General features: G+C 53.3%; 8 protein-coding genes across 8 annotated transcripts in view; 4 read left to right on the plus strand and 4 right to left on the minus strand.

Annotated features, from left to right (window-relative positions):
• The first annotated feature begins 26941 nt into the window (after positions 1-26941).
• Positions 26942-41668, plus strand: KRT7 (keratin 7). The gene is made up of 9 exons (XM_026501815.4): positions 26942-27345; positions 28807-29018; positions 31100-31160; positions 32298-32393; positions 33862-34026; positions 34996-35121; positions 38104-38324; positions 40942-40976; positions 41362-41668. The coding sequence occupies exons 1-9, from the start codon at positions 27022-27024 to the stop codon at positions 41514-41516; spliced, it is 1395 nt and encodes a 464-aa protein (XP_026357600.1). The 5' UTR covers positions 26942-27021; the 3' UTR covers positions 41517-41668.
• Positions 41669-43163: 1495 nt separating this feature from the next.
• On the minus strand, positions 43164-50307 carry LOC113257588 (keratin, type II cuticular Hb1-like). The gene is made up of 9 exons (XM_048216844.2): positions 49894-50307; positions 47632-47840; positions 46953-47013; positions 45912-46007; positions 45517-45681; positions 45149-45274; positions 44674-44894; positions 44457-44488; positions 43164-43933 (listed from the first exon to the last, which is right to left on the minus strand). The coding sequence occupies exons 1-9, from the start codon at positions 50275-50277 to the stop codon at positions 43758-43760; spliced, it is 1470 nt and encodes a 489-aa protein (XP_048072801.2). The 5' UTR covers positions 50278-50307; the 3' UTR covers positions 43164-43757.
• LOC123001230 (keratin, type II cuticular Hb1-like) lies at positions 50276-64007 on the plus strand. Its single transcript, XM_044385361.1, has 5 exons — positions 50276-50395; positions 60674-60778; positions 62353-62573; positions 63298-63329; positions 63832-64007. The coding sequence occupies exons 1-5, from the start codon at positions 50276-50278 to the stop codon at positions 64005-64007; spliced, it is 654 nt and encodes a 217-aa protein (XP_044241296.1).
• Positions 64008-69090: 5083 nt separating this feature from the next.
• Positions 69091-74714, minus strand: LOC113250242 (keratin, type II cuticular Hb1). The gene is made up of 9 exons (XM_048216873.2): positions 74270-74714; positions 73339-73547; positions 72653-72713; positions 71617-71712; positions 71224-71388; positions 70835-70960; positions 70347-70567; positions 70050-70081; positions 69091-69752 (listed from the first exon to the last, which is right to left on the minus strand). Exons 1-9 carry the CDS (start codon positions 74636-74638, stop codon positions 69481-69483), a joined length of 1551 nt encoding a protein of 516 aa, XP_048072830.2. The 5' UTR covers positions 74639-74714; the 3' UTR covers positions 69091-69480.
• Positions 74715-83733: 9019 nt separating this feature from the next.
• LOC113249646 (keratin, type II cuticular Hb6) lies at positions 83734-90854 on the plus strand. Its single transcript, XM_048216872.2, has 9 exons — positions 83734-84164; positions 84887-85095; positions 85898-85958; positions 86704-86799; positions 87018-87182; positions 87425-87550; positions 87804-88024; positions 89914-89945; positions 90081-90854. Exons 1-9 carry the CDS (start codon positions 83796-83798, stop codon positions 90257-90259), a joined length of 1458 nt encoding a protein of 485 aa, XP_048072829.1. The 5' UTR covers positions 83734-83795; the 3' UTR covers positions 90260-90854.
• Positions 90855-96735: 5881 nt separating this feature from the next.
• On the minus strand, positions 96736-103655 carry LOC113249645 (keratin, type II microfibrillar, component 7C). The gene is made up of 9 exons (XM_026491105.4): positions 103188-103655; positions 101404-101612; positions 100245-100305; positions 100019-100114; positions 99261-99425; positions 98893-99018; positions 98419-98639; positions 97726-97757; positions 96736-97257 (listed from the first exon to the last, which is right to left on the minus strand). Exons 1-9 carry the CDS (start codon positions 103569-103571, stop codon positions 97070-97072), a joined length of 1482 nt encoding a protein of 493 aa, XP_026346890.3. The 5' UTR covers positions 103572-103655; the 3' UTR covers positions 96736-97069.
• A 13599-nt stretch (positions 103656-117254) lies between these two features.
• On the plus strand, positions 117255-127493 carry LOC113257587 (keratin, type II cuticular Hb5-like). Its single transcript, XM_026501811.3, has 7 exons — positions 117255-117677; positions 120323-120531; positions 121909-121969; positions 122574-122669; positions 123328-123492; positions 123732-123857; positions 127269-127493. The coding sequence occupies exons 1-7, from the start codon at positions 117255-117257 to the stop codon at positions 127491-127493; spliced, it is 1305 nt and encodes a 434-aa protein (XP_026357596.2).
• A 7777-nt stretch (positions 127494-135270) lies between these two features.
• LOC113257586 (keratin, type II cuticular Hb5) overlaps positions 135271-137023 on the minus strand; it is a 7546-nt gene continuing 5793 nt past the window's right edge. The window contains exons 8-9 of the mRNA XM_026501810.4: positions 136701-136732; positions 135271-136279 (exon numbers count right to left, since the gene is read on the minus strand). Of these exons, the coding sequence (XP_026357595.1) occupies positions 136086-136279; positions 136701-136732 (226 nt within the window). The 3' untranslated portion in view covers positions 135271-136085. The remainder of the gene's footprint in view (positions 136280-136700; positions 136733-137023) is intronic.

Consider the following 137023-nt stretch of genomic DNA (forward strand, 5'->3'; position numbering starts at 1 on the left):
TTTATCTCTATAAGCAGAGGGGCTTTGTACTCTGCCGGGCTCAGTGGGGACTCACCGAAGGTTTTCCAGGTTAATGAATGCACCCCCTCAACTGGCTAGGGGACCTCGAGGTGACCGGCACCGGGGTCCTCTGCAAGATGGGAATGCGACAGTGCCCGCTTCAGGCAGCTTTACAAACATCAGCTCCGTCTCCATGACCCTCTTCAAGCGCTCTTATGGCTGTGCCCATGTAACAGAGGGGGATCCGAGGTCCAGAGCGCTTAAGCAATGCCTGGTTCCAGAAGCCAGGAGGAGGGAACTCTGAAGCGTTTGCAGCGCTCCAGGGGGAGAAGCTTCCCTTGAGGAAAAGCCGACCTCCACCAGGTACTCCCCTAGATTCCGGCCCCGATACTGCCTTGTCTGGGGCCTCTCCGGCAATCAAGGCAAGAACTCGGACGTGGGGAGAAGCTGCTTATTTTGGGGAATTTCATGGGTGAGATTGCTTGATTATCAAGAAGAAAAAATTGTAGGAAGACAGATGTGACTTAGATTCCAGAGTCTTCCTTGGCACTTCTTAAGGGCAGGGACTCATATCCCAGCAAAATGGGCTTAATTAACAGAGAGGACTCACAGCTAGCGATGAGCGTGGAATATGAAGCTTTATGAGAACATGTGCAAAGCAACACATAAACCAAAGGCCACTGAAAACAGGGAAAACTCTGGATCTGAGTGCCAAGGGGATGCGGACCAGGCGGTGGTGAGAGCGGGTGGGGTTGGCTGGGGAAAGCTTCCCGGAGTGGGGTGGGGGGTGTGTGCGGACCGGGCTGGGGAGGGACAAGGCTTTCCTTGGGGTGCGGGCAGGCAGGAGGAGCAGCACGCACCTCGCGCCCCAGCAGCAGCAGCATTCCGGAACCGGCCGGTCCCTAGGAGCCGTGCCCCGGAGCCTTGGCTCGTGACCTGCTCCCCTGGGAATCTGCCCTGACTCCTGGGTGGGGATTGTCCAGCCACACGGCTGCCCGGCCCACTTGGTGCCACTTGGAAATGACACGGGAAGACGGGGTGGCCTTGAGCCAGGTCCTCTCTCCAGGAGTTTGGCCCAGTTTGGCCTGCGGTCCGTCCAGATGTCTTCTCTTGGGGTGTCTGAGGAGAGAGATGCGGGAGGAGTGTGGACGCTCTGCGGTGGCTGATGGGGATCCTGAGAAACGCAGGGGCTGGTAATCAGGCCTACTGCCTCCTTCTCAAGGGGTCCGGGGCTAATGGGAGGAGAGCACACCTAGAGTTAGCCTGTCTGCACGCTTGGCTGCTTCAGGGTTGGGCCCGGGCCTGGGGCAGTGGAGAGAAACCCCAGGCTCACGAGCTCCTGAGCGGGAGGGGCCTCAGTCTCCCCCTTTCCTTTACAGAGAGGGACCTGGAGGGCAGGGGTGGGGAGGGGAGGATGGACTGCGTGTGGGGGGTGGGGGAGAAGGACAGAGTCAGGGTTTGAGAAAGAGCACTGCTGTGGATTTCGGGGGTTCCCTGGAGGGTGACCGGCACATCCCAGGCCACAATCCAGGGTGGGAGCAGCAGATACACTTTGCCTTGGGGCCGGGGCAGTGGGTGAGGAGGGAGGGCGGCAGATCCTGGGTGGCTCCCTGTAACAGGGGTGGGCAGAGAAGGGCTGAGCCGCCAGAAGGCGGAGGGGCTGAGTAGGAGCTCCCTGGTGGGGAGAGGGAGGATTTGCAGGGAGCCTGGCTGAGAAAGTGAGGTGGGGAGTGGAAAGAGCAAAGGAGCACGGTGAGGGACAGAGCTCTGGGTCCAGGCTGAGGCCTTCACCTTTGAATCGAGAGGCAAATGGAGCCCCTGACGGTCCGGAGCCCCTGATGACTCTTCACCCCTGGGAGCAGGAGGGCCAAGGCCTGGGCTCCGCACCAGCTTTCCCCACGCTGCATTCGGCGAGCTGCAGCCTATCCAACCAGGGCTGGGTGGAGGGGTCTCCTGACCGTAAGGTGGATTTTGTGGCTCTCGTGGGGGGGTGGAGGGGAGCTCTGGGGAGGCGCATTTGCATTCAGGGTGGGCTGGGGAAGGAGTGGCTGAGGACCAAGACACCGGGGAACATGGGGACTGAGGTTGACTCTTGCTTTGCCCTCACCCCCAGGGACACCCCGAAGCTGGGACAGAGGCATCTATTTGGGGCTGCGTGGTCGCTTTATAAACTGGCATTTAGATGCGTGCCCGCAGCAGCCTCAGGAATGACAGGATTTGGCCATCCGTCTCCCGTCCAACAAACTCTGTGCTTTACAACAGTGGCATCCTGCCCGAGGCCAGAAGTTTAGAGCAGAGAGGAGCTGAAAGAGATGGCGAAGGAGAGACTGACTGTTGGGGAAGAAATGGGAGTCTCTCCTCCCCTTGTCCATTGTTCCTGGGGATTGGGCAGTGGGAGGGGGACTGGGAAGAGGAGCCTGGAGGGTCTCTGGCCAAAGGAGGCACACGGAGGCCCGAGGGACCTTGCATCTGAGCCCTTTGGGGCAGCTCTGTTGTTGGCCCTTGCAGACTTCCCGCCTTCTTGTCCTTGGGCGCTGTGCCCGGGCCCTGCCATCAGCAGCTGCCACCTGAGCCAGCCCCTGGCAAGCACAGCCATGAGATCATGGGGTGGGGTAAGTTGGCAGGTTTCTCCTCTTCACTGGAGCCGTGGCAGGTGCACGGCGGAGCCCTGGGCCCGGCGCCTCTGTAATCTCCCCCCTGGCCCCCTCCCCTTCCAGGGAGGCAGCTTCTCCAAACAGCCAGCGTTGTCTGGTCCGCCTCAGTCCACAGATTCTAACAAAAGTGGAACACTGGCTTGTGCCATGTCATGAAGGCTTGAGATTAGACTTCAAGAAGGACTTCCCATTCAAGAGATGGGGAGGTGGGACAAAGGAAGGAAGAGTTCCAATTAAGGACACATATCGATAATAAGCGTAGCGCTCTTCATCGAAGGCTTATTCTGTGCTTACTTGGGGCTCTGTGCTAAGCACTTTGCAGGCAGTTACGCGGTCTTCACCATGACGTTGTAGAACATGGAAACTCAGACTCAGGCCTCGCAGCCAGTATGTGGAGGAGCTGGTACTTGCACCCAAGTCTCCAGCTTTTTGATCCATCAAGAGGATCCGGTGAGTTGGGCTCCCAAGTGCTCCCTCCTTCCTCCACTGAGCATTCCGTGGTGAATAAGACAGGGTTCTTGAGGGCAAGAGTTGGAAGTCAAACAGGCAGGAAAGATAGGAGGGGAGTTCACATTCCAGACAGTGAGAGTCAGCCACGCAGGGGTGGGTGGGCCTGTTTCTGTTTGGCACCTCTTGAGTCAGAAAGGCAGCCACGGCATCAGAACTGCAGCAGGAGGGAGCAAGGCGGGGCGGCAAGACCTTCTGCCTCCCAGGGCCATGTCACTGGCACGCGAAGGGCATGTCCTCTGGAGAGCGAGAGAGGTTTGACGGGCTCAGTTTGGAGGTGGGGAGTTGAGTGACCTGATTTGGGGGTCTTAGTGCAGATGCGTGTGTGTGTGTGTGTGCGCACGCACACGTGTCCACAGTCTCTAGTGATGCGCTTTCTGCCCCGGCTCACTCTGAGCCCTCCAGCAGCACCTGTGTTGGACCACAGACACTCAAGGGAGAGTGGTCTGGAATGTCGTCTCTATTTGGGTGCATTGCTGTCTTAATTGGGGACCGTTCTTGTTCCCCAACATCCTCCAACTTGGGAGACCACTTATTCTAGTCCTGACACCCCCTCCCTTACTCCCCAGAAAGTTTTCTCTGCCCCTTCTCCAAGGACCCTCCCTTCCTTCCCTTTTCCCAAGGATGACCTGGGACTAGGCTTGTAGCTAGTGGTAGGCATAGCCTATTCCTTCCCCATGAGCCCACAATTCCACCTTGACTCATTCATCACCCTGTTTCAGGACTGGACCCACGGTGGTGAGCCCAGACATGCTTCTAGCGTGGATGTGTGGAGAAGCGGGATACCTTGCCCCCTCCTGGGGTGTAGCGGGCCAGCCCTCAGCTGTGCCCCATCAGGTGCCATGTTGGCTGCTTGCTCCTGTCTGCTCTTGGACTCCAAATCTGTGCCCCATGTTAGTGAGTCTGGGGTTAGACTTTGGGTTTCAAGGTCCAGTAGCAACACACACAGTCAGAATCCTAGGATGTCGGGGCCTGGTGGGACTCCAGACACCACCGGGGCTCATCGGTCCTTCATTTACAGATAGGGTGTCCCCCAGAGAGGGAAGGGCCTTGTCCAATATTACACAGTAATCTGCGGGACACACTGGGTCTCCCGGCCCCCATGCCACAGCACCATGTCACACTGCCTCCCTGATTTTTTTTCTAAGATTTTATTTATTTATTTGTCAGAGAAAGAGAGAGAGAGAAAGAGCACAAGCAGGGGGAGAGGCAGGCAGAGGGAGAAAGAGAAGCAGGCTCCCTGCTGAGCAGAGAGCCCGATGCGGGGCTCAATCCCAGGACTCTGAACCGAGGAGAGACACTTAACTGACTGAGCCACCCAGGCGACTGCCTCCCTAATTTTGACACACCTTCCTCTCCCTCTCTTTTTTCTTTTGTCTCTGTACTTTTCTTACACTTTTCTCTCTCAAGTGAGCCCATCTCAATCCTGCCACTCCTCAAGGTTTAGCGGGGTGCCCTCCGCTCTGGAATTTGCCCACCGCTCCAGAGTTCACGGAATCTCTCTCCTCCACATTCTCTGGCACTACTAACAGCACGTCCTGCTACTTCCCATTCTCTAATTGTCTGTGACACAAATTAATGCCTTATTACTTGATGCTCTAATGACCTGGGTTCTAACCAACTGTGTGACCTTGGGCTAGGTACTTCACATTCTTACTCCTCTGTTTTCTCATCTGTAAAATGGGGCAGGCATTTGAGGCCGAGTGAACAGCAGAAGCAAGCTCAGAGGGCCCGGCTTGGAGAAAGTCAAGATTGAAATCTGAGGTGTGGCGGCCGTGGGCGTGGGTGACGGCAGGAAGGCAAGCGGGGGCCGGGTTGTGGGGCCCCTCAGCTGGGACACGTTCTGCTATTGGCAGTGAGGAATCCTTGAGGCTTTTGTGGAAACCCCCACCTAGGGTTTGGGGTGGCCATGAAACGGGGAGAGAAGGGCACCTAGGCTTGGGAGTCGGCAGATCTGGGTTTGAATTTTGGCTCTCCCTCTCTGTGATGCCTCACAGATTCCTAGATCTATCTCAGCTTCCTTTTCCAGTCTACAAAAATAAGGATTATACCTACGCCATGGACTTGTGGGAAGGATTAAATGCGAAAACATCTCTAAATTGCTTAGCTTGGAGTCTTGGACTTAGTAAGTGCTTAATGAGGAATAGCCATGAGACCTGTGGGCTGTCGTCATCCAACAGCACATGTCCGCCTGCATCTTGGCCTGGTTTTGTCCCTGGGTCTGTTTGGGCCCAGGGTGACAGGCTCCTTCCTCACTTGGCAGTTTGGAAGCTTCCCAAGGGCAGGGCCCACATGCATCATCTCCCTGCTCCAGTTGCTCCAGAAGGGGAGAGGCAAGCTCTTGAGAAGAAGGTGATGTTACCCTTCAGGGCCCCTAGGGGGCTCTGCAGAGGCCCGAAGACCTGCCGGCAGGTGGTGGGCGGGGGGAATCTCAGGCCCCCTTGGCCACCCATTGTAGTGTCCCAGGGGATTAAGGTGCCCAGGGAGCTTGGTGTTGACAGGATGTGCACCCAGCTTTCTCGCTGGGCTGTCGAGCCAGCTCTCCCGGGGCCACAGGCACTGCAGTGCGCCTGCACCGCTGGTGAAGCCCATGAGAAGGGGCAGCTAGGTGCCCAGAGAGGGAGCATGGGGTAGGGGGCTGAGGGAAGACTGGTTGCCAGCTACCCTACCACCACTGCCCCCCCCCAAAGCATCTTCTCGGCCTGCACTGATGGAGAGGGGAGCCAGACGCACCATCATTGGAACAGAGTCTAGCCATTATTAGACAATATTTATAAAACACCTACTAGGTGCTGAGTGGTGTGCCACGTGCTGAGGATAGTCATTCGGCAAAGACTGAGCAGTCCCACCTGCATGCGGGGATTCCGACAGGCATTCAGAGGGGGAAGCACTGTGGGCTATGGGAGCTCTGAGGGCTGCCCTCGAACCGCCCAGAATGGTGGTGAGGAGTGAGGCGTAGCTGAGCTCAGCAGACAGAGCCAGGGGCCTGAAAGCAGCTGTGTGGCTGGAAGGCACTGGTGGCGTTGGGCAGGGAGTGGGTGCAGGTAAGGCCAGAAAATTACGTGGGATATGAGGTAAAAAAACACACGCCGAGGAGTGTGCACGATGTCTCAAGGGGACGTGGGAGCCACTGAAGGCTTCTTAGGTAGGGCAGAGATGTGGTCAGACACAGGGGCTGCCGTGCTGTGGGAATGGGGAAGGATGGGGTGGTCTGACTTCGGGTTTCATGGAGGAGGGTGTGATGAGGGTGTAGCGTGCTCTGGGGGGGAGGGGGAGAGGGTGGGATGATTGCACAGTGGATGTGGATCTGGAGCGTGGAGCTGAGGTGGGCCTGCACAGGTGGGAGGCATGGGTGCGGTAGGACTCCCCTGGAAGGGGGTTGGAGCCCAGGGGGGTGAGTGGGTGGGATGGGGAGGGGCTGAATCAGGCTCTGCTGGAGGGGGAGGGCTGAGGCAGGGGGCAGAACTGGAGGGAGAGCAGGCCAGGGTCCTGACCTGTGGCCTTGGCTACACCACCTCTTCCCCGTAGGCCTCAGAGGCTGGTCTGCTCCACAGCCTTAGACAAGACATGCTGCTTCTCAGAACCTCGGTGCTCTCACCCGAGAGACGGAGAGTGCAACACCTTTCTCCCTGCCACTAATTAAGAACACAGTTTCTCTACCTGGGATTGGTTCCAGGGTATAGACCCAGGGAGGGGCAGAGCCTGTGCCCATACAGGTCCCCATTAGCCACAAAATGGCTCGACGTGGGCTCTGCGCATGATGACCGAGTTCTTGGAGTGCTCTGGGAGGGGCTGGAGGACAGGGGTTCTGGGGGTGCGTCCAGGATGAAGAGCAGTGAACATGGTCCTGGCCAAGGCCTCCTTCTCTCCTCTGTGACCTGAGCTGTTCTCTCATTACCCAGGCCCCCAGGGCTGGGAAGACAGGGAAGATGGGGTGATGGTTTAGGCGTAAAAGGGTGAGGAGCCCGGACTCGCCTAGCTCTGAAAGTCTCCACATCTTTGCATTTTACTGCTTGTCTTCCGACTCTACAGAGCCAGGGATAAAAGGAAAAAAAGCTCACCTGTAGCGGGGCAGGGTGTCGGGCAAGAAGAACTTCCAGCTCCATCTCAGGGGTCCCAGGTTTCTCCGTACCCCAGAGGAGCAGCTGAGTGAGTGGGGTGGAGAGATGCTCTGGCCCAGTGTCCCAGCCACCACCCTCCTGGGGCCCTTGTCAGCTGGGTCTCCTTGGCAGTTGTCCTCATGTGGGTTGGCCAAGGTGCTGAGGCAGTGTGCAGCCCCCAGGGGTTAGTGGCCAGTGGGGCCAGGTGGAGGGGGGTCTAGACTGTCTAGCCCAGGAGAGGGCAAAGGGAGGAGCCCCACGAGGGGTTCCTGGCTCCTCGCGCCATCTCTGCGAATCCTAGTTCCACTTTTTTCTTCTTTCTCCTCTTCTCTCCCACTCCCCTGCCTTACTTCTCTATGGTTTCCTTTCTAGCTCTCTTCATTTCTCTCTTCTCCTTCTTCCCCTCGTCCTTCCCCTGGCTTCTCCGTCCCCCCCACCCTGTACCTCCTCATCTTCCCTTTCTCATCTCCTTCTTTTTCCCTCAGGTTTTCCCCCAACTCTGACTCTCTCCTTCCCAAATTCAAGCTGCCTGGTCTCTCTTGAAGCCCATCTTGGCAGGAGGTCAGCCAACATAAGACAGGGAGTCTGGCTGCCTCCTCCCCAGCATGCCCCTCTCCTCCTGAAGCCCAGCCAGCCCCCTGCGGCCCCCACTGTGCCCCCTGCTGCCTCAGGCCAGCAGGAGGACTCAGCCTGAGGCCAGCTCTCACTCTTTGGAGCCCCTGGCTAGGCTGCTGCCCTCTGTGGCAGCCCCTGGAGGCCAGGCTGGAGATGGTGGCTTCCTGCCAGCTCTGGTTCCCTCCCTGCTCCTGCTCTCACCCCAGGCATCCCCAAGGCCACACTTGTATGTCTAGGATGCACGTGAGTTTGCGAACGGTGTGCAAGTCATTCATGCATGCGTGTGCGTGTCCGGTGGGGTAGTGGGATTCGAGCGTGTACGTCCTGCCTGCTGTCTGTGTCTGTGCAAGTCTAGAGTGCATACAGGAGTGTGGGAGTGGAATGTGGGCTCTGCAGAGTTTTGCCTGTGAACCCCTTGTACACACTTACGGTGTGTACACGCAAGAGCACGTTCAATAGTGGAAAGGCACACGTTTGTGTGGGTACCTGGAGGAGCTTGAGGGCACCGCCAAGTGGGAGCTCATTTGTGCCGGGGACACCGGTGAGCAAGGGAACAACATGAAGACACACGAGTGTGAGTGTGAGGGAGGGAGAGGGCTGCTCACTGCGAGCACTGGTGTGTCACACGGGCCTGCCTGTAGGACTCAGGCTGATGTGTACATGTGTTTTCACTGTGCTGTGGGGGCCAGGAGACCCCCAGGAGGCTGGCCATTTGGTTCTGTGAGCACACACATGAGCAGCTGGAGGGCCTGGGGGAAGCTGTCTTTGTGTACCTGGAGATGAATCCTCCCAGGCCTGGGGTAGGGCTGGGCTGAAAGGGGAAGTAGTGATTTACAAGCTTTTAAAGAAATGCCTCGGCTTCCACCTGGTCCCCAGACTTAGTGAGTCCCACGCCTGACATCACTCAGGCGCCCGAAACCACAGGAACGAGAGGAGGCCGCCTCCCCCACCTGCCCACCCTCAGCGGGCTGAGGCCAAGGCCAGGGGACAGCAAACACATCTTCTGCCCTTGAAGCACCTGCGGAGTGTAGGGCCACACTGCCCAACTGACTCTCCAGTCCCAACCATTGACCCCCCTCCCCAGGCACCGGAGCAGCGGGCCAGCAAGGAGCGGGACACCCTGTCTCTGTCTTGGCGGATCTGGGGTCCAGGTGCCCCCTTCACCAGCCAAGCCTGGCTCCTCCAGGAGAGTTAGGTGGGCCTGGTGCAGGCCCCCCTCAGGGTCTGAGCGGACATGAAGCAGAGGGCAGGAAGCCCTAAATAAAGGCTGGCTAAGGAACGAAGAGTAAATGGCAGCTCCTGGAGGTGATGTCCCAGGGAGTCCCATCCCCTGAGGCTAAGTGGGTGGCTGTGCTTAGTGGTGGGAGATTGGCCTTTGAATTCACTTCTGCATGATCCTCTCTGACACTTTCTTCTTGTCCAAAAAAGGGCAGAAATCCCTCCCGATCGGTATACCAATGAAATGTGGCAGTGTGGCACATGCTGTGTGCTCAGGAAATGACACGTGTTCCCTCCCTGATTGCAGACAGCTTCCCTGAGCCCCTTCCACAGCTACCCCTGGACCAGCTATGAGTCAGCTCCTGCTGGGCAGCAGGAATCCCCTGGTTCCCATTCTGGAAGCATGAGTCAGGACCAGGATGGGGAGGAGAGAGGTCACACTGGGGTCAGATGCTGGACCCAGGCAGGAACAGACACGCGCCTGGCTGCCACTTTATCACGATCGGATGTGATGTCCATTGCCAGTAACTGGATCTCAAGGGCTGGGAAGGCAAGGCCCTGGGGCTGAAAGGAGCACCCCCCCCCCCCCCAGGCTCTGTGGGCTGAAAATGTTGTTGACTCGGGCTCTGTGATATGTAGATGCTTTTCAGATAGAACAGTCTGAAAAGGGCCTGGCCAAGCCCTAGAAGGCATTGTGTTCATGGCTGCTTGCTGCTGCTGCTTCTCCTACAGGACTTCTAGCCCTGGGGCAGTGCCCAGCCTGAGGACTCCCTCACCTCCTGAGAGCTCCCAAATCCGGCTTGCCGGATCTGGAGCTCCATCTTGGTTCCCTGAGAGCCTCTCTTCTTTATCTAGATTCTAGCAGTTTCCAGTCAGGGTCCAGATGAGCTTTCTCCAGGCTTTGGGGAGTATCTAAGATGGGGAAAACCTACTTTCAGCTCTCACTCCTATACTCCTGACTCTGAGCAGGGGATCACTCCTTCCTTGTTGCTGCAAACTGACCGTTCAGCACAACGGACAGCGCCCGGTGAGGGTGGGCCATGGTGGGAGCAGGGTCTCCGTGCTTTGCAGTAGTCAATATTTTAGCAACACTGTTTGTATCCCCCAATGCCTGGCTTTTTATCTCCGAGAGCCAGAACTCACTGGTTTCTTAGGGCAGCTAACTATGGCTTATCCATTCCTCAGTAACTAAACACACCATTCTAGGCATTCACATACACAATGGGATTTAAGATGAGGTGCCTCAGACAGTCTTTGCTGGTGGAAAAATGGAAGGAAGTGTATAGTGATTCAATTTATCCCTGCCACCCTGACATGAAGAAAGTCCTTTGAAACACACACAGGCAGAAAAAACATCATTCACTGAGTACCTGCTGTGGACCAGCCCTTGTTGGGGACTGGGAGGGAGTGGAAAAAGTGCAAAGAGGCTGTCTTTGCATGGCGCTGGTCTTAAAGTGGCTCACAGTTGCACCGAGAAGGTACACATGGACAAACATTTTTCTTTCCCATTTATGAAATTTGCAGCACTATTTTGGGGAAAACATCAAACCCGTTAAAATATGCAAAAAAGTGAAGCAGCAGTTTTGCTGTATGGAAAGAAACAAACCTCCTAAACGCTCAGTGACTAGCGGCTAGAATATCTGCTTCCAGCAGCCCTCTCCTGGCTCCTCTGGCTACTGCACCAGCAGAGCCCTTGCCTGTTCCTGCTGGGGACACAGCCCAGGGAAATGGCGTGGAGGTCCAAGGACAACAGAATTTGATGACTTCATGGATTAAATACATACTGATGTGTCAACAGTGTGACAATACCAGAAATCAAAGGTTATATTCTCTCTTCACTCTCCCTCACTCTCTCCCCTTCTCTTCCCTGGGCTCCCCCTTCTCTGAGCCTTTGGGGCCCGATAGGATGAGCTTGATCCTGGTGGGGTGTGGAAAGAACCCTGGCTCGCTTCTTCTCCTATCCCAAGCCCTAGAGGCCATAGCTTCCAACGTCCTCCCGAACGCTCAGTGCTGAGGATCCTTGCGTAAGCCATGGCTCATGCTGCCATTCCAGCCCTCCCCCGCCCAGCCTCCAGTCTGATCCTCTGGACAGAGAGCTGTTTGCCCAGCCCACGCCTGGCAGCCTGTCCCCGACCATCAGGATGAACAGGTTTGGCCGACCAAACTGGCTACAGCCTTTGTTTTTAGTGAGATAAAGATGGAGTCACAGCTTTTGGCCACAGCTGAAATAAACTTTTCGGATTTACTTTCCTTTGAATCATCTCTAATGTATGGAAAAGTGGCAAGAATAGTACCAAGAACTTTTTTTTTCCTGACCATTTGAGAGTGAGTTGCTGACCCGATGCCACTTACCCCCAAATACTTTAATGTGTATCTTCTACAAACAAGGACATTCTCTCTCTCTCACTTAGCCACATGATAGCCCTTAAAATCAGGAGATTAACATGGGTACCTTACTGCCATCTAACCCTGAGACCCCATTCAAGTTTTATCAGTGGCCCAATAATGTCCTTTATAGCAAAAGGACCCCATTCAGAATCAGGCACTAATGCATTTGGTTGTCAATCTTCTTGGTCCCTTCAGTCTGGAACAGTTCCTCAGTCTTGATTTTCATGACCTTGGCACTTCTGAGGATGATAAGCCTGTGATTTTGTAGAATGTCCCTCGGTTTCAGCTTGTCTGATGTCTCGTCATGATTAGACGTGGGTTATGCATCTTTGGCAGGAATATCACAGAAGTGACGGCATCCGATGAGGCTGTGCGAGATTTCAGTGTGTCCCATTTCTGGTGATGTTCACGTGACGACTGGATTCGGATGGTATCTTCCAGTTTCCACCACTGTATTACCTTTTTCCCCTTTTGTAACAAAAGTGATGTTGTGGAGAGATACTTTGGAACCCTGTACATGTCCCGAGCCTCATCAAACCTCCTGCTGGTTCTAGCAACGCTGATGTTTCTCGCTTAATGATTACTATGATGTCTGCTGAATCCATGATTACTTCCGCATCTGTTAGGTAACATCTTCTGTATGGAAAAAAAGTCCTTTCTCTTCTTCACACTTATTTATTCATTCATTTATTTATTTATATTAGTAGAGAGTCAGGAATTCCTATTTTATTCATTTATTTTGATGCTCAGACAGTCCCAGCTTTGTCAGCGGGTGCTTCTTCAAGCTGGCTTCGGTGTTCTTTTGATATATTCCCCTCCATTCTTGAAACGCTTCCTAACTTTCTGGAACAGATGATCCTGACTCATCTTGTGATATCTTTGTGCCAGCACTGGAATTAGCCATTTCTCCAAGGAACTTTGGTTCCTTTTGGGAGGAATGGTATTTAGAAACCACGATCTGGGCTGATAGCTTTTGAAATCTTGTCAGTGATTTTTGGACCCTTAACACGGGAAAGACTGTCGCCTTCAAGCTCCAACACTCTAGACCAACATTCCAGACCACTGATTCTAAAACCTGTTCAGGTAGTGGACAATGTGGAAATAAAGAGACTTTTAATGGAAATATATAATGACATAATATTTTATAGAATCTAAAACATCATCAGTGGAGAGAACTAGGAAATATATGTACATATATATATATGGGTATATGTATATACACAGACACGGTTTAAATCTATGTATTTTCATCTGTCTATCTTGAAGACCACGAGTCCACACTTATACTTTCAATCTCAGTCTCAGTACCACGATTCACTCTAATTTCCTCTGTGTGTACAACCAATCTCCCCTTGCAGCCACTGTCCCCAGCAGAGATGCCGTCTTCTGTGTTGGAACAGGAAACCCCCCCACCACACCTGGGCCTAGATGCTTGCTTTCCCCATCTGATAGTATTGGGACTGAATTGTGCAGGAAGAAAGACAGGCAGGTAGGCAGGCAACACGTTGAACTTCTTTACTGGCTAATAAATCACGACTTTTTCTGATCTTTGGAAGGTTTTATTCAAAACCTGTCCTTAAAAATGATATATATTTTGCCATTTTTAAAGTGCCAAACTGCGTGATTAATATTTGGGAAACAGAAAGAGAAACGTCACCTATAATTTTACCACTCGAATACAACCATTGTTTAGGACTTTAGCGTATTTCCTTTCAGTTTTCCTCCAGTGCATCAGTTTTCTTTTAAATATAATTAGAACTGAAATGCTACACCTTCCCATCCTGCATGTTTACCGAAGGCAATAAGAAAAACATCCACTACTTATGAAATCCCTAGTGTGTGTTGGCCTCCGCACAGGTTGTTTTCTCTGTCTCATTTAATTCTTAATGTAATCTTGCAAAGTAGCTATTTTTCTGATGTTAGAGATAAAGAAATGAGGCTCAGGGAGACAGTGCAAAGTGACCCTTCTACGACTGGAACACAGGTGTCTCTCCATCCACTCTCTCTGAAAGTTACGTATTTTTGTCTGTAGTCCAACACTATTTGCTACTTCTGATTTTAAATGCAGGCATTTTATATTCATGAGGGACTGTTTCATAACTTACTCAACTACTCCCCTATTGAAGGACGTGTGGGCTGCTTCCTCCTTCCCTCTCTCCCTCTCTTTCTCAGGCTATATAAACAATATGGAAACAATGATGAACATCTTCATAGATATGGTTTTTCACTAATTGTTTTCTATTTTTTTAAAGGTTTATTTATTTTAGAGAGAGAGAGAGAGCACGCAAGCGGGGTGGGGGGAAGAGGGAGAGGGAGAGAAGCAGACTCCCTGCTGAGCGTGGAGTCAGAGGCCGGTTCCATCCTAGGAACCTGATATCGTGACTTGAGCCGAAACCAAGGCAGATGCTTAACCGAATGAGCCACCCAGGCGCCCCCGCTAATTGTTTTCTAGAGGGTTGACCTAATTTGAAGGCCATACTCAAACAACATTGGCATATTATTGTTTCAAAAGATAGCCAATACTTTAATAGGCAAAAAAGCATCTTGATTTAATTAGCACCCACGTGAATACCTTTGGTTTTATTCAAGGAACATTTAAGGGGTACCTGCTGTATCAGGAATGATGGCAGGAATAGAAGGTACAAAGAAATTTTTATTATACAACTCAGCCAGAAATTCAACACCAGGGGCGCCTGGGTGGCACAGCGGTTAAGCGTCTGCCTTCGGCTCAGGGCGTGATCCCGGCGTTCTGGGATCGAGCCCCGCATCAGGCTCCTCTGCTGTGAGCCTGCTTCTTCCTCTCTCACTCCCCCTGCTTGTGTTCCCTCTCTCGCTGGCTGTCTCTATCTCTGTCAGGTAAATAAATAAAATCTTAAAAAAAAAAAAAAAGAAATTCAACACCAAGGTTTCTCAATTAATTCAACCCACAACTACAGCTGATTGCTTTAGGCGCTGTGCCGGTGAGGCCCTCACTGAAAGACTGAGGGGTGACGTGGGGCGCGAATCCCGAAATCATGGGCTGGCTTCGTCAGCTCAGGAGAAGTTGATGTGGGGTGGGTGGGATTCCCAGTTGATGGGGGTGACAGCCTCCTTACTGTGTCTCAGCGCCAAACCCTCTCTTACATCCTCTGCTTTGTGTCCTGCGGTAGGGACTGGCTTTGCCAGCCGGCTCTCGTAGGTTCTGCCAATAGGGGGCGCCAGAGGGAGCTCGCAAGGCTTTTGCTTCCTGTGGGCTCCCCTTGTACTGGCTTTTCGCGGGGGTTTGGCCCCACAACAGCCCTCACCCTGGCCGCCTCAGTGCCTTCCCGTAGCAGCAGCTGAATCCAGTTGGCAGTCTTCCCAACGCTGGGAGACTCGGCTTCATCGTGCCCTCCCGGAGATACCAGTGCCAGCCAGCAGACCCGCGCCCCCTGCTCGGAGGTCAGGACCCCAGGCTGCCAGGGCCCCTCGTGGAGCTGGGGGGGCCTGCACAGGGCCTCCACCTCAGAGGCCCGCCTGCATGCCCGGGCTCCTCCCCTAAGTTCCGCAGTGTTAATAGCTCTAATCTCTTTTCTTTGTTCCCTCAGACCGGGTGATGGTAGCCGCTTCCGCCAGTGCCAGGCCCGTCACAGAAGAGGGTTCTCCTTTTACCTTTTCAAGGGCCCAGTTAACACTCCATGCCTACTTGGCAATTCTCCGCTCAAAGAACTGGCCTGATGGTTGTCTCCTTCTCGGAGCCTGCCTGACAGAGGGCAGGCCTTGAGCGCTGGCACGCAGAGGCTGGTGGGGCGCCCCCACGCTCTCTCCCTACGTCAGTGTCCATGCAGACGCGGGCAAGAGAGAGCCCCCCGGGCCAGGGGGCCTGCGGGAGCGGCCTTGTTGGCTGAGAGAGGGCAGCCTCTTTCCAGAGCATTCTGGGGCTCTCTTCTCAGGTTTCAAATAGGAGGGGTGTAGCTGGGCTGAGGCATTGCGGACAGAGACATTCCAGCTGGAACGGCTGGCGGCTATATGTCCCTTGAAGTCACCGGCATCTCCTGGAGATGGGAATCTATTTAAAATAGTCTGTCTTCGTAAATGTCCACAAAGATTTTGTGTTTGATGCATGACCTGGTTCCACAACAACTTTCATTTCAACTCTACTTAATAAACATTCGTGAACGCCAAATGAAGGCCAGATGCTGTGCGGGCCAGCGCGGAGATGCAGAAGGTCACCCGTCCTTAGCCCCGAAGATCCCACTGCCTACTTGTGGGCGACACCCAGGTTAAAAAAAAAAAAAAGCTTCCAGTGAAATCTGATGGATGGAACATATTTAGCTCTGTTCCCTTCTGAAACCCAAAAAACTGCAGTGAGGTTTGTTTATTTTAAAAATTTATTTAGATACAAATACAGTCAGTTGTTTTGAAAATGAGAGTTGGTTCCACACAATTGATACATGATGGATCGATCTGTGCACAGTGTGAGTTTTGCATTTCCTTATGCACAGTTTTGTCTGAGGAGCACGGGTGAATGCAGAAAACTGCACCCAGGCTAACCAAGTCACGGAGGAACACAGGAAACGCACACAGCTCTAACACCTACCCACCGCCATGCCGCCACACCGGGTGGTAGCACCCTCCCCTGGACTCAGATCCCCCCTCCCCCAACGTCAGTAACTCACAGTTGCTTCACGGTAACTGACAAGCTGTGACCCATCCGATGCCGACGTCCACAAGCAAATTTAGTCTCTTGCCAGATAAAATGCCTCATTTATGGTAGTCGTTAGGAACTCCTTAGCTTTTTAATATATGTAAAACTGCGCTACCATTTTCATTAGGTTTCTATCTTTTTTTAATGTGTCACTGATGAAGTTCTGAAGTCTTGTGTCCCTAAGCGGATTTTTTCCACCATCAGCCCTGAGGCTGTGTTGTGTGCTTTTGCATAGAGTGGTTATTTTAGGAATGCGTATGTTACGGTATAGCAGAACTGACTATCCATAAGACAAAGGAAACAGCAACGGAGATGATCGTAGAACACTTCTGGAAGCTAGAAAGTAGAACCAGTTGTAACTAACTGTGAGATAAAAACAAAAAAACAAAAAACCTGTACATTGGTCTCTGCCCCCAGTTTTCAGCACAGAACTCCGGAAACCCTTGTAAATTCCTAAGTGACAAGAACATTAGGAGCATCTCTTGTTCTAATATTTGGGCTTTGACCCTGTCCCGGACACAGAGCTCCTCAAACCCTTGTAAATTCCTAAGTGATTAGAGCACTGGGAGCACCTTTTATTCTATTGAGGGGACTTTGGATGGGCTCCTCAATGGCTCCTGGATGGGGGTCGGTCACCAGACCAATCCATGATTAGAAACTTGGAATTTTCAGCCCCACCCCCATCCTCCAGAGAGGCGAGAGGGGCTGGAAATGGAGTTAATAATTGATCGTGCCTACATGAGGAAGCCTCCATAAAATCCCAATTTTAGAGGTTTGGGGAAATTCCCAGGTGGTGAATATATCCATATACCGAGACGGTGACATACCCCAACTCTATGGGGACAGAAGCTCCTGGACTCAGGACCTTCTCAGACTTTGCCCTTTGTCCTATCTTGCTGTTTATATGGATCTTTTATCATATCCTTTAATAAACTGGTAAACAGAAGTGTTTCCCTGAGTTCTATGAGCCACTCTAGCGAATTAACTGAATCCAAGGAGGGGGTCGTGGGAACCTCAGATTTCTGAAGTGGGGCAGACTTGTAGGACTGAGCCCTTAACCTGTGGGATCTGACACGGTCTCCAGTCTAGGGTCAGAATTGAGTTAAGTTTTGTAGGACACCCAGCTGGTGTCACAGAATTGCTTAGTATGGGGAAAACCCCCCACACGGGTGACTGGAAGTGTCATAAGTGAAGTGCTCTGTGTGAATGGTAAAGGAGGCATGATGGAGGAGAATTGTAGGTTTTTTTTTTTTTAACACATTAATTAACCCAAACAAATTGAGTGTCAGGCCAGCTATGAGAAAGAAAAGCGCTACACAGAGAGAGCTTTCAACCCTGGAACCAAAGACCTGGGAAGATTGTTTGTCTAGCACGGCTATGATCCCCCACTGCCACCCTCCCCACCCCAAGCACCTGAGTGGGTAGATCCTCTCCCTCAGGACAAGGAAAGGCCTCAGCCCTGGCCACTCTGCAAAAAGCCTGGCGGGAAGCCCCTAAACCTACTGACAATGGTCGCCCTAGACAGGACCCACTCTGCCTGAACTGGGACAGAACTGTTCATACCCAGAGCCCCCAAGGAGCCTAGACGCTCTCTCCATTTGTCAGGCAAGGGAGTCCTGTCTACCCACCACTTACAGCAGCCTGAAAGGAGGACGCCATTGTGAACAGTCAAAACCAGTGCCTCCTACTGGGGAAAATACATGGGAACAAATAAGGTAGAAATGAAAACCAATGCGTCCCAACAGAAGACTTCTATGAGGATTCAACCACATATTGCTAAGAACGATCTGGGAATTAAGACAGAGGTTTTTGGCAATTAAAAAAGAATCCTGAATTTAAAATTCAATAGAAGAAATGAGAAGTAGAAAAGGGGCCCCTGGGTGGCTCAGTGGGTTAAGCCTTCAGCTCAGGTCCTGGGGGCGTGTGGGGCTCCCTGCTCAGCAGGAAGCCTGCTTCTCCCTCTGCCTCTGCCCCTCTTCCGCTCATGCACGCACACACACTCTCTCTCAAATAAATAAATAAAATCTTAAAAAAACAGAAAAAGAAAAGTAGAACAAACACCACTAAATGACAGAGGAAGTCTTCCAGGAGATCAAACGGAGGAACTACCTTGCAACATGGGACAAAACCATAAAGACATGGAAATTATGATTGAAAAGATAAATGCAAGGATGCCAAAGCTAGGAGATCTTACAACTGAATTAACAGTCGTTCCAGAAGAAGAGAAGAGAACACATAGAGAAGGACTTGTCAAGAAAGAAACGGGAGAAGAAAACTTCTCTGAGCTAAAGACTTGGGTATTAACATAAAAATGGTTCTTTGAATGCCTACCGAGATTAATAAAAACAAGCTATATACCTCATCATATCCTGGTGAAGTTTCAGAACTTAAAAAAAAAGAAAGAAAGAAAAACAAAGCGAAAATCCCTCCCCCGCCAAATCCAGGCATAAAAATAATACACCACAAAAACAGGTGACCTGAAAAGGACAGAGGAAGAGAATTAGACTATCACCTACAACTTGAAAAACCCCAAGAATGTTGGAACAGTGCCCACCACTTCTGGGGAAAGGACTCAGATCTATGAATCTTGGCCAAAGTATTCTCAAGTGTGAAGGAGGAGACAGACATTTTCAGATCTGCAAGGATGTCTCCATGAATCACTTCTTAAGAAATGATTCAAGAAGGTAGTTAAGACAAATGAAAATTAAATTTGAAAAAAGACAAAAACACTTCAAGATAGGAGTAGACAAAGAGAATGTGAAACAGTGGAGAGCAAGAAATTTAGTAAAATCCGTAGCAAATAGATGGATGATGATAAATGGATTCTAAGCTATGTTATAAATTAGAAAAGATCTTTGAAACAGACCCAAGGGGGAGAATCCTCACTAGTAGGTTGAAACTAAAGTTACAGATTATTTCAACCAAGTCTAGGCTATGGGATGGAGAGACTGTTGGGGTGGAGAGGAAAGAGGGGATGAGGATAGGGAAGGAAAGCGCTAGAGGTCAGCTCTAAGTTGAGGGAGGTCATTGAACTATATAATTTTGGTGCGTTGACAGTGAAGTACAGATTGAAATATAACTTGAAATATAACAGTAACTGTTAGTAAACTTGAGATAGACAAACTTGCAAATACTAGAAAGGTATTTAAAAAAGAAAATCGAAAATAAAGTTTGGAAGGATACCCATTAATCATAGCAATCTATAGAACAGGTTGGGGGAGAGGGATTTAGGGAAGTAAGGGGGAACTTGCATGTTTCCCCTCCATGTTCTTTGATTTTTTTATTTTCTTGAACAGTTGGGATGCATTGATCAATTGCCTTTACAATTAAAGACAACGGAATAAGAAACACTGAAAAATTAACAGTGTTCATAGGTGCAAGTTCATGCCATATCTCTGGAGAAACTTTCCCCAATTCCCCCTTTCTTTCCCAGGGTAATTTTTCATTCTTCCACCAATGAATTATGACTAACTAGAGAAAAAGCCCAGGGAATGGCATGCAGATGATTCCCGAGGCCCCACAGTAGAACTGAGCCCGCGCCATAAATACAGACGGCTATCTGTGTGCTTACGGGTCCTCATTTGTCGGAGAAGGGCGATGTTCTGGCATGCCCTCTGGGGGCTTCACTGCTGTCGTCTTTAGGAGACTGGATTCTGTGATGGGACTTAGAAGACGCCAGGTTGGAAGTCACAGGAGCAGTGGCACGGTGAGATCTCTGGCCCAGTTCTTGACCTAGAGGTTAAGGTGCCTAAAGTTTAGTTGTGTCTCTGACATTTCTGTGAGCTATGTGCCTTTGTGCAAGTCATTTGACCTCTTGGAGATGAATTGATCACTGGAGAAATACTGGGTTGCTGCACATAGTCAACATTCTCCAAATCTCTCTCTCTTTTTAAAAAGATTTTATTTATTTATTTGACACAGAGAGAGAGTGAGAGCACAAGCAGGGGGAGCGGCAGGCAGAGGGAGAAGCAGGCTCCCCGCTGAGCAAGGAGTCCGATGTGGGGCTTGATCCCAGGACCCTGGGATCACGACCTGAGCAGAAGGCAGATGCTTAACCGCCTGAGCCACCCAGGTGCCCCAACCAAATGTTTATTGAAGTTGGGGTTGGGGTCAATACAAGTGACCCTGCATGCCGGCGGGTAGAACTTGAAGTTGGCCCCGGTGCCGCAGCCTACCTCCAGCAGGGTGAGCGTCCCGGAGGGGCCCACAAAGTCCTGCAGGTTGCCGAAGAGCTCGCGCTTCTTGCTTGCCATCTGCTCATTGTATATCACGGTGAACCTCTGCATGAAGTGGGGGAACCATTTTTTGCATATCTGGCTCCACAAGCCCAGAAAGTTCAGCAGGAACATGGGAAATGGAATATACCAGGATGCCAACAGCCTGCATGAGAAGGTGGGTGAGGATTGCTGGTGTGCAGGAAGGAGAGCGCAGAACCTTGGGGATGGAGGATGGGAGCAGGGTGCCAGGTGGTGGCACCACCATGGGTAATGTGAGACCCCGCAGACACCCCCACTAGCACACAGTCATCAAATGAGGGACAGATCAAGAGAGGCAGTGTCTTAAGTCCTAATCTCCTTGGGTTCTTACCAGAAAAGAGAGGATAGGAATCGTCAAGATGCTAGCAGATGTTCCAATGGTCATAGGTCACAATAACTTCAACATCAGCCACAACTCCCGTTTATTGAGTCTTTAAGTACATTTATAACGTTATCTTCTTTGCTACTTAAAAGAACCCATGAGGTAGACACTATTAATTTCCCACTTTACGGAAGAAGAAGCTGAGTCCCATAGGGGTTAGCGACAAGGTCATGCAGCCAGGAAGCGACAGTCCAAGTGAAACCAGATCAGCACCTGATGTTGCATGGTTACCCCTGAGACCGCTGATCTCTTTTAGGGGGAGTAATTGTCATTCAGACGGAGATCGGAGAAAGTACATGCATAGGGTGATCAGGTGTAGAGAATTTGGACAGAACAACCCTACAAAACGTTTAACAGAAATAACCATTCTCATATCTGTAGAAACTTCTTTGAACTAGCCTCCTCTGCCCACCTTTGAATATCTATATCCTTGTCCATCCTTAGTTCCTTCCTGCCACACAGAGGTGTTTCTCCTCTGCACCAAGGCTGGTCCCACCTGGACCTTTAAAGTCACCTGCCCCATTAATTAGCTCCTCCCACCCCCTCATATTTAACGTCTCTCCTTATGGTCTATCTCCTTTTCCTCCACCAACCTTCACACTCACGTCTCTCCATCCTATAAAAATGCTTTCCTTTAGCTTGCTTTCCATGCAAGCTAACTTCCCGCCTCGTTTTCTCTTACTGCCAAACTTCATGAGAAATCGTAGTTGGCACTCACTGTTTCCACTTCCTCGCCCCATTCGAACCTCTGCCTGCTGACATGTGGCTTGGGCCCCCACAGCTTCAGTGAAGCGCCTGCAGACAAATGGGAAGGCGGTCAGAGGGAGAGGAGAAAGAGAAGGTGACAGGATTAAGAAGTAGTGACCCGTGAATGGAATGCTCTATCTGAGGTGTTGAGGGAGGCTGGTATCCTGGTGGAGAGACAGTCTGTCCTTAGAGCCTGGAGGGGGGAAGAGAAAGGGGGGTGGAGAGGTAAGTTTGGGTGGAGGAGGGAAGGTAAGGAGTTTTTACCAGACAGCCTGATCTCAGTGAAGAAGAATGCTGTGTTCCGTTGTTGGGGGTGAGGGTGGAGGGGGTGGGGTGGAGCACAGAGAAAGAGTCGAGAAGCTTTGCCATGGCAACTAGGAGGATTGGAAAGCTTGTTGACCAAAGGCAGAGAGAGGTGCCCAGTAGCAGAGAGGGTGCAGCTGAACCTGGGGACTGGAAATGGGGGGTGACATCTTGAGGGTATGGTCTTCACTGAGGCTCTGCAGTTTGGAAGTCAAGCAGAGCTCAGCATTTAGGCTGAGCCAGGCTGGGGCTTTGTCCAGGTGGAGGACACTGAAGGGTAAGAGCTCAGAGACGAGGGGTCTGAGTTGTCTAAGCTGGAAAGAAGGTCAGAAGGAGGGTAGAAAACAGAATAACGGGGTTCAGGTCTGGGGATGCTGGTGTGGCTGAAGAAGCCATCCGCTGAGTGGGACAGTTACAACCGGTCCCCCCGGTCTCTGTGTGAGACCAGAGTTTGGCACTCAGGAGATGGAGCAGGTAAGGTTCTAGAGCGTGGCCATGGGCAGGGACAAGAGGCAAAGGATGGGTGTGAATATCACTGGAATTGAGGAGTTAAGGAATGGTCAGGCTAAGATGCTGGGCGGGTTATCTGCCTGGAGAGTAGGGGGTGCCAGGCTGGAGAGGAGCCCCCAGAGAACTAGGTGTCAGAGTCCCTGGTGAGTGTGAGGGAGTGGCCAGGAGGTCAGGAGGTGACTGTGGGGCCGGCAGGGACCAGCCACGGGGGGGGGGGGGGGCGGCAGGTAAACGTGGTGTAGTTGGATGGCATGAGCCTCTTGGGTTTTAAAAAATGGCAGTGATTTGTGCAATCAATATATAAAGGCAAAAACTCAATCAGCATAGAAAGGATTTTATTTTAGCTTTTTTTCCCATAAATAGCACCCCTTGAATGTATGTAACTTTCTTTCTTTCTTTTTTTTTTTAAGATTTTATTTATTTATTTGACGGAGAGAGAGCATAAACGGGGGAGTGGCAGGCAGAGGGAGAGGGAGAAGCAGGCTCCCCGCTGAGCAGGGAGCCTGATGCAGGACTCGATTCCATGACTCTGGATGATGACCTGAGCCGAAGGCAGATGCTTAACCGACTGAGCGACCCAGGCATCCTGAATGTATGTAACTTAATCCACTTAATCTCCTTCCACTAATGGGCATTTGTGTCATTGCCTGGTTTTCACCAATGGAAAAGAATGACAGCAGAGGCCACATGTGTGCACTTTGGGTGAGAGCGTCTGTGAGATAAGTTCCTGACAGTGAAGTACTTCATCAAGGACAAGGGTATTCATTTCATTTGTTTTGTTTATTGAAGGAAGGGCAAATGACTTTAATTTTGAGAGCTATGCCAACCAGCCTGCCAATGAGGATGTGCCAGTGGACGGTCCCATGAACAAGGGGCAAGACCCATACACTTGCCATTAGTTAGAAAGCTTTGAAGGCTGACAATGTGATGGGTGACAATGGCCTTTCATTGTTCTTGTTGTATTTCTTCTTTTTTTTAAAAAGATTTATTTATTTATTAGAGAGAGAGAGAGAACATGCAAGCAAGGGAGGGGCAGAGGGAGAGGGAGACAGAGAATCCTCAAGCAGACTCCCTTCTGAGCATAGAGCCTAACGTGACTTGGGCTCAATCCCACCACCCTGAGATCATGACCTGAGCTGAAACCAAGAGTCGGACGCTTAACTGACTCAGCCACCCATGCACCCCTTGTTGTATTTCTTTGAGTGAAGCTGAGCATTTTTTTTTCATATTTGCTATTTGATATTCTTTTTCTTTTTTTGTGAGCCATCTAGTGGCTCCAACTGCCCAAGTTCAAATCCTGAACTTTCCACATCTTAGCCGTGTGACCTTGGGCCATTTACTTAAATTTGTTGTGCCTCTGTCTCCTTTCTTAAGATGGGGATGGTCACACGGTGCCGAGGGGCTGTGGTGGGAGCTGCCCGGGCTCACGGGGGCAGGTGTGCTTAGGACAGGGCCGGGCACCTGCAGAGTAAGAACTCTGGAAGCACTGCTAGCCCTTATTATCTCCGTCTGTTGCCCACTTTCCTTCTGCATCGTTTGTCTTTTGCTTACGGGTTCGTGTATTCAGGAAAGCAGCCTGCTGGCTGTCATTCATGTTGCTTTCTTGTCTTTCATTATTTGACATAAAAAAAATAAGTATCACATTCCATGCAGAAATATGAAACGCTTTTTGTTATGATTACAAACATTTGAATTCTAAGATACTGAAAACAAATCATGCCTTTTTTTCTTCTTTAGGAAACAGAGGCTGTGTTTTCAGGGCATGGACAATGAGTCATGTCTCTGAAGTGTAGGGAGGAGCCAAAAAATGTCTCCCCCAGCTCTCCGGAGGGGAGCAGCCCGTTCCTCCCACAGGGCTGCAGGACTGCTGTGTCTTCACAGGCTTCGTGAGGCCAGGCAGCTTGCTGGATCCTTCCTAGGGGTCCAGAGGGCGCGGTGGAAAGCCAGGCTGGGAGCCAGAGGGCCACGGAATGTGTGCTTGGTGTGTGTGTGTGTGTGTGTGTGTGTGTGTGTGTGACAGAATACTACAGAGATAGGGGTGAGCCTCTGGGCAGGAAGGGGACAACTAGGAAAGGCATTGAGGATTATCTTATCAGAGAATTCTGCCCAGAATGCCTTAAGGGGGTCTCTGTGAGGCCAGCAGAGGTGGGCTGGGGTGGCAGACGGAGTTTAGATGACCCACTGTGCCCAGCACCCTGCAGGCAGGAATGTGACCTGCCGCCTCTCTCCGTGTTGGTGTCGACAGCTCCTCGCGAAGCCCTCCAGGGGGTGTCCATGTGTGTGGCCTGGCACCTAGTGGGCCCCTGGTCTTGGCTGGTAGATGCAGAGACAGGAGGAGACGGGTGGGTAGGGCCGGAGCTGCCAGGAATGCTTCAGGGAGGGGATGGGGAGGCTGAGGGGTAGATACTGGGCAGGCCCTGGAACGGGGAAATGCCACTCAAGGGGGGGCTGAGGCCTGGCAAGCCTGAAGACCTTTTCTTCTTTGCAATGTCCTTCCAGCACCCCCTCCCCATGGAACTCAGGGATTTCTTCTCTGGTGAAGAAACCATGCCCAGGGAGGGGCAGCGACTTGTCCAGGGTCATGAGGCAGGTCACCACCAGTGTTTTGCCAAAGATCTCTCAGGCCAGGCTCCAGAGGAGAAGGGGAAGGGTTGGGGGGGAGGCAGATCCTGTGGGGGCTGCTGGGAGGAGAGGGCAGGAGTGGCCAGCCACAGAACACGGATGGGGGTTGTGGGGGTCGACAGGTAGGGGGCTGGCATGGCAGGTGGTAGGAGAGGGTTGAGGATGAGCCCCGAGGGGTCAGGAAGTTGGAGTGTGTGTGTGTATTTGTGTGAGCCCTGTGGCATGTGTGCATGTATGAGTGATGTGGTATGTAGGCGTGTGAGTGTGCATGTATGTGTGTGTGGAGATTAAACAGTTGGTCTCTTCAGCCCGCTTGGGGGGGGCTGGGGAGGAGTAAGATCCCGAAGCCCGCAAAAATCACAAGGCCAGGAACTCTGTGTGCTCTTCAAACTACAACTGAGAATTCCAGGTAAAATCTCAATCTCTCTCTCCCTCTCTCGCTCTCATACACACATACACACACGCACACACCCTAAGCAGAGACCACTGAAGGTCTCCTCGGGCACCCCTCTGCCTCTGGCCCAAGCTTGTCCCAGCACGGAGGAGAGAGACGGCCGGGGGTATGGGCCTGCACCGAGGTCACAGAGCCCGGGCGGGTGCTCCGTCGGTCTCTCTGGAAGGCCTTCTTATCTCGAACTGAAACAAAAACCAGGAAGGACATTCCATCCCCACCCTCCACCACCCAGGATGTCCCTGCAGGCTTGGTCTGAGGTGACAAGCGGGCCGGCTCATTGCGGGGCTGGAGGTAGGCTAAAAGTGGCCACAGGCCCGTCAGCTGTCTTTTCCAAAGGCTTCCTAGGTGGCCCCTCTAACCAAACGGGGTCTGGGGAGAATGGGGGCAGGGCCTGGCGCAGGCTGAGGGCTCCTGGGAAGTGAAGCTGGGTGGTGAGCCGTCTCTGTCCCATGCTGCCTGTTCCAGCGTGAAGTTCCTCCCCATCTTGGGCTGGGTTTGAAACTGCTGGGACTTGTTTGGTGGGTGACACGATGAGAGCTGGGGACCGTTACACAGGCAGATGGCAGCCATGGAAGATGGGGAGGAATGTTTGAGCGCAAATACAAGCAGGCTCACAGACCTGCATCCAAAGTGTGCCACTATATCCACAGACCCCCGCCACACGCCGAATACAGAACCCCACCCGGACAAGAAGGTTCACAGACAGGCACACACATATGTCTCAGGCGAGCACACAGAGAAGCCTCGTGGCCTGCAGGTGTGTCCACACAGAAGGGTGCAGACATCCACAAAGTGTCCCAATGACACGCAGGAGTCCCCTGCCTCTACAGGGACAAACAGAGTAAGTGGCTAGGAATGCGTGTTAGGGGGAGGGAAGTGCGAGCCCAAGGCAACCCTTCCACATGGCTTCTGGCCTTCAGATGCCTACTGGAGGCAGAAGGAGAGGGGCCAAAACAGGGGTCACGCCCCACTTGGCCGAGTTTCTCTATGGGAATGAGGTGTAGTGGCCAGGGAAACCAGCTAGGCCAGGCCACGTGGGGTCAGATTACTCAAGAACAGAGCTGATCTCTCAAGGAGGAACTGGACGTGGGGGAAGGAGGCTGTCTGGGAATGCCTTTCTGGAATGCTTGGGAAGGGGTCTGGGTGCCGACTCCTGGACTAGAACTTTTTTGTTCCCCCCTTCCCCCAATCTTTCACCGCTTGATCTCTCTGCTCTGGCCTCAGGAATCTTTCCCAAGTCTCCTCCCGGAAGCCTTCCCAGACTGAACCTGTTTCAGATCTGCTCAGATGGCGATCTCCCACCACTCGCCGCCGTCAGCCCGTATCCCGGGCGCTGGGGGGGTCTAAGGCCCTCCTCCCCTACTCGGGACTTTCCGGCTTGGGCCCCAAAGCCCGGCCTGGCCGCGGAGAGCGGAAGCCTGGCCCGGGGAGGGGCCCGGCCCGGCCCGGCCCGCGGAGAAGGGTGGCCGGCGGCCAGCTCCGCCCCTACCTGTGTAAACCGATCCGCCCGCGCCTAGCGGATAAAAGCGGCTGGGTCGCGGAGGTCAGCGAGTTCGGCTGTCTCGCGTCCGCCTGTAGGTCCAGCCCGGTCCAGCCAGCATGTCCATCCACTTAAGCTCCCATGTGCTCAGCTCGCGCTCCTCCGCCTTCCCGGGGCGCAGCGCGCAGGTGCGTTCGAGCTCCGTGCGCCCCGGGGGCTTCAGCAGCAGCAGCCTGTACAGCCTGGGCGCCTCGCGGCCGCGCGTGGCCGTGCGCTCCTCTTACGGGGGCCCAGTGGGCGCCGGCATCCGAGAGGTCACCATCAATCAGAGCCTGCTGGCCCCGCTGCGGGTGGACATCGACCCCTCCATCCAGCAGGTGCGCCAGGAGGAGCGCGAGCAGATCAAGACTCTCAACAACAAGTTCGCCTCGTTCATCGACAAGGTGAGCCGCCGCAGCCTGCCCCACGCCACGCTCCAGGCCACAGAGGCTACCTGCACTGACTGCACGCGGGCCAGGCGCTGGGAGGCCTGGTGCGTTCTACTTCGCCGGTATTGGGAGCCTTCCTCCTCAGGAGCCCTGTGACTGTTCTCCTTCGGGCTCCAGGCGTCCTCTTCCAGCGCTGTCCAGATCGCCCTGCTTTTTCCTCCCAGGATGTGTGCTTGAGTCTGTCCGGCTGACCCCTCTGGCTGTGTCTGAGAGTTGAGGTTCTCGGGCGCATTCCGGTTGGGAGCTCCAGGGGTCAGGGCCAGGAGTTTCTCAGAGAGAGGGATGTGTGGGGTGAGAGCCGGGGTAGGGGTGACACACTGTTCTCAGATGAGGATCTCCTCCCTCCCTCCTCCCGCCGCTTATGCTGAGGCAGGTGCTGAAAATAAAGGGCTGGAGGGAGGGAGGGAGGCTCCGTGCCACACCTGCCCACTGACCTAGTCCTCCAGCCTCCCTTTGGTGGTGGGAGGTGAGGTTACACCTGCCCTTGGAGATAGCCCATTTGCGCCCAGGGAAGGAGGACTGAGGGGCCCTGGCAGGGGCCATTTGGGAGGGTTTTTTTCCTGGCTGTTTGGGTCCCACAGGGGTCAGGGAGGGAGTGGAGGAGTGAAAGTAGGGGTTGGGAAGGAGAGGGGCTGACTTGACTGGTGAGTCTAGGAGGGGAGCAAAGTAGGGATGGACCAGGAGCTAGGGGCTAGCCCAGGTGGGCCCCTCTGGCCAGGAAGGGGTGTTAGACTGTTAGACCAGACCTTCCCTCTCCTGCCTTGGTGTAGTTCTCTGCTTCCCCAGCCCCCCATGCCCTCTTCTTAATCATTCAGACCTTACAAATCCTTAAGATTCTGCCAAGCCTCCCCAGGCCCAGGGGCTGCCCCTGCTGCTTTGCTCCCTCACTGTCTGCCGCCCCCAGGCCCTGCTGCTCTGAGTTGCTAGTTTTGAGGAGGGTTACTTCCCACTCCCAGTCATACTGGATGGATCCAAGGAGACTTTTGGGCCCCAGACTGAGCATAAAATATAGTTGTTTATTTTAGCACCCTGCCCTGAGACCTTGGAAGAAAGGGTGGCAGAGAGAGGATACAGAGAGAGGCCCAGGACAGACAGCAGGGGGCAGCCCCGTGGAGAGGGAGGTAGAGAAGATCACCTGTAATGTGATGGGGAACATAGGAGGCAGGAGACATGTTGATGACCAGGCAGACCTGACCCCTGGGTCACAGTCTAAGGCACTTAAGACAGAGAGTCCTGGAAGAGAGGCTGGAATTCCAGGCTGGGCTTCCTGCAGGAGGGGACCAAGGGCTAGGCTCCCAGGTTGGGGGAACAGCCAGTGGGAGCATGGGCTGTGTCGGGGGGTTGAAGACGATTCCAACCCCAGTGTGGGTGGCAAAGGCTGCCCCTCAAGAGTTTCCTCCTCTGTTTCCCTCTTAGGTGCGGTTCCTGGAGCAGCAGAACAAGCTGCTGGAGACCAAGTGGGCTTTGCTGCAGGAGCAGAAGTCGGCCAAGAGCAGCCGCCTCCCCAGCATCTTCGAGGCCCACATTGCCGGCCTGCGGAGGCAGCTTGAAGGGCTGCAGGTGGATGGAGGCCGCCTGGAGGTGGAGCTGCGGAACATGCAGGACGTGGTAGAAGACTTCAAGAACAAGTACTGACCCTCGTGAGACCTGGGGGGGAGGGGGTCTGTGCCCTGGGTGCATGTGCCCCTCGTCAGTTGATCCTTGGCAGGTCCCCTCTGGGGCTAAGGGTCAGAGGGTGCAGCTGCTCGGAACAGTAACCCCTGAACGGGAGGCCTTGACCTACACATTCCCTGTCTCTTCTCTCCCTTCTTTGTCCCTGGGAGCTGTTTCCAAGTCTTGACACCTGACTTACTCCCAAGGAAATATGCCCACTGAGCCCTCACCTGCACTGTTCCCTTTGGGCACCTGACCAAGGCCCCAGGAGAGGGTAGGGCAGAAGGTGTCCTGTGACAGATGCACTTCAGAACTTGCACGACCCTCACAGATTATTCAAGAACAGCCCCTCTGTTCACGTGAGGAGTTAGAGACCAGAGAGATTCGGAGTCCTGAGGGAGATCACATGGCAGGTCGCTGGGACAGCTGGGACTTGAATGTTGGGCCTCTGACTCCCAGGAGGAGACACAGAGCTGACCTGGGACAGAAAGAAGCCAGGAGAGAGAGGGATCGTGTGTGGTGGGCCATGTAGGGTTGCTGAGGCGGAGGGGCGGCTCTGGCCAGGGCAGGAACCAGAGAGGAGGCTGTGTGGCGGGGCAGGGAGTATAGGAGCGTTTGAGGGGCCCACGGAGTTCTCTTTTCCCATTGAGAAGAAACCAAAGCCTGAGGCTTGGGCCGGGCCCCACCCCAGCAGGCTTGCCCAGTAGTCCTGGGAGTAGTAAGAGAGTTCTGTGCTGTGCCCTGGAGGTGCGTGACTAAGCCGGGCAGGGACACTGGCTCCGACTGCTGACTGCTGGTGGAACAAACAAAACTCCCCCCCTTCCCTAGAGCAACAGTCAACAGGTAAACCCCCAGCAGGTGGGAGCGGACAGGTGCAGGACCGAGAAAGCTCTGGGCAACCAGCGAGCCTCTGTTGTCATGTGTGTGCTCACCGCCCCCCCCCCGCGCCCCCCCTGCGCCCCCCCCCCCCCTGGCCCCAGCCCCAGCCTACAGGTAGAGCTCTTTCCTGCAGAGCCCGGCTGAGCTCTGGGAAGGACAGGTACCCTGGGTGCCGCTGCCCAGTGAGCTCCTGGCTGTGCGTCCTCTGGGCCCAGCGGCATGCTGCCAAGGCAGGGATGGACAGATGGCCTTCAGGATATTTCCGTAACTATTCTATAGGGCCTGAGGGAGTGGGCCCTTGTGAGTCTGGGCTCCTGGAGGGGCTCTGCCTGCAGGAGTTTCGTGCTCCCCACCATAGTCGCCCTGCTGCCCTCCTCCCTTGGGCACTGCTGAGTTCCTGTTTCTGACGCTTCTTAAAAAAAGTTTCCAAATAAATACCGGGTCAGGCCCAAGGGCTCCCTTGCTCTGTGCCCTGCATTGCCAACGTCCTCCTATGGGCGGGACTGGCTCCTTGGGAGACAAAGGGATGGGGTGGGGGGCTGTGGGAGTAGAGATGGGGCCAGACCACCCAGCTCGGGCCTGGTTCCTCCAGGACTTGCTGCACCCTCTTCCTGATTCCATAAGGTTCCTCTGCTTCAGGCTCCTTCTTTACCCTCAGAGGGGGGGATTAGGTAGCGGTTAAGGCATGGGCTGGGCTCAGACTGCCAGGGTTGAAGTCTGGGCTTTGCCACTTAGCAGCGTAGTGACTGGACAGGTTATCTGCTTCTCTGTGCCTCCGTTCCTTTCCTGTGAAGCACGGTACCATTGTTAGAGGACCATTGTGAGGATTAGATGAGCTAATTCGCGGAAAGCATGTAACGGTGCAGGCCCCATTTGAAGTGGTCCTTACGCTTGGCTATGATTATTTGCTTTCTCCCTCCCAGTAGATGTAGCTTTTGTCCTTTAATTCATGTACGTTCCCTGCTCTCCCACCTTCATTCCATGCCAAGACTCCCAGCCTGAGGAAGAGCCACCAGGGAAGGTCAGGGACGTTTGGTTTCATTGTTGATACCCACTTTTCCAGGTGTGTCAGTAAGGAGCGGTGCAACCGATGCAGGGCAGATCCCCCCTACCCCCCCTTGAAAGGGCCATGGAGGCGGAGCCGCCCCCACACCACTGCACCCTCCCTCTGCTGCAGGTATGAAGATGAAATTAACCGTCGCACGGCTGCTGAGAATGAGTTCGTGGTGCTGAAAAAGGTGAGGGGGACAGACAGGCCAGGTGCAGGGGACATCGTCTGAAAATGCATAGCCCTCTCATCTGAGCAGCCGGTAGGGACCTGAGTGGCCAAAGTCTGGGCCGGGGACTACAAGGAGGGAGTGAGGGGCTTGGAAAAGGAGAGATCTGGAAGCCTCGTAGCACAGCCTGTCCTGTGTGTGTGTGTGCACGCAGCTGGTGAGTCACTGGACTTGCTTTTGGCCTGGAGGCGTTAGCATTCAGACCAAAGGATGGAGGCTGGAAAGGGAGATTTCAAGCCCAAATACGGGAGCGCTCTATTGCAGTCCGAACATTTCAGGACAGACAACGGTTGGCACCCGGCAGGGCTGAAGTATGTGCTGAACGAATGGGATGGGCCGCCTGAGGCAGAGCCCTGTCCCTGTCCCTGGAGATGTGCAAGCCACGGCTGGAAGGCCTTATGAGTATCCTAGCAGGGCTTGATTTAAGTTTCTGATTAAGTACACTCACTGAGCAGCTCGGGGTTCTAGGCCCGTCCACATGACGGCAACCTGCCCCGGAGTGCTGGGCCCTTAGAGATTTAGGAGCTTCGGGGGTGCATAAAGTCGGACCCTGTCCACACGAGCTCGAGTACAGGCACAGCTGGCTAGAAGGGCCCTGGTGCCCCCCGGGCCTGCGCTGGTCTCTGTGGGCCACCTGTATCGCCGTCGCTAAGCTGCAAGTTAAACATGAGGCTGGAGATCTTCCGTCTCTGGGAGTCTTATCCTGCAGTCTGAATGATTTTCGGAGTTGAAGTAATTTGTTCAAGGTCACATAGCTCATAGGTGGTCGAGCCAGGGCTGTGTCCAAACCACCAAAGTCTTTAGGAACTGGTAAAGCGCTAGGTTTGGGGTACAGGCTGCTTTGGCCACCGGTGCTGGGCAGGCACCTGTGTTCATGGGGATGCATGGGAACGATGTCCATCATGCAGCCTCCGAGGGTCCAGTAGAGGAAACTTCCTACCGTGGCCAGGTCAGGCAGCCTGGAGAAATGGCATGTCTCTTGGTAGGGCCCTGGTGTTTGACCCTGTGGGTCGGACAGTGCTAGCTGTTGCCCACCCCTGCTAAATATTCTGCGTACCGAGGCCACGATGTCTCTACCCCTTCTCGCCACCCCCCCAGGATGTGGACGCCGCCTACATGAACAAGGTGGAGTTAGAGGCAAAAGTGGATGCCCTGAATGATGAGATCAACTTCTTCAAGACCTTCTATGAGACGGTGAGGATCTTAGGTGTGGGAGACATGTTGTATCTTCCATGGCCTAACAAAGGGGCCATCTGGTATACCCCCTGCATCCGGGCCAGCCTGGGTGTGTGTTGAGTGTGCGTGCAGGCACGTATCCTGTTCTTTATCCTTTCTGGACTCAGGAATTCCTGGTGGGCAAGGAGTTTAGGAGGAGCTGAGGGTAGCAGAGCAGGGTAGGGTCAACCAGGATTGGCCTTCCAGAGACAAAGGATGACCATTTGTTAGGAAGGGTGTTGGGAGGGGTTGAAAGGAACTTGGAGGATGTCTAGGGATCCTGGGCTGTGACAGAGTTTAGAGAGGGGCTGGGTGGGGTGGCCAGGGGGGCCCGAGTCAGGAGAGACTGGAGTGTCTGGGAGTTTATACCCAGAGGGACCAGATGTATGGCTGCCCACCAGTAGGCCACTCCGTCTGCCCCTGCTGTCTCATTCTCTCCCTCTTGCCTTACCTGGGGCTATCAGCTCTTTTTTTCTCTTAGGGATTTAAAACCCTCTCCACTCCAGCCAGTGTGAGTCTCTGGCCTTCAGTGGAAGATGGGACAGCCAGTCATCTGGCAAGGCTGGTCTGGGATGTTATTATATATGAGGTTAATTACAGACCAGTTCTCAGTTCCCTTTTGTCTAGCTTTCCTCTGAACCTCCAGCCTCCATCAGCCCCTCAGTGAATTTCCACGTGTGTTAATTTCAGGGGCAGGCTGCTTGAGGTTTACTTCGGACATTCTAAGCTCTGTGAGGGTCTTCATATGTCTGTCGCACGTTATATATATGTATGTCTATGTATATATGTGTGTGTATGTATATTTAATTATTTTCCCATCATTATGAAAGAAATGCATACTCATTGCCGAAAATCCAGAAAATTGAGTAGAGCATAAAATTGAAAACAGCTCACTTGTATGTGCTCTTACCACCCTGGTATCTACCTTCCAGACTCTTCCTATGCACATACACACATAGAGATAATATATATCAAAGTAGGATCATGGTTTTTTTCAAGTAATAGTGTACCACGGATATAAATACAGCCATATCATCAGTGTTAAAGGCTGCCGAGAGTTCCATCCTGGGGTGGGATATTTTATTTAACCCACCCCACAGTGATCCGCTTTACAGCTGAGCTCCTGCCCCAGCAGAGCTCACAGAAGGATCCGTCAAAGCCCCCCACACTCTGTCACTTCTTTATCTGCTGTAATCCCACCAGACTCTTTTCTTGACAAGTTGCTAATGGGCTCTCTGGGCTGCGGGAGGGCGGGCAGAACATTTAGCAGGTGCTGGGTCTGTTCTCCCCCCCCCCCCCCCGCTACCTGGTGACTCATCCCCACTCTGACCTCTTCTCCCTTTTTCTCCCCCTTTTTCTTCCCCTCGTGTGAAGAGGGTCCCAGGATGGGTGTGGGAATGGGGCTGGGTCACGCCCCAAGTCCTGACATTCTGTCCTGTCCCTGCAGGAGTTGGCAGAGCTGCAGGCCCAGATCTCGGACACGTCCGTGGTCCTGTCCATGGACAACAGCCGCTCCCTGGACCTGGACGGCATCATCGCCGAGGTCAAGGCCCAGTACGAGGAGATGGCCAACCGCAGCCGGGCCGAGGCTGAGACCATGTACCAGATCAAGGTGTGAGGTTGCAGAGGGCCGTCTTTTTTTCCTGGCAGGGTCCTTGGTGGTAGCTTCCCTTACTCCTCCCCTGTCTCACGCCCTTAGGGTGTGGGTCCCACTGTGCTGGCAGGCCCCAGTGGTTAAGTCTGTGGTGCTCTCCAGGGCCCTGGGAAGAAGAGGAGGTAAAGGCCAGGTCCCTCCCCAGGGAGAGATCCCAGCCAGATGGGCAGACCGGGCGGAAGCATGTGAAGCACAGAGAGGTTAAGTAACATGCCTAAGTCTACACAGCTAGTAGATGGAAGAGCTGGGACTAGATCCTAGGTCCTAGGCCTCCAGACCAGGGAGGTTTAATCATTGCACCTGCTGTGTGGAGGCAGGGCAGCTGACTGTGCAGGAGTTGAGGGAATGTGCTGGGGGTAAACTAGTGTTCTGAGGGGGTGGGGGCTGAATCAGTGTTTAAAAGCAGCAGAGGGAGGTCTCTGCAGAGATAGGGAGTCATCCAAGGTACACGGGGTGAGAACACAGATATGCCAACAAGGAGACCTGGGTTCCGACTTGCCGTGTGATCCTCAGGCAGTGCCTTCCATTCAGAGCTCATTCTTCCCGTCTGTGAAATGGGTGATGCTGATGTTTTTAACAAATGTGTTTTTACTAGGGGGTTGTTTAACAGGTGACGATCTCAGACTTCTAGTGATTCTGCAGCACTTGGGACCTGATGGGGAGGGGCCGCAGGGAGCCATCCTTGCCATCCCAGCCGTCCTTGTCCTGACTGGGAGGAAAGCAAACTCCAGCTCTGCCCCAGTGCCCAGTAGTCTGGCTTGCTGGCAATGGGTGAAGAGTGCTGGGAGTCAAACTGTCACTTCCTGGGAAGATAAGCTAGGAAGGCTCATCACTCAGAACCTTGGGCCTTCCTTGGAGGGGACGAGGGATGAGTCACCTGTAATCATTGACCACCCCCTACCATGCTTCTCTGTGTGGTCCCTCCAGTTTGAGACCCTCCAGGCGCAGGCTGGGAAGCACGGGGACGACCTCCGTAATACCCGGAACGAGATCGCAGAGATGAACCGTGCCATCCAGAGGCTGCAGGCTGAGATCGACAACATTAAGAACCAGGTGGGATCAAGCCCCCCCCCGCCCCCGCTCCTCCCTGTTTCTTGGGGCCCGTGAAGGGCAGCCATCTGAGAATGAGGAGCCCGAGGCTCTCCCAGGCCAAGGCTGGTGCAGCTCAAGTCTCGGGGGCCCACTTGTGAGATCTCCAGGACAGAGTGTTCTTGTCCAGGTCCTGGCTCAGGCCAAAGGGAGGAGAGGAGTCCTACCGGGCATACAACCTGGGGAGGGAGCCTTAGCCCAGCCAGCCTGAGAAAAACCACCAATCGTTACCAAACTCGTCCTGAGCACCGTCCTTGCCCCTCGCTCTGGGTGCAGGATGCTGTACCTGGGAGCTCCCAGCCCGTGGGGAGCAGGGGGACAGAGGGCAGCAGAAACCCTTACGGTGGCTCACAAGGCCCCATCCGTCACCTCCCACCACTGTGTCTCTCTGTGCTCCGTCCACACTAGCCTGCTTCCTGTATCTTGGATCTGCTAGGCATGTTAGTCCTTCGAAGCCCTTGCCCCTGGTGTTCCCCCAACCCAGAATGTGCTTCTCCCAGCTCAGCACATGGCTGCTCCTTTGGCGTCCCTGGGATTTTGGACATGAGTCCGCTTTTCAGAGATGGTTTCTCCAACCACTCTTGTCAGCAGGGTGTCTGAAGTGTCCCGAAGCATCTATCTCTATCTGCAGTTTTCTGGCTTACTAAGTGGTTGGCTGTCCCCTCCCCTCTACTGAAATCTAAATATGCCTCTGGAGCCGGACCCCATCTGTCTGACTTACCGCTCCTTCTCAGCACCTGGTGCATGGTGGGGCACGGGCCGCCGATGACAGGCTGTTGGGAGGATGGGCTGTGCCGCTGGCAGGGGGACAGGCCCTGGCCAAGGTGTGGGGAGAGACAGGGCAGCTAAGCCCGAGCAGGTGTCTGCAGTGAGGCGGGAGGGCAGGTCACGGGTGCTGCAGCTTCAGAGAGCTAAGCTCCAGATGAGCTGGGGGATGCAATGTGGGTGTGACTTACCCAGAAATGTCCTCCCCTTGGAGCCCCGCAGGCCACTTTACATGGGAGTGGAGGCTGCGTCCTGGCGCGGAGGCGGGGCTATGAATCCCCCCCCCCCCGCCCCGCCCCGTGCAGGTGCAGGTGCAGCGGGGTGGCTCCCAGGCCGGGAGGGGAGGCGCAGAATAATGAATCCTGGTTTCCCAGACCCTGCAGTTTCTGCCGCATCTGCTGCTCCTCTTGCACAACAGGGCGGAGCCAGGTCCCAGAGCTGGGCTGTCCACCACCATGGAGGGGCCCCGAGGCAGTGGGATGAGGCAGTGCCAAGGGGGCACCAGTGTGATAGGGAAGGGGACCGGCAGGTGGACGAGGGGCAGAGGGCCCTGGGAGGGTCTCCTGGGAGGATTAGGAGGGCTGGCAGAGAGGCGGAGCACACCGGGAACAGGTGAGGGTCTGAGGACTGAGGACGGAGAGGGCTGGTGAGAACGATGGGGGAGCACTGGGTAGGGGTGGGCGTGGTAGCTCTCAGAGCCCAACAACAGGAGGCCCAGGACTCGATAGGTTCCCGGTGCGGGGGTGAGCCACGGGTGGAAGGGCTGCTCACGCTGGGCAGGGAGGGGCCACCGCAGCTCAAGTCCATCGGGACCCCGACCAACCTGGCCCAAACCAGAGGGCCGCTGAGCATACGTTTTGAGTCTGGGGGTTCCAAGCAGTGCCTCTCTGCTCCCAGTCCCCTGTTCTGGGCCTGTTTCGAAGATGGTTTTTGTTCTCGTCAGCCGCCCCAAATCTGGGGACTCAACTAAGATCCCATGGCTTTGGATCTCTTCCAGCTGGGGGCCGGGAGGCTGGGCATTTGACAAGCATAATAGCATTGATTCATTATAGTGATTGTAGCAAGCAGTAACACGTGTTGGGGAGGATGTGGAGGGAAGGGAACCCTGTGTCCTTTTGGTGGGAATGCAAACTGGTGCAGCCACTGTGGAAAAACAGCATGGAGGGTCCTCAAAACATTAAAAATAGAACTACCATAGAATCCAACAATTCAGTTTCTGGGTATATATCTGAAGGAAATAAAATCACCACCTCAAAGAGATCTCTGCTTCTCCATGTTCACTGCAGCATTATTTACAATAGCCAAGACATGGAAACAACTTAAAGTGTCCATCAGTGGATAATGTGATAGATATATAATATTATATTATTCAGCCATAAAGTGGAATATTACTCAGCCATCAAAAAGAAGAAATCCTGGGGCACCTGGGTGGCACAGCGGTTAAGCGTCTGCCTTCGGCTCAGGGCATGATCCCGGCGTTGTGGGATCGAGCCCCACATCAGGCTCCTCTGCTGTGAGCCTGCTTCTTCCTCTCCCACTCTCCCTGCTTGTGTTCCCTCTCTCGCTGGCTGTCTCTGTCTCTGTCGAATAAATAAATAAAAAATCTTTAAAAAAAAAAAAAGAAGAAATCCTGCCATTTGTGACAACACAAACCTTGAGCGCGTTTATGCTGAGTAAAATATGTCAGACGGAGAAAGACAAATATTGTATGCTCTCATTTATAGGTAGAATCTAAAAAAACAGAACTCCTAGAAACAGAGAACAGATTGGTGGTTGACAAAAAAAAATAGTAACGATTTATCATAGCATTTATTAAGCATTTACTGTGTGCTAGCACTGTGCCGGGGGCTTGCGTATTACCTCATCTAATCCCTGCAGTATCCCTAGGAGGTAGACACTATGATTATTGCTGTTTTAGAAGAGAGGAGACTTTGGGCTGGAAGGGTTGATGTGTCCAAGATCACGTGGCTAGTAAGTGGGAAAGCCAGAATTGGAACCGAGGCATTGGGTATCAGAGCCCATGTTTTGACGCCTGGGGATTCCCTGGTGCTGGGGGAGTAGACTGGTGCCAATGAAGCCACCGTGAACAAGTTCCCCGGGCGCTCTGCAGGATGGGGAAGCAGGAAGGCAGTGACTGGTAAGGCCTGCCCCCCTGCTCACAGCCATCTCTACCGCCCACAGCGTGCCAAGTTGGAGGCTGCCATTGCCGAGGCTGAAGAACGTGGGGAGCTGGCCATTAAGGACGCCAATGCCAAGCTGGCCGAACTGGAGGCCGCCCTGCAGAGAGCCAAGCAGGACATGGCCCGGCAGCTGCGCGAGTACCAGGAGCTCCTGAACGTCAAGCTGGCCCTGGACATCGAGATCGCCACCTACCGCAAGCTGCTGGAGGGCGAGGAGAGCCGGTGAGGACTCAGAAGTCAGGAAGGGGATCCTTCTGGGGCTCAGTGGCACCTGGGGCTTGACATTCATCCATCTACAGACATTCCTGTGGCCTCTCTTCTGCAAGGCACGGGGGGTGGGAAATGTAGGCAGGCTAAATGATGCTTCTTTGCTCTTGACGAGAGGCCCTTCTAGTAGGAAGGACCGTGTGGTGTAAACTCCATGGGAAAGTTGAAGTAATAACGGCCTCTTCATATGCGTGGCCAGGGTCATCTGATTTGATCCTCACAATATATTCAGGTAAGCAGGTCAGGTATTGTTGCTTAGTTTAGAGGGGAAGCTGTGGTTCAGTTTGAGGGGACAGGGCCAGTGTGCAGTCCAGCTCTGCTGACTCCTGGTCCGGGGATCTTTCATGATTACCAGGCTGCTTCTGCCCGGAGCGGTAAGTCACATGATATTGACCGAATGTGGGGAGGTCCCGCAGATATTTGCATACCTGTGGCCAAAGAGCAGGCTGGGCTGGGTTAGTGTTTTAGGAATTCTTCATGAAAGACACGGAGCCTATGTCCATGAAGTTGGGCCTTCATTCTCACCTTGATGGGTTGGTTGATTCAGTCAATTTGCCAGCTTTAGAGTTGTGCACTGGGCAAAGGTTAGGGTTCGGAGAGGGCAAGAGGGAACAGCGTGGGCCAAGGCTTGGTGATAGGACTCATCAGGGCTTGGCTTGTTGGAACCCAGCACGGAGCTAGACAATATATAAGGTGTGCTTCTGCCTTTGGGAAGCTTGCACGTGGACTGAAGACGCCAAACATTTGTCAAGGAAGCACCTAGTGACCACTCACGTGCATTTGTAAAATTCTGAATCTCCACAGAGCTTTTTCTTTGGGGCGCATTTTTCCTGAGGGGCTGGGGACACAGGCTGGAGGGCGTGGACAGGAAGGAACTGGGGAACGAGGGAGTGCTAGGGCAGAGCGCCTGGATGCGAGGAGGAGGGAGAGAAGAAACATGGCCACAGGATATGAGTTGGGGAAGGAGAGGAAGGAGGAGAGGTCTCTGCCACTGCAGTTGACCCATCCCTGCCTGGGTTGGCATCTGGTCTTTGTGGGAAGAGGAACTGAACACCAAAAGCTCTGGGAAGAGAGAGCAGCTGATCTGGGTCACAGGGCAGCCCCAGAGCCCAACTGTCCCAGCCACTACGCTTCTCTCTGCACCCTCTACCACCGTGGGTGCGGGGCCCACGCTCTCTCAGGAACGCATACCCTGGGCTGCTTTTCCTCATGGAACCAGAGCTGGGGATGCTTAGAGCGGGGTCGGATCCACTTCCTCCCATGGGCTGCTGAGCAGGCCGAAGGTCAGGGATGGACGGGTGGCAGCCCAAGGTGGCATAGAGAGTGGAAGCATTCCATCTGAAAGTCTAACCTCAGTGTAGATTGTTTTCATGGAGGCTTAGATCCCGGTTCTCTGGGAGGCGACTGTCCTCTCTCTACCTCTTAGGGGACATGGAGATGGGCTCCTTGTTTTTAATCCTGTCACCCCTCCACCCTTCCCAGGGGCAGGTCTAGGAATTGTGGTCTTAGAAACTCATGCAATTTGGGGTGCCTTCTTTTAGGAATACAGAGTTATGAATATACAATTAGGCATAAAAATAAATATTTACTTAGGATGAGAAAGGAAAAATCACACTCATCACCAGAGCTTTAGACATTCAGGTCTCTTCCTCCTGAGTTCTTAGGAATGGCACCAGAAACGGTTGCATGAATTGCTACCTGATTGCAACTGGGCTTCCCTCCCCAACCACAACTGCCTGCGACTCCCAGCGCTCACAGGGGCCTGTTGAACAAGGGGCCTGGCAGCCTCCTAGCATATCTATCTCTTGCCCTTGTCCTTTGCTCTGCCCTCTTCCTGAACTTGGGGCTGATGAGGCCAGCTGGGTTCCCCTCACTCCTTCTACCAAAGTGAGGTCTCCCCTCCCCACTGCAGAGTAAACTCAACCCCAAGGGCAAGGGCTTGGTGACAATGGAGCTGTGAGTCACAGAACAAACACACCCAGCTGTCTCCCATGGCTTTTCAATTTCCAGTAGGGCTGCTTAAAGCCACCCCAGGTACCTTCTGCTCCCTCCTAAGTCCCAGCCGTAGCTGCATTCATGAAAGCAATAATTCACTAATTATTTCAGTACATACTGGATGATTACTACGTGCCAGACCCCATGCTGGGGGCTGGAGATCCAAGAATCGATAAGCTACGGCCCACTTTGAGGGTTTTATGATGTGGTTAGGGGAGGCAGCTGTCTCCATAAATAATCACGGCTACCATTCATCATATCCTGTGTGCCCAGGGCTCTAGGTAAATTATATTATTCAGCCCTCACAACTTTGTGAGGCTGGGACTAAGGTCCAATTGATAGGTGAGGAAATGGAGGCTTTGAGATGTTGCCCAAGGTCACGTGGCCAGCAGGCAGGAGGGCCTACGTGAACTCCCTTTGCCCCCCTTATTTTGCAACAAGGCTGAAGGAAGACTGAGGTGTGGGGACAGAGGAGGGAATACCAGTCCTGCTTGGCTTCTGGGTGGAGGGGGTCCGGGATTGCTTTCTCCAGCTCCAAGGAAAGAGCTGCTCTCACAGGTCTCTCCTCTGCCCCCAGGTTGGCCGGAGATGGAGTGGGCACTGTGAACATCTGTAAGTCCTTGGCTGTGGCCCATCTTCTGTGCTGTCCGGACTAGGCTGGGTCTGCAGGATGGCACGTTGACTCGAGGGCCTGGCCTTGTCTGGACCAGGAGCTTTTTTCCCTCACCAGCTTTTAGCAGGTGCCCTGGAGCTCCCAGCCAGTCAGGCTCAATGGCCCAGGGAAGCTGTGCAAGAGGGCAGAGGGGGGCAGGGGCCACCTGCGTTGCAGCCCCTAGCGCTGTCCCAGGCTCCTTCTGGGCTGTCCTGAGGAGGGTGGTGGGGAGGGGAGGCAGCGGGGAGGGAGAGGGGCCGGCATGGCAGGAGAGTGGGGTGGTGACTGATGGGGCCTCAGGTGGTGGGCCTTGTGCTGATGCAGCCCTCCTCTCTTTTCTCCTAGCTGTGGTGAACTCCACTGGCGGAGGGGGCAGCGGGGTGGCCTTCGGAGGAACCATGGGCAGCAATGCCCTGAGCTTCTCAAGCGGCGGTCCTGGGGCCTTCAAGTCCTATTCCATCAGGACCTCAACTACCACCCATAGGAGCATTCGAAAATGAGCCCCGGTGTGCGGAGACCTGCACCCCTGCCGCCCACGGTCACAGGAGGACTCCCGTCCCTGCTACCGAGACTGCCCAGCAGTCTGAAAAATGATGTCAGAATAGCTTCCAATAAAGCAGCCTTTCTGAAGCCCGGGTGAGGCCCATCCTGGTACCTGGTATCCTGGCTTCATCAGCTGGGTGGAGAGGGCTGGGGAGGAAGGGGCCTTAGAGAGGATAGGGCGTGCTCAGAATACTGAGGAGACTGGGAAAGCACGTTGGTACTGTGGTGCTGCTGGTGATTTAAGGGGCCTGGCTCGTAGCCTGTGTGAGGCCTTGGCCTCCTCCCAGGGCTGGGGCTGAGTCCAACTCCTCTCCTGAAAGCCAGAAATACACCAGGGAAGTCTGGCTCTGCTGGGGACCGGAACGGGGCACTGAAGACCTCTCCTGTTGAGGAAGTGGAAGGGCTGTTTGTACACTCCCCCACCCCCAGGTTCTGGGTCACCAGAGTACCTTCCTGGCTGCGAGGAGGCCCGGGACACTCAGTTGCCACAGGCCTGGGTTTCGGGTGCACCAGCCAACTCCCAGGCCAGCCGCACTTGGCCCTTCCTTTCTCGTGCTGAGTCTGTCTGGCCTTTGGGCCCCGGAGGGGGCTCTCTAGGTCTGGGATCCTGTGGGAGTGATGATGGCAGTGGGAGGAGGTCTGTGTGTTTTGGGGAGGGGGTAGAGTGAGGAGGTCCCAGAGTTTAGATCCCTGGTGGGAGGCTCTGTCCAGGTCCATGGGCTGGGGATCTGGATCGCTGGTGGAGGGAGGGGCACCTGTGTGTTGTCTGCTTGATAAGAACATCTGTGTGTCAGGGTGTCTGATGGGGCTGGGGGGAGGGTCTGTGTGTAAGTGTGGGGGTGTTTTTGTGGTCTGTGTTGGGAATATCTTTTTTTTTTTTTTTTTAGATTTTATTTATTTATTTGACAGAGAGACAGCCAGCGAGAGAGGGAGCACAAGCAGGGGGAGTGGGAGAGGAAGAAGCAGGCTCCTAACAGAGGAGCCTGATGTGGGGCTCGATCCCAGAACGCCAGGATCACGCCCTGAGCCGAAGGACTGAGCCCCCAGGCGCCCCGGGGAATATCTGTTCTTGATGGGCAACAGCACAGACAATGGATAGTGGGGAGGAGGTAGTGGGGAGGTCTCTGTGTCTGGGATGCCCCTGGGGGTGATGGTGGTGGTGGTGGGTGGGGGGAGGGGGCTATCAAGAGAGTGTTGGTTTCTGGGGGGAGGGGAGGTCTCTATGTGATCCCATTGCCAGGAATTTTCATATATTGAGGTGGAGGTGGAATGGGGGAGTGGAGGAAGTGGACCACTGGTGTCCCATCAGTCACACGTGATAAGGTTCCCCTCCAAAGGTGTCAGGAGAGCCAGGCCTTGACCCTCCTGGCAAAATCCCTTCTCGGTTGCCCTTCTCCCTTCCTTTCCAGCTCTGCCTCATGCTGGGTAGCTGGGTATTTGGGGCTGCCCGCCCACCCCCTGCAGCCTTCAGGATGTATGAGTGTGGCACTAGGGGCGGGTGCCTCGGAGACAGCCCTCTTTCCCTCGTGGCTGCGAACACCTTCTCTGTCAGCCTCCCAGGGGCAAAAACTGGGCTGGAAGTCCACGCGTGTGGACACAAATGGGAGATTTTCGGAGCACATTATATATGATCCATGAGCTTTATTGGAAACGTCGAGACTAAGCACTAAGCACGAGGGAGAGGGAGCCGAGGCAGCCGCCAAAAGACGTCCCTGTGCAGCTGCAGCCTCAGTCATTGTGAGGAAGGCAGGGGAGGCCCGGTGGGATAGCAGCACAGACACAGCACCCACGGAAGTACACAGCACCCACGGAAGTACACAGCCGAGGGGACCCGGGCCAGTCTGTCCCTTAGAAGCCACAGGTTTCTGCCAGGCCAGGCTCCCAGAGCAGCCCGAGTCAGGATGGGATCTTGCCCAGGGCTGCGAGGAACCCAGACATTTAGACTTCTGTGGCCGGGGGTAAGGACGACAGCGGCTGCCAGCTGGGCGGGGAGCCTGGCCTTCCCCGGAAGAATCCACGAAGAGCGAAGGACGGGGAGAAGGCGGGGGAGATGCAGGAAGATAAGGTTGCAGTTTGGGCAGGTCAGGCCGGCTGGTTCTCGAAGCCCTTCCGCTTCAAGCGCAGGGACTTTGGTTGCTCCGGGCCTGGCTGCTGGAGGCAGGGACTGTTGACTCGGAGAGTTGACAAAGCGGGAGGTGCTACGCGAACCGCACGGAGGAGCTGCCGCTGCACCTCTGGCCGCAGGGCGCGCACATTCCCGTGCTCACCGCCACGTTCCCGCTGCAGGGGGCGCTGCACACGCTGCCGGTCACCGGCCGGGAGCCCGACACGCAGAGGTCCCCGCAGACGACCCCGCCCCGGGAGCTGCTGACACCTGCAGGAGGAGAACAGGGCTTAGTCCCCGGGCGAGGTCCTCGCTGGCGGCCCCTGCCTACTGGCCAGCACCCCCTTCTCTTGCTCAGAGCTCTTTCCCTCCGTTTCTATTCCTACCACCCCCCACTGCCCGCCCGCCCCCGCACTCCTTCCTGCACTCTGGCCTCAAGCATCCTTGATAACTGTTCTCCCAGGTCCTCCCTATAGGCAGAAACAGCTATTTAACTTATAGTCATATAGTTAGTTAATTTATAATCATTCACTGCCACCCACCCCCTTCCTTTCAGGGTTTCAAAGATGGCCTGTGCCGGCCTCCTGTTTTTGCAAATAAAATTGCATTGGAACCAAGCCATGTGTACTCCTTAGCTATTGCTTATGGCTGTGGCTTTCACATTACAGTGACGAGTCGAGTAGTTGAGACAGAGGCTAGGTGGCTCACAAGCCTGAAATATTTGCGATCTGGCCCGCCTGCCCACCAGGAACCCCAAGACCTTATTTCAGAACCCACAGTACAGATTACTTACACACATTTACAGCACCAATGCCCTCACACAACCTTGTAAGGAGAGCAAAGAGACAAAAATTAGTTGGGGAGCGCAACCCTCGCAACTTCCCTCCTCCACGGAAGCTTGATGCAAATGACATGCAAATGACATGCAAATTAACGCAAATTAACGCCCAGCTCAAAGCACGGTTTCCCAGAGATTGAAGAGATGTTCTTCCCACAGTTGTCCGCCCCACCTCTGTTCCTCGCCCTCCAGCAGCCGCCTGTAGGTGGCGATCTCGATGTCCAGGCCCAGCTTGGAGTTCATCACCTCCTGGTACTCCTTGACCAGACAGGCCATGTCCTGCTTGGCCTTCTGCAGGGCGGCCTCCAGCTCGGCCAGCTTGCAGCGGGCATCGCTCAGAGCCGTCTCGCCCTGCTGTTCCGACTGGGTCACTGCGGCCTCCAGCTTGGTGTTCTGGGGACCCAGAAGAGAACAAGGTGGGTAATGGTCCCGGGTCTCTCTGTCCATTTCCTGGATGTGTCCAGTCTCTCCCCGCCCCCAGCTGGGAACACCCCAAGAACAGACCTCTCCCCTTCATCAGCTGAGTGTCCCCCAGGGACCACAACAAGAGACTGTAGTCCTGCAGATGGGCCGGAGTGGGAATGGTGAGATCCACTGGGGACACACACTGCCTGTGTGACTCTGGGGAGGCCCCAGGAGACACTTACCTGGCACTTGGCATTCTCAACCTCAGCGGTCAGCCTCTGGATCATGCGGTTGAGCTCGTTGATCTCCTCCTTGGTGCGGCGCAGGGTCTCCCCATGCCGGATCACCGTGGCCTTCATCTCCTCACACTGGGGGGAAGCAGAGATGCTCCTGAGGCTCAGGATGCAGTTTCCCACCCATTCAGACACCACAGACGATTGGTAAGTTGTACAGTGCTCAGCCTGTGCACCCATGCATGGCAGCCCTGCTCTACCACCCAAACTGAGAGATGTCTGTCCTCTTACCATCCCTAATAATCAAAATCCCCAGACAAAAGAGGTCTTCCCTGCCCACTGCCATGTCTAGGAGGCAGGTGTCCTATGCCCCTCACCTTGCTGCGGTACCAGGACTCGGCCTCAGCCCGGCTGCGGCTGGCGATGTCGTCGTATTGAGCCTTGATCTCGGCCACAATGCAGTCCATGTTCAGGTCCCGGCTGTTGTCCATCTTGACGATGACCGAGGTGTCTGAGATGTGGGCGTTGAGAACACGGATCTCCTGCAGATGGTGGGGGGGTGGGAGGATGGAAGGGATCTTGTTTACACCCCAGCCTCACCCACCAGTGTGGACCCAATCTTTTTAGTCCTTCCCAGGTCTCCAGCCCCTGCTCCCACTATAGCCTCATGGACTGCAGCTCCGGCCCAAATCTCTGGCCAACTCCAGTCCTCAGCCAAAGCCCGATCTTCCAGGCTGGCTGCCAGTTTTCTGCCTGGACCAGGGCCCCTCACCTCCTCATACAGGCGCCGCAGGAAGTCAATCTCCTCGGTCAGGGCCTCTGCGTTGGCCTCCAGGTCTGACTTGCGGACGTAGGCGCAGTCCACATCCTAAAGGGGAGGGGGGGGCACAGGCGTCTCATTGGGAAGGCAATGCAGAGCTCTCCCTACCCAGGAGGGCACACACCGGGCTGGGCAAGCTCCCTGGAGACCCTCCTTAGCTGCTCATCCTAATGCCTGGTATCGCGGCATTGGTGGAATCCTTTATTCGGTCCGAGGGGTCTGGAGCAGCTTTGGGTAAGGGAGGGGGCCTGTGAGGTTTCCAGGCACTTCTTCTGGTACCTACGCGGATGATCCCTCCAGAATCCACACCGTGCACTATCACTGAAACTGAGGCTCTGGGTAAAAGGGGTCCATTCTAATGATGCTCCTGCCCTCTCTGTCCTGACCCCTCAGGGAAAGAAATCTAGATCTGTGGTCAGAAGAAGAGGTCTCTGGGATTAATTCTGCCCCTTCCAAACCAGGGCAACTCAGGACAATATGCTTGACCTCTGTGCCTCAGTTTCCTCACAGTAACCCCTGGCTGCCTCCTATGGACGTGGTGGGAAGGACCTGGGGGGTCCACGTGATGGCACTTGTGGCGGATCAAGTCTAAGGGGTGAGGAACAGCAGTACTGTTCACGCCAGCCTTTCACAGCTGTTGGGGGCCTGAGGATGCGGCCACCCCCAGCATTCACAGGTCTTTCAATCACAATAGTCAGGAAGGAGCGCTCTCTGGCAGGCACAGGGCAGAAGGAGGTGGGAAGCCATGGGCCAGATGGGAGTTAGCTCGGTTGGAGGAGTAGAGGGCCCTGCTTGAAGCAGGCAGGGTACTCCGATGTCGGGGCCCACACTGGGAGGATTGGGGCCTGGCGGGGGCAGGTGGGGAGGAAATAGGGGAGGGGTTCCTCTATGTGATTCTGGGGAAGTCGCTCAGCCTCTCTGAATTACAGATGGCTCCTCCCTGCCTCTGCCCTGCTTTCTGAGTTGGGGAACACGGATTCCGGGGTCACTCACCTTCTTCAGGGCCACAAACTCGTTCTCAGCGGTGGCCCTTAGTGCCACCTCCTCTTCGTATCTGGAGATAAAGGGCGCAAGACTCAGGGCTAGAACTTTAATACGCTGGGATTTGAAGAGGAAAAAAAGAGAACGAAAGCCCAGACAAACACATCCCAGGAACCGGATAGACTCAAAAAGGGTTGGGCTAGAAGGGAACTTGTCCATCCCTTTCTTCTGGGCACTCAATCCACCCTGTCACCCAGTGCTCTTCTGGTTTCAGGGACTCTCCTTCCTGATGTGGGTGGTGGGTGTGCAGGGGTGCCGTGCACATGTTTATAGGCTTTCTGTTTCTGGAGCGTAACTCCCTGGGGGGCAGGAACCCCCTACGAGTTCTGGTGCCCCCCCTCCCCATCCCACCTCAGGGCTTAGCCCAGCCCCCGGAACATAGAGGAGATGTCAGTGAAAGTTTGATGAATTAATGAAACAAGCACATAAGGACGAGGCGGCTGGAGCAGCTTCCGCCCTTTCCCCCCCGCCCCCCCCCCCATGTGTAAACTCCCAGAGCATTTTTCCTCACAGGCTTCCTGTCAGTGTCTTCTTCCTATTGGAAAGTTCCTCTTGTGGTCTAAGCCAAATCTATCCTGCTCTGGCTTAATCCCCTTTCCTTTCTTGAGACTATCCTCCTGGCCACACTCACTTCTTCTTGTAGCCCTCCAGCACTTCCTGCACATGGTTGAGCTCTGAGGCCAGCCTCCCGCTGTCGGCCTCCACGCACTCGGCCTCCCGCCTCAGCGTCTCGATGTAGCCCTCGAACAGGGGCTCCAGGTTGCTCTCGCAGCACTTGCGGTTCTGGTAGAACTGCCACTTGGTCTCCAGCAGCTTGTTCTGCTGCTCCAGGAAGCGCACCTGGTGTGCAAATGGGGGAAAAGTCTGTGGGAGAAGCCAGTATCCCCAGCCCTCTTCAGACAGCAGGGAGAGTCAAGACTGAACTAGGAGGGGCGCCTGGGTGGCTCAGTCATTAAGCGTCTGCCTTCGGCTCAGGGCATGATCCCAAGGTTCTGGGATTGAGCCCCACATCAGGCTCACTCCTCCCCTGGGAGCCTGCTTCCTCTTCTCTCACTCCCGCTGCTTGTGTTCCCTCTCTCACTGGCTGTCTCTCTCTCTCAAATAAATAAATAAAATCTTAAAAAAAAAAAAAAAGGACTGAACTAGCAGTGAGGTGTGCAGAAGAAACGGGTGGACAGCAGGGCCCCTGCTGGGCTCTCTTGGTCTGAGGAGGCATGAGGAGAAGGTATGGTCTTCGGTGGCCTAAACTCTTGCATTGGATGCTTAGCTATCTCTGCAGGCCAAGTAGCTGATGTGAATGGGGGAAGATTCTGGAAAATGGGGAGGGTGAAGACTTGGGGGAAGAGAAGCATGCTAGCCTTTCCTGGAAATCACTCACACTGAAGACAGGCAATGGTGAAGACGTACTGTGCGGGCCAGAGAGGATGCCAGCAAACAAGACGAGGCCCCCGAGTCCCCACCTCCAGTGTTCAGCTCAGACACTTTAGCTGGAGTCGAGACATTACCTTGCTTTTTAGCCCTGGTATCCTTCCATCCAATCTGCTGAGCGGAGCTGGGAATTTTCTACTTGGAACTTCCAGAAATGGGGACTGGGGATTGCTGATACTCTGTGGGCTCACTTCAGGGGGGGTCTTAGCTGACAGGGCTCGCACTATGGTAGGGAGTCTCATGGCTGCCTTAGCCCCCATCTTGCTTTTTAAAGTCATGGCCAGCTCACACACTGGGCCGCTCGTAGCTCTGGTGTGGAGAACTCTGGGGCCAAGAGGGGGAGCCACTGCCCAGTGTCACACAGCCGATCAGGAGAGAGACTGGACGTGGCGCCCAGAAGGCCTGTTCCTGGGCCAGGACATTGTCCACGCTCCACTCCCTGGCTGCCTTTCCCGGGTGTGAATGTCGGCACACTCGGGGTGCAGCGCCTGCTGAGATGGGCCAGCTCCCGCTGGAGGGGAGCATGGTAGTCTCCCCCAAGCTTCGGACCCTCTAGCCGCAGGGGCCTGGAGAGAGCCTGGGCGTGGAGTCCTCTCTGCTACCCACCCTCAGTGCGCCCGTGGGCAAGCCCCCGGCCCTGTACCCTTGTCTCCTTTGTCTTCTGTGTACACTCGAGGGGCGGGTCTGGTGGCAGTGATTCTCAAATGTGCAACCCTCGCAGGCTGACCCCAGGATCATCCCCTTGTACGATTTTACTCATGATTTATCTGTGAGTGGATTTGCTTGGCACTTACATTTACACTTAGATGGGGTTCAAGGGCTAACTTTGTATTACCACCATAGCTGTAAAACCGGTATCACTAGGCATACATAAAAGCAAGTCATAAAATATTAAATTCTAGCTGAAACTGCTGTCCCAGGCAGCTCTGAACCTGAGGCTTGCTCTCTTTATTAGAAGTGGAAGAACAGCAGGTATTAGAGGGATACTGAAGACTATTAGCTCCTAATGAGATTTAATCAGAAGGATTGAAACAAACATGAGAAGAGATGACTGTTCCCATCGGGTGTTTCAATGTTATTTAATGCTTTAATGTACCACCTAAAATGATCACATACAATGTCAGCAGCCCCCATCCCCCATTTCTAGAGACTGGCCGGGAAATTCCAAGGTTCTCCCAGGACTGCTAGGCTCACCAAGAGTGTGAGCAAGGACATCCCCCTGTCTGTGGAGACCCTGCCTGTCTGGTCAAAGGTTGTATATAATAATAGTGTTATCAAGTCAGGAGCTGCTGCCTTATACGCATCTCTCTGTGTCTGTCTGTGCCCTGGGTGTGTGTCCATCTCCTCCGTCAGGCTAGGAGCTCACCTGGGCTATATCCCTCCTGCCTCTGACTGCACCCTCAGTACCCCAGCCTGAGTCTGCGCATTGGTGGGATTCAGGAAGGGTGTGATCAAGGACACCTACCTTGTCGATGAAGGCAGCGAACCTGCTGTTGAGGAACTTGATCTGCTCCTTCTCCTCCTGCTTCACGCACTGCGCATTGGGGTCGATCTCCAGGTTGAGGGGCGTCAGGAGGCTCTCGTTGACGGACACAGTGGTGATGCAGGGCGGGCTGGGCCCGCACACGCCGCCGGAGCGGTAGCCGAAGCTGCGGCCGCAGGAGCCGGCGCGGAAGCCTCCGCAGACGCTGTGGCTGCCGAAGCCCCCGGTGAGGCCGCGGTAGCAGGAGACGCCGCGGTAGGGGGCGGCGGTGATGCAGCAGCGGCCGGGCCGGGGCCCGCAGGCCGAGGCGCAGCTGAAGGCGCGGACCCCGCAGGGGGCGCCGAGGCGGGAGGAGAAGCAAGACATGGTGCGGCGGCGGCGCTGGCGGCGGCGGGTGGCTGGAGCCCGGGGCCCGCGCTGCGCCTTATATCGCGGCCCCCCGGCCCGGCGGGAGCGCGCGGCTAACGCGTTTACGAGCTTGGAGGTCGGCCCTCGCGCCTTGTCCAGGCGGGAATCAAAGCGGGCCGGGCCGGCCAGCCGCCTCCATAAAACGGCTTCACATCCCGCCCGCGCTTTATGGGGCTCGGAAAGGCCCGGTCACGTTGGTGGGCCGTGCGCCCCACACTCGGGGCGCCCCCTCTGCGCCCCTCGACGGGGACTCGGCCCGGGCGGCGCTGGATCAGAGGCTCCGTCCCCGGGCTGGCCAGCCGGGCACAGGCGGCCCCGCTTGGGTCCCAGCCGGGCGCCGCCGCCCCGCAGGCCGGCAACCTTGGTCTCCCATGCGGCCCCGCAAGGCATTGGGGGACGAGTGCGTGTGTGCTCGCGCGTGTGTGTCCAAGGGGAGGGGTCTCGGAAGTCGGTTCTGCCGCTTCTTGTCTTAGACGAGTGAATAACCTTTTTGAGCCTCAGTTTCCTCACGTGCAAAGTAGGAATAATAAATAGTACCCGTCTGCGAGCTGTTGCCAGGACCTAATGACATAATGGACAGGAAAGCATTTAGGGCCCTGCCTATCACTTAGTAAGAGCTCCATAAATGTTTGTTTATTTGTTTGTTCTATTTATTCTATTGTTAATTTGCCATTCATCCTGTCTCCCTTTGGGCAGAAACTTTCTCTTCTTTTTCAGAATTCAGCTCATAGCTCCTCTCCTTGTAAGTATCTCGCCTCCACCCCCCAGTCCTGGAAATTGCTTCCTGTACCCCTGTCCACTCTCCCAGGGGAGGGGAGGGGAGGGGATGGGAGGGGAAGGGAGGGGCGCAGCATCAATGGAGTGCCTCCAGTGTGTGAGGGCTCTATAATGCATTATCTTATCTTTACCCCCAGGACATCCTCCGCTGGTCAGTGTTACTGTGCCCATTTACCTGATTGGGAAGGTGAGCTCAGAGTGGTTCAGTGACTTGTTTAAGGTCAAGCACAGAAAGCTCTATAGAGGAGGGGATTCAGAATCTGAAAGGAGGCTCCCAGTCCTCCCCCACGCTGGCCCCTCCCAAGGTCTGAGTCTTTGGGGACTCAGTGAGGGTTGAGTTCTTCTCCTAGGCAGGGGTCCAGACTGCTAGGGTTTGGGCTCTTAGAAAAATAGGCCCGTTCCCAAGCCTTCCCCTCCCCTGGTGCTTGGTCATGGCTACCATCTCTAGAAGGCCATAATCCATTGTAATGGAAGTTAATTATATGTCCAATTACGGACAGAGGAAACTAGAATGTAAACTCAGCAGGCAGCATTAAAGAAAAACATGCAAACCATCCTCAGCTTCCTTTGCTTTTAAATATAAGTTGTTATTATGCAAAGGGTAATTAAAATCCTGGAACTCCAGAAGTCATCATGGCCAGCTCTGCCTGGCAACCCATTTCCAGAGAGTGCCCCTCGGCCCCCTCTGCTGTCTTTCCCAACACTCTGGTGGACTTGAATCCCTTTGGTCTAGCCTTGACTTTGCAGGAGCTTCAGCCCGACCTTAGTTGGGTCCTCTGTGGAAGGTGGAGTCCAAGGCTGAAGTGTCTTCAGCTGCCACTCCCAGCTTTAGCTAGGGCTGCCAGGTGTTACTGATGGCTTCAGTACCAGGCATTTCTACGCCAGTTTTCTCCAGGGAATAGTAGTCTTGGCGAAGTCTTCCCCTGGTGTCTCCCTCACTAGAGGAGACGGAGTTACCCTGAAGCATGGAGGATTCAAATTAGACTTATGGAGGCCCTTACGTGAGGCTTGCTGGGATCTGTTTCTGGGTTTTGGTGGGTGGATGGAGCTGACTCTTCTGAAAGTGTCCCCAAAGGGAACCCTTCCAAAGAGACTGTCTGGAGAGTGTGGCCCTGAACTTGGGGTTTAGTTGAGGGAGAGACCCTGTGTTGGGTGGAGGGGTGAGGAATCTTGAAGGCACCCGGGAAGAGGTGGAGGTGAATGGGCAGGCAGCCGGATATTTGGAACTCTCCCACCCCAACCACAAGCTTCATGGGTCCTGCGGCGTGAAGTAGCTGAGCAAATGCTTTTTTGATTGTGTGGGTGACTTTGCCATGAGCTGGTGGGGGTAGAGGCAGTCTCCCTCTGGCCCCGCCAAGGGTCAAGGATCATGGGTTGCCTTGAAAACTTGTCCTCTGAGGCCTTGCCCGTGGATCCTCTGGCACGTGTTTCCCCTCAAAGCTGCCAGGGTCCCCTGAAAGAAACCATTCTGACCCAGATTCCCTTCCCCTCCTGAACTGTCTCTCGAAGTGTGGAGTCCACAGGCTTTGGCTGACCTTGATTCTTTGGGCTCCCTCTGGCCCCCAACTGTGGAAGAAATGCTGCCAAGGCTTCAGAGTTGCCTGAGTGTAGGATTTTCTAAAGCCCCTTCTTGATGGCGTTACTTCAGGAAAGAGGAGAAATGGCTGTGAAATCCCTCAAGCCCATAAAGGTGACAAAATGGCCATTCTACGCAGTGAGGCAGGTGGATCCGGGTATGTGGGTTTCTAAAAGGGAGGGGCAGTGAGGGAGGGGTCAGAATCCTCTTCTTCCTCTGGCTTTCTCTCTTCTAGCCTGGCTCACCATGACCTGTGGATCATCTTGCCTTAGCTCCCCTAATGGAGTCCTCAAATCCAGCTCCCGGACAACCACTCAAAGATACAGTTCTGGCTGTGCCTTCCGCTGCCCCTCGGCCTGTGGCGCTGCTGTGTCATGGCTGTCCCCTGCCCTAAGCATGTGCAGGAAGGGCTACAAGACGTGAGTTGGTGGGGAAGGTCTGTTTTCTCAGAGGGGGTTACATGATATGACAACTGGGAGCCACCGAACCTACTGGCCTTGGAAGCGTCTTCCTTCGTTAACCCACTTTGTGCTTTTATCAGCATCAGAGGCAGTGACAGGTGGACACATGAAGGGAAGAGAAGCTGAAGTAGCAGCGAAGATATGTTCTTTTGGGACAGGGTTGGGGAGAAGCCTTTAGGGGATGCTGCACCCCAGACTTTCTCCTCTGACCTTCTGGGAATCTTGAATGATTCCTTGGGTGACTGGGTTCAGAGCTGGTGACCACGTTACTTCTGAAACCACTGTCAGGAACTGGGGCGCAGACCTCACACTGACCTTGTCTCTCCTGCATCCGGTGGCGTGAGGGCAGCATGGTTCTGATTCTGGCTCTGGAGGGAGACAGTGCAGTTAGACAGTGGGAAGAACGTTTTAGCTCTGAGGGTGGAGAGACCCAGGGAGAAAGGGTTTCCTTCATTTTCCTGCCCCACAGTGACAAAGAGGGAGCTGGATGACAGGCTGTGAGTGGACTGATTCCTCACTAATTCCTGTCAGAGTGGAAGTCTTACTTTCCCATTTTCTCTCTGCCCAAGCACACTTGTCCACATTCAAGATGTCAAATACTTTTCTGGACTAACGCTGGTGTTTCATCAGCTTGGTTGTCCCCAGGGAGGTCTTCCTGAAGTCAGTGACAGAAGAATAAATTAAGAAGGGATTGAGATTAAACCACAAGATGGACTCCCTTTCAGTAAAGGGTGGGTGTCTGGGGGACAGGCCACAGGGCAGCTCATGCTGGCTTTCCTTATCACTGGAGGTGTGGGTGAGAGGGAACCATCCCATCCACCGGGGTGCTTTTGGCTGGGAGGGAGGGGGTTCCAGTTGGTGGGGGGGCCTGTTTGGAACCAGCCAAAGGTTTGGGCAAAATGGAAATTCCAGAATTGCAAACTACAATCATTGAAATGAAAAGTTCAATGAATGGGCTTAATGAAAGACTGTAGATGTCAGGGGGTAGGGTCAGTATCCTGAAGACAGATGAATAGAAATTTTCCAATCTGAACCACAGAGAAAAAAGATTGAAGAAAAAGGAACAGAGCCTTGGAGACTTGTGGGACAGTATCGAATATTCTAGCATATGCATACTCGGGGTTCCAGAAGGAAAAGGGTGAGAATGATGTGGGAAGATATTTGAAAGAATACTCTCCATATTTGGTGAAAAACAGCAATTTACAGATCCAAGAACTCTTGCAGCGTCCAAGAAGACAACTGGCAGTTTAAAGCAAAAATAACGATACGTAGAAGTAAAAGATCTGGCAATGATGACACAGCTGATGGGGAGGAGGGTCAATGAACTACCCTATCGTGAAGTGTGGAGTCACACAGTATTAACTCCACATAGACTTTGATAATTAAGGATGAATAGCTTTGGTTCTAGAACAATCACTAAAAACAAATATTTATTGTCATAAATAAAAATAAAATATTTCTTTTTAAAATTTTATTTATTTTTTAAAAAGATTTTATTTATTTATTTGAGAGAGAAGGAGTGAAGAGAGAGAGAGAGAGAGCATGAGCAGGGGGAGGGGGAGGGGCAGAGGGAGACACGGACTCCATTCCCAGCAGGGACCCTGATGCAGGGTTCATCCCAGGACTCTGGGATCATGACCTGAGCTGAAGGCAGACCCTCAACCAACTGAGCCACCTGGGTGCCCCCCAAAATAAGATATTTCAATAGAATAAATAATACTAAATATTTAAAAGTATTTGGTTAACTCAAAAGAAAGCAGAAAGGAACCATAGAGGACCCCAAACACCCACCTGAGACAAATGAGGAACAAAAAACCAGACGGTAAACTCAAATCCAATCACATAATAATGACATGAGATGTTTATGTCAGGGGTTAAAAACTAACCCCTCAATAACAAGAAGACAAACAATTTCGTGAAAATGGGTGAAAGATTTCAATCGACACTTTATAAAAGAAGATGTATTTTTTTAAAGATTTTATTTATTTATTTGACAGAGAGAGAGACAGCCAGCGAGAGAGGGAACACAAGCAGGGGGAGTGGGAGAGGAAGAAGAAGGCTCCCAGCAGAGGAGCCTGATGCGGGGCTCGATCCCAGAACGGCCGGGATCACGCCCTGAGCGGAAGGCAGACGCTTAAGGACTGAGCCACCCAGGCGCTCCTAAAAGAAGATGTATTAAGAGCCAATGAGCATATGGGAAGTTGCTCGTCATTATTAGTCATCAGGGAAATCTGCTATGAGAAAAACCCAACACTCACGAGAAGGCTAACATTTAAGAGACCGACGATACGAAGTGTGGAGCAGCTGGAGCTTTCACGGGGAGTAAAACGGTATAGTCATCTTGGCAAACAGTTTGGCAATTTCTTATCAAGTTAAACGTACACTACCAAATGACAAAGCAATTCTCCTCCTCGAAGTACGTGAAGCGTTAGAACATATTCATAGATGGGAAGTTTTATTATCATAAAGATATTAATTCTCCTTAAACTGATTTACAGGGTCAATACAACCACAATCACATTCCAAATAAGGATTTACCTAAATCTTAACAAGTTGGTTCTAAAGTTTATGGTGAAGAGTAGTAATCAAAAATAGTCGAGGCACTATAAAAGTATAAACGGGATAAAAAAGAATGAATGAGTATTTGCCCTTTCAGGGATAATCATAAAGCTATTAATTCAGTGTAGCATCCGCAAAAGAATAGACAAATTGACCAATGGAACAAACTAGAGAGCCCTTTAACTGACATATTATACATGAATAAAAACATAGCATATATATTACATACATATTAGATATGTTTTATGTATAATAGTTTTTTTTAAGATTTTATTTATTTATTCGACAGAGATAGAGACAGCCAGCGAGAGAGGGAACACAAGCAGGGGGAGTGGGAGAGGAAGAAGCAGGCTCATAGCGGAGGAGCCTGACGTGGGGCTCGATCCCGTAACGCCGGGATCACGCCCTGAGCCGAAAGGTAGCGCTTAACGACTGCGCCACCCAGGCGCCCCTATGTATAATAGTTTTATTATGATATATAATACAACATACATTATATAAAAACATTATATAAAAACATACATTATATAAAAACAGATGTTTTATATATATATAAAATATATAATATATGTCAATTTAGGGGCTCTCTAGTTTGTTCTATTGATTAATTTGTCTATTGTGTGTATATATTATATAAATATATTGAATATGCTAACTATATATAAATATATTATATAATGGGGAGCCTGGGTGGCTCAGTCTGTTGAGTGACTCTTGACCTCTGCTCAGGTCTTGATCTCAGGGTCATGAGTTCAAGCCCTGTGTTGGGCTCCATACTGGGTGTGGAGTCTACCATAAAAAAAAAGTTATATATAATATATAAAGTTGTATGCATTGCAGATCAGTAGTAAAGAAGGGACTATGCATTGGTATCCACATGGAAAAAAAACAGAGCTGGATTCCTGCCTTCTATTATATACAAAGTCAGTCCCAAGTAAATTCAAATTATAAATGTCAAATGCAAAACTTTAAAATTTTTGGAAGAAAAAGCTGGTGAATGCCTTTCTGATCTCGGTATAAGGAAGGATTTTTAAAAAAGATTTTTTATTCATTTGAGAGAGAGAGAGTGAGAGAGAGAGCACGAGACCATGAGAGCATGAGCAGGGGGACAGGCAAAGGGAGAGGGGGAAGCAGACTCCCCGCTGAGCAAGGGACCCAATGCGGGGCTCAATCCCAGGACCCCAGGATCATGACTGAGTGGAAGGCAGACACTCAACTGACTGAGCCACCCAGGCGCCCCTATAGGGAAGGATTTTTATGTAAGTCACATTGAATGCTTAATACGAAGGTAAAGGTGGGTAAGTTAGACATTAAACTTAAGAACTTTTATTTATCAAAGATGCACAAAGTGAAAAGACAAGCCATAAACTTGAAGGTGATATTTGTGCCACATACAAGTGACAAAGTGTAATATCTAGAAATAGAAATTTATATAGGAATATAAAAAACAGTTAGAATCTAATAAAAATAAGGCAAACAACCCAAATGTAAAATGGGCAAAAGAAAAGGAAATCCATACAGATAACAAACATTTAAAGAGATATTCAGCCTTGATAGGAATCATGAAAATGTAAAGCAAAACCAAAAATAAGACTGATTAAATCATTTCATTGTTGAAATTAAAGATGCATCAGAGAAGATATGAATCTGGAATCTGATCAAAGTGTAAATTGTTATTACAAAAGCTTTGTAAAATAATTTTTGTCTTGTAATACTGAACATTTGATCCAGAAATTCCAGTCCTAGGTGTGTATCCCAGAGAAATCCTCACATATATCCATCAGGGGACATTTAGAAAAATGTTCATAGCACCATCTTTGTAAGAGAAAACAAAATAAAGCGATAACAGAGTTACATAAAGTGTTGTGTATTCACGTAATAGGTACTATGAATCCTAGTGGAGGACTTCCATAATATTAAAAAAAAAAAAAAGCAAGTGATATCCTTTAAAAAAACGAAAAACAAAACCCAACCAAACAAAGGAAACTGAAAAAAATTTTTTTCTGGGTATATGCATGTGTGTGATAAAACTAGAAGAAAAGAAAGGGAATTCTGACACAAATTCAAGGAAGCGGTCACCCCTAGAGCGAGAAGGAGCAGGGGACAGGCTGGGGACGGAGTGTGCAGGCCCATGCAGATTCCTTTTTTTTTTTTTTTTTTAAGATTTTATTTATTTGACAGAGAGAGAGAGACACAGCCAGAGAGAGAGGGAACACAAGCAGGGGGAGTAGGAGAGGAAGAAGCAGGCTCCCAGCGGAGCAGGGAGCCCGATGCGGGGCTCGATCCCAGGACCCTGGGATCACGTCCTGAGCCGAAGGTAGACGCCTAACGACTGAGCCACCCAGGCGCCCCGGCCCATGTAGATTCCTAGTAACGTTTGGTTCTTGTGCTTATAAGTGGGCTCATGGGTATTTCATTTTCATTATATTATTAAATACATAATAAAATCAACATACTATTTTAAAGACATGAACTCTCAATGGAAGACCTAATTGAAAACCTAAAGATAAAACTGAAAAACCTAAACAGAAAATCTTACCTAAAACATAAGGCCATAAGTTCAATGTTAAGGTGAGCGGTCAGTGCGTCAGAGTGCGTTGTACGTGGTAGGAGTGAGAAGTTCTTCATGAGACTTATTTCTGCTTCTATGCATGAATATGTATGTAGGTGCTGATTCATGATATAAAATGTATTTCTTCTTTTGAGTTATGGTTAAAAACTGGTTTGACAGCCAGTACCCTAAATAGCTTCTTGTCAAAGCATAGCAGCAGACACATACCTAAAAGTTCGTATGAGCGTTATTAGCACAAAAACAAAAGTACACACATGTATACCCGCAGGAGAACGACATAATCACGCGCTGGGAGACTGTACGGCGGTGAAAAATAAATAGCGCGACGTGCTTCTGAATCTCACAAACAGAATGTTGGGGAGGGAAAAGCAAGTCCTAGAAACAGTGTAGTTCTATTTTTGTAAAGCTTGAAGTTAGGCAAAACTAAACAATTGCTTAGGGATTCACAGGCACGTGATAGTAAAGAGCCGAAGCATACTTAATACAAAACCCCAGGACAGTGGCTACTTCGGAGAGGGGTCAGGGACAGGGGATGCTGTGATTAGGAAGGGTCCTGCTTGGGCCTCGAAGGTACGGGTGGGTACACAAGCATTAGTTTCATTACTGCTGCTATGTAAACATTAAATGCATATTATATATACTCTTTTGCATGGATGAGAAGTTTATTAAAAAAAAAAAAAAAGAAAATGCTGTTCGGCTCATGCTCCCTGGGCCCTGGTTACTCCTTCAATTTAGAGACATCATCCTACTGTGGATTTCCTACCGAGTCTTGGAACTGGAACCCCAGCCCGGTCTCCCTCCTGCCCCACTGCTACCAGACCGGTCTTCCTCATTGCACAGCAAGGGGGTGATCTGCTCAAGCACTGTCAGTGGCTCCCCATTTCTTACTCCATGTGCCCAAGCTCCTTGGCTCTACACATTGCCCCCACCTTAAGGACCCTTCCTTCCCTCGCCTCCTCCTTCCTTCAAGGCCCATTCTAGCCCAGGGACCTCCACTCTCCCACCCGGGCTGACAGAATGGTCCCTTCCAGCCCTTGTCAGAACTCTGCCATTATAACAAGGTGAGGTCACAAACCCTCCAGGAAGGAGAGGCTACGGCCTCAGAGGCAAGGATTCCGGGAGCTATTTGGGCTGGAGCGGGGCTCAGGTGCTCATCGGAGGCTTGGAAGAGACCACAGCTCACTTCGTCATGGTGAGACTTGTCCACACATCGCGCTGGGTCACATGGGATGAGGGGGTCTTAGACTCTGCCCAGAGCTGTTGGACCCAGCCAGGCACAAGCTTGTCTGCTGTGCCTGCAGCTTTGGGGAATGGGAGCAGGAAAGGGTGGGCTGTGGGACGAGGGCAGAGACGGGCAGGAGATGATGTTTCGCTGTCTGTTCATAACCATTTCCCACACCCCATCTGCCCTGGAAAGCAATTTGTACTGGGCTGGTGTGAACAGTGCCTGTTCGCTGCGTTAAAGAGTGTGTGTGACTTTATGTTCCTCCGGGTGTAGAGCAAAGAGCACGGGCTTCGGGGGCAGTCGAGCTCAGCTCTTGGCTGGCAGGGTCACTCATGGCCTGCCGGGTCCCTAGTTCCTCGCACGGTAGGCGTAGTGAGCCTCAGCTCGCCCAAGGAAAGATAATGGAGACAGTGTCGTCCCCTTGGCCTTACTTCACAGGTGCTCCTGAGCCCTGGTGAGATGATGGAGCTAAAAGACCTTGAACGGTCTAAGGCGCCATGTGTGGTCCCGAGCCCAGGCTTGTTACGGACTGGTGTGTGGAGACAAGGTGCAGGAAGGGGAAAGGCCCACTGGTGTTGTCCCTTGCAGACAACACTCCCCGTAGTGGCCTTGGCTTTGGGGAAGGAGCTGGAATCGGGATCCCTGTCACTGATTAATAGCGTCCATCAAGTTAAGGAAGTTTCTTCCTATTCTTAGATTTTTAAAAAAATATTTTTTTTAAAATAAGGAATCACTGTTGGCTTTTTAAAAAAATGGTTTTTGTATTAATTGAGGTGATCACATATGGCGAATGACCATAACTGATTTCCTGAGGTTGAACTCCGCAACGCCTGGGATAAGCGTCCGCAGACTCAACAGATTATCACCCTGCGTGGTGGTTCTTTGCGCCCTCTGCTCCCGTTAGCCTTTGGCATCTCCAGACCTGATAGAGTGTCTGACAGAGCATGCGCCAGGGCGCCTGCCACGCGCATTTCATTCTCTGCACAACCCTTGGCGACAGAAAAGATTACCATCCCCATTTTACAGATGGAGAAACAGAGGCCCAGAGAAGTGAGAGGCCCTGTCCATGCTGGAAGGTGGATGGGCTGGTACTGGGACAGTCTTGCTGGCTTCAGCTGAGCGCCCTTGTTGGCTCTCTTCATCTCCCTGACCCTCCCCCGTTCTGTGCTGCCTCCACCCCACAGTGCGAGGAGGTACAGGCGACTGTGCAGAAACCCACGCCGAGCCTGAGGCACAGCAAGGAGGAGCTGAACAGGCTGAACCAGGCCATCCAGCGGCTGACCGTGGAGGTGGACAGTGCTAAGAGTCAGGTGAGGGGTGGCTGCGTGGGGGGCGCACTAGCGCGAGGAGTGGTGGGCAGGTGTCCATTATCCGTGACAACTAGGCTGGTCATCCCGCATCCTCTGGAATAGATGGCTAGAGTTTCTCCTCGTGAGTGTCTGAGCAAACGGCGAGTGTGGCTGTATGCGTTCGTCATGCTGCATTTGCCTAGGACTCTCTGTCTTTCGTGTGGGCAAGTAATTTACATGACGGTAAATATGGATAACGATGGATGCTTGTTTGCATATCAGTTTTTATGTGCATGTACATTTTTGTATCTGCGTGTTGTATGTGTCCTATGTAGCATTAAACTTGAGCCCGTCTTCAGAACTTGCAAGATTTTACCTAGAAATCCAGTTTTCTGGGTTCTCTTAAAAAATGTACAGATTTGGCAACATTTGGCTAGAGAAGAGAGGCTTCTGTCCCCTCTGTCGCCTTCACACACTCCTTTTGTGGGCCCCGGACCCCACCGCCCCAAGTTGCATCCTTGGACACAGAGGCTGAGGGCTCTTTGCCCTTGGTCATCATCTTGGCCGGCACTGTTATTAGCCTTGTGGAAGACAAAAGGCACCTGACCCATGTCTCTAAATTAGAGAAGTGAGAGGCTGAAAGCGTGCAAGAGGTCCCGGTGATTGCAGGAGAATGAGAACGTGCGTATTTCTTTGTGGAACTGGATATTTCAGCCAGGCCTCTGCAGGCATTCGGATTTGTGGCTCGGGCTCTAGGGCCTTAGAAGGGAGAGGGTCCCCCATGAATGCTTTCTTTCTCCCCACTTCTCTGCCTCTCAACTGCCTCTCTTTCGTCCCAGCTGCGCTGTCGAGCCCCCTGGCTCACGCTCTGCCTGCAGAAGGGAAGGGCTTCTGCTCCCTGTTTTTCCCTGCTTTCTGCAGGCACAAGTGTCTTGGCTTGGAGGGGCTCGTCCTTCTTCAGGAACTGATGGCTATGAGGAGGGGCAGCTGTTTGGGTTCCAGGGGGTGGCACAGTGAATGGGTGGCCCTGTCCTGGTTCGGTCTCCCGCCCGCCTCAGCTGCTCTGATTCCCAGCCCTCCCACCCCAGTTTCCTGAGCCGCAAGCACACCTCACAAGGCAAGCGTTCACCACCACCATCACCACCACCACCATCATCATCACCATCACCATCGCCGTATTTCTCCAGAGACTACAGATGCTGGTTTCCTGTGAGGAAAGGATATTCTTCCGGTTCATTTCCCTGATGGAACAACAATCCCAGCAGGATGTGTTCAGGAGCATTTGACGCTTTCTGGATCCCAGCTCCTATTAGCAGGTTCACACACTAGGTGTGAAAAGCGCTCTCTCGGCCAGCGCAGATGGCTGGCCCCAAGTCTCCATCCTGGGAGCCGGGCAGACACACACACACACACACACACACACACACGCATGTTTCAGAGCAGGCAGGCCCATTCCTTACAATGCTTTCTAATCCCTCACTGGCCCTCCAGCCTCCGAGAAAGGTCTGCATCCTTGAAGCAGGGGAGGGTGGGGGCCAACGATGTCCTGTCCGTGGTCTTCCCTTTGCCCCCAGCCCTGTGAACTAGACAGAGCCACGGAGCCACCAGCTCTGCAGGAGGAGGGTGCCGCAGACAGCGCCCAGGGCAAGCTGGCCTGGCTGGAGGCCGCCCTGCAGCGAGCCAAGCACGACATGGCGCGTCAGCTGCGCGAGTACCAGGATCTCATGATCGTCAAGCTGGGCTTGGACTTCGAGATCGCCACCTACCGCAAGCTGCTGGAGGGCGAGGAGAGCAGGTGAGGGCACAGCGGTGCTGCGGTGGTTCGGATATGGCCACGGTGAGGAGTGCAGGGGCGCAGGGAGGTCACTATCTGGGTCCTCATCAGCTGGAGAGGGGCGGGGTGAGATGACCCGGGTATCCAGGGACTTGTTCTCCTGGAGCAAGTCTCTCCCCAGCAGCTTGAGGCCCTCTAGACAAAATGTTCCTGCTGATGAGTACCTTTGGCACTGGGGATGGGACTACTTGTGAAGTCATTCACCCGCAGGCTCAGAGAGCTGGGCTCAGTCAGTCCATCGAGACAGCTGCAGGGACCAAGGCCCAGCCAGGGTGAATAAGGTCCCCAGTGTGGAGTGCCTTGTCCTCAGTTTTGCCCTTCTCCCCCGGTGTATAGGTAGAAAGGGTGAGGCTTGACCAATACTCTTCAGATTGTTGAGCTGTTTCCTCTGTGGCGTCCTTTAAAATGCCCTCTTTAAAAGGCTAAGTTCAGGTCAAAGAAAGCATAGAACTTTAGTCTTCTCCCTCTTCCAGGAAGTCATCCATAAAACTGAGCTATTTGACTTTAAGGAGGAAAGATTGAGTTTAAGGTCCAGAGGAGTCTGATGCAAAAGAGCTGTGGGGATGGAGCATGCCGGACGGGCAGATCTCTCTGCCTGTGGGGGAAAGCCAGGACAGTTTTGTTTTGGAGAATGGGGATTATTATACCCAGGAGTACTCACCTCCTTTCTCCTTCTTCCCTGCAGGCTTGGTCTGGGATTTGGGGCAGGGAGCTTCTGTAAGTAAATAATAGACCTAGGTTGGGTTAGAGGAGTCAAATCTTATCCCCTCTCCTCTGGGTGTATTCCTTTGGGAAGGGAGACGGGGTCTGCTTCCACTGTGTCTCCCTTTTTTGGGGGGGCTGTCTCTTCTCGTGGGGTTAATTCTTTGTGTGTGTTGGGGGAGGAGGTTTGTGGTCTGTCCTTTGGGGGAAGGTTCTGTTGGTTTGTCCTGGGGTGTGGGAGGAAGTTCTGTGGGTCTGTCCTTGTGGAAGAGACTGTTTCATTCTCGTGTGGGGAGAATCTGTGTGTCCAACTCCAGGGAGGGGGCATCCCTGAGTCTGTGTCTTGGGGGACCGGGTCTGTGTATCATTACGTTGGGGAGTTTGCACCTGTCTCCTGGGCGAGGGTGGGGACGGAGGAGGGTCTTTGCATCTGCCCTCTGGCAGAGGAATCTGTCCGCCTTCCGGGGCGGAGCGGGAGAGGAGGGCTTCCTTTCTCCGACAGCCACTGTCCTCTCAGCCCTGGGCAGCGCTCCCACCTGCGGGCTCGGCTCCGCCTCGGGCTCAGCCCGCCTGCTGCCTCCCGAAGCGGGCTCCGGCGCCCTGAACACGGGCGCCCCTGGCGGCGGCTGCGCGCTCTGCGGCTCCCCCGGCTGCCTGGGCGGCTTGGGCTGTAGCGGCTCCCGCGGATGTTGAACGTTCCTGCCCAGCTCCGGAGAAGTCAAAGAACCCCTAGCTCCTGCCCCCAAGGACTTGACCCCAAGGACTGTACCGCAGACGCCCCTTCCCATGGAGCTGGCCCTCACTTTATCTTTTCCTCTTGCTCCCACCCCCACCCCCCCAGAGTGTAAAGTCTTGGAATCTATTACAGGATGGTGACTGCCCTGTCCCCTGGGTGAAGGCAGCCCAGGTGCTGCGCCACTGGGGAGGCCTGGTGGCTTACCTGGACCCAGCACCCTGCTTCTGTGACCTGCCCCCCACTTCTCTTTCCCTGGGACTCCTCCTTTGCAATAAAAACTTCTTCAGGGGATTAAGCCCCCCTGGCTGTTTGTCCCTGGATTCCTCAAGCTGTGTCTGACCACAGATGATGCTGGCCGGGTTTGGGGGGAGGGGAGAAAAGGAGGGGACACTACCAGGAAGCAATCCTCCCCTTGCGGTGTGTGGGTCCGCATGACTTCAGTTGGTGGTGATATCACAGGATCCTCAGGGTGGTAGGGGTGGGCGACTGAGGGCCCTTGGGGAAAGGGAAAGAAAGGGTTAATTCCTCCTCAGCTCTGCATTCCCCAGCCTGGGGCCCCTCTGCAGAGCGGCTGGGTGCTGCCTTCATCCATCCCCTCACTGGCTCTACACACACTCACAGAACGGCCTTTGAAGGTCAGGTGTGGTGCTGTGTGAGCAAGGCACTCTGGTTCTGGAAGGGAGGCCGGCCAGACACCAGGAAACCAGCCCCAAAGAGAAGGGAGTGAGATGGGGATGGGGGCCAACCGTCCTCTACTGCCCTGGCAGGGCCACTTGAGGACACGGCCTGGGGAAGATGGCCCTCGCAGATTGGGGCTGGGGGTCGTGAACACCACCGGGTGGCCCCGGCCCGGGTTCTAGTTTAACAAGTGACCTGATGGCGGGCTGGGAGCCACACACCTTGGTGGACGAGGGCGTGTCTTTGGAATCAGATGGAGGGTTCCAGCTCTGCCTCTACTTCTAGGTCTAAGGTGTAGTTTGCTCTGAGTTTTCACAAGGCAACTGGACTTTGGGGGGCAGAAGATAGGCTAGTTTGGGGGGGTGGCCAGAGAAGGGCTGGGTTTCTGGGCTCTTTCTTTGCCACATAGGCCCCAGAGAAGCTTCCATTCGGTGAGCTCACATTCTTTTCTGTTGCACAAAGGGTTACATCATCAACACATCTGGGGAACAATAGTTTCTGCTTTCTGTGTCCCTGGGTGGGGTTAAGGTGTGTCATTGGCCAGAGGCTCTGGCTTTACCTTTTAAGGTACACTAGTGCCAGGGTGTCTGGTGTGTTCTCCTGGGTCCTTGCCCAGAAAACAGGTATCCAAAAGGCCCCCTTCCTGGGTAAACAGAGCAGTCTCATGCAAGAGGAATGAGATCGAAACTTGGCTGGAAGGCTGCCACCCACCTGAGGGGTAGGGGATGGGGACCCACTGGAGTCCCATTTGGTCAACACTGATGGACACCAACGGTGTCAACATTCTTCCCACACTCCCGGTGTGAAGTCACTGCCTGAAAGCAGAGCCGCCCCTCTGCGAGATTTCTCAGTTGGGCTCCATGTTCTCTGCATTTTGCCAACAGGTAATGACATTCCGTGATTTTCAAGGTCAGGTTTTTCTAGCTCCTGCCAGGCTGATCATGTCAAGGAAAGTGCTGAAGGAAATATCACCTAGGAGCTGCTGGCAGGATTGATGGTGAGCCTTCTGCCGCCTACATCGCCGAGGACGAGCTGCTCACAGTTTCCCGTTTCAAATCCCAAGCCTGATGTCACTTCAGATCCCAAGGGTCAGGCTTGCGAGCCTTGCGTGGGCCACCAGCCCTGTTTGTGGTTTGGGGACCGATTCTCAGAGTGGCTCCTCTGGCCACGGGCCACATTCCATGCTGGGGTGGGAGAGAACCGTCTGGTACATTTATAGAGAGTCGTTTACCAGCCTATTTAGAAGCTTTGTTAGTGGAGGCGACTTCTGAAGGGAGGCGGGTTGTCACCCCTTGAGTCATCACGTCTCAGCAGAAGGGGGGACCACTAGGGGTCAGCCTTCTTCTGTTGGCTCCTCGTGCCTGCCTCACACTTAACAGCCCTGCAACATGACACATGGAACTTAGCTGTGTTGCCAGGTCTATATGAGCCCCTCCAGGCTGGGGACCGTCCTGGTCACCCATCTCCAGGGCCTGCCACGCAGTAGATGCGAACCAGTCGAGTGAGGCTCTCTGTTTGGTCCGCTCTGTCCTTGGATGCATTGGGTTGTTCTTCCACCATTAACATGTCTCACCCGACGGAAACCCCTCGGGAGTCTCTTGAGGAGTCTAAATGCAATCCTTCCGGATGTAATTCAGCTGCAGTGTATCGGCCCGGCCAGCCTGGAGGAAGGAAGGAAGGGTCTGGATTCTGTTTCCAATCTTGCTGTTCTCCTGGCCAAACGCTGTCTGTTTCTGAGCTTCAGTCCTGCCCTCCCCCCAATCTAACCGGTATCGATTCCTTTATCCCTTTTAGTTTTCCTCCCTATTTGACCTCTCTGCACCATGGCTTATCCGTAAAATACAAATGTACCTGTCACGGGTTGTGTGAAAAATATATCGCTATATGTAAAGTGCTTCAAACACAGTAAGAATTACATAAATGTCATTACTATCTCATGTCCTGGTCTTTGGGCACCTTTAAAGAAGGCTCTACTAGTCTAAAGCCGGCTGGTCTCTTGCTGCCCCAGCTGGGAGCTAGGGTGTCCACAGGGCAGGAGGGGAGCTAGGGGAGCCCACTGGTAAGAGCTGGGGCTCCCTGGCCAGAGGGCACCTCCCTCACCACTCCTGCCTTAGTCCAGTTCTCTATCTGGGGCCCCCCCGGCCCCCACCAGCACGAGTCCACCTGTGCACTGACACTGCAGTCCTGTCCACATGTACCCACAAAACTCCCCTCTGCAGCACATACACACAGGCATACACACATTCATACCCACAATCACACATCTAGAAATGCTCACACACACACACACGCTTCCACACAGATGCCCGGAGATGTGCATACACCTGGATGCAATGATACTGTTCTATGCACGGACAGCTGCCCACAGACAGTGAGCTATGTGGATTGAAGGCACACACAGCACGCGTCCAGCACGGCTGCATGGACTCCCCGCTTTCCTCTGGCTCCTAGTCCTGTCCCACCTCTTCAGAAGACTAACAGAGCTTTGGATTGGTAAGGGACCCCAGCAGCCATCTTGTCTAAACATTTTATTTCACTAGCGAATGCACAGAGGCTCAGAGAGGGGAGGTGACTTGCTAAAGGTCACACAGTGAGGTCACCATTAGGCATCATGAGTATTCTGTGCTTGATTCATTCACTCTTGCTTCTCTTCCTGAGCCTGCCCAGGAGTAGGAAATAGAGGGAGGTGAGGATAGCGCTCCTGGAGAAGGACAGAGCCTAAAGTCAGAGCTGGAGGGAGGCTAAGAGTAAGTATGGCAGGTCATTAGGGCCCAGCTGGGCTGATGAGATGAGTGGGCTAGGAAGGGAGGGGTCTGTCGGCAGAAATAAGTTCATTGGGCCTGGAGTTGCAGGTGGCTTCTGAACTAAAGGATAGAGAGACGGAGCTGGGGTTTGGGCCTCAGGTCTGGACTCCTGGTGACCTGCTTCTGAGCTGTGTGGTGTTACCGCACAGACGGCTGATTAGAAGAATTGCACATTCTGGAACGCTCCCAGGTTCTGCCCTGCTCAGAATTCCATCAGGAGGGTAGAAGGGCCATACTGGTGTGTGGGAGGCCTTGGATCGATTCTCTCCCTTAAAAGAGTGTGGTCTTTTCAGACCACTCACTTCTGGTCTCTCAATATTCTTATTTATTTCTATTGCTCTGAGGGATGGGGATGCTTTCTGCTACTGTTTCCTGGGCCTGGGCCTGGAAGTTTAGAAATTGACCCTGACGTACAGATATATATTCAGGAACTTGCCTTCGCCCATAGCGAAGCTGAGGGGCTGTCTCCCCACTTTCTTTACTACTTGTAAAAGCCTCATCAGTGTCAAGGGGGAAACAGTTCTCTTCATGGAGGAGCTCAACGGCCCCAGAAGACGTGGAGATTCCTCTCTCTATTTGTTGTCTCTGATCACAGATGTAAGTGTAATATGATGTAAATGTGTAAATGCAATCAGTTTACAGATGTTCATGGGAGGCTGACCATGGCTCTGCTCCCTAGAGGGATTTCCACTTTATATTCTGCAAAAGTACACTGCTAAGGGCCAGTGCATCTCGTGATTATTTTGTGGCAGAAATTGCCTAAACATGTTAGGTATATGAAATTCCTCGTCCTCCCATCTGCCCTATGACGTAGGCGCTCTTTCATCATTCTCACTTTAGAGATGTGGAAATTGAGGCACAGAGAGGCAAAGTAAATTGCCCGAGGTCACTCAACCAGGAAGGAAGAGAGCCCGGTTTTGGACCCAAGTAATCAGGCTCCAGAGGCTATGTGTTCACCTCTGTGTCCCCTCACCTTCTGGCTACGTGCTGTTTTCTATCTTGGAGGTAATTTATCAGCTATGACAGGTCTCCAAACCCCAAAAGGACTCCATTAAAAGAAAAAAAAATAGCCACATCAAAGGCTTTTTGAAAGTTGAAATCATGTTCCTGTCTTTACCCTTTAAGGAATTCTCATAAATTGCTCAGGCGTGAGTCTTCCCCAGCAAAGCAATGAGTGGCGTTTCCTTAAGCTTTGAGTGGCTGGAGAATCTAATTTTCATTATCCCTCAGTTTATAGATAGGCACAGGATGTGCTCTGGGAGGCAAGTGTGGGTCAGTGAAATGACCATGAGTGGTGTACATAGGGTTCAAACCCCAGCCAGGCACAGAAACTGTGGGGGCACTGCCCCAGTTACTGGGCACCTCTGGCATCTATATAGTGGTGGATAAGGTCATTACAGTTGTGTGCATAAAATTACGTCGTGGAGAGGCCTCGCACCACCCTTGGCTCAGTCTGAGACTGCTGTGAGCCCAGGGACAGACGACTGTGCTGGAGACCCCAGACTAGACCTTTTTTCTGCTCTCTGTGACTTTGGGGACCCTTCTATGCCCAGACCCTTGTGGATAACAGAGGTGCAGACAAGGCTCAGAGTTGGCTACATTGATTTATTGGAAACACAGATCAAGACAGAGATGAACATGGAGGAGATGGAAGGGGAATATTGTGGGGATGGAGTACGGCCATCACCCAGGGCCGCGTAGGGTGGGCCCTTGTCCTGGCCCTCCAGTCCCTGAGCCTGCCCCCTTCCTATGGGCATCAAGGGGACTTCTTTTTAGGGGTGGCCTTTCCCAGCACGGGCAGCAGAGCCCAGAAAGAAGAGATCACACACAGATATGAGAGGCTGGGAGTGGGACAGACCTTTCAAAGTGCCAGAGAAGTAGTTGAGAGCTTGCTCCACCTGGAGGCTGGGTGGGAGAGACCCCAGGCCGGTGGCTTGAGCTGGGGTGTCTAACATCTGCGGCAGCTGCTAGCGCAGGAGCCCACGCCGCAGGAGCTGATGCCGCAGGAGCCCACGCCGCCGGTGCCCAGGCCACAGGACGTGACGGAAGTGCAGGGGCCGCAGGGGGCACAGGGCGCACAGGGGGCGCAGGGCGCACACATTCCCGTGCTCACCGCCAGGTTCCCGCTGCAGGGGGCGCTGCAGACGCTGCCGGTCACCGGCCGGGAGCCCGACACGCAGAGGTCCCCGCAGACGACCCCGCCCCGGGAGCTGCTGACACCTGCGGACCCCAAAGGCTCAGTCAAAATTCTGGGGAGTGGGTCAGTGGCCTCCCCAATGGAGCCCCTCCCCAGGCCGTGAGCACTGTGTGTTCAAAGTCAGGAGAATCTTTACTTACAGCCCTAGGTCCATCTAGTTCCAGAGCTGCCCTCTTTCCTTCTCTCTGACCCCAAGACCCTCCTGCTGTGATGCCAGCCCACTCTATTATATTTAGCCTTGAGCGGAAGCCCCCCTTCCAGACTCTGCCATCCGTCTAGGAAGGGACTAAAACCATCCACACGGGGGTTGTGTTACTCACAGACATTCACCGAGCCAACGCCTTCACACAGTCTGAGGGGGAAGAAGAAAAAGACAACATGAGTGATTTGGCCAGACTTGCAGATGGGGTTCCCCAAATCCTTGAAGCGGGGTCCACAAGTGGTGAGGGTAGGAGCAGATGGTCTGAGAGAACGGCCCTCCCAAGCCACCCCCTCCCCCAAAGTGATGAATGAGAGGCTGTCCTAGATCCCTGGTCCTTCCTGACCCAGGAGAAAGCCTGCTGTTTATTCAAGGGACAGGAATGAGCAGCTCAGAGCCAGGCTGGGTTGGGCCCCACCTCTGTTCCTCGCCCTCCAGCAGCCGCCTGTAGGTGGCGATCTCGATGTCCAGGCCCAGCTTGGAGTTCATCACCTCCTGGTACTCCTTGACCAGACAGGCCATGTCCTGCTTGGCCTTCTGCAGGGCGGCCTCCAGCTCGGCCAGCTTGCAGCGGGCGTCGCTCAGAGCCGTCTCGCCCTGCTGCTCAGCTTGGGTCACTGCGGTCTCCAGCTTGGTGTTCTAGGGGCCCAGAGGAGAACAAGGTGGGTGATGGTCCCGGGTCTCTCTGTCCATTTCCTGGATGTGTCCAGTCTCTCCCCTCCCCCAGCTGGGAACACCCCAAGAACAGACCTCTCCCCTCATCAGCTGAGTGTCCCCCAGGGACCACAACCAGGGACTGTAGTCCTGCAGATGGGCCGGAGCGGGAATGGTGAGATCCACTGGGGACACACACTGTGTGACCTGTGTGACCTGTGTGACCCCGGGGAGGCCCCAGGAGACACTTACCTGGCACTTGGCATTCTCAACCTCAGCGGTCAGCCTCTGGATCATGCGGTTGAGCTCGTTGATCTCCTCCTTGGTGCGGCGCAGGGTCTCCCCGTGCCGGATCACCGTGGCCTTCATCTCCTCACACTGGGGGGAAGCAGAGATGCTCCTGAGGCTCAGGATGCAGTTTCCCACCCATTCAGACACCACAGACGATTGGTAAGTTGTACAGTATTCAGCCTGTGCAACCATGCATGGCAGCCCTGCCCAGCCACTATAACCTGAGAGTTGTCTGCCCTTCTGTTCCCATTCTAAGGATCAGAATCCCCAGACAAAAGAAGCCTTGTTATTATATATCTGGCTTCCCTGCCACTGCCATGTCTAGGAGGCAGGTGTCCTATGCCCCTCACCTTGCTGCGGTACCAAGACTCGGCCTCAGCCCGGCTGCGGCTGGCGATATCGTCGTATTGAGCCTTGATCTCGGCCACAATGCAGTCCATGTTCAGGTCCCGGCTGTTGTCCATCTTGACTATGACCGAGGTGTCTGAGATGTGGGCGTTGAGAACACGGATCTCCTGCAGATGGTGGGAGGTGGGAGGATAGAAGGGATCTTGTTTACACCCCAGCCTCACCCACCAGTGTGGACCCAATCTTTTCAGCCTTCCCAGGTCTCCAGCCCCTGCTCCCACTATAGCCTCATGGACTGCAGCTCCAGCCCAAATCTCTGGCTAACTCCAGTCCTCGGCCAAAGCCCGATCTTCCAGGCTGGCTGCCAGTTTTCTGCCTGGACCAGGGCCCCTCACCTCCTCATACAGGCGCCGCAGGAAGTCAATCTCCTCGGTCAGGGCCTCTGCGTTGGCCTCCAGGTCTGACTTGCGGAGGTAGGCGCAGTCCACATCCTAAAGGGGGGGGCACAGGCGTCTCATTGGGAAGGCAATGCAGAGCTCTCCCCACCCGGGAGGGCACCCACCGGGCTGGGCAAGCTCCCTGGAGACCCTCCTTAGCTGCTCATCCTAATGCCTGGTATCGCGGCATTGGTGGAATCCTTTATTCGGTCCGAGGGGTCCGGAGCAGCTTTGGGTAAGGGAGGGGGCCTGTGAGGTTTCCAGGCACTTCTTCTGGTACCTACGCGGATGATCCCTCCAGAATCCACACCTTGCACTATCACTGAAACTGAGGCTCTGGGTAAAAGGGGTCCGTTCTAATGATGCTCCCGCCCTCTCTGTCCTGACCCCTCAGGGAAAGAAATCTAGATCTGTGGTCGGAAGAAGAGGTCTCTGGGATTAATTCTGCCCCTTCCAAACCAGGGCAACTCAGGACAAGACGCTTGACCTCTGTGCCTCAGTTTCCTCACAGTAACCCCTGGCTGCCTCCTATGGATGTGGTGGGAAGGACCTGGGGGGTCCACGTTATGGCACTTGTGGCGGATCAAGTCTAAGGGGTGAGGAACAGCAGTACTGTTCACGCCAGCCTTTCACAGCTGTTGTGGGCCTGAGGATGCGGCCACCCCCAGCATTCACAGGTCTTTCAATCACAATAGTCAGGAAGGAGCGCTCTCTGGCAGGCACAGGGCAGAAGGAGGTGGGAAGCCATGGGCCAGATGGGAGTTAGCTCGGATGGAGGAGTAGAGGGCCCTGCTTGAAGCAGGCAGGGTACTCCGATGTCGGGGCCCACACTGGGAGGACTGGGGCCTGGCGGGGGCAGGTGGGGAGGAAATAGGGGAGGGGTTCCTCTATGTGATTCTGGGGAAGTCGCTCAGCCTCTCTGAATTACAGATGGCTCCTCCCTGCCTCTGCCCTGCTTTCTGAGTTGGGGAACACGGATTCCGGGGTCACTCACCTTCTTCAGGGCCACAAACTCGTTCTCAGCGGTGGCCCTTAGTGCCACCTCCTCTTCGTATCTGGAGATAAAGGGCGCAAGACTCAGGGCTAGAACTTTAATACGCTGGGATTTGAAGAGGAAAAAAAGAGAATGAAAGCCCAACAAACACATCCCAGGAACCGGATCTCTGGGAGGCGGTGATAGAATCAAAAAGGGTTGGGCTAGAAGGGAACTTGTCCATCCCTTTCTTCTGGGCACTCAATCCACCCTGTCACCCAGTGCTCTTCCGGTTTCAGAGATTCTCCTTCCTGATGTGGGTGGTGGGTGTGCAGGGGTGCCGTGCACATGTTTATAGGCTTTCTGTTTCTGGAGCGTAACTCCCTGGGGGGCAGGAACCCCACAGGAGTTCTGGTGCCCCTCATCCCACCTCAGGGCTTAGCCCAGCCCCCGGAACATAGAGGAGATGTCAGTGAAAGTTTGATGAATTAATGAAACAAGCACATAAGGACGAGGCGGCTGGAGCAGCTTCCGCCCTTTCCTCCCCGCCCCCCCCATGTGTAAACTCCCAGAGCATTTTTCCTCACAGGCTTCCTGTCAGTGTCTTCTTCCTATTGGAAAGTTCCTCTTGTGGTCTAAGCCAAATCTATCCTGCTCTGGCTTAATCCCCTTTCCTTTCTTGAGACTATCCTCCTGGCCACACTCACTTCTTCTTGTAGCCCTCCAGCACCTCCTGCACGTGGTTGAGCTCTGAGGCCAGCCTCCCGCTGTCGGCCTCCACGCACTCGGCCTCCCGCCTCAGCGTCTCGATATAGCCCTCGAACAGGGGCTCCAGGTTGCTCTCGCAGCACTTGCGGTTCTGGTAGAACTGCCACTTGGTCTCCAGCAGCTTGTTCTGCTGCTCCAGGAAGCGCACCTGCGTTCAGGGGGTGAGGAGGGGGTCAGATGGCTCCTGGTGTCCCAAAGCCAGTTTGGGGTGGGACTGAGAGCTTTAGGGTGAACTCTCAAGTCTGCAGCTCCACAGAGATTTGGCAGAGATGGGCAGTGGGAGACAAGGGGACTGCTGGCTTTGCTGATGGCCATCTGTGTCTGGAGTTTCCAATTTAGGGATGGGAGCTGAGGTTGGGAAAGGTCAGTCCCTGCTCTCAGGGACACTGACTTCTCCAGACCTGGTGAGTCCAGGGGGCCTGTGGTCTAGAGCCAGCTGGAGGTCTCTAGTGTGCCTGTGACCCAGTGCCCAGCCTGGATCCTGAGCATGGGTGGGGTACAGGAAGGGTGTGGTCCAGGACACCCACCCACAGGATGCCCCCGTGGTCCTCTGGCTATTCCTTGTGTTCATTCTTGTGTCTGTGTGCACGGACTGCCCTCTTCCTCTGGCGTGCCAGTGCCAAGCCCGTCCTTGTCTGTCTGTGGGGCCCTGCCTGCCTGGACCCAGGCTGCATGTGAGAACCACACTGTCCAATCAGGAGCCTCTGCTCTATATACTCCTGTCTTTGGTCCCAGGGCACCCTGGGTGTGTGTCCATCTCCTCCATCAGACTGGGAGCTCCCCTGGACCACGCGTCTCCTGCCCCTGACTCTCTTCAGTGCCTAGCCCAGGAACTGAAGGCTCAGGAAGGGTGTGATCAAGGACACCCACCTTGTCGATGAAGGCAGCGAACCTGCTGTTGAGGCACTTGATCTGCTCCTTCTCCTCCTGCTTCACGCACTGCGCATTGGGGTCGATCTCCAGGTTGAGGGGCGTCAGGAGGCTCTCGTTGACGGACACAGTGGTGATGCAGGGCGGGCTGGGCCCGCACACGCCGCCGGAGCGGTAGCCGAAGCTGCGGCCGCAGGAGCCGGCGCGGAAGCCTCCGCAGACGCTGTGGCTGCCGAAGCCCCCGGTGAGGCCGCGGTAGCAGGAGACGCCGCGGTAGGGGGCGGCGGTGATGCAGCAGCGGCCGGGCCGGGGCCCGCAGGCCGAGGCGCAGCTGAAGACGCGCCCGCAGAATCCGGATCCGCACGTCATGGTCCTGCTGGAGGTTCGGGTTTTGGAGTACGGGGATGAGGTGTGGAGTCTTGTGGAAACTCCAATGTGCTCTGCAAGGCGTCCCAGTCCTATTTATGCTCAGATCTGAAGGGCTTGGCTGTGCAGTTGGGTCAATTTGTGCTTTATGGGCTTGGGCGGTTAGTGAGTCCAGCACCTCTTTAGAATGTGCTTTAATAATGGTGGAGTGGCCCACACCCTCCTCTGTGTATAGGATGCCAACCTCTGGGCTGTAGGGGGACTCAGCATGTTTCATCTTCAAAGTGCCCTGCCAGCAGCACTCATCTGAGGAGACTGGGGAGAGAAGGGCAGGGCAGGGGAGGTAGGAAGGGGTCCAGGGTAGGAGAGGAGGAGGAAGACCAGATCTGGGAGAAGCAGGGGATCTGTGCGTGTGTCGGGGGTAGTTGGGAGGGGACCCAGGAAACACTGAGGTGTTAACAAATAACATCTGGAAGTTTCCATCTCAGTAGTGGCCGAGGTGCTGCTGTAACACAAATCTGCATTCCCCCGTCTCCATCTGTCTAGCGGGCTGCTGAACTAGATCCCAGTTCTCCTATCAAGCCAGCAGCCAGCGGATTATTAAATAGCTCGGTTTTTTGTCTTTTTCAACTTTTATTAGGAGAGTTTCTGAGCATACAGGAAAGTTGAAAGCATAGCATGACAAACACCCTGAGATGCTCCCCTTAGGTACCTGGACTCAGCAATGGTTAATACGGTGCCATCTTTGCCCGCATAGTTGACAGTTACAGAAATCGGGGCCATACCCCCACACATTCAAGAAAATTAATAATTTCAAGAATCCTTTACTAGCCATTCCGTTTTCAATTTTCCTAATAGTCTCAAAAGTTTTTGTTTTTTTTGTTTTTAAATCGATTTTATGTGACTTCACTTGTGGCCCTGTCCCTTGTATTTTGACCTGGAAGTTAACTGTAGAGTTGGGCTGTTCAAACGGTAGCCTGTAGGCATATGTGGCTATTTAAATTTCAATTGGTTAAAATTAAATAAGTGCAAAATGGAGTTCCCCAGTTGTAGGAGCCCCATGGCCACACAACCACCGGCTAACTCACTGGACAGAGCAGATACAGAACATTTCCACCATCACAGCAGCATCGACTGGATAGTGCTGGTCTGGAGGCTTGACTGGGTGCAACTGAAACGTTTTTGGGCAGAACACCTCATGAATAATGCTATAACTCTTACTGTATCACCCCAAGCACAGATTACCAGCTCCTTCTACCATCCGTGATGTTGAAGTGGGTCACTTGCGCACATTCCCCTTGTATGATTAGAAAGAACACTAGAACAACAGAAGTCTTATTTTGATAAGAGGATATTTTCTTTTTTTTTGCTACCTACTCTGTGATACCATACATGCCACAAACAGTCTCTAATTCTTCCATCAACCACATGAAGTACGATCATCATCCCCATTTTACAGATAAGGAAACTGAGGTTCAGCGAGGTTAGGTAACTTGCCCAGTGTCTCCTAGCTAGTAAGTAATGGAGTCCAGGAGATGCAATGCCTTCTCACCTACAAGCTATGGCAATGCCTGGATGTCCTAATCTCTGGAAAATTTCAAGAGGGTAGAAAACGTTGTTGAAGAGGGATATCTGTGAATTTATGGCTGGGGAGAATCAGTCTAAGGAAGATGGACAGAGTCACAGGGGGTTGGGATGGTTAGAACCTGGAGGGGCCAATGAGGGTGGGAGTGTAGCACAGGGGCAATGTGAGGCTGGGTCTAGAGATCTGCCGGACGCTGTGGCTGAGAACTGAAGGGAGGGACAGAAAAAGGCAGTTAAAATTTTTAAAAAAAGATTATTTACTTATTTATTTGAGAGGGAGAGAGAGAGAGAGAGAGAAAGAGAGGGAGAGAGAGAAAGAGAGAGAGAATGAGCTGGGGGAGGGGCAGAGGGAAAGGGAGAAGCAGGCTCCATGATGAGCCAGGAGTCCGATGCAGGGCTCGATCCTGGGACCCCAAGACCATGACCTGAACTGAAAGCAAATGCTTAACTGACTGAGCCACCCAGGCGTCCCCAGAAAAGAGCAGTTTGAGTTATTCATACACTTCTGGTGTACTGTAAGTGTCTCAACAGAGGGTACTGTGTTCCACTTACCCGTGAGCCACCCCACTGCAATAGAATAGGTCTAGAAAATGAGCTCATGAAGTACAGAGATTTGCATTAAATGAAAGAGAAGAAAAGAGAAGTGAACTGATGCGGCTGGCAGCCCTCTCTAGCTGCTGTGTCTTAGGAGCAAAGGCAGGCAGCGTGGCTTAGGAAGGGGGAAGGGGGGAGGGGGCAGGGGGACAGGAAAAGAGAAGGTAAGAGAGCAGGCCAGGGCTCAGGGTAGGTGTGTCTGTGCGAAACATTCAGGGGTGAGGCCTCGTGACAGGACAAACATGGGCTCAGGGACTGTGCCAGCCATCTGGCCAGAGGAGGGTGTGGCACCTGCTGTCACTTTATGTGTTTGGAGGAGCTGGGCCAGAACTTCCGAGACCCTTTGTACCCTCATCACAATTCTGGGCACTGCCCACACTTGAGCCGCAGTGCCCCCAGCAAGCCAGCTGGCTTGTGTCCTGAGGAGAAGCGCCGTGAGTCAAGGTGCATCTCACACATGTGTTACTTCTCCACCAGTGTAACTCCTTATAAAAATTACATGCATAAACATGAGCTAATTACTAATGGCTGGCCCTTCCTCAGCAATTTTAAAGAAACAAGCAATTTAAAGAAACAAGATATAAACAAATTCAAATGTGACACCATTTCGTTAAACTTCAGGCCTTATTAATTGCTGATAGTTTCTGAAGACCTAAAAGGACATTCAATCTGTATGTTTTCTTGGAGTAAAAAGACTTGTGGTGGGGTTGGGGGGAGAGAGGTGGGGGGAGGGTTGGCCAGATCCCCACTGTAGTCTTCGCTCTGGCAATATGAACTTTATAGAAGGTAAAGTTGGGAGATACGTCACCCACACAAATGAATTTATAGGTGGTGTACCTACCACCTGTAGGAATAAAGAACACATACGTGTAACTTAGGAGCTTCCTATGAGCCTCATTCTGATGGTACCCCCCTTTCTTGCTGGCCTAGGGACAGCTCCTCTCTGGGATTTTGTGTTGACTCATTCCCTTGCCTTTCTTTGCAGTTTTAGAACCAATGTACGCATCCTTAAAACACAAATTATTTAGTTTTCCAGTTTTTTAAAAAAGATTTTATTTACTTACTTGACAGAGAGAAGGAGAGAGAGAGCACAAGCAGGGGGAGTAGCAGGGGGAGAGAGAGAAGCAGGCTCCCCCTGAGCAGGGAGCCCAATGAGGGGTCCATCCCAGGACCCCGGAATCATGATCTGAGTCAAAGGCAGACACTTAACTGACTGAGCTATCCAGGTGCCCCTAGTTTTCCAGTTTTTGAAGTCCATAAAAATGGAATTAGACTGTGTGTATTCTTTTGTGTCTAGTCTATTTTGTTCAATGTTGCTTCCTGTAGCTGCTTTAATGTTCATTTTCACTGTGAATTGTAGTCTGTGTGACTATGCCACAACTTCTTTATCTCTCCACCCTGATGGCCTCATGGCTGTTTCTAGAGTTTGTATTATGAACAGAGCTGCCATGATCATTCTTTTCCGTGTCTTTAGGTATATTTGTGCAAGAGTTTTTCTAGGGTGTGTGGTTATTTGAAAAAATTATGCAAGTAGTATGTGCTCAGTGTAGAAAGCCATTTTATGAGTATTCTCCCAAACTTAAAAAACATAACATCTCTTGATGTTCATCTTACTTCATACTAGATACTATGCTAATTGCTCAACATGCATTAACGAATTTAATTTTTGTAATTATACTCTGAGGCAGGTGTCAGATGAGGACACTGAGGCCCAGAAGGTTAAGAGTTTTGTTTAGGTTGTGTAGTTAGTGGCAAAGTTGGCGCTCAGAGTCTGCCAGTGTGTTTGATTCCAGTGGAAGGGATGAGTTTATCTCATCGCACTCCCATCTATCCACTGTCTACTATCATTAGAAGTATCACCCAGTAGATAATGTTTGTACATAATACATTAACACACACTCTCACTAATCAACCCCCCCCCCAACCCTCTTCATGGCCCTTTATAGTGCTCTCAGGGCTCAGGACCTGAGGATGGAGGAGAGCTCATCCTTTTTTGTGGTAAACGTCCAGTTTTAAGAGAAAAGCTGGACATACCCATCTAGATCTTGAACAAAAATGCAAACCTCACAACACACCAATGAACACAAATGCTTGGTTCATGGATATATTCCAAGGGCTTGGCACATAGTAGGTGCTCAATAAATATTTGTTGAATGAATGAAATAAATACCAACTATATATTAAGTGCTGAGTAATGGAGCCATCAAAGCTTGGTGGTTAATTGTGCAAAGCTTTCTGGTAGGATGGGGTGGGGATCAGGTGAAGCAGACCAGAGGGGAGCCATTCCTAGGAGTGGGGGCTGGGTAGAGAGATGTTCCTGGCAGGGGCCTGAAGGAGGGATGAAGTGAGTAGATGTGTCCTTGACCTAAGGAAGTCCTTGACCTGAATGATGATAAGAGTGGTAGGGAAAGCCAGCCAACAAGGGCAAGAATCCTGAAAGCCATGGGAAAAGTAGAAGCTGAGGGTAGGATTGGGGAAGGAAAAAGAGAAGTGGATGGGAGGTAGATTTCTAGGGAAAAGAAGGAAGAAGATGCTTGGTCTTAGACTATTACTCTCTAGAGCTACTTGGAAGGACAAAGACCATCTGGGGAAGGGACAAAGAGAATGGGAAGAAGGGGAGATTGGGGGAGGTGGAGGGAATGGGAGGGAAGTGGAGGACAGTGGAGGAAAAATGAGAAGACCCATGGGAGAATGGTAGGGGGACACTGCAGGGGTGGAAGAGCAGAGGAGGAGGAAGTTGATGGGGGAAGGAGTGCAGCACTGAGGGCAAGGTATGTACATATCTGAAGAGGTGGGCAACCTTGGCTTCACTTCAGCTTTGTAGCAATGAACCCTCACAGGCTGGAGGAGGTACAGGGGTTCAGCCTGATTAGTGGGATGGACCTCACCAAAGGCAGAGCTTCTGAGTCAGTCTTCATCCCCCCCATTCTCCCAGGCTGCCATAAAGGCCTTTGGCCCCTCCTTCCTCTGGTGAATTCTCATGGATAATTGGCCACTGTCCCAGGCTGTCTTGGCTGAGGAGGACTCTGACTTGGGCCTCTCAACTCAGGAATCTAGCCGTCCTGCCTGTTGGCTGGCCTAGGATCAACTCCCTGCCTGAGTGTTATGTAAATAGCCACTCCTTCACCCCTCAATTCCCCTCACTGAAACCTGGCCTGCATCTACTTTCTGTGAACAGAAAGCATGAACTGCAAGGTTAGAAAGGGCATAGCCTTTTGGATACCTGCAAGCCAGTTGTGCAGGTGTTTTGGTACCCTCAGATGTAGAAACCATAGGCTGCCTCCCACCCTGTAGCTTTGAAGCAGAATCCCAGAGATAGTACTCCCTGCTTCTGAGGTCTCTACCTCAACTGGTTCTCCACTGTCACAGCATCTCACAGTCCCGGCCTCTCCTGCAAAGGTTCTCAGGTTTCCCTACTGTCCACTCTCTGAAATACCTCCGCGCACACCTTTTCACCAATACTGCCCCACCTATCTCCTCACTGATGTCTGTTTTCACCCTTTCCAGGGAGCCTTTCTTACCTTTCCCATCAGATTAGTTGCATTCTACATTGCCCCAGAATGGGCACTGTTAGGAAGCACTGCATTCCTGAGCATCTGATGATATAGCTGAAAAGCAGCCCTCTTCAGACTTCTGGCCTTTCTCATGAATGTGGGTCTGCCTTCCCTGTGAGATTGGGAGTTCCAGAGTCCATGTCTCCTTCCTCCTCTTAATGCCTTCCCCCCTTTTTCCAAAATTAAGACAGGCTTCAGCATATGGCAGGGACATCGCCATCACACAATCACTGAATTCCCCAACAAGGTGTTATCTCATCTAACCCACCATCCATTTGGGACAGTCTGCTTTACAACATTTTTCACAGGAGAAGGAAGGACTGAAGGGAAGCTTGAACGAGAGCTTCCTAATGTTAAAACCAGCAGATCTGCCCCTTCTTTCCAGGTGTCCCTTGAACCAAGGTCTACTTAGGCTAATAGAAGAGGCTGTAACCACTGATCTGAAGGTTTTTTTGTTCATCCTGTTGCCACAAACATGGTGGCCACTCCAGAATAAACAATTCTTCTTTTTTATATAAAGCTAAATGGGAGACATAATGCAAGTTCCTTTAGGAAACAATGACTACTTGTTTTCCTCAACTTCTGGGAAGTTTTCCTCAACTCCAAATCCCATCTGTCCAGTTGTAGTGAGTATCTGACTTCTCTTGCCCTCTTTGGAGTTCCATTGTACCTGGATGGATGGCATATCCCCCACCTTCAACTTCATGGTATCCTTGGGCTACAGACCAATCAGGAGGTTTTAGGATCAGGCAAAAAGCAAGAAAAGTGAGCATGTCATTGATTTATGGTTGAGGATTTCTGGTGGTCTGTTAAGGCCAAAGAAGAAATACAAATTTATGAATTATTAACAGATAACAGAATTTTTGGACTGTCCAAGCTTCTCTTTTCATCCAGTAGTGTAGTTGCTCAAGGACTGGTGACATTTTCCCTTTGCCTAAGAGGAGAGATTATCATTGGGCCTTCCCTGGGGACAGTTGGGCTAGAGTGGGGATTGAAGGAGGGGCATTTGATATTGGGTTCTTTCCCAGGATAAAAGAAGTAACCATGGCCAAAGGTCTCAGGTCCTCCCTGTTCCTTGCACTGGCCCCATGGTTGAACACAACATTTACTGAACACTTGTTATGTGCCAGGTGCTGTGTTAAGCGTTATCTATGTATTATTTAATTTAATCCTTTTACTAGTCCTTTATGATAGACACCATTAGTGGGAATTTTACATAGCTGGTTTAGGAATGTGGGTAGGTATATTCCATCAAACCTACTGGTATATCTACAGAGCAGCATTAGCAGCAATAACAACTACTAATATAATTACATAATTAGAGTGTGTCAGGCTCTGTTCTAAGTGCTTTACGTGGATTAATTCTTCTAATCCTTACAACAACTTTATGAGGTGTATACTATTATCCTCATTTTATAAATCATGACACGAGGTACAGAGAGGTTAAGTAATTATCTGAGATTACATAGCTAGAAAGTGGCAGGGCTGGACTTTGAAACTAGGCAGTTTGGAATCTGGGTCTGTGTTCTTAACTGATATGCTGTGTATTTAAACTTTTTTTATTTTCAATCATATTAAGAAATAATTTTGTGTAGTGACAAAGTACACACATACACACCCACCACATACAATTGAAACAAAAAGGAGATGAAATGTTATTTTTACTACATATAATGTACTCTGATATTTTCTATTCTACTCTACTTGATTTTGTTCTAATCAATTTTGTTAAAATTCTGTTCTCTTCTGGGCGCCTGAGTGGCTCAGTCAGTTAAGTGTCTGCCTTCAGCTCAGGTCATGATCCCAAAGTCCTGGGATCAAGTCCCACATCAGGGTCCCTGCTCAGTGGGGAGTCTGCTTTTCCCTCTACTCCTCCCCCTTTCTTGTGCTCTCTCTCTCTCACGTGTTCTCTCTCTCATAAATAAATAAAATAAAATAAAATAAAATAAAATCTTTAAAAAAATTCTGTTTGCTTCTATTAGTGGGCCACAATGTGAACTCTGGAAAAATGCTGCCCCAGAGCCTCCAACTTCTTAATGGTTTTAATAAAGCACATCTGCACTGTGTTCTGGAGTTTACTGAGCATGTGGACATCTCTGTAATTTTCCCAGGCAGCACTGCAGGGAAAGACTTAACATATTTCCCAGAGGAATGAAGTGCCTTGCCCTCAGACCACACAGAGCTATTCATGGCAGAGCCTTGGTTCCTATCCAGTCCTTTTGCATTCAAGGCCCACACTACACACCCTGGTGGCACACACCAATATAGATCTGTTTTGACATCTGCCAAGGTTACTGACAAACTGCTGTAAAGGGAAGGGGGTTATAGGGTTGGTATAGCATAGGAGGGAGCACAGATCTGAGGCAGAGGGAGGTGGTGGCAGGGGGCTGGATGCCCTCCTCATGGCTCTATCTAGATTTATTCTATTATATGCTGAGCCAAATGTTATACAGACTCATAGCAGTAGTGTCTACTCCAGGGTTTCTGGGCCCTGGAGGAAAATGGAAGTTTGAGGTGAAATCCAGACATGTTATCTTTTCTTGGGGCCTTGTTGGAAATAGTTGGGCATTCCTGAAGCCAGTGAGCCACTGTGTGTCCCCTTAGGCCCCATGGAAGAGTCTGAGGAAGGGAATGCCTTTTCTCAGCATAGGCTGGCCAGGATGGTCTAATAAGTTGGCCTAGGGACTTGTCCGTGTGCACATCGAGGTAGGCGAGAATGCACATGAGAAGAAGGTGAGTGTGTGTGTGTGATTGTGGGTGGGAAGGCGAGTATGTGAATGCACTCTGTGTGAGTGTCAGAGAGAGTCATAGAGACAGAATATGTTGATAGGTGTGGGTGTAGGTTTTGGGCAGGTGTGGGGGTGTTGGGGCTTTGGCGGTGGAGAAATAGGCTAACGGTGTGAGGGAAACCACCAAGCGCACCCCGTTTGAAATCATCTTCTGTTGATCTCACATTCTCCCAGTGTCCCAAGGCCAGTTCGATCAGCACCACGGACAGCACCATAGACTTCTTCAAATGTGGCCATACCGGAAACTTAGCCCCGCCTTTCTCCTCCCTGCGTGCTTATCTGAGTCATTGCTCCCCCTCCTCCAATCCCTGAGTTCTGCCAAATGTGTATGGGGAGCTTATGGGGAGCGGGTGGGGGAGGTGAGCTGGCCTTTTGAAGATAAGCATTGTGCAGTTTAGGGTAAAAGGCCATAAATATTTGACCACATCTGGCCCCCAATTAAACACATTAAGGGAGGAGCCAAGGCAGCTAAACAACGCAAGCCAATTAAGACATCTAATTGCTTCTAACCCATGGACCCATTAGGCTCCCCGCATATATAAGAGGCCCAAAGATGTCCAAGACACAAACACTTCAGCCACTGTGCCCTCCATTAGTACGTCTCCCTCCTCAGAGCTTCCCTTGCCCCCAAGAAGGACCATGACTTGTGGATCTTACTGTGCTGGCCCCTCCTTCAGCTGCATCTCGGCCTGCGGGCCCCGGCCCGGCCGCTGCTGCATCACCGCCGCCCCCTACCGCGGCGTCTCCTGCTACCGCGGCCTCACCGGGGGCTTCGGCAGCCACAGCGTCTGCGGAGGCTTTCGCGCCGGCTCCTGCGGCCGCAGCTTCGGCTACCGCTCCGGCGGCGTGTGCGGGCCCAGCCCGCCCTGCATCACCACTGTGTCCGTCAACGAGAGCCTCCTGACGCCCCTCAACCTGGAGATCGACCCCAATGCGCAGTGCGTGAAGCATGAGGAGAAGGAGCAGATCAAGTGCCTCAACAGCAGGTTCGCTGCCTTCATCGACAAGGTGGGTGTCCTTGATCACACCCTTCCTGAGCCTTCAGTTCCTGGGCTAGGCACTGAAGAGAGTCAGGGGCAGGAGACGCGTGGTCCGGGGGAGCTCCCAGTCTGATGGAGGAGATGGACACACACCCAGGGTGCCCTGGGACCAAAGACAGGAGTATATAGAGCAGAGGCTCCTGATTGGACAGTGTGGCTCTCACATGCAGCCTGGGTCCAGGCAGGCAGGGCCCCACAGACAGACAAGGACGGGCTTGGCACTGGCACGCCAGAGGAAGAGGGCAGTCCGTGCACACAGACACAAGAATGAACACAAGGAATAGCCAGAGGACCACGGGGGCATCCTGTGGGTGGGTGTCCTGGACCACACCCTTCCTGTACCCCACCCATGCTCAGGATCCAGGCTGGGCACTGGGTCACAGGCACACTAGAGACCTCCAGCTGGCTCTAGACCACAGGCCCCCTGGACTCACCAGGTCTGGAGAAGTCAGTGTCCCTGAGAGCAGGGACTGACCTTTCCCAACCTCAGCTCCCATCCCTAAATTGGAAACTCCAGACACAGATGGCCATCAGCAAAGCCAGCAGTCCCCTTGTCTCCCACTGCCCATCTCTGCCAAATCTCTGTGGAGCTGCAGACTTGAGAGTTCACCCTAAAGCTCTCAGTCCCACCCCAAACTGGCTTTGGGACACCAGGAGCCATCTGACCCCCTCCTCACCCCCTGAACGCAGGTGCGCTTCCTGGAGCAGCAGAACAAGCTGCTGGAGACCAAGTGGCAGTTCTACCAGAACCGCAAGTGCTGCGAGAGCAACCTGGAGCCCCTGTTCGAGGGCTACATCGAGACACTGAGGCGGGAGGCTGAGTGCGTGGAGGCCGACAGCGGGAGGCTGGCCTCAGAGCTCAACCACGTGCAGGAGGTGCTGGAGGGCTACAAGAAGAAGTGAGTGCGTCCAGGAGTGACACTGGGCACAAGAAATCGACTTGACTTGCAGCCCACTGGATTAGGCCTGAGAGGAATTTCCCAGAAGGGCGAGGGCCCAAGCAGGCGGCGGTGGGGGGGGGGGGGGGCGGTTTGCAGAATGCAGCAGGATCTTCTCATCTGTGCCACTGTTGCCTGGAGGCCTGCCTGAGCACAGGCCTGGGGCTCCCCCAGGACACATGCCTCTCCTACTTTGGCCTTCTCTTCTTGGAGGCTGGGTAGGCAGGGGAGAGGGGCCTTCTGTGGGCTCCAGGCCTTCTCCCGCTGACCTCTCAGTTCCCACCTGAAGCACATGAGCATCTGGTCCCTCAGGGCTGATGGGTCCTGGGGCTCTGTGTGTCCTGCTGCCTAGGGTGCTGAGTGCTGATGGTTGATGGGTGGCATAGGCCCCCAGCCTGAGCTAGGATGGACACCCAGGGGAGGTGGGGCTGGGTCCGCAGTGCCCCCGAGGTGCTGCTGTGCAATCCTAGCTCAGGGCTGGGTGCTGAGTCCTTATTTGCCTCCTGAGGGGACCTCACGGCAGCTTTGGGAACGGGGCTGTGAGGTCCCAGAACGTAGGCTCTCCAGACCCCTCAATTCAAAGTGGGGAGAGAATCCCAGACACGTTCTAGATCCAGCCAGAAAGAAAGGATCCAGCAGAGCTGCTAGGGTGCCAGCTTCTGGGAAGTTCCTGATAGTGCCCCCTTCACTGATAAGACATGGTGGCGACCTCTGGGGAGACCTGCCCTTCCTGACCTCCCCTCTCTGCCCTCTTCTGCCTCAGGTATGAGGAGGAAGTTTCTCTGAGAGCAACAGCTGAGAATGAATTTGTGGCTCTGAAGAAGGTGGGTAACATGGGATCCGGAAGCATAGACACCAGGGATCTTGGAATGACAGACTCTTCCTGGGGAGACCCAGAGGGTCTCAACCTCATGTGGGGTACACGACTGGGTCACATCCAGATGGGAAACCCCAGAGATAAGGTCATAAAAGGCTCATTCAGGTCGCTGATGAAGAGCAATGACCTTTAAATGTCCACTAGCACCCTGCCCTGGGGCAGGGGGATGGCTGGGCTGACCTCTGGATGTCTTGCTTTGCTTTGGAAGTGGTGGTCTCCGGCGGGGGTCCCATGGAGGCAGAGCAGCTGCAGTCTCCTTGTGGAGGACAGTGTCCTGTCTAGCATTGTGGGAAGTCTGACCAAAAGGAGGGGTGCAGCCCCAGGGTGTGGGGGAGGATGGATCAGAACCAGGAGTGGCTAGGTGGAGTCCAGGAGGCCTGCTAGGGGACCGGGGATGGGTCAAGTGGCCGAGCAGGGTTCCGTCTGACGGGTTTCTTGGAATAGGGAGGCTAAAAAGGAAAGCTGGGATTATAAGAGGAGTGAGAGGCTGGTGGTCCATCTCTAGGCACAAAGGGGTTTGTTCTCAGAAGGGCAGGAGGTTGTGAGGCCCATCCTGGGCAGGCCAGAAGGTATGGAGATAGTATGGGAATAGGAACACTGGGAATCCTTTCCCCTGGCCTCTATGGATGGGGGAGAAAAGAGGAGTTTGGGGTGATGGGTCCTCTTCGCTCAAAGACACCCCAACTTTCCAGGAGGTGGACTGCGCCTACCTCCGCAAGTCAGACCTGGAGGCCAACGCGGAGGCCCTGACTGAGGAGATCGACTTCCTGCGGCGCCTGTATGAGGAGGTGAGGGGCCGTGGTCCAGGCAGAAAACTGGCAACCAGCCTGGAAGATCGGGCTTTGGCCTGGGACTGGCTTGGCCAGGGATTTGGGCTGGAGCTACAGTCCTTGAAGCTATCATGCAAGCCGGGGCTGGAGATCAGGGAGGATTGGGTCCACACTGGTGCGTGAGGCTGGGGTGTAAACAAGATCCTTCCATCCTCCCACCCCCCCACCATCTGCAGGAGATCCGTGTTCTCAACGCCCACATCTCAGACACCTCGGTCATCGTCAAGATGGACAACAGCCGGGACCTGAACATGGACTGCATTGTGGCCGAGATCAAGGCTCAATACGACGACATCGCCAGCCGCAGCCGGGCTGAGGCCGAGTCCTGGTACCGCAGCAAGGTGAGGGGCATAGGACACCTGCCTCCTAGACATGGCAGTGGGCAGGGAAGACCTCTTTTGTCTGGGGATTTTGATTATTAGGGATGGTAAGAGGACAGACATCTCTCAGTTTGGGTGGTAGAGCAGGGCTGCCATGCATGGGTGCACAGGCTGAGCACTGTACAACTTACCAATCGTCTGTGGTGTCTGAATGGGTGGGAAACTGCATCCTGAGCCTCAGGAGCATCTCTGCTTCCCCCCAGTGTGAGGAGATGAAGGCCACAGTGATCCGGCACGGGGAGACCCTGCGCCGCACCAAGGAGGAGATCAATGAGCTCAACCGCACAATCCAGAGGCTGACCGCTGAGGTTGAGAATGCCAAGTGCCAGGTAAGTGTCTCCTGGGGCCTCCCCAGGGTCACACAGGCAGTGTGTGTCCCCCGTGGATCTCACCATTCCCGCTCCAGCCCATCTGCAGGACTACAGTCCCTGGTTGTGGTCCCTGGGGTAGACTCCGCTGATGAGGAGAGAGGTCTGTTCTTGGGGTGTTCCCAGCTGGGAGAGGGGAGAGACTGGACACATCCAGGAAATGGACACAGAAACCCAGGACCATCATCCACCTTGTTCTCTTCTGGGTCCCCAGAACACCAAGCTGGAGACCGCAGTGACCCAGGCTGAGCAGCAGGGTGAGGCGGCTCTGAGCGATGCCCGCTGCAAGCTGGCCGAGCTGGAGGCCGCCCTGCAGAAGGCCAAGCAGGACATGGCCTGCCTGGTCAAGGAGTACCAGGAGGTGATGAACTCCAAGCTGGGCCTGGACATCGAGATCGCCACCTACAGGCGGCTGCTGGAAGGCGAGGAGCAGAGGTGGGTACTGTAGCCTATTTTCTCTCCCAGCCTTGCCTGGGTTCCCAGCGTGCCATGTGCCTCCTGGCATCAGTGGACTCCCATTTTCAAATCTCCCCATCCTGCATTTACAGATAATGAGTAAGTCCTTTTGGTGTGTTTCTAGCCCTCTTTGAGTCAGTCATGCCCACCAAAGTGCTAAAATGGGATTGGAACCTTTTGCAAATCTGCTCCAGAGAGCCAGGAGTCAGGCCATAGGAATTGTTGTTCCTGAGAACCCTAGCCTGGGCTTGTAACCACCTTCCCTTGGACGTGCTTTTCCCTTCCTGGCCCTTGTTGCACATAACCAAGACTCTAGCTCTCTTCTCAAGCCTGGCCCTGGGCCCAGCCTTGGCAGTTCGTATATATCCCATAGTGACTGCCTCCATAGGGCATTTTATCAACCCACTGTTATATGTTCCAACTCCAGTGGGTCCTTCTAAGTGGTCTTCCATTGCATCAGGTGGGACTGAGGGTGGACAGATAGCAGGGACTTGTCCCTTGAGGCAGCTGTGTCCCGTTCTAGCATTTTTGCTTATTGCTAGTTTTGGATATGGCGGGAAGACCCATTCATCTCAGGCTTCCTATGGCTGGAGGGCAGCTGATCATCTCCTCTGAGGACAACACTCCCAGAATGTTGCCCCTGGGTTGGTCAGGTGCTCACTCCCTGAGCCTCCCTCTTCTTGTGTATAGCCAGGCCCCTCCTCTCAAGCAGAAGAGAGTGCAGTGTGAGGAGGCAGAGGGAGCTACTGGGAGCATGCCTTGCAGTGGGGAGATGGGGACACAGGTTGGATAGCTGGAATCAAAGCGGTCCCATGGTGAGACTTGCCACAACCTCAAGTAATTGCTTTGGAGAGCTCAGAAGCCCCGTAGCTCCTGGGCCTGGGGAGTTTCAGCAGTGGAGACTTCCGGAATGAAGAATTTTTCAAGACTGAGTTTGGGAGTTCAAGAGGCACCTGGAAATAGCACTGGAAACTGAGCGACCCATCCCTCCGCCGCATAGGAACTCTGGGGTGAACTCAGAAGCTTTGGTGTGGTTTCCCTGTGAACCCTGGGCGTGGGATGAGTACATGGTGGACTCCAGAGTCTCCTCATGTCTGAAGCCGGTGTTGTCAACCCTTTGCCACGGTGCTATCAGAGGGACTCTCGTTTGTTTCCCTTGAGGAGATGTGTTGTGTGGGACGGAGGCGAGGGCTGCGTGGAGTTAGGTGCTCTGAATTATAGCCCTGCCTCTGTCACTGGTTATTTCCTCTCTCTGGGCCTCAGTTTCTCCATCTGTCAAATGAGGGAACTTGTGTAGACAGTTTCTGAGCCTGTTTTAAATGGGTTCTAAAACCCCCTTCGATCCCGAAACAGTTATTTATGGAGCCAAACATTGTTTTAGGCACCATGCCCTCTGCAGTGGGGAAAAGACAAGACTGAAATGTCTGCCCTCCTGAAGCCCAGGTTCTCTAATGACGCCAATCAGGCCAGATTTAGGAAGTCCGATCTGCGGCCCCTGAAATGTGTTCAGAAGTGGGTCAGAACCAACATGTCTGAACTGGGTGCCCTGTGGCGGGCACTAAGTGCCTACATGGGTCATTGATTCCGCCCTCACAGGGGACCTAGTAGATATTCCGGGGAGGAGGGAGGCCCCGCAAGCAGGGCAAATCGGAGGTTGCCGGGCTAAGGAGGGCTGCCAGGCACACCGTGCCTTCCGGCTCCAGAGCCCACGTGGGGGCTGGGCGATGGCTTCCAGATGGGCTCGGTTACCGCTCCTTCCCCTCAGCAAGTGCCCAGGAGGAGGGCACGGTCCTCACTGTCACCTTGGCCGCGTGGGCCCGGCGGCTGGCCAGCAGCACCAACCTCTCTCTCTTTTCCTTTCCCAACAGGCTGTGTGAGGGCGTCGGCGCCGTCAATGTGTGTAAGTAGTCCGAGCCTCCCCCTTCTCCAGCTGGGGCGGGCCCCCGTCTTGGGGGAGGGCCGTTTTCGCCAACCCCCCCCCCCCCCCCGAGCCTCCTGCGGTGGCCGTGCCTGATGTGCTCTGTCCCCCATTCAGGCGTCAGCAGCTCCCGCGGTGGCGTCGTCTGTGGCGATCTCTGCGCCTCCGGTGCTGCCCCTGCTGTCACCAGCAGAGTCTGCAGCGCCCCCTGCAGCGGCAACTTGGTGGTGGGCACCAGCTCGTGCGCCCCGTGCTCGGGGGCCAGCGCCTGCAGCGTGAGCTGTAGGAAGTGCTAGGCGGCCGCCGCCGCCGCCAGCGCGCATCCGCGTCACCCTCCGGCCAGGACCTCCCGCATCCCGAACGCCCCGCCGCCGCCGCCGCCCCACGACCGTCAGCTGCCGGCCCCCGAGAGCCCGGTGGCCAGATGTGCGCACGCTGCGCGTCCTCCCTACCTGCTCCCTCAGCGTGCCATCCCCCCAGGCGCCCTGAGCCCTGGGGAGGTTGGGGCGGCACCTTGGCCTCTCTCCCTAACCTTTCCTTGTAGTGGCTTTGTTGTCTTCAGGATTCATCCTTTCTTCTGCCTTCTGTTTTTTCCCCGCTGGATTCCTGCGTCCTGTCTGACCCTTCCACCCCAGCTTGCAGGGACAGGACGGGCCCCAGAATCCCCCTGTCTGCACTTCCTAGGAATCCGCCAGTGTGCTTGTACCTGTGGAATGGAGGTGGGGAACACTGATGGTGGCTTTCCTGAAACTCTGAGGGACATAAGCCTTGGGAGGGAAGAGCATCTCCTTCCAGGCTGCCTGCAGAGGCTTCGGCAAAGCCCGTGACTCAACTGCCAGTCTGTTTCTTTGCCTTTGTTTCACTCTGTGTTTCCAATAAACTAATTGTAGCTTATCAAACCTGGTGCCTCAGAGTCTTGAAAATGCCGGGGCCATCCTGTGATAGGAGCTCCCTGTCAGAGATTTCCTCACGACCCCTGCAGTAGTTATGACCACTGCAGTAGGTGTCCCTCCGGCCTTGAGCAACCTCAGCCCTGGGAACACAAAAGAGGACGCATGGATGCAGGGGATCTTGTGTGGTCGTGGATTTCTCTAGACCAAGGAGTCTGAGCTTCGACAGTATTGACATTTTGGGCTGGAACATTCTTTGTTGGGGGCTATCCTGCATTGCACGATGCTTAGCTGCGTCACTGGCCTTTGCCCACCAAATGCCAGGGGCACTCCCCCGCCACCAGTTGTGACAACCAAAGATGTCTCTAGAAAAGACCAAATATCCTGTAAGCATTCGGGACCAGGGTGATTTTGCCCCTCAGGGGCATTCCTGGAGGGGAAGGAGCATGAGGAAAGGTGTGAAGATGAGAATGGAAGGAAGGAGTGTGAGACAAGCAATATGGGGGAGAGGAAGGGCATTGGGCTTACAGTCAGGAGTAGGCTTCTCATTCAGAGTCTGACCCTCCCATTTCCCAGATGTGTGACTTAGGGCAAACTCCCTCCATGGTCTGAGCTTCAGTTTCTTTGGCTATAGAGTGAAGGAGGTTGGATAACATTCCTAAGGTCCCTTCTGGCTTCCTAAGTGAGATTATGTATTTAAAAGGGTGTTGTGAATACAAACCTATGGTTGAATGCTGGTTCAGCTGTTTACTTCCTCTGTAATGGGGTAAGTCACTAATCTTCCTTTGGCTTTAGCTTTTTTATCTGTAAATGGAATAACAACACCTAATAGGTTGTAGTCAGAGATTTATTGCTTGTAACAAACCACTGCAAAATTTAGAGGCTTAAAATAATACAGGTATCCTCTGCTTTTTGTAAGTATGCATTACACCACTTCCCTTCTACCAAAGACATAAACATAGTACCTGTTTTCACTGATTGAAAGAAATACAGAGAGGATTTTCCCTTTTACAAAAAGAGGTGAAAAGCAAATAGAGCATTCAGCATCTGTTTTGCAACCAGCTGTTACAGAGGCAATGTACAACCCCGCAGTGAGAGTGGCGCCCCCAAGCTCCTTCCCTGGGAACTACACTCAGCATCTCAACCTCAATGCCAGAGCTTTGAACCGTGTCTGTGGGCATCTGGGCTATATCTCGATTTATTTTGTGCGCTCTAAGCAAATGTGACCTAACATAGCAGAAAAGCCTAAGAGGGGCTATTTTTTGGGTCTGGGATGCTCACAAAATTTTTCCATATAAATTAATGGTAAACACTTCTTCACTTAATGTCATATCCCCTTATGAAATGTTTCATAGGAACGCTCTGCGTTCGGATAGCAGGGAAACCCGTTTTCCCATTGCTCGTGATTCTGTGGGCTTACGGTCAGTTCCTCTACTTTATGCGATGTTGTCTGGGGCGCTAGGATGTCAGTGAGGTCCAAAACAGTCTCGTTTCACATGGCTGGGAGCCCAGCTAGAGCTGTTGATCAGGGTGTACCAGTAAGGGTTTAATCAGGAGACAACTATGTGAACAGATAAAGTTTAATATAAAGAATCATTAACTATAACAGGGGATTAGCGTAATGAGATATTGACTAGTAAAAAGCGAGAAATCTAAAGCATACAGGAGCTGCAGGTAGAAGTGGCAGCCCCTACCCTTAGGTCTGAGAGAGTACATCCATGGAAGGGGGTGCCCTGTGGCCAAGGTCCAGATCTTGTTGAAGACTCATAGTACATAGTGGTGCTATACTGGCAGAACTTGCTGGAAGTCCACCCTTTTGAACTTGCTGGAATTCTGTCCTCTATGCTGTTACGGAAAGCTGCTCGTGAAGAGGAGACAGGATGGCAAGCCTCCAATTCACCTCTTCCAAGGGGGAGAGAATAAGTTAACTTACAATTGTAGAAGTTGAGATTAAATACATCCTAATGGAAAGGGTGGGGAAACTTAAGGAGTAGACACGAAAACAGATGGTGCATGTGCACCGGACAAACGTATTTGTAACAAACATACCACATTCACTTTGGGGCGGACACTTAATATCCAAAGGAGGCAAAATTCAGGCCCTGTCACTACACGTTAAGAGGTTATCTCAGGGTCTATGGGCTTGCTCTGAAAGCCAGGACATACTGGATGGGCTCCTTGTCTCCCGTAAGGAAGGCAGGGCCCTGCTTTGTTCCCAGGCTGGAACTGTATCAGTTGACCTTGAGTCCAAGCTTCTGCAGAGACAGCTAGTGAATTTGTCAGTAAGGTCTGCATAGACACAATAGCTGATTAGGGAGAAACAGTAACTCTGTTTGCTTACAGTAGTGCCTACTTCCAGGTACTGATTTCTTCACTTATCTGTTGCCGTACAAACATTAGCCCAAGACTTAGTGGCTTAAACCAGCACTATTTTCATGATTATGTAGTTTGGCTGGATGAGTCTTCTGCTTCATATTATTGGTTGGGGCTCCGGGACGTCCAGAATGGCTTTGCTGCCGTGGTGGACATTTGGTGTTGGCCACTGGCTGAGAGCTCAGCTGGGCTATGGCCAGGAGCCTCATGTGCTGCCAGTCCTCTTAAGGTCGGGGTGCAGAAGCCCCACAATGTCACTTCTACCACATTCTATTGGTCAAAGCAGTTGCAGGGCCAGCCCAGACCCAGGGGAGGGGAAATAGACTCCATCTCAGAGGTGAGGAGTGGCGCGCAGAGAGGAATAGCTGGGGGCCACTTCTGCAGAGAGCTACCACAGAAGCATTAAATGAGACCATGCAGATAAAAGTTTAAAGTGTGACACATAATCGATCCTCAAAAACTGCTATTATTATTGTTGTTATTTCTATGACCGTGGTATCGTAATAGCCCGGCATTCCGAAACTCTAAATAGCAGGAGGTGGGGGGGGGATAGAAGAAGACTGGGTGTTGAAAGTCTGGAATTTTGTGTTCTTGTTGTGGTTTGGTCACCGAAAGTGTGTGGTCAAAGCTTTTCAGCTTCGGGAACCTCAATTTCTTCATGTTTTGGGGGTGATAACTGAGTCAGCTGCCGGGCAGGGCCGGGCAGAAGCGGAGGGACTGTTACTCTGGGTATGGCCACTCCCACAGCTGGCCTTGCCTCAGGCTTGTCGGCCCATGGGGATCGGACATCCAGAGAGCTCACGTTCCTCGCGGTCAATGGGAACCTTCCAGAGAGGAGGCAGGCGGCTCTCCTTGGAGCTTGGAATTGGCCCAGACCATCTACCTCTGCAGGATGCTGGGAGAAGTGCCTGGAAGCAAGTAGGAATGAGGAATACCCGACCACGGGTGAAGAAAGCCATATGCTCTTCCCCTTGTCCGGAGCACATTGCTTCCTCCTGGTTAGCTCCTTATTTATGGTTACTTTTTTGCTCTAAGATATAAAGTTCCTGGAGGACAGGCATCTGTGATTGTTTCCATCACTTATATGAACCCAGGCTTGTATACCAGGACTTGGTCCATGTCAGATGCTTAATAATTATTTGTTGATTGAATAAGTCAACTCCTGTGCTTCCTTTAGGCCTCAGCTCCAATATTACTTCCTTCAGGAGGTAACCAGCTTGCCCTGGTTAAGAATCCTCCAACCATGCTTCTCCTTTACTCCTAGTACCGAGGCCCAGACCTCTTCGTGGCTGCACCTCTCATTAATGGAGAGGAGGCAGTGATAGCCGAGCAGGTGGGGCTCAGGGACTCAGGAAAGGAGGCTCTAAGAGTTGGAGAGTATGTAGCATCAGTCCTGCCTGGTGCCTCAAGCTGGTAGGGTGGAAGGAAGGTGCATCATGTCCAGAGGCATGGAGTTTCCCTGGGATCCCTCGGTGGCACCTGGATGACCTCCGAAGACTGGCAGGGAGTGTGACGACTCCAGAGCAGAGTTCAGAGTCACTGCCCAAGAAGGTCAGGAGGGAAAGGCCCTTGCAGAGCCCCTGGGCCAGCCCTCATTGGATATGAGTTCAGGGCACCTTGAGCCAGGGGTGGGAAGGATGGCAAGGGTGGTGGGGAGTGGGGAGAGGCAGAGGCCAGTCAGAGTCAGATATACGGGACTGGTAAGCTACATTCAAGAGTCTGGGCTTCATCCTGAGGGCCGTGGGGACCCGCTGAAAGGTCAGATTTGTGTCTTATAAAAACCTCTGGCTGCTGTGTTGTGTGGGTTGGAAGGGGAGAAGAGCAGCGCTCCAGCCAAGGTGGTGGTGGCTGCAATGTGTGTGGTGGCCGTGGAGAGAGAGGAAAGAGTCAGATTAGGGGGTTACTTAGGAGGTAGAAAAGGAAAGCATTTGGGGGTTAGTTTGTATTGAGGGTGAGGGTGCAGTCGTGGGGAGATCATGGGTCTGAGCAACTGTGCTGATGATCTTGCCAGGGGACAAAGAGGAGGCCCTGGTGGAGAGAGTTGGGATGGTGAGCTCAGCTGGGAGGTCTGTTGGGTTAGAGGAGTCTCTAGGATGGCCAAGTGGAGATGCCATGTAGGACCTGGGGCAAGAGGCTCTGAAGCTCGGGAGTGAGGTCAGGCAGCAGGAGAGTCACCAGGACTCGAAAGTGTGGTTGGAGGATTTTAACCAGGAAGGCCATTAACTGTGGTGGTAACTGAAGGCCAGAGACTGATGTCATTGCCCTGGCAGTGTGTGCAGGGAGGTGAGAGAAGGGACCCGAGGCACTTGAACATTCAAGGGCAAGGTTGTCTGGGTGAGGGATGTGAGCCAGGGAGCAGGACGGCCTGGGAGCAGCTGAGAATCTGGAACAAGGCAGAACTAGACAGAACAAGGCAGTGGAAGGCCTGAGACTCAGGGCTTAGGAATGGGGAGGGAGAGAGGGCCACAGGGAGCTGGGGGGCTTGGGAGAGGGTGAGGAGCCAAGAGGGCCCTAGAGATTCTAGAAGGGAGTGAGGGAAGGTAGCAGGTGCTCCTACGACAGCTTGGGGAGATGGGTGGGAAGGAGCAGGGCCTGGAGGATGGGTGGTCAGCATGGGGGCTGAATAGGGCTGGGGCAGAGGGAGAAAAGAATAGGGTCAGTGAGAAGGGAGTCAACTGCACAGAAGGGCTGGGGCCTGAGGAGGGCTATTCCAGGCCTGGTTCTTCCTGAATGGGGTTGGGGCTTTTCCAGCTTTTCTTTCTGAGAACGCCCAGACTCTTCCTGAACAGAGGACAGGAGAGCTCAGGCCATACAGGGGGCAGAGGAGGCCTTTCAAGCCTTGCGATTGAAGCTCGGAGGTGTCTGAGGATGAGGAGTGTGTGGGGGAGCTGAGAAAGTGGGTAGATGGTGCCCTCTTACCAGCTCCGGGGCTTTCGAGGAGGCTGTCCCAGGTGTGCCTATGGGAGGTGGGAAGGATGGGCAAGAAGTGGGTGTCAAGGGTCTCATCTCCCCTTGTTTGACGGGCAGCAGTGAGCATGGGAAGGGGTGGGGTCCGACTGAGGTGGCTGTGGGCACTTTTGACAGTTGGTGCTCTGGTGCGAGTGTGTGTGTGTGTGGGGGGGGTCAGGAGGGGTGAGAGGTTAGGTGTGCCGAGAAAATGGGGTGTATGTGTGGGGGAAGGAGGCTAAAATATCACACACACACACACACACACTCTCACGGCCTTCCAGAAGACCCCATGACCTCCTTTGGTTCCCTTCAGAACCAGTCAGAGGACTAAGTCCCAGACTACCCCAGACTGACAGGCGTGACTCAGGCGCAGGGTGCTGTGAGCATGGTCAGCGCCGCCTGGCCAGGGGAGGAAGGCACTATTCGGGGTCGGGCCCTGCAGGTGTCCAGGCTGAGACCAGCCACAACTGCCCCAGTCCTCGGGCCGTCTCGCCGGGCTGTGGTGCTCAACAGTTGGTGGACACGGGCTCACTCCAAGAAAATAAGGCATCACAGCACAGAAAGTGGGTCCCCCAGTTTATTGGGAAAACAGGAGACAAGAGACCAGAGAGGCGGGGGAGGCATCCAGCAGTGCTCCTTCCAGGGAAGGAGAGCCCTTCTCTGTGGGAGGGGCCAGAGGCCAACACAGCGGAAGGGGCGGGTCCAGTCCCAGGCAGCAGCCGCTTCCGGTAGGACCAGAAGCGCGGAGGAGGGGCTGATGGGATTGAGCCGCGTGGTGTATTCTCAGAACACGAGGGGCAGAACTACCGAGGCACCGCTGTTCTCAGCTGCAGGTGGGGACGGTGGCGCGTCTGGCAGGCAGAAGGGGCTTCTCTGGCTCTCTCTTGGGGCTGCCTAACATCTCCCCAGGCCACAGGAACCCCCTCCGCAGGTGGTGGTGAGCTGGCCGCAGGGCGCGCACATTCCTGTGCTCACCGCCAGGTTCCCGCTGCAGGGGGCGCTGCAGACGCTGCCGGTCACCGGCCGGGAGCCCGACACGCAGAGGTCCCCGCAGACGACCCCGCCCCGGGAGCTGCTGACACCTGTAGAAACAGGGGCAGAGTCAGGAGGTCTGGCTGGTGGCCACCCCATCCGGGCATCTTCCTTTGTCCTCCCTGATCTGCCTAAGCCTCCAGGGAAGGACACAGAGGGCCTTCAGCTGTAGTTCTGAAAGCATGGAAGGAACCTCAGCCTGAGAGTCAGGAGCCCTGGGTTCGGAGACTAGTTCTGCTTTGTGATCTTGGGCAAGTCCCTTCCTCTTTCCTGGTCTCTGCTTGACAGCTCAGGTTTCTTCCTGAAGTGACCTGTTACTCTTTCCCCTCTCCAACCCTCTTTATGTTGTCCAGTTCTTCTGTGAGCTAACCTCAGCCTTTCCTGCTGAATGACCAACCTACTCCCCTTTCCTGGGGGAATTATTGGAAACGCTCCCCTCAGTGTTTCTATATACTCACAGCCAGAAAATTTTTGTTGCCCAACAGAAGATTTTCCTTTTCAGGGCTCAAGATACTTACAGACATTCACAGCTCCAACACCTTCACACAGCCTGAATGGGGAAAAGGTAAGAAAGGGGAAGAGAAAAGAAGTCAGAATGAGATCCTCAAATTTCCTCTGTGCTGGAATGGATCATCTCAGGTGTATTTCTAACCTATATTTATACCTTTGTATAAAAAAGTACATTTCTGGCAATTGCAGCAATGCCAGGCCACACTATTTGGCAGGCAGAGTATGGGTTGGATTTCAGCTTTTATTTGCTCCTCAGCTGGCTGTCTGTGTGCAGTGCACAGCCTGAACAACCATACGTGGCATACTTGGATTGGTTCAGCTTTAGGAAGGGGAAAGTCCTCTTGGGCAGTCACATGAGGCCAGGGTCACAGTTTGGCCAGCAACTCTACCCTTGGACAAGGTGACCTCCTAGAAACCAGGCAGGGAGTGTATCTTGCAAGTGTTCTAAACTGAGAGAATGGGTGTCCAGGTTCTCTCCTAGCAAGGAATTGTGTTCTCTGCGACTCTAGACCTCACAGTGATGCTGGCCTTCATTTTTTTCTCTGTATGCTGTGTCCAAGTTCCAGTCTTTTGAGATCTGGGATTCCAAGACCCCAGAGTCTAGCTTGGGGTCAGTTCTCAGGACTGACTAGGATATGGAGGAGTCAAAGGTGGGCAGATCTATGCAAGTATAATTCCTGGGGCGGCTGGGTTGGGCCCACCTCTGTTCCTCGCCCTCCAGCAGCCGCCTGTAGGTGGCGATCTCGATGTCCAGGCCCAGCTTGGAGTTCATCACCTCCTGGTACTCCTTGACCAGGCAGGCCATGTCCTGCTTGGCCTTCTGCAGGGCGGCCTCCAGCTCGGCCAGCTTGCAGCGGGCGTCGCTCAGAGCCGTCTCGCCCTGCTGTTCCGACTGGGTCACTGCGGCCTCCAGCTTGGTGTTCTAGGGGCCCAGAAGAGAACAAGGTGGGTGATGGTCCCGGGTCTCTCTGTCCATTTCCTGGATGTGTCCAGTCTCTCCCCGGCCCCAGCTGGGAACACCCCAAGAACAGACCTCTCCCCTCATCAGCTGAGTCTACCCCAGGGACCACAACGAGGGACTGTAGTCCTGCAGATGGGCTGGAGCGGGAATGGTGAGATCCACTGGGGACACACACTGCCTGTGTGACCCTGGGGAGGCCCCAGGAGACACTTACCTGGCACTTGGCATTCTCAACCTCAGCGGTCAGCCTCTGGATCATGCGGTTGAGCTCGTTGATCTCCTCCTTGGTGCGGCGCAGGGTCTCCCCGTGCCGGATCACCGTGGCCTTCATCTCCTCACACTGGGGGGAGGCAGAGATGCTCCTGAGGCTCAGGATGCAGTTTCCCACCCATTCAGACACCACAGACGATTGGTAAGTTGTACAGTGCTCAGCCTGTGCACCCATGCATGGCAGCCCTGCTCTACCACCCAAACTGAGAGATGTCTGTCCTCTTACCATCCCTAATAATCAAAATCCCCAGACAAAAGAGGTCTTCCCTGCCCACTGCCATGTCTAGGAGGCAGGTGTCCTATGCCCCTCACCTTGCTGCGGTACCAGGACTCGGCCTCAGCCCGGCTGCGGCTGGCGATGTCGTCGTATTGAGCCTTGATCTCGGCCACAATGCAGTCCATGTTCAGGTCCCGGCTGTTGTCCATCTTGACGATGACCGAGGTGTCTGAGATGTGGGCGTGGAGAACGCGGATCTCCTGTGGGGGTAGGGGTAGGGGAAGAAGAAGCAGCACATTATTTGGGCTTTTCCTCACGTGCCGATGCTGATGCCTATAATCTCTTTAGCCCATTTGGAGCTAAAGTCTCATGTGTGGAGCAGATAATTCTCTGATGAAATCGTATGACTTTATGGACAGGTAAGAAATTCCTTTTAGAGGAAGGCATAACCACTTTTCAAATGCTTGCTTCTGGGATATTTAGGCCCAGGTGAGTCTAGGCTGCGTTCCCCCGCCAGTAGGCTGTGGGTGCTTCCCAGAGGCCCAGACCCTGCATCAGGCCCGGGTCACATGCCCCTGGCCCGACCCCAGGAAGGAAGTCTCTCGGCTGCCAGGGAAAGCGGTTTGAGGCGGTGTGACGCTTGTGTGGGCTTCACTTCGGTTTCCCAAGTCACAGCTGTCCCGGCGGTTGCGCTCCCTTGCCTGTTTCAGTTCCCCGCTCCTCTGCCTCCCTTGTTCGCTCTCCTTGCTCCCCTGCAACCCTCCAGCCTCGAGCCTGGGTCCCCATGTCAGCAGCCCTCTGGAGGCCTGGGCAGGGGGTTGGGGACGGCCACCATGGCTGAGAGCCCCCTCACCTCCTCATAGAGGCGCCGCAGGAAGTCGATCTCCTCGGTCAGGGCCTCCGCGTTGGCCTCCAGGTCTGACTTGCGAAGGTAGGCGCAGTCCACCTCCTGTGTGGGGTTCAAGGGGCTGTGAGACCAGCTGTCCTCAGGGCCCTGTGACAGCTTGGCTGCAGTGTGGCGGGGCATGGAGGATGCGGTGGCCAGGGAGTGGGGGTGGGGCTGGGCTTCGGGCACTCACCTTCTTCAGAGCCACAAACTCGTTCTCTGCTGTGGCCCGAAGTGCGACTTCTTCTTCATACCTGAAGTGGGCGGGAAGGACAGCCTGCCTGAGCAGCTCTCAACTTGGCCTCGAAGCATGCATGCAAATGAGCTCGATCCCTGGGCCCTCTCCCTGCTTGTCCCCTTGCCGTGAAATGGGGCAGGACCCAATCAGACTGCCGGTCCAGGCCTACTGAGATACCCGGAGAGCTGAAGTACCCGCTCTCACATCACCCCTGAGCAGCTCAGTGGGGGTGGGAAGGCGGGATCTGGAAGTTTAGCATGTGCATGCTTGCGTGTGCGTGCGTGCGTGTGTGTGTGTGCGTGTGTGTGTGTGTGTGCAGAGGGTAGGGGAATGGGAGGTGTCTGTTTTTCTCACCAGGTCTGCATTTTCCTTTCTTCTGACCCCTACCCCTTGCCCCGGATTTGCAATAGGTAGTGCGGTCCCCTCTCTGTCGTTCCCCTCTTGGGCTCAGCCAACAGGAGTCAAGCCTGCCACTTCGTGGGCAGGCCGGCTCAGAGCCAGAGGCAGGGAGTATGGTGCCCTGGGAAGCTCATGGCTGAGAGTGCTACTCAAGGAAGCTGGCCAGCTGCCCCTTGAAACCAGCTTCCTATAGAGTAACAGGTGAGCACCCTCCATATCGTGTGTCACACTTATAACTGATGGCCTTTGTCTGTGATTGGGCCATGCTGCTTCCCAGCCAACTGGGAGTCCCACAGGGACAGGCATGACATCTACTGCTTGCCCCTGGATTGCTAGCACCCTTCTCCCTCGGTGTCTAACTGCGTCTGGGAGGCACTGAGAAACTGTTAGTTGAGTAAAGGTGTGAACTTGCGAAGAATGTGCAGGACATTGAAGGCTGGATTCAAAGTGACCAGGAGTGGTCATTTTTCTGGGGGCCTAAGAGAAGGGCATGGTGGACGGAGGAAAGGAGAGAACATCATTCTCTTGACCTGCTGATAGGGAGGCAAGGTGAACTCCATCCCCCTGGGGGCCAGGGCACACCCACAGGACCTGGGAGCCTTGAGGAAGGCCAGCGAGGGTAGGTCCCTCCCTATCCTCAGGCAGAGTCCCAGCCGCAGACCCAGACACACCCCTGTGCTGGGAGCCTCCTTCCAGCCCTTTCCTGGGCACTCACTTCTTCTTGTAGCCCTCCATCACTTCCTGCACGTGGTTGAGCTCTGAGGCCAGCCTCCCGCTGTCGGCCTCCACGCACTCGGCCTCCCGCCTCAGCGTCTCGATGTAGCCCTCGAACAGGGGCTCCAGGTTGCTCTCGCAGCACTTGCGGTTCTGGTAGAACTGCCACTTGGTCTCCAGCAGCTTGTTCTGCTGCTCCAGGAAGCGCACCTGCCACCCAGAGGCAGAGCCTGAGAATCTCTTCTTCCAGGATCAGGGGCAAGAGGTGGGGGCCGGGGGTGGTCCCAACACCAGGATCTGCAGGTCCCCAACTATCAGGACCCAGAGTCCTCCCTGGCGCAGGTGTTATGTCAAAACCACCCCACGGCTTAATCGGGTCACCTGGAAGTCCTTCCTGAGAGCTCACTACAGTCTTCTCTAGGCCATCGCCTGGTACCACGGACAGGGCTGAACTACGCTGAGTCCGGATTCTGCTGCTGCTTGTTAATAACATGTCCTTGGGCATCGCCTGTCACCCCCTCACGACGTGGGAGGTTCACGCTCGCCTCATTAAGAGAGTTTAATGAGCCCTGGCACAAAAGGGCGCCCGTGTGCTGGACAGCTACTAGTACTAAGTCAGGTGTGATTGTCAGTGTGCAGCTGAGTGGGCCGACCTTTTCAGAAAGGCAGACTGCAAAAGGCGAAAAATGAAGTCTGTGCCAATTATTGAATACTTACAACAACAACACAATTAGAATAATAGTCACCTGGGATATCGGTGCAGGAATGCTCTGTGGAATTGAAGGCCCAGGGATGTTACCTGACTGCCTGAGAGCTCGCAGTGGCAGAGGAAAGATTCAAACTCTGGCCTTCTGCCCCACAGGGGGCTCTTCTCTCACTGGAATGATGGTAGACTATTGGGCCCCAGGAAAATTGCACGCCCATCTCCCTGCCACCAGGCTGTCCTGGCAGGCCAGCATCCTCATCCAGATCCCTTTGTCTAGAAACTTTGCCACAACCTGGTAATAAGTCCTTTCCTATGCTATCCTTGATGTTTCATGTTGTTAGGAGTTCCAGACTTTTTTGGTCCTTCCTGGTGGGTATCTCTCTAGTGTGACTTCTTTCAAGGTTGGCTCTGGAGAGAGAGAGCCCTTGCCAGCCCCAGAACCACTTCCTAGTTGGAGTCTTCTCCCTTGTCCCCTCATGCCACTGCCACTGAATTCAGTGGGGAAGATGGCTGTGGACTTGAACTGGACACTGGCAAAAACAGACGGCTTACAGCTGCATCCCGACCATGTGCTGCTTGCGTCCTCACAAGGCCCAGAGAGTGGGGACTGTAGCTATCGCTCATCCCTGGATTTCGAGCCCCAGACACGGACCAAGCACTCTGGCCTCTGCCCAGCAGCCAAGGAACCATCTGGCAGAGAAACAGCTCTGTGTGATCTACGGCATTTCAGGCACTGTTCAGTATTACACTCACAGGCCTGCCCTTGACATAGGGAGCACTGCCTTCCCATGCAACAGCTATCTGACTTCAAATGCGTTGAATCCCCACACGGCAGCCTTGTGCTCATGAAGAGATGTTAGCTCTCAGCACTAAAGTTTCTGCCTCTACTTCCTGCTTGTAGATTTTCAGTGTGCCTTCCCCATCAGATTGGCAGCTCCTGATCCTATTCTTGTCTTTCTGTCTGTGTCCTAGCGGTATGACTGCTTCTCCTTTTGGACTGGACTGGGGGCTTCTATGGGCAAATAAATGAGTCCTGAGCATGGAAGGAATTCAGGAAGGGTGTGATCAAGGACACCCACCTTGTCGATGAAGGCAGCGAACCTGCTGTTGAGGCACTTGATCTGCTCCTTCTCCTCATGCTTCACGCACTGCGCATTGGGGTCAATCTCCAGGTTGAGGGGCGTCAGGAGGCTCTCGTTGACGGACACAGTGGTGATGCAGGGTGGGCTGGGCCCGCACACGCCGCCGGAGCGGTAGCCGAAGCTGCGGCCGCAGGAGCCGGCACGGAAGCTCCCGCAGACGCTGTGGCTGCCGAAGCCCCCGGTGAGGCCGCGGTAGCAGGAGACGCCGCGGTAGGGGGCGGCGGTGATGCAGCAGCGGCCGGGCCGGGGCCCGCAGGCCGAGATGCAGCTGAAGTTCCTGGGGCCGAATCCACAGCCCACGGTGCTGAAGCCACAGGTCATGTTGGAGATAGGAAGGTGTCTGGACAGTGGAGAAGCTGGCAGAGGACGGAGTCAGAGGCTTGTGCTCCCTGGGCTGTGGCAGGCCCTTTTATGCACCAGGGGCAGCTGGCATTAAAAGGCGCAGCATAGTGACAATAGCTGCCTTTTATTGGCTTGGCATCATCCCGGCCTCTTAAGAGCCAGCCCAGCTTGCCTCTTCAGGGTAGCTGTGTCAACAATCCGCAGCCACAGGCCTGTTTCATCTTCAAAGCTATTAACAAGCTTCCTCATTGCCTCTCCCCCTCCCATTGCTGCTGGAAGCAGAGAAAGGGAAGGGGTCCTGGAAGCATCAGTTGGGCTCCACGTGCCGACTACTGGAATGGGTGAAGTGACCTGGGCTGGAGCTTGCCCTTGGAATCCTTCTCTGGAAGGGGCATCACCACCGGGCTATGGGCCCCGGACCCGTGACCTGACCTCAGGGTGGATGGCTAGCCCATCCCCACCAGCGGGCTGCGTCCCTAACAACCTGTTGTTCTAGGAGGCTTCTCTGACTTCCTCTGTCTCTCTAAAGCATGTCCCTTTCACCACTGTCAATGTCAGCTTCTCCTGGCCTGTTCCTACCCAGAGCCTTGTCAAGGATGCCAGTGGGGGTAGAGATTTGGGAGGGAGCATAGTCTCTGCACTTTGGGTATTCCTGGGAAGATAAGTTGTGGGACGCTAGATGGGATATGGGAGAAACTGAGTCAGAGAGTTCACACGAGAACCAGGGCTATCCTCCAGAGTCCTGGGCCTCTGGCGGAGTAGAGGACAGGATCGGGAGTGTGGAATAACACAGAGCTACAGAGATGAATTAGGGAAGACTACTAGGAGGTGAGTTGAAGCAGGACTTGGGGTGGGGTGGGGATAGGGTTGGGAAGAGCTGTGAAAGGAGTGCTGCTCTGATTTGGAGGCTAGACGGTCTAATCATGCATTCTCTCATTCTTTCAGAAAATTCTTATCGCGTGCCAACTGCATTGCTGGAGTCTGGGAACCCAGCAGAGACCTGAGGTGTTCGGAAGTAGGAGAGGGTGGCATGCACACAGGGGTGCCAGTGTTTGGCTGGTGGGCAAGGGGGAGAAGCCACAGGTGGAGAGAAGGTCCCAAGATGCGTAGGCTGAGTCGGGATCTGATATGGGGATGTGCGGGTCCTTTAGTTTCCCAGCAGGGAAGCTGAATGATGAATATTGGTGTGTAAGCACCCACCAGGAAGGATGAGAGGTGCTGGAGATCAGGGGAGGGAGGTCACCAGTCTTTGAAATGACATTGCTTCCTCCCCTCTGAGGATCCCACTATGAGAGGAGGTGGGGAGCTCATGTGGTTTCCCGACAGCCAAGGTCCCGTGATTTCCCCCCTCATCCCTTTGGGCTAGGACCAGTGATGGCTTTGGTGGGTGGACAGTGGGGCCTAGTCAGGAGATGCCTCGAACCCACGGATCTGAGCCCATAAACCCTTCCAAGAGCAAGTCTCTTGACTGCCTTTGTACTTGAGGATGACTCCTTTGATGGACCTGTTTACTGACTGGCCACAAGCAGATGCTGACCCAATCTGGGCTAAAAATAGCCCTCCATGCACCCTCCCTGGGCCTCACCTTTTGCACTCTTTACTCCTCTCAGGGTGAGTGAGTCACTTATGTCCCAGGATGAGGGAGGGCCCGTCCTTTCTGGGAGACCAGGGGATACTTCCAGCCCCTCCAGTTGGGCCCTATGAATAAATTTTCACAGACTCTTATGTGTGAGGTGGGAACTCTGTGGGAATGACCTATGGGATAGGGATTTCTGGGGTGAGTGACACCCAAGAACGCAAGGCCGGGGGGTGAGGGAGGGACTGATTGCAGCCGAGTGGCTGGTGGGATTTTGGAGCATTTCTGTGGGAGGCATGGCTGAGTGTGTCCTGGGTCATTCATGTGCTGGACATCCAAGAAAGAACAGCTCTTTTTCTCTTCTTGTCTCAGCTGGGACTGCTGAGCCCCTGGAAGGTTCTCAGTGCGTGTCCAAGGATTACGTGGGATTTACTTCTTGGTAAAACGCTGAGGGATGCAAGGTGGTCAATCTTCCAGGAAACGTTTCTCTGTTACCTTGCTGGTCATTGCACCTCTGTCCTCTGACCCTGCTCATCTGTCACAACCCAGTGGGCTCAGTATCGAGTTGCATGCTTCACTGAGGGTCTCTGTATAGACACAGCCACTTCCTTGGGTCGGGGGAGCCATGAGTCTGCCCAGGTCCCTGTCCTGATGGGAGATGATGGTAGTGTGGACTCTGGAGATAAAAGGGCGAGGTTTGAAGCCTGCCTCTGCCACTGACTAGCTTTGTGACCCCAGGCAAGTCCTGTTTCCTCAGTTTCCTAACCGATCCATGCCCTGCTGGGCTGTTGGGAGGATTCAGTGGGTGCCTGGAAGGGGAGGTGCCACCCCCACCTTCACCCACACTAATAAGGTGACTGGTCTTGGATCCAGCAGGGCCTTGCAAAGGGACGGTGTGCACGGGCTGGGCAGCGCCGTTCTTGGTAAGCAGAAAATAGCTCAACAGCTTTACAAGGCAATCGTGGCCACATCAGAAAGCCTTAATTAGGGCGCCTATTTGTAAGTGGCTGAGAACAAAGAGAATGGCAAACTGGGTGAGCCCTTGAAAACAGACTTAGACAGGAAGCTGACAAAGGGATAGCAGCCCAATAGGCTGCTTTCTTCCACCTGGGCTCCAGGCTGGATTGGTTCCCACCCCAACCAGGGGCTATAAAGGCTCTGGTGGAGCCCCAGGCTGGTTCGGTCACCAAGGCCTGCGCCCTGAGCCTGCCCTTCACACAGCTGGCCTGGGTTGGCCTGGGCCTGCCTCGTCCCTGCTGCCTGGAGTGACTGCTTGCCCTGTCGCTCTGGTCCTTAGCTTCCTGACTACCTCCCTGGGACTACGAGCACCACTGGGCCTTATTCATCACGGTTGTTTCCTGGTGGGCACCTGCCTGTCCGCCCGGCTGCTGACCCACTGATGCTCTTGTCATTTCTTTTTTGCCTTCATAGTGATGGGCCTCTTAATTTCTGTCCCTTCTTAATGGATTTTTAAAAAGATTTATTTATTTATTTTATACATAGAGAGAGCGAACATAAGTGGAAGGAGAGGGAGAGAGAATCCTCAGGAAGACTCCCCGGTGAGCAGGGAGTCAGGACCCTGAGATCATGACCTGAGCCGAAACCAAGAGTCAAGAGTCAGATGCTCAACCGACTGAGCCACTTGGGTGCCCCGTGCTTTCTTAATGGAGATTTGATAAACAACTCTGTGATGAACGTTTGTAAGATATATCTCGATGTGCATCTCCACTACTTTCTTTAACATAAATTCCTGGAGGTGGGATTCATGGGTCCAGGGGGACTGTCCTGGCCTGGGTTGTGCCTGGCTGTTGCTTGCCTGGCTGTGGACGTAGTATTTCCGTGGAGAGGCAGCTTCCATGAACTGGTAGGACTTGGGAGTCAGGAAGCATGGATGCCAATGACAGCCACCAGCTGTGTGACAAATTAGTTCGTCTCTGCGCATCTTGTCTCGTCATCTGCAAAGCGAGCATTAGAATATTGGCTTTCTGGGCCCCGTGAAGACACAGTGAAGTGGGGGACGCGAAGGCACAGGGGAGGCCAAGGCTGAGTGCGTGCCTGCCTCCTACCCGGGGTGGGGCATCTCCTGGGCCTTTGCTTGCCTTTGTTCTCCAACCTTCCTGCCTCCAGCTCTGCCTTCTGGCCTTGAACTCACAGCACACAGGTCTGTGGGCTGGAGCTGATGAAATGTGGCGGCTTCATGGGCTCCAGAACTGTTTACTACACAAGGACTCTGTACCTCAGGGTATAAAGAGGAGTTTAATATACATCCCTGTCCTCAAGGAGCTGACTGCGTAGTCGGGAAGATCTGTAAATAGGCACGAGGTCAATGGAGAGTAGATGCAGTAGTTTCTTAGGGCAGTTCATGAAGAACTGTCAATGGACAGATTGTGTCTTGACTTGAGCTCTCTGTGGGCTGGTGCAATCAAGGAGACTGTGGGAAAGGTCAGCCTTGAGCTGGGCTTTGAAAGACAGGAAGGGCTTGGGAAAGTCAGAAAGATGGAGGCAGTGCCAGGCTGAGGATGGCAGAAGAGTCCAGGAATCTTCAAAGGGCAGGGGATGCGCAGCGGAGGAGCTTGGGGGGTGTCGCACCTAAAGGATGCAGTTCGGGTGCACTCTCATAAAGCCGGGAGCAGGACAAGGATGCCTGCTGTCGATGCCATGCTTAACATCACACAATTCCTGGCTCAGAACGTAAATCTGTGTAAGTATGAGATGAGAACTGGCATGGTTTGCACAGCTACACAGAAGACCAAATGAAACCAACAGATGAACTATAGAAATAATGAGATGAGGTGAGCAGCCGGCTACCAGGTCAGCTTACAGCAATCCCAAGTGTTTTTCTGGATCAGTGACCATCACTTAGGAAATAAACAGGAAAATGAAGATACCATTCTTAAAAGTGATGAAAGCCACGAAGTATTTTCGATATAACAACAGAGTATTCACCAGATCTTTCTGGAGAGCAATGTAAGATTCTAATGTGAGAAACACATACAAGAAAATCTGACTAGGTAGAATTATATCATATTTGGGAAAAATTTGACCTAATCTTCCAAAGATACAAATTCCCTCTAAGTTTATTTATAAATAAAAGGCAAACCCAATAAAAATTTGAGCTGGATTTCTTTTGAGGGACTTGATAAAACCAATCTAAAATTTATATGAAAGAATAAAATTCACCTTATGATAAAGTCCGCTGTGAAAAAGGAAAGCAAAGAGAATGTCTGAGGATCAGAGAGCCACAGTGATAAAAAAGTGGAATGTTTACACAGGAATGGGTAAGTGGGCCCCTGGAACAGAGCAGAGAGCCAGAAACAGCCCCTTTAATAAAAGATAAACTTGATATTTGGTAAAGGTCGTGGCAACAAGCAAGGGGCCATTTATTCAGTCGGTGAGACTCAGTGCATGGGAAGTGGAGAGCTGGAGTCCAGTCTGTACTGTAGACTGTGGGAGACCCCCAGCGAACGGAAGGCCTGGGCAGGAACCATAAAACTACAATGCAAACAGAGGGAAATGCGAGAGAACTTCCTTGTATCTTAGGGCTGGGGAGAGAATTCTCAGACAAATGCTAAAAGGCAACACCACAAGGTAAAAAAAAAAAAAAAAAGGATTGACCTAAACACATCAAAATTAAGAATTCCAGTTCACTGAAAGAGAAAACACGAACAGACAGTGGACAGCCTGGGAAAAGCGCAGTGTCTCCCTTATGTGAGGAATTCCTATAGCACAGCAAATGAATGAATTGCAGGAGACCCGGTGGAAAGCTAGCCGAAGTCTGCACAGCCAGCTCTGCAAAGGGAAAGACCAAGTGGCTGACAAGTATGTGAAGAGGGGGTGAGTCCCGCCCGTTCTTAGAAGCTGCAGACTAGAACCGTGAGGAAGATCAGACCGTGGGTGCTACCGACTGTGGGTGGGCAGCTGGAGGGATGGGGACCCCTTCCACGGGGGTGGGGTAGGAAGGTGGGGTCCCATGCACAGGGCGGGGGAAGGTGGGGTCCCGTGCACGGGGGGGGGGGTGGTGGGAAGGTAGGGTCCCGTGCACGGGGGGTGGGAGGGTGGGGTCCTGTGCACAGGGGGTGGGAAGGTGTTCTAGAATGCAACACAGCGTTGTCACACAGTGGATTTAGGTGGGTGGAAACCCTGTGAGCCCCCAGCCCCCCTCCTGAAGGCCATTCTCCTGCAAGGACGAGACAGTTCATGGTGGCCTTGTGTGCAGCAGGAGGAAGCTGGGCAAGCCAGGTGAGAGACTGGACAGAGACCGGGAGAAGAGGATGAACGCAGATTAAGGCAGTCAGGAGCCACACAGTGGATGTACTTACAGCCAACATGTGTCAGGTTAGAACCTGTCAAAACCCTACTGTGTCGGTCACTAAAACACACGCTCCCCAAACACAGCAGCTTCCGTTCCAGCTGCGCGCGTATGTGAGGACATCACACACATTGCCTGGGCTGGGGAGAGGGAAGGGAGGGGTACGAAATGAAGGGAACAGAGGAGCAAAGCAGAGAGTGGCTTCTGTGGGCTCCTGAGGACACTGTGCCAAGAACTGGGGCACGTGTCAGAGTCACCTCTCTGCCCGAGAGGTCCAAAAGAAAAACGGAAGTAGGGAGAGCCTAGGAGACGAGCTAGAGGGGCTTCACCGTGCCTGCTCGCGGCTGGGCTGAGGAGCCTTCAGATGCCTTACCCTCAGCCTTTGGTGTCTTGGAAGCAGATTTTTAGGGAGCTAAGGCTGTCAAGGCATTTGATAAATTGCAAGAGGGAAGCCTGGTACATGGATCTGTTGGGAAGTTAACACACGGGGGTCGTGGCTGCTGGCCGCCCAGGGAGGGTACAGCATGGTGTGCTGGGCACTTGCAGGAAAGCTGCTGGGAGAATGAAAAATCCAGGCAAGGAAGAGCCAGGGAAGGCACACTTTGTGTTGATCAACCTGGGAAGGCTTCCTGGAGGAAAGGGGCTTTCCACATGATGGCTTGGGTGCTTTGTGCGGCCAGGCTGGGCTGCCCTCCAGTGGAACAGCGTGGCAGTTCTGGCAGTCGGGAGCGTCTTTTCTAAGGTACCTCTGCAGCAGAGGGGTGACTCACACAGCCCCAGGGGCTTCCCTGAGCCTCAGAGCCCAGGGCTTCGGGTATGTGAAGTGGGTTTGCACGTCATGCAGGTGTGATGCCGCTGGATGAGCTCCTGGAAGAAGACAGGAGAAGGCTAATTATCAGTGTTTCTGAGCCAAGTTTTCTTCCTGTTTGTCTCCTCGAAGTCCTTCTCCGGCAAGGCTTCTGAGCTGTTGGGGTTGGAGGACTCTGGAGGGTGCTGTGTCCCACCGCACCCCGCAGGCAGGTAGCTGCCTCCCTGTTCCATGGGCCGGGTTGGGAAGCCCTGGAAATGGCCCTTAAATAGAGCCCGAAGCTGAGTCCCCTGTCACTCCAGCCCACTGACTGTTCTCTTTGGGCACCCCGTGACATCAGCCCTGTGCCCTGGCAGCCTTACTCGGTGCCTGTGGGTACAGCTGCCTCACACACGCCCTCCGCTCTTTCCCCCACTCTGTCTTGGCGTCCTCTTCCTCAAGGCACCTCGCAGGGCTGGGTCTCGGAGCCCCGGGAGCCCTGACAGCCCTGGGTGTGTCTTGGCCAGCACTGAGGGGGCTCACACAGTGCAGTCTCCCGCTTATGTGGTCCGAGCAGCAGAAGACAGGAGCGGCCACTGCTCTGGACACCATGAGTCTGTAGGTGACGCCTGAGAGTGCAGGAGCTCCTTGGGACAGAAAAATGGGCTTTTCCTGTGGAGCACTGCCCAGACCGCAGATTCTTGAGTTTTTTAAAGCTGCTGAGTTTCAGGGTGGTTCCTGGCACAGCTGCAGTTACAGGAACGGACCCCTTGGCTAGATTTCAGGATTTGCAACCACTTCTGATTATTAGAATCATCTTATTCCAGAAGTGAAGACATTCTGAATTCATGATACAATTTCTTCTCTCTCTCAGCCCCTAAACCACCCGCCCCCAGCCCCGGCTCGCGTGTTTATGGCTCCCCTGGCTTGGTTTGTGGGGCATGGTCTTTTCATCGCCTCCTTCTTTTGGGAGATTTCCAACGTGTGTTGCGTCAGAGGGGACACCGTCAGGCAGGGCTCTGCTTAGGTGACAGCTGGTGGGGGCGGGAGGCTCCATGGCCACCATGGGGGTGCTGGCTCCATGTACCCGTTTGTTCAAGGGTTAATCCCCGCAAGGTCCCCCCCCACGGTGCTGCCTTGTAACGTTTGGCCACGTGTTGCCTTCCCCGCTGCTGGACACTGGCAAGGCTGATCCTGCCGTCTCAGCTCTCCTCCCGCCAAAGCTGGTGACCACGACGGGTGGTGGCCGGGTCCCGTGTGTAGCTTCTTAGATCTTGGGGGACTGACACCCTTTCGTGCTCAGCTTTGGGACTTGGCTGCCATTCTGGGACCACAGGAAAAGTCTGCTGGATTTCCATTCACCAGGATGAATATCTTAGTTTATTGTACATCTGCCTCATAGCTTGTTAGTGGCTACTTCAGCCTGGAAGTAAGAAGAGCCCGTGTCTCCCTCCCCTCTCAGATGCAGGAGAGCCAAAGCTGTTCTCCTCAAATCCCCCTGCATCTTCCTTGATGACGCACATGGTCTTCTGATGACCCCAGCCCCAGAAATCCTGCTCCTGCCTCCCCCCTGCCTAGCTCTACCCGACACCCCTGCCCTTCCTATCCTGTCCCAGGTTCTTACTCTGTGCTGGGCTGTCTGTCCTCTTCCCTCATTCTGCCTGAGAGCATCTTAGAAGCAGGGATGTAATCCGGGGGCAGGAACCTTCTGCTGATCTGAAATCGCGAGGGAAAGAGGTGTTACTCAGAGTAAAACTTCAAATGCTTGAAGTTTGACCCCCAAACTCCTATCCTCATGCCCCACGGCCAGCTCAAGGCTGCGATGCAAGGGGAAGCCCCCCTTCTGGCCATGAGCTGGCCCTCTGTTGTTGATAGGTCCCTGCCCCATGTTTGCAGCCACCAGACAATAGCGACTGTGCTCCTTGGGGCAGAGCTTCGCTGAGCGCGATGTGGAGTCACACCCGTATTTCATGTGACCCGCACAGCGGACACAGTGTGACGTACTGAACAGTCTGTCCCTGTGCTGACGGGCCCTGCGGGATGGGCTGTTTTCTAGTGCACACTGGCTGGGGACCCCAAGGGGGATGAAGAGCAAGTGTCGCCACCGGCTGAGTGCTCAGTGTGTACCGCTGGCTGTGCCAGGGGCTCCGCGCGGCCGTCTCAGTTAATTTTCTCCACGCGCTCAGGCAGGTCTGTGATCAGGCGTCTGATGGGGGCTGAGGGGGGGCGGTAGGGCTCAGGGAAGGGCAGTTGCCTTGCTCTTTGCCGTTCTGTCTTCTGTTTTGCTTATCCCACATCCAGCTGACGGCCAAGCCCTTGGGACACCTCGTGGTCCTTCCATTTCTCCTCCATCCCCTCCAACACGTTTTTAGCTCAGGCCGTGTTATTTCTCGTTTTGTTTCACGTGATCGCTTGCCGGCTGGATTTGCTGCCTTTGATCATGTTCTCACCATCTGGTCTTCGCCCCACTTCTTAGTTGATCTGGTTGTGCATCCAGTCACCTTCCTCCCACCCACCCATCCGTCCACCCATCATCTAAGCCAGATGAAACTCTCTGCTGCAGACGAGGGGAAGCTCCTGGGCCCTGCCCATACTCCCCCCTGCCTCCCTCCTCATCACTCTGCAGGGGAGGCCCCGACCTCCAGCCACACTCAGCCAGCTGGGCGTCCCTTCATACCTTCGCGCACACTGTCCCCTGGCATTGGGCACCTGCAGACTTGGTTCGGGGTCATTTCCTTTAAAAGGAGTTTGGCGTCTTTGCACATGTCTGCGACCACACTGAGCCGTAGATGTTGGATTCCCACTGTGACCAGTAGGCGGTGAGCCACTGGAGGGCGGGGCCTGGCTTTTGCCCAGCTAAGTGTCACCAGCATCTCCTGCAACGCATGACCTCCAGGCGCTTGATAAGCAATTGCTGAACGAATGGGTGAGTCGATGTGCTGGGCCAGGGGCTCACTCACAGATGGGTATTCAGCGGCCACCCTGGTCCCCAGAGCATCAGCTAGTGTGCCTTGATGCCCTTGCCAGGCATATGCAGGTGCTCGGGAAAGGCTTGTGGCCGAAGACGGATGCGGGCAGGGCAGCCTGGGCTGGCTGGGAGCAGGGTTTCCTCCACAGCCGTGTTCTCTGTTTCCAGGGTCCCCTACACTCCCAGCCCTGGTGGTTTTCCAGCCGCAGAATCTGGCCAGGAACCGCCAACTCTCCTTCAGGGGCTGGGCACAGCAGAAGATTCAAGCCGAGATCCACCTTTCTGGACTTTTTTTTTGGCACCCTCATAATGTGGCGGTGTCAGTAAGAAAAACAAGTGTCCTGAAGCTGGAGCCTTCAGGCCCCATAACAGGAGATCTCCAGTTTTCCTTTGGTGATTCATCCAGCATCCCACATCCCGAGGTTTGCTCTCCATATGCCAAGCGGAGTGGGGGAATCACAGCATTCATCGGAACCTGGGTCCCTGAGTAACCGTGTAGGGGGAAGCTGTCCTACCCACTAGTCTACACCCTCAGCAGTGTTCTGTGAGCAGGGAACCCTTTGGCTCTGTCTGAGCCATTCAGTGGTGTATGGGAAGGGGTGGGGGTGCAGTGGGACCGGTCTGCCCTGGATGGAGGCCACAGGGGTGCATTTTTTTGGTAGAGAATTTAAAAACAATAAAACTGACTAAAAATCAGTTTGTTTTTATGTTCACCTAGCAGGAGCAGTTAGTTCTAAACAATGTCACTGTAAAGTCCCCTTCCCTGTCAGCTTCCCCAGCCTGCTTGGTGCCCCTGTCTTACTAGAACCGTTACATTGTTCTTTAGGATACAGGAATACAGGGACACATTTTGTAAGCCTGGAAGTTCTGCCTGCCCGGAATGGAGGCTCTTCCGGGGAAAGAGGTCCAAGGTGCTTGTCTTTGTGCCCTGGGACCCAGGCCGCAAGATTAGAGAGATGAGGCTAGACATTTGTATTGGGGCCAAAGGGGCCCGGGGCCAGCCTGGGTATCGGGGATGGAGGCAGGTTTGTTGAGGGACTGCCCAGCAGGGGTGCTCCGAATGGGGTGCTGATGAATGAGCCTAACCCAGTTCTCTATCTTGGGGAATATCCGTGTGAGGCCCCCTTAGAGAATGCAGCAGGAACTATTCCTGAGGGGACACCACGCCTGGATCACCAGAGATGCTACCGGTCCGGGACAGCGGGAAGCCTTCTGCCATGAGTTCCTGCGTGCTCTGGAGTGACCCAGTGTGAAGGTGGGTCAATAATTTCAATTTCAAAGGCACCAAAGTAGGTTTGCTTTTATTTTTCCCATGCAATGCTTGGGACTGGAAGGTCAGGTCAGCTCAGGCGCACACAGGTAAGCAATAGGGCACAGTGAGGAACGGGCCCAGTCCCACAGGGCCCACTGGCGCTCTCCCCTCCCTCTCTGTATCCCCCGAACTCACCATACTCAGGACTCCCTCTCACTCTCTCTGCTCAAACCACACGGGCCTCCTTGCTCAGACTGGGCCTGTTTCCACCTCAGGCCTTTGCACCGGCTCCTCCCTTTACCTCCTCAAAACCGTTGTTCAACGTCCCCTTCTCGGGGCAGCCGACGCGGACCACCCTGTTAAAATTGGACCCCATTTTTCTCCCACTTCTTTTGAGTCCCTCTTCCTTGTTCTATTTCTTCTTCTTACAACACGTATCACCATCAAATATATAATCGACTCCCTTTCTAAGTTTATTGTCGATCTCTCCCGCTGGAACGGGAGCCCATGGAAACATACACCTCTGTGTTTTATTCCCTGCTGTATCCCGAGCTCGTGGAATGGCGCCCGGCCGTGGTAGGTACTCAGTAAGTACTTGTTGAATGAAGAAAAGGAAACAAATAGAGCCCAGCGTGAGGCAGGCCCTTCTAGAACATCAGGTTTTTAAAAATTTTTTTAATTTTTTAATTTTTAATTTTTTCTTTTGATGTAAAGTTCGATGATTCATTAGTTGCGTATAACACCCAGTGCACCATGCAATATGTGCCCTCCTTACTACCCATCACCAGCCTATCCCATTCCCCACCCCCTCCCCTCTGAAGCCCTCAGTTTGTTTCTCAGAGTCCATAGTCTCTCATGCTTCATTCCCCCTTCTGATTACCCCCCCTCTCCTTATTCCTTTCTTCTCCTACCGATCTTCCTAGTTCTTATGTAGAACATTGGTTTTGAGTTCTGCTTTCTGTTTTGTTTCTGTTGTTCTCCTGCCCACCGTGGAGGGGCTCTCTCAGCTTGGGGCACACCCAGCTCCCCTTCCCCCAGTTAGGGTTAGTGTGCGATTTGTGCTTCTGTGTCCACAAGAGCCAAAGGCTGGGGTAAGTTGGTTCTGCAGGAAGTCAGTGCATGGGGTGTCTCCTCAGCCCATCCTGTGACTTGGTGCAGCCTTGGAGCTCTGTCCTCCAGAAACAAGGGCCTCCTCTCAGACTGGAGCTCCTGGGCCGGGTCCTGCTCCCTCACCATCCATCCTTGCGCTCCCCACATAGAGTGCGAGTCTGTCCTCTGTGTCCTCCTGCTGTGAGGTGTGCGTGCGTGCGTGCATTTGTGAGAGAAAAAGCCAAAAGACCCTCCCCATTCTCTCTGTTCTGTGTGGCTCTTTTCTTATGCCCCCTCCCCAAGCCTGTTCCCCCAGGAGGGAGTTCTGGAAGACCATTCCTTGTTCTTGTCTTCGTACGCAGAGATTCTCTGTAATGACGGTTTTACTCAGGGGACCGGATTGCTGGAGGCTTAGGCATCATTACAGTCAAGACAGCAGGCAGCCGTTTTCCCCCCTGCGTCCCCTTTCCATCCTGCCGTTCCGGGGTGTGACGTTGGGGTGGGAGGCTGGGGGTGAGCCGCCCTGGCTAAGAGCTTGGTTTGGCAAAGATTACCGGGTAATCTCTCTGGCTGCCAGGCCTGCGCACTGGCCCTCCTGGCACCCCCGCTTCTATTCTCTCGGCCACGTCCCATCATCTTCTAGGCCCCGCCTCAGGTCTCACCTCCTTTGCGGCGTTCCACCTGCCATGAGTGGCCCTTCTCGGAGAGCCAAGAACATTCCCTTTCCCTGATCAGTCGTCTTTCCCTCTCTTGCCACGGATCTTTCCTACCTCTGTTTGGTGTCCCCAGGAGACCCAGTTCTTCAAGGGAAAGCTCTGTCCAGCTCTATTTCCCTCGGCATCTAGATTAGGGCCTTGTTCTGGCGGGACCTCAGCACTTGCCCGTGAATGAAAGGCGCCTCCTCGGGGACAGCTCCTGGGCCTGGCACGCAGTGGAGGGTCAATCGGCATTTGTGGACTAGATGAAGACGCTCTCCCGATATTGGCCCTTCCTTCCTGTGCCAGTCTAGTCAATTCCAGCAGTGCTTCCTGCGGACCTAGTGTGTGTTGGTTGCCGTGAAGGCTACAAAAGTAGCTAACGCATGCTCTCTTCACCAAAGGGCTGCACCAGCCCCAGTGACTCGACTCTAAGAAGGTAGGAAATGCAGTAAGAGGGAAGGCTAGAAGAGTTCACCGTGCACGTTCTCACTGTGGATAGATGAGCCAGGCATCCTTGCGGCCTCATGGGGGAAACGTGTAATCTGCCTGGGAGGACAGGCCCGTTGACCTTATGGGACAGCGGACCCTTGGCGTCTCAGGGATGTGCCGGCCCAAGCCCTCACTTGCCTGTGTGGGATAATGATGGCAGGTGGACTCACAGGGTGGGAGGGGAATTAGCGGCTGGAGAGCCATGTCTAGGCCTGTGGGACCGAGAAGGCAGCAGGGGGCTGGTTATTGTGACGTGGGGTCTCCTGCACATGCTTATTAAAGGAGACAAGTTTCAGCTTTGCTTCTCGGTCTGCCTAGTGGGAGATTCCCACGCTCATAAATGGCATTAATAACTTTCTCCTGCCTTTTATGTTGTTGGGAGGCCTGTTGTCTGCCCCATAAAAGGCGGGGGCACTGACAGGTCTCCAGCGTGAGACGTGCGCGCTTCAGGCCTCTCCACCTTCCCTGCGTCGCCCTGCCTGACCGACGAGGGCATGGCCAGCCGTTCCTACCGCCTCGGCCCCGGCTACGGGGTCAGGAACTTCAGCGCCTGCTCTGCCGTCCTGCCCAAGCCCTCGGCCCGCAGCTGTACCGGGGCCGTGTCCTCCCGTGGGGGCAGTCCCGGGGGGCCCGGCTACAGGCACCTCGGGGGCTTTGGCAGCCGGAGCCTGTGCGCCGTGGGGTCCCCGCGGACAGCGGTGAGTTGTGGGTGGCCTCTGCGCAGTGGGGGCAGCTTCGGCTACCGGGTAGGGGGCCTCTGTGGGCCCAGCCCGCCCTGTATCACCAGCGTGTCAGTCAACGAGAGCCTCCTCACGCCCCTCAACCTGGAGATCGACCCCAACGCGCAGTGCGTGAAGCAGGAGGAGAAGGAGCAGATCAAGTGTCTGAACAACAGATTCGCTGCCTTCATCGACAAGGTGGGTCTGCGGGCTGCTCCCTGGGGCTGTGGCATAGGAACGGGCAAGGGACTCGGAACCCAATGACAAGCTGGCCTCCCGTTCTCCGAGTCCCCGGCCTGCTCCCCATCAGCATGTGGCCTTGAGAACATGACCAAACCGGGCTCTTGGTTTTCAAATGTTACCAGCAGAGTGAAATGCCATCAATAACGGGCGTGAAACCAGCAGAGAACAAGGTGCTTATTGCGGCTGCTCCCCGCCCAGCGAGAGCTGAGAGCGTGTCCGTGGCCCGCTCTTCTGCATCTCAGCCATCACACAGCGAGAGGGGGTGGGCGAGAGGGCCTGTGTGCTAGGCTGGTGTCTGATCCCGCTCCTAGAGGAGATGCCCCCAGTCCCAGGGTGGAGACGGGAGCCAGGATGAGGAGGGACCAGACGCTTCTTTCCTGCTCCTTCCACTGGGGACATGGTAGGCAGGCCGTGAGTTCCCAGGACTTCTGGCCCTTCCCCACCTGATACAGACACAGATTAAAGACAGTGACTTGAGACACTTCAGGGGAAGGCCCAAGAGGGGCTGTTGAATTGTACTTTGCTGATGTTGCAGTCCCTCGGGTGGGATGCAGAGCTTTGTTTCCTCTGCCTTGGGGGTGGCCCAGCTGACAGCCTCTCTGGGGGAGGACTGCCACCGAAGTCCAGGGCAGGAAAGGCTCATCTTCCAGGGCTGCAGGGTGTGCATATCTACACCCAGGGACTTTGTAAGTGAACGCACACAGGGTGACGGTGCATGGGAGCTTTGCTCTCAGATAAATGCCACCATCAGGAATGGGCATCTCTGCAAGCGAGGTGCTCTTAACTCGCTGGCTCTTCCTGCCATCAGCACATCGTGCGGGGTGTTCATTTCACACGGACCAGGGTGTGGGGTGCTGGTGGGGAGTGGAAATCCAGCCTGTGCTCTGCTCACCAGGCTGTGTGCCCCGGCAGGAGACTGCGTCTGCCTGAGCCGCCCTTTTGCCTAATTTGCTTGAGAGCATAGCGAGGGCCCCGAGCGTGCAAGGACCTTTGCACATGGCCTTCTGGGCAGCACCCGGCTACGCGGTCTCTGTTGTGAGCAGTCAGTTCCAGTCTGAGGAGAGAGACTCAGACTGTTGCCCCGGGCTGGCTTTCCCTCCCCTGGGGCGGCCGACAGCCCCCCACCTCCTCAGAATGAGCTCCGGGGGTGCAAAGTACATTGCCTAGGTGGGTTGAAGCCTGCAGAGCGGGCAAGCCAAGTGGATCTGCAGGTGGCCACCCAGGGCAGATGCCTTTGGTTAATTAGGGTTGGATTCTTTCCCACAAGAATGGGCAATTGAGGGTTGCTTTCTACTGGGCTTGTGCTCCCAGAAGGTTAGGGCTAGCGGGGAGATCACTAGCGTAGGGCTGGCAAGGGCATGGGGCCTGGCAGGACACGAATGAAGCCAAGCTGAGACTCATACCTGCCTGGAGGGGCAGCTGCTGAGACTCACCGCCAGGCCCAGGCCCAGCATCGCCTGAGCCTCTGGTTTGTCACGGGCACAGAGATCCAGATTCTGGCCTGAAATTACTCAATTATTAAATGTTGGCAATGAATTTGATTTCTATGAAACAAAGCATGCCTGCAGGGCAGAAAGAGCCTGGGGCCTGCCAGTGTGCACTTGCTGATGTACTGCCGCTGCCTCAGTTTACCGCGAGGCTCAGAGAGGAGGAGGCACAGGGGCCTGGTTAGTGGCAGGGTCAGGCAATGGGAGGTCTCCTAACTCCTGGTCCAGGGCCCCCCGGCTGGGCTCTCACGCCCCCGGATCAGAGTGAGGGAGAATATGGTGGGTACATTTTTAAATCACTGCCATAAAAATGCCCACAAACTGAATGGCTTAAAACAACACGGATTCATTATCTCATGAGGCTGAAACCAAGGTGTTGGCCCTGGGGGAGACCTGTTTTCAGGGACATGCGGGCTTTCAGCAGAATTGAGTTCCGTGTGATTGTAGGACTAAGGTCCCTGTTCCCTTGCTGGGCTCGCTGCCGAAGCTTGTCCTCAGTTTCTAGAGACCACTGGCATTCCTTGACCCAGGCCCTTTCTCCCTCTACCTGCAAAGCCGGTGATCGTGGTGGAGGCCGTCTCAGGTTCTGAGTCTCTCCTCCACCTCCTTCTGTGCACCTCTCCACTCTTCTGCCTTCCTTGTCCACTTTAAATGGCCCATTAGATCCTTTGGGGCCACGTGGATAATTCCAGATCTCCTGATCTTCAGGGCCATAGCCTAAGTTCCACCTGCAGGGTCTCTTTTGCCGTGTAATGTAACCTATTCCCAGGTTCCAGGGATTAGGTTGTGATCATCTTTAGGGGGCCACTTTTGCACCCCCACCCCTGCCACGGTCTGGGGTGTTTTTGCAGGATCAGATGTTAGTTCATTCTGTGCACAATAAACACACCACAAATAGTGTGCTGTATGGGGAGATGGGGATGGGGGAGGGAACTTGACTGGGGGAACAGTTATGACCTGCACTTCCGGGCTTTGCCAAATGATTTGGCCTTCGGGAGAAGGTCACAGGGCTGCTGCAGGTCAGGGGCCCTCCCCAGGGGCAGTGAGGGCTCTGGGATCCTGGGCACCTCTCTGGGCTCCCCCTGAATCTTTTTCCTCTACTTTGGGCGGCAGGTGCGCTTCCTGGAGCAGCAGAACAAGCTGCTGGAGACCAAGTGGCAGTTCTACCAGACCCGCAAGGGCTGCAAGAACAACCTGGAGCCTCTGTTCCAAGGCTACCTTGAGACGCTGAGGCGGGAGGCTGAGTGTGTGGAGGCCGACAGCGGGAGGCTGGCCTCGGAGCTCAACCACGTGCAGGAGGTGCTGGAGGGCTACAAGAAGAGGTGAGTGCAGCCTGGCCGGGCCTAGTTATGGGTGTGGGGCAGGTCTTGGCTGGGTCCACCCAACTGTCCCAGAGGCGGAGATGGCTGGAGGTCAGGGTCATTCCAGGCTATGGCTCAGGTGGTTCTGTTTTCTCAGCCTGCTCCATCAGCTCTTGTGGGCCCCATCCTGGGGAGATCAAGAGAGAGGAACGATGAAATGGGAGGGTAGAGATCACAGGGCTGGAGGGAAGAACTTGGGAGCAGTCAGCCCTAGGATGGGTGGAAAAGAAAGGTCCCTAGGGAGATATCTCGAAGATGATCCGGCCGATGCCATTCAAGGTATCTGATGAGCTTGGATAATTCTTTCATTTACTCTGTAGTTACGTCGCCAGGCTCTTGTTCTGCAAGGCTCTGCAATTCAAAGGCCCATGTAAAAATTTCGTTTTAACCTGACTTGTTTGGTTTGGCCATTACGTAGTTTAAATTCACCAGGTCACTGTTAATTTGCTCCTCCTTACCTGATGGATATGCACAGAAAGAAGGGCAATTCTGACATAGATCAGTCCTGGTAATACTAACTGGAGGTAACTGAAATTCTGATCTTGGAAGATCAGGTTTTCCTATCCAGATGGGCCCAGCGATGGCCTCACACTTTCCTTGAGGGGAAGCAAATGCAGACACAATTCTGTTTGCAGGTGGCAAGGTCTGTCTCCCAGTCTAGGGGGTGTGAGGGCCAGTAATTACACAGCTCAGAGTTTATAGCAGCCCAAATTACTCTGTCATTAAAAAGTTGTAGAAAGTGTGCTGTGAGAACTCTGGTTCTCCCGCCGGCTGGGCAGGGCTGCTGCAGGAATGACTTCATGGGCAGGAGTAAGAGAATGTGCCAGGTGGTGGAGGAGGGCTGTGGAAATGCCCCCCAGCAGTCTGGGCTCGGTAGGGTGCTTCCAGTATATCAAGTCCTTGGGTGTTGGGGGAGGGAAGAGAATGTCACGGGGATGGCTTCATGGAGCTTTATGTTTTGTACAATTTTCGGGTTGAAAGACCCCCCCCCCCCACCACCGGAGAATCAGTCTTCCATTCATCCCACAAATACGTCCAAAGAAAATTCCTGCACACCAGGCAGTTTAACCCAAGATGCAGAGAGATTCAATGACTTGCCGGAGTTTTGCAGCAACTTCAGTCCAAGCTTGGACTAGAAACCAGGGACCTCAGCTCCATGTCCTGTGTCCTTTTGGTGGGTTCTTTGTGACTGAAAAATAGAAGTCCAGATAGGCCAAGCCTCTTCTCCCAAGTCACACAGCAAGTGAAGGATAGAACCAAGGAGTCTTGAAAACCTAGGGCTCTCTGGCCAAAGCCATCCTCCTCAAGGGCCTCTCCACCTGTGCTCTCTCCCCTCAGGTATGAAGAAGAGGTGGCTCTCAGGACCACAGCCGAGAATGAGTTTGTGGTGCTGAAGAAGGTGAGTGACTCTTCCCACGTGGGGAGGAATGAAATCTTGGATGCTGGGGGCCTCTCTTAGACTCACCAGGATTGTGTCAGTCTAGTCATGGTGGCCAGGCACTTGAGTCCCCTGACAGATGGAGGCCGGTTGGTCGGCAGTGTCCCTGTGAGAATGAAATTGAGTAAAAGTGACCATGGGAGCTAATCAGGGAGTCTACAGAGAGCCGGACAGCAGCACCATGAGGTCTCGGGCATGAGAGTCAGCTACTTGGGCGGTGCCTGACCTGGGTGCCAAGGACGACCTTCTGGGGCGTGCACTCATGGCCCTGTGGCCACCACATGGTCATGCTCCATGGGCCAGTCTGGCTCAGTGGGAGCAGTCTACATTTTGGGCTTGATTTTAGGCTACCTGCTTTAGAAAGATTTCCAATTCTGGACAAATCTGAAAAAAGTCTATAGGGGCCAGACTTCTCTCCACTCCCTATTCCTAGGTGGTCCCATGGATGTTTCTGTGATAGGAGAAGAGTGGGCCAGAACATGGCCTCTGGGCCCCGTATAGAGTGCAGAGGTCCAGGGGCACTGAGTGACCCTGTGTTCCACCCTTTGCCATGTGTGTCCACCAGGACATAGACAGTGCCTACCTGCGCAAGGCTGATCTGGAGGCGAACGTGGAGGCGCTGAGAGAGGAGATGGGCTTTCTGCAGGCCCTCTACGAGGAGGTGGGTTTTTTCCATCTCCAGAAGAGCAAGTGAGGGAGGAGCGGGCGGAGGGCTTTTTGGGTTGTGGCTTGGGTGGCCCCTCGGCTCGAGGGAGGGTTGCCCATCCCTAACTCTTCTAGGGCCTTTTGTGACCAAAAGAGATTTTCTCTTGCTCAGGCCTCCTTGCAAAATAGAAATGGGTGATGCCCTTCCTTTAAAATGATTTGAAAGACTGATTCATTGCCTGTCTACACAGTACAACATGAAGTGGAGATTTGACAATGTAGGCATAGGTATGTAGAGATAAAAATATCTTATTAATTCAGGTAGTGTGAAAACTTAATTAGAAAAGCCAGGAATCTGAATCTGTCCATTATCTGGTTGATTAGATTTATACAGATAGCTAGAGCTGATCTGGATAGTTGGGGCCCCAGGAGGAGTGATCCCCTTTGCCTCTATCCCTAGAAATCTGCCTCTGTTGATCCAGGCTTTCTTTAATGGAATTCCACCTTCCTCATTGCCTTGAGGCCATGGTCCAAATTCCAGCCCTTTTCTCTTAAAATTCCCCTCTGAAATTTTCCAGTTTATTTCCTGAAGCTTCAGATGGGGCCTGTTACCCACAGTGATGGGAATCGGAGGGAGCTTTGGAGCTGAGGGCACAGGTTGCTGTCCCCTACAGGAAATCTACCTTCTTCAGTCACAAATTTCGGACACCTCGGTGGTGGTCAAGATGGACAACAGCCGGGAGCTCAACATGGACTCGGTCGTAGCTGAGATCAAGGCTCAGTACGACGACGTCGCCAGCCGCAGCCGGGCCGAGGCTGAGTCCTGGTACCAAAACAAGGTGAACCGGAGGGCTGGGCTGCCCATCAGGCAGAAAGGATAGCTGGAACCCGGAGCTTCCCTGGGACAGGTGCCCACACACTGAGAGGGGCCACAGCACAGGCCCAAGCAGAGCGGGGGTAGGAGGTGGGACCATGGCAGAAGAACGGTGGGCTGGCTGTCCATAGTGACAACCCAGCACCCCCTCCAGCAATGTCACCACCATTGGCTGTTTCTCAGTGTTGGTCCCCCAACCCACAGTGCGAGGAGATGAAAGCCACGGTGAGCCAGCAGGGTGAGAACCTTCGCAGAACCAAGGATGAGCTCAACGAGCTGAACCGCCTGATCCAGAGGCTGACAGCGGAGGTGGAGAATGCCAAGCAGCAGGTCAGGGGGCGCTGAGACCTCACTCGATGTACCTGCTGCTTCTGATCTGCTCTCTGCTTTCCTCCTACCTGGACGGGCTGCCGCGGTCTTTGGAGAGGCTTCTATTTTAACCACCTGCATCTGAAGTTTGCACAAAAGATTTTAGGGGGAGGATTGTTCTGTCTTCCCTCTCTGAATTCTGCTCATATTTCCCTTCCTATCCCTTCACCGTTTCTCTCCTTTTAGCATACCTTAGACGACGTGGTCTAGGGCAGGTTGTGTCCTGCTGCCTTTCTCCCCGCCTTTCTGGATGGACTTGAGGTGCACAGACCTGAACTGGTTCCAGGCCACTCTGTTCAAAGTGCACCCTAACACCGTCTGCTCATCTCTATAATTGAATGTGGTCTCTCCTTCATCTTCATTCTGTTCCCCTCCATCCCAGACTCATTCTCATGCAGCTAATATACATCCCTCTTTCATACATATATTTACATACATACATATGAATCCTTTAAAATAAATTTATATAAACTTCTTAGTGTTTTAAATTTACATAATGACATTATGCCATGAATCTCATCTGATTTTTCCTGTAGCCAGTTCAAAGTCTTTGAAATCCATGCATGTTGCTATAAATGATCTATTTCATCTTTTCTGTGGTATTGAATGCATTAACATTCGTAAGCCAGAGTTTCCTGTCCATTCCCCTATGGATGGCCACTCTGTTTGCCTCCAAGTCTTTGCTACTACAACCAGTTCTATCATGAACATTTTTTGTGTATTTTTATACATGTATACATGTTTCCCTGTACATTTCCATGAGAAACGTTTTGAAGGTATAAAGGAAGAAATGGAAATGTTGAGCTGTAGGATAGTCACTGAATTACTTCCCAGAAGAACCCTCGGAGCTCTGTGCTGGCACAAAGTCCTGCCAGAGGCAGGTGGGGACTTCCACTCAAACTCACTATCATCAGACTCCAATTCTTGTAGATCTAATAGGTGTAAACCAGCAACAAGTTGTTTTTTTAAATTTCCATTTCTCTGGTTAATGAGTAATGTTGAGTATTTCCTCATAGGCTTACTTACTCATTTGCATTTCCCATTCTAAGAACTGCCTATTCTTATCATCTGCCCATTTTTGTGTTGTGATTCCTGTCTTTTTTCTTGACGATTTGCAGCAGTTCCATGTCCATTCCATTTAGATCGTAACCCTTTGTCTGTTCTGCATGTTGCAGTTCATCTCCTCTCAGGCTGTCACTTGTCCGTTTGCTTTGTGCTGGTGACCTTTACAGAACAGAAATCTTTAACCACACCCACCAGCTCTTCCCTTAATGGTTTACACTTAGGAAGGTTTGAGGTCATAGAGATATCCTCTTGCTTCTCTTCAACTAGTTTTGTAGTTTTACCTCTCACATTTAGATCTTTAATCCTTGTATATACAAAGAGTAAGGTTTAGGTTAATTTGTTTCTACAGACAGTAAGAAAATGTATCATGTAATCCGTTCTTTACCCACTGGTTTCACTGGTTTGTGATACAACCTCTATCCTTTTTTTTTTTCAAAGATTTTATTTATTTATTTATTTGACAGAGAGAGAGACAGCCAGCGAGAGAGGGAACACAAGCAGGGGGAGTGGGAGAGGAAGAAGCAGGCTCCCAGCGGAGGAGCCTGATGTGGGGCTCGATCCCAGAATGCCGGGATCACGCCCTGAGCCGAAGGCAGACGCTTATCGACTAAGCCACCCAGGCGCCCCAATGCAACCTCTATCCTAATCCTGAGTTTTCACATATCAGTGGCTCAATTTCTGTCCTCTCCCTCTGTGTTGTGGTTCATAAACACTGTGTAAGATGTGTCACAATTAATTTATTGCTATTCATAGCTGAGGTGATAAAATATGGGAATGGTACTGGAAGTAAAATGAGAGAAGATTGGAAGTTATCCTCACTTGCATGCTAATATGGTTTTAAAAAATATTTATGTCATTGTGGTAAGAACCCTTAATATGAGATCTACCCTCTTCATGCATTTTTTAGTGTACAATACATAATTGTTGACAGTGTGGTCTCTAGAGTTATTCATCCTGCTTAATTGAGACTTTATGACCATTGATTAGTAACTTCATATCTTCCCTCTTTCCGACCGCTGGCAGCCACCATCCCACTGTGTGAGTCTATAAATTTGACTATTTTATTTTAATTTTTAAAATTTGACTATTTTAGAAATTTCATGTAAGTGGAATCAGGCAGTGTTTGTCTTTCTGTATTTGGCTTATTACACTTAGCGTAATGTGTTTGAGGTTCACCCATGTTGTGGTGTATTGCAGAATTTCTTTTTTTTTTAAGGACTGACTAGCATTCCATTGTATGTTTATACCACGTTTTCTTTATCTGTTCATCTGTAGATATGTAGGTTGTTCCCATGTCTTGGCTGCAGTGAACATGGGCGAGCTAATATCTCTTCGAGATCCTGATGTTAATTCTTTTGGATGAGTACTCAGAAGTGGGATTGCTGGATCATAGGGTAGTTCTATGTTTAATTTTTTGAGGACCCTCCACCCTGTTTTCCATAGCGGCTGCACCATTTTGCATTCCCACCAACAGTTTGCAAGGGGTTCAATTTCTCCACATCCTTGATAACACTTAGCTTGTTTTTTGTGATAATAGCCAACCAGGCAGGCGTGAGGTGATTCTCGTGCTGTTGGTTTGCATTTCTTTGAAGATGAGTAATGGGGAGCATCTTCTCATATACCTATGGGCCATTTATATGTCTTCTTCGGAGGAATGTCTCTTTAAGTTCTTAGCCCATTTTGAACATCAGATTATTAGGGTTTTGTTTTCATTTTTGCTGTTGAGTTGTATGTAGGAGTTCTTTCTGCTTTAAGTGGGGCAGAAGGAGGGGCTGTAGTTAGTATGTTGGGTGTTGACGTGGGGACTTCTGCCAGTACGCTGATCTCAGTGGGTCAGAGAATGGGCCCCCCTACAGTGGCCTATGAAAACCTGCGCTTGGCATGAATTACTGTGGTAGCTTAGGGCAAGTCACAGCTTCTCCGAGTCTCAGTTTCTTCATCTGCATAATGGGAATAACCATGCCTGTTCCGACAAGCTCACAGAGTAACTGGAGGCAGATAAGGTAGCAGCTGTGAAAGTGCCTGTAAACTAACCACGGTGAACAAACACAAGACAATATCACTGCTTATTACCAGCCCTGTTCCAATGCTAACATTCCCTCCCTCTGACGGCTCACCAGGGACTTGCATTTCACATTAAAGTGGTACAAAAATGGAGGAAGAAAGCTCCAAAGGGCCATTATTGCCCTGCCTAGTTAGTTTGCAAGTTGACCATTTTGAATGGGGATGACCGAGGCCGTGGGGGACCCACCAGGGTTCCCACAGCCTGCACCACCCTCAAGCCCCTTCCCTCCTCCTCCCTGACAGCGCGGCAAGCTGGAGGGCGCCGTGGCGGAGACGGAGCAGCAGGGCGAGGCGGCCCTCAGAGATGCCAAGTGCAAGCTGGCAGGGCTGGAGGAGGCCCTGCAGAAGGCCAAGCAGGACATGGCCTGCCTGCTCAAGGAGTACCAGGAGGTGATGAACTCCAAGCTGGGCCTGGATGTGGAGATCGCCACCTACCGCAAGCTGCTGGAGGGCGAGGAGAGCCGGTAAGGACGGGGCTCGGGTCACTGCACATCCCTACCCGAGGCTAGGAGAGCGCCTCGCTTGACTGTAATCCTCCAGGGAGAGCATTTAAACTGGGAAAGACTCCAGAAAGACTCTAGAAATCGTGGAGTCCAACCATTTCCCCATTTTCAGATGGGGAAACTGAGGCCTAGAGAGGGGAAGGAACTTGTCCAAGGTCATAGCTAGGTAGTGGCTACGCTTACATGACACCAGTCTCCTGGTTAGCGTTCCAGTGATCTTTCCCCTCCTACACGGCCCCTCTGGCTGCCCCTCGTGCTCGTTCCAGGACAACTGCTTTACCCCATTGGCTGGAAGGATGTTTCCACAATCACATCACAGGGGTTTGCAGAAGTTGGAATCATTCAGAAGATTTGTTAAAGGCCATTTGATTTGAGGGGCACAAACAAGGAGCCCTATAGTCCTGTGTTCAGGACGAGCAAATGGAGATGGGCAGCGCAGCGTCCTTGCTTGGCAGGAAAAAGACAGGGCCGGACATAAATCCATCCCCCAGGTGACCAGGGTTAGTGTCCCAGGGAGGCTGTTAGAGGCCTCTCAGAGGAGGAGGTAGAAGAGCTGAGGGGGTGGGAAAGGGACAGGACCCATCAGGCTGTGCTGACAGTTTGAGCCAAGAATCGGGGCACGTGACATCAGCAACGGAAGGAGCAATGTGGATTTACACCGGGGGTAGTGACGGGGCCCCTCGCCTAGAGGTGGCCACACATGACTGCCCCCTAGCTGGGTTCCGTCACAGGGAGAAGGCTAGATGGGGGGGTGGAATATAAAGGTGAAGATCACAGGCTGGGAGCCTAACCATCTGGGCTCAAATCCCAGCTCTACCACTTACGAGCTCTGAACCCCTATGCTTCAGCCTCTTAAACTGTAAAATAGGTAATCATAAACCGCCCCCCCCCTTTCAGGCTGTTGCAAGGATTCAATGAGTTAATGTGCATAGTAAGCCCAAGTAGGAGCAGGTTACGATCAGAATAAGAATCTCTCTACCCAGGGTGGCCAGGCAGGGCTGTACCACGCAGAGGCTCCCTATTAACCAGGTTAGCTTTAGAGATCTGACGTGGGTGGCACCCAAGGCAGCTAGCCTTGCTGCTGGACTTGTGCCGTGCTTGACCGAAGCTAGATTTGTGCCCAGGAGGTCTGGCTCCAGAGTCCAGGCTCTTAACCACCCCACCCTCCTGCCTCCCTCTGTATTTATCAAGTCAGGTGGATATCTGGCGTGGTATGTAGACTCATGGGATAAAATGGATCCATTAGAATGAGACGCAAGCTTTTTCTTACCCGGAGGTGGCCAGTTAGGCTGTGGCTGTTCCCATTACCTATTTGGCTGTGCTGGAATTTCCAGCCAGGGGACAAGGAGGATAACCCCCCCTGGAACCCATGTCCACCTTTCAGTACATCAACTTTCCATGGCCGAAAAGCAAACAAGGCATAAAGTGGCCTTTTAGGTCCTGCAGCCGAACATTCCCCTGTCCTTTTGGGGTCCCTGGGAGTGGGGGCAACGCTGATGCTCTCTGCAGTGGGTAAGCAGCATGCCGCCAGCCCCTCAGCTCTGCTCCCTTCACTCAGGATGGGGCAGAATAGACCCAATTGAGCAGGAGCTGAGGAACTCCATTCTAAATGTTCTCCCTCTCTCCCCTGCAGCTTGTGTGAAGGCGTGGGCTCCGTCAATATCTGTAAGTTGGGTGTATGTCATGGGCATCGTTCTTTTGGGTGTTAATATTGGGTTGCTTCTAATGGGTGACTGAATGTCTGTCTGTGGGGCACTGGGTGGGGGAGAAAGGGGCTGAGGTCTCTGGGATCTGGACAAATGGATTGTCCAAAATATTTGGCCCCTATGCGGATCCATCTGGAACATAGGTGAAACCTAAGCTAGTGATCGTGACAAGTTCTGCCCCGTCCCCCCCAGCTGGTTCTGCAAAAATAGCCCAAGTCTTTGATTTACACACAGAATACTCCTCAAGTGGCAGCGTGTTTTGATAAGAAACACGAGATGTTGACTCTGATCGTTTGGGGCCACTGCAGGAAACTCTCAAGTCTTTATCTTTAATAATCCAATGTGTATGCAGTCCTTAGGGTAGGGACTATCTGTCTATCTGTTCTTCTCATCTTTGCAGCAACCATATTTCTAGATGATACCTCCACTGTGACCATCAGTTTTTGCTCAAAGATTGTATAAACACATCTCAACATTAGTCTGGTTCAAGTAGACTTAGGTGTCCCATTGGCTAAACACATACCTTCCAGAAGCAGATGGCAATGGGTTTGGATTTGCCTGGAGTTGTAAAGATTCATGTTGCTGGTCCCTCCGAATGTGAAGAAAGTAAATCATTGGTTCCAGAGAATTCTGGGTCATGTCATGTCAGGGATGGAAGAGAATTCTGACTCAATGTCTCCTTCCACAGGTGTGAGCCGTTCCCAGGGCGGTGTGGTCTGCGGGGACCTCAGTGCCACTGTCCCTCGTGGCCTGGGGGGCGTGGCCACCAGCAGTGGTGTCCTCTGTGCCCCCTCTGTAGTGGGGACCTGCTCCAGTGTCAGATTGGTGCGGTTTGCGTAGTGGGCGTGGGTCTACGGGGGGCAGGGGTGGGGAGCAGGAGGGGAAATCATTGCTCTCAGACCCTAGTGTCAGTGTAGTGATTTCCCCTGGCTGGGAACCCAGACTAACTCTCCAGTTTCCTTCTTACTGCAGTTATGACTTCCCCTTGGAGCGCAAACCCTGGGGGTGGCATGACCGTCCCCTCCGTTGCGTCTCCCTTCCCGGTGGTCCAGCTTTTTGATAGAAGCTGCTCCACCACTTTCTTCCCCAACTAACTTCAGGTTAGCAGACGTTTACTAAGTACTGACCGTGTGCCACGCCCTCTGGGAAGGGAGCTGGGTCGGGGAGTAGTGGTGGGTGGGCGCACCTCTGCTTTGCCCAGGGCATGTCACCTCAGCGCTGAGGGGGCAGCAGGGGAAGTGGACTGGGGGTCCGGGAGGCCCCTCACTGGTCTGAGAGATTGTGCATTCCCAGAGCGCCCCCCAGCTCTTCAGATGTCAGGATGGAAAGGCTGACTGAAGCTAATGGCTGAGGTGTTTATGGTTGGTGGTTTGGATTTTTTTTTTTTTTTTTTTTTTTTTTTTGTATTTGGACGAGTCCTGTTATGGTTCCTTCTCTCTTTGGGTGTGTGTGATTAAATACTGATGGCAAAAATTTTCTCCTAATAAACAAATGAATGCCTGCCTTCTTTGTGGTTTTCCCCAGTACCCCCCCTCCCCACCAAGCCCTGACCATCTCAGTGCTTCTGCAAGTGTGGTCCAGGGACCACCACCAAATCAGGGTCCCCAGGGTGGGAGGTGGAGGGGACCTCTTAAATAGGTAGATCCTGGGCGCCATCTAGAACTACTGAAGCAGAAATTCCAGGTGTGAGCCCAGGAATTGGAGTTTAAACCAGCTCCCAGGTGATTCCTATCGGAACTAAAGCTGAGAACCACTGGTTTACATGGGCAGAGGGAATAAGAGGGTCAGGTAATTCTGACCGTGGAGCTGATTTCTTCTGTGACTCTCACAGGATCAGATTCACCTCTTTGCATTTCTCTTTTGACTTTGCCGGAAGGTCAGAGGCAATCTGGGGCTCCTGAGCCTGGGTGGGGTGGAGGTGAAGGTAGCAGAGGGGAGGAGACAGGAGCCTGTACCCACAAGCATCTGGCACGTCGTATGTGTATTTCATTCACTGCTCACAACAGCGGCATTATTATCTCCATTTTATAGATAAGGAAGTCCAAGCCCAGAGAAGTTGAGTACCTTTCCTGAGGTCACACAGCCAGTCCATCATCCCAACTGAGGTTTAGGGAATGCCGAAGTTCATATACTTTCCACTGTCTTAGCCCAATTGTTCCTTCAGACTAAACGTGCCGGCTCATCAGATTGCTTCTGGAGGGGGGGTTCTAACTGACCCTACTTGCTAGTTGGACACTTCAGAAATGAGACACAGAAGATGACACAAAGGAACCTTCTCGAACTGTTGTAGAAACAACTCCCATAGTCTCTGCTCTCCAAGAATCTTGGACAGATCTTCTTATAGGGCACTTAACAGAGGCCAATTATGTGGGAACCCAGAAGTAAAACCCAGACTTCTGGTTGGAGGACATTTTCCCCTGATGGCCGAGACAGGGCAATTGATTGGGGGAACTCTGCCTCTGGCCTATTCCTTAACTGACAGTTCCCAAGAAGTCCCACCCGGGGAAGTCTGTTTGGAGTCCCCTGTGAGGCAAGGGGGTCCTCCTGGTGAGGTGGAGGCAGGGGTTTCTGATGGACAAGTTTCTTTCATTTGATTTATAGGAAGAACTTCCACTTTATTTCATTTGGGATTTAAAAAAAAAGATTCAAAAACAGCCTGACTGGGTAGATGATATTTTGCCATGAGAATACAGACTTGATCTCAAGACACAGAAAAACCTATGAGCAGCTCTTCGGGCAACGCAGTCCTTCAGATGCTTTCCGAATGTGTCCTCAGGGGCACACTGTTCCCCTGTGCCCCTGGAAGGACCCGGATCTCCCTTAGTATATTACTCACCTAGTCTCTGCCTCTTGGCCTTGGAGGGTCCCGCAGGGGCTGCATGCTGGGCACATCCCACCAAGTTTGAGTGGAGGTAAAATCAGGTCCAAGGGCCACGGGATCTCCTCTGAGGAGGAGAGGGAGTCCCACTGGGCACCTGCTGCCCTGGGGCAGAACAGGGGATGGAAAGGGGGAGGGTCTGCCTTTCCTTTCTGATGGTGGTGGTGGAGGGTGTGTATACACATTTTTGTGTCTCTGGTGTTTTCTTCATTTTTGATGCAAAAGCTCATCCTTGGGGTGTTCAGTCGGTTAAGCGTCCAACTCTTGATTTCAGCTCAGGTCATGATCTCGGGTCATGAGATTGAGGCCTGCGTTGGGCTCCATGCTGGGCGTGGAGCCTGCTTGGGATTCTCTCTCTCTCTCTCTCTCTGTTCCTCCCTGCCCCCCACCATTTGTTCTCTCTCTCTCTCAAAACCCCCCCAAAAAACAAAAACAACTCATCCTCTGAGCGCTCCTCCACCCCGCTCACTCCCCGGCTGCCCACCTCTTACCACTCCTGTCCAATAGCACCAAGAAAATAAGAGTGGGCTCTTCGGAGGACCCTCTGTTTTCGAACAAAGCAGAAGTAGGCAGGGATTTCCGAGGGGTGCAAAGGGGGTCTGGTAAGGGTCGGGGAGGGGCAGGAGAGCGGTGTGAGGCATTTGTGAACTCAGCCACTCTCCAGTGCAAGTCCCGCCACCAAAAGACAGCAGAACCTAGTTCCCGTGTCCTCACTGCTCTACTTTTCAGTGAACGATAAACACTCAAACAGTCTCTTCTTAATATCCACTTTCCCAGAGAGTGTCAGTGCTTTGCATATGCGGACAGGGGGTAGTTCCCAGATAGCCGTTTCCAGTGTCCTTGTCCATTCCGAAGAGCGATACGCTTTGTGATTTCCTTGATCATGGGGTTAATTCACATTTCTTACTATGCTTGCTTCAGGTGAGTAATGGCACCCATCTGTGTTTCCTGTGGTCCCAAAGGCTGAAGCTGGGATGTTGGAGACGCTGGGCTGGTTGAAGGAGCCGGCTTGGGAGTGGGTGTTGGTGAGGTTGGCCCAAGGGGAGGGTATTTGAGATGCGGTGGAGGAGAGCTTGTGGCCTCAGAGAGGAAAGACAAGATGCCAAAGCCTAACCCGACCTGATTTTTTTGAAAGGACTATAATCTGTATTTCCCTCATCCTTGTGTTTTGGGGGGACATCGAATAGTTGAATAAAGGTAAACTACAAACAGAAGGTCTGATTTTCTCTGATGGAGGTCTTATTTGGTTTGTGGAGTTTCGAGGGAAAAGGAGCCCAGGAAAGAGCTCTGGAGTCACCCACATGGGCCAACTTTATTGTGTGGATCGCTTGTTCTGCAATTTACCTGATCTCTTGATTTCAGACCACTTGACTTCTCCTTAAATTGTTTTTTTCTAATAAAACTTGAATCCCTCCTGGCCCTTGGATTATATCCTTTGTTTTGTGTGGGGAATAGTTCTTCTATTAGGAGAGGGCTGTGGGAGGCCCAGGACCCTTTGACCTGGAAGAGCTTACTCTGCATTTTTGCTGTTGGCTGCAGGGACGGCTGGGAGGGGGGTCATCCTTATAAGGTGATGGGACCTCTGCTTGGCTGAGTGGGTTCACTGGTCTTTGCACGCAAAGCATGGAAACACATTAAAAAGCTTGTTACTATCACCCCGCTTGTGGCTGTTGACTTTTCAGTGCACCATGTCCTATTTTGGGGGTACCGGATTTGGCATCTTAGTTATGCGGGGCCCAGACCCATGGGAACATCCAGGTGCTTTTCCCCCCACAGACTCACTCCAACCCAGATCAGGGCTGGCATCAGGGCTGAGGCGGGCTCCGCTCGCAGATGCCCAGGCTGATGTAAGAGGGTGCAGGCCGCTTCCTGCCCTATATTTCACTGAGCCACAGTGGAGTTCATGCTCAGGTTCTGATTTTCAGCCCCTGACTTTTAACCTTTCCTGTGCATGAGTGATGTGCCCTAAATTGAACAGTTGTCCTATTGTGATTAGGACCATGCCCTTGAGGCTCGGAGAGGTGAGTGGTAGGAGGGAGGCGGGCAGGAAATTTAGAGCAGGTCTACCTAGTGGCAAACCTTGAACAGCAGCAGCTGGAGCTCTCAGAAGAGGCCAGCAGCCCCCTCCCCCCTGCAAGGGAGCTGCAACCCTTTGGGTCTGGGTTGCAGCACCCAGAACACACAGAGCCTTAACATCTCTTCTCAGGGAAAGGCTGGGAGATGGGGCAGCAGAGGGGGCTGGCAGGTGGACGTCTGCCTAGAATGGTGACAGGCAGTCTGTTCTCCTAAGAAATGGAGGGGAGTCCAACACGGCTGATGTCTACTCCTCCTGCTCCACCGGCTGCCTGAGTTCATCCAACCATCCCGGGCCTGACATGTCCTGGAGCGCCATCCTGGGGGTGGGGTGGGGTTGGGGTGGGGTTGGGGAGGTTCAGAGCCAGGAGGAGATACTTCCTGCTCTCAGGGAATTTCCAGCTTGATCCAGGCTCTGGACACACCCAGTGACATCCCTGGCTCTGAGCCACAGAGTCAGAACTGGAGATCCTCAGGGTTGGAGACCTTGTGGGGCAGGGGTCCGGGGACTGTGCATGTGGGAGGGAGGGTAGGTAGGGAGAGCAGAGAGAGCACTGGGTAGAGACAAATGGGAGGAGAGGTACGGAATGGCTTATGGGTCCATGTGGGACGGTCCTGGGTGTCTTAGAGGGTGGGCTTGTCTCCATGGGGTGGAGCCCACGTCTGGGAAGAGCAGCACTGGGTAGGAGGCGGTTGCACAGGGCTGAGGAGCTGGTGGGGAAAGAGGAGATGGAGGGAGCCGGTGCTTGGCATCAGGAGCACAGGTGCATGCTGGGAACTAGTTTGAACCAGGTCGTAGAGGGTGAGAGTGATTCGGGGGTGAGACTTTTGGCTGCTGGGGGTGGGTGGGGGCAGGCAACAGAAGGTCATGATGGGAGCTGGAGCTGTGGTCCAGGCCAGACTGGACCAAAGAGGGCTGAGCTGGAATCAGGCTATGGAAGTGGATGAGAAGAGGCACAGTGCCTGGAGGGTTAGGGAAACACTGCCTGGGGCTGGAAAAGGTTGACCAGCTGGGGATGGGGCTGAGGGTCGTGGCTATGGGAAGGGTGGGGACATTGTCATTCACGAGACCACATATCCTTGCATTGAAGCAGCATTTATTGAAACACAGACTGAGACAACCCAGAAGGCAAGGCACCCACAGACAGTCGTAACAAGAGGGAGACTCAGGAAGTGGCCTAACCTTCTCCATCCCACCGGCTCGCATTGGACACACCCCTCCTGCACCCGCAGGGGGAGGTCTGGAGCAACCTTGGAGTTTTCTTTGAAATGTATAAAGGTGCAATGAATAGCAAGACCTGTCCCAAGTCAAAAGGATTCCCCCCTATAATGGGCCCCTCAACTGGAAGGTCACATGAGGAGTTTGGCTGGGACAGGTTAACCCAAAGAAGGCAGTCAGTTAGAGAGACAAGCAAAACACAAACAAGAATAACCCAGGGCCAGTGCTTCCTGCAGAACTCCCAGCCAGGAGACAGGGAGGACTGCTGCCAGGAGGGAGGACTGCTGCCAGGAGGGAGGACTTCCTCTCAGACTCTTAGCCTGGGGGAGACCTGGCTGGGAGTCAGGCTCACTCCTTGTCTCGAGGGAAGGCCAAGCTCCCGTGATGTCCTGCCACCTTGGGTGACCGACTGGTAGTGTCCCAGAGAGCTTGGAGAATGATACAAACTGGCCACGGGTCTTTTGGAGACAAACCGGAGTTAGGTGAAGGGCTGGGAATGCCTCTCTAACTGAAGCCCAGAGGAGAACCAGGAAACAACTCCCTAGAATGAGAAGGTGCCAGAGCGCGGCCGAGGGTCTTTCCCTCTGTAGGAACACGTGGAAGATTCCGGAAGCAAGCACACGATTTCCATTCACACACCATTCCGTGCTCTGGGGACAGGGATGCAGGCGGCCCGGGATTCTAGGCAAAGCGGACAGACCGGCTGCTTCCGCAGCTGAAGCTGGACGTGCGGGGCTGGCAGGGAGCACAGGAGTCGGGAGCCATCACTGTGATGCTGCCACCCGTGGCCACGGGGCCAGAGGCAATCTGGCGCCCCGGGGTGGTGCTGTACGTGAGGCCCCCGCAGGCGACTCCGCCGCGGGAGCTGCTGACACCTATAAGGGGAGAGAGGGGACACAGGGTGGGTGGCGGGCCCTGATCTCCCCAACCTTGTAATAGGCCCCACGGGGCTTTCGCCTAGCAGGAACTTCCTCCTCCGGAAAAGGGTTTAGTGGTTAAGAACTCAGGCCCCTTTCCTCCCAGCATCTCGTCCTTCCAGGGGACTGGGATAGGAAGGAAGTGAGGACAACCCACCCAGAGGGTCAAAGTGGCTGGCCCCATTTCCATGGCCTGCAGTTCCCACTGCCACCAGTGGAGGGCGTGCAACACACCGCCATCTCTAACCCCTCTAGTGCTCCCCAGTGAGGAGCCAGGGAAGGAGGAAGGGCCTTCTCTTGACTACGAGCATTCCAGGCGCAGCTTTGCCCATCAACAAAGCCATTTTTCAGGGGGAATGTTGTTGAAGCAGATACTTACAGACATTCACGGAGCCCACGCCTTCACACAGCCTGTGGGGAAAGACAACTCGGTTAGCTCTGCACATGGAGCTGAATTCCTTGAAGCAGGTGCTCAGGGACAGAGAGGGCCCGTCTGTGTACAGCTCCTCCCCCCGAGACGTGGGGGGTGGCACCCCAAAGTCTGTGTTACATGACCACCTTCTTTCTCTAAACGCTCTTGGACCACAGAGAGAAAGGCTTCTGATTTTAAGCAGAGGTGGCCCGCTGCTGAGCTCCAGCCAATCTGAGCGACCCCGCCCCCTGGGGAGCGCTGGTCAGGCTCACGGAAACGAGAGGCAACAG

The sequence above is a fragment of the Ursus arctos genome, unplaced genomic scaffold, assembly GCF_023065955.2.
Source record: "Ursus arctos isolate Adak ecotype North America unplaced genomic scaffold, UrsArc2.0 scaffold_26, whole genome shotgun sequence".
NCBI lineage: Eukaryota > Metazoa > Chordata > Mammalia > Carnivora > Ursidae > Ursus > Ursus arctos.

Coding starts and splice junctions, on each gene's coding strand:
- KRT7 (XM_026501815.4), top strand. CDS start 27,022: ATGTCCATCCACTTAAGCTCCCATGTGCTCAGCTCGCGCTCCTCCGCC. Junction 34,027..34,995: donor AGACCATGTACCAGATCAAG/GTGTGAGGTTGC, acceptor TGGTCCCTCCAG/TTTGAGACCCTCCAGGCGCA. Junction 38,325..40,941: donor CTGGAGGGCGAGGAGAGCCG/GTGAGGACTCAG, acceptor CTCTGCCCCCAG/GTTGGCCGGAGATGGAGTGG.
- LOC123001230 (XM_044385361.1), top strand. CDS start 50,276: ATGGTGCGGCGGCGGCGCTGGCGGCGGCGGGTGGCTGGAGCCCGGGGC. Junction 60,779..62,352: donor TCCAGCGGCTGACCGTGGAG/GTGGACAGTGCT, acceptor CTTTGCCCCCAG/CCCTGTGAACTAGACAGAGC. Junction 63,330..63,831: donor ATTTGGGGCAGGGAGCTTCT/GTAAGTAAATAA, acceptor CTGTCCTCTCAG/CCCTGGGCAGCGCTCCCACC.
- LOC113257588 (XM_048216844.2), bottom strand. CDS start 50,277: ATGTCTTGCTTCTCCTCCCGCCTCGGCGCCCCCTGCGGGGTCCGCGCC. Junction 44,895..45,148: donor TTGAGAATGCCAAGTGCCAG/GTAAGTGTCTCC, acceptor CTGGGTCCCCAG/AACACCAAGCTGGAGGCCGC. Junction 43,934..44,456: donor CATTGGTGCTGTAAATGTGT/GTAAGTAATCTG, acceptor CTCCTCCTGCAG/GTGTCAGCAGCTCCCGGGGC.
- LOC113250242 (XM_048216873.2), bottom strand. CDS start 74,638: ATGACGTGCGGATCCGGATTCTGCGGGCGCGTCTTCAGCTGCGCCTCG. Junction 70,568..70,834: donor TTGAGAATGCCAAGTGCCAG/GTAAGTGTCTCC, acceptor CTGGGCCCCTAG/AACACCAAGCTGGAGACCGC. Junction 69,753..70,049: donor CGTTGGCTCGGTGAATGTCT/GTGAGTAACACA, acceptor TGGGGTCCGCAG/GTGTCAGCAGCTCCCGGGGC.
- LOC113249646 (XM_048216872.2), top strand. CDS start 83,796: ATGACTTGTGGATCTTACTGTGCTGGCCCCTCCTTCAGCTGCATCTCG. Junction 86,800..87,017: donor TGCGGCGCCTGTATGAGGAG/GTGAGGGGCCGT, acceptor CACCATCTGCAG/GAGATCCGTGTTCTCAACGC. Junction 87,183..87,424: donor AGTCCTGGTACCGCAGCAAG/GTGAGGGGCATA, acceptor GCTTCCCCCCAG/TGTGAGGAGATGAAGGCCAC.
- LOC113249645 (XM_026491105.4), bottom strand. CDS start 103,571: ATGACCTGTGGCTTCAGCACCGTGGGCTGTGGATTCGGCCCCAGGAAC. Junction 100,306..101,403: donor ATGGAGGGCTACAAGAAGAA/GTGAGTGCCCAG, acceptor CGCCCACTTCAG/GTATGAAGAAGAAGTCGCAC. Junction 98,640..98,892: donor TTGAGAATGCCAAGTGCCAG/GTAAGTGTCTCC, acceptor CTGGGCCCCTAG/AACACCAAGCTGGAGGCCGC.
- LOC113257587 (XM_026501811.3), top strand. CDS start 117,255: ATGGCCAGCCGTTCCTACCGCCTCGGCCCCGGCTACGGGGTCAGGAAC. Junction 121,970..122,573: donor AGTTTGTGGTGCTGAAGAAG/GTGAGTGACTCT, acceptor TGTGTCCACCAG/GACATAGACAGTGCCTACCT. Junction 122,670..123,327: donor TGCAGGCCCTCTACGAGGAG/GTGGGTTTTTTC, acceptor TGTCCCCTACAG/GAAATCTACCTTCTTCAGTC.